Here is a 121896-nt window from a genome sequence, read left to right as displayed (position 1 = left end):
TTTGTCAATTTTGTTTATTTTTTCAAAAAAACCAGCTTTTAGCTTTGTTGATTTTTGCTATGGTCTCTTTAGTTTCTTTTGCATTTATTTCTGCCCTAATTTTTAAGATTTCTTTCCTTCTACTAACCCTGGGGTTCTTCATTTCTTCCTTCTCTAATTGCTTTAGGTGTAGAGTTAGGTTATTTATTTGGCTTTTTTCTTGTTTCTTGATGTAAGCCTGTAATGCTATGAACCTTCCCCTTAGCACTGCTTTTACAGTGTCCCATAGGTTTTGGGTTTTTGTGTTTTCATTTTCATTCATTTCTATACATATTTTGATTTCTTTTTTGATTTCTTCTATGATTTGTTGATTATTCAGAAGCGTGTTATTTAGCCTCCATATGTTTGAATTTTTAACAATTTTTTTTCCTGTAATTGAGATCTAATCTTACTGCACTGTGGTCAGAAAAGATGACTGGAATGATTTCAATTTTTTTGAATTTACCAAGACTAGATTTGTGGCCCAAGATGTGATCTATTCTGGAGAAGGTTCCATGTGCACTCGAGAAAAAGGTGAAGTTGATTGTTTTGGGGTGAAATGTCCTATAGATATCAACTAGGTCTAGCTGGTCCATTGTGTCATTTAAAGTTTGTGTTTCCTTTTTAATTTTCTGTTTAGTTGCTCTATCCATAGTTGTGAGTGGGGTATTAAAGTCTCCCACTATTATTGTGTTACTATTAATTTCCTCTTTCATACTCATTAGAGTTTGCCTTACATATTGCAGTGCTCCTATGTTGGGTGCATATATATTTATAATTGTTATATCTTCTTCTTGGGTTGATCCTTTGATCATTATGTAGTGTCCTTCTTTGTCTCTTTTCACAGCCTTTATTTGAAAGTCTATTTTATCTGATATGAGTATTGCTACTCCTGCTTTCTTTTGGTCTCCGTTTGCGTGAAATATTTTTTTCCAGCCCTTCACTTTTAGTCTGTATGTGTCTCTTGTTTTGAGGTGGGTCTCTTGTAGACAGCATACATAGGGGCCTTGTTTTTGTATCCATTCAGCCAGTCTTTGTCTTTTGGTTGGGGCATTCAACCCATTTACATTTAAGGTAATTATTGATAGGTGTGGTCCCGTTGCCATTTACTTTGTTGTTTTGGGTTCACGTTTATACAGCCTTTCTGTGTTTCCTGTCTAGAGAAGATCCTTTAGCATTTGTTGAAGAGCTGGTTTGGTGGTGCTGAATTCTCTCAGCTTTTGCTTGTCTGTAAAGCTTTTGAATTCTTTCATATCTGAATGAGATCCTTTCTGGGTATAGTAATCTAGGTTGTAGGTTATTCTCTTTCATTACTTTAAGTATGTCCTGCCATTCCCTTCTGGCCTGGAGGGTTCCTATTGATAGATCAGCTGTTATCCTTATGGGAATCCCTTTGTGTGTTATTTGTTGTTTCTCCCTTGCTGCTTTTAATATTTGTTCTTTGTGTTTGATATTGTTAATTTGATTAATATGTGTCTTGGGTGTTCGCCTTGGGTTTATCCTGTTTGGGACTCTCTGAGTTTCTTGGACTTGGGTGGCTATTTCCTTCCCCATTTTAGGGAAGTTTTCAGCTATTATCTCCTCGAGTATTTTCTCATGGCCTTTCTTTTTGTCTTCTTCTTCTGGGACTCCTATGATTCAAATGTTGGGGCATTTCACATTGTCCCAGAGGTCCTGAGGTTGTCCTCATTTCTTTTGATTCTTTTTTCTTTTTTTCATCTCTGCTTCATTTATTTCCACCATTTTATCTTCTACCTCACTTATTCTATCTTCTGTCTCTGTTATTCTACTCTTGGTTCCCTCCAGAGTGTTTTTGATCTCATTCATTGCATTATTCATTTTTAATTGTCTCTTTTTTATTTCTTCTAGGTCTTTATTAAACAATTCTTGTATCTTTTCAATCTTTGTCTCCAGGCTATTTATCTGTAACTCCATTTTGTTTTCAAGATTTTGGATCATTTTTATTATCATTATTCTAAATTCTTTTTCAGGTAGATTCCCTATCTCCTCCTCTTTTGTTTGACTTGGTGGGCATTTTTCATGTTCCTTTACCTGTTGGGTATTTCTCTGCCTTTTCATCTTGTTTAGGTTGCTTTGTCTGGAGTGGGCTTTCTGTATTCTGGTGGTCTGTGGTTCCTTTTTATGGTGGAGGTTTCACCCAGTGGGTGGGGTTGGACGATTGGCTTGTCAAGGTTTCCTGGTTAGGGAAGCTTGTGTCAGTGTTCTGGTGCGTGGAACTGGATTTCTTTTCTCTGGAGTGCAATGGAGTGTCCAGTAATGAATTTTGAGATAGGTCTATGTGTTAGGTGTGACTTTGGGCAGCCTGTATGTTGACACTCAGGGCTATGTTCCTGCGTTGCTGGAGAATTTGTGTGGTATGTCTTGCTCTGAAACTTACTGGCTCTTGGGTGGTGGTTGGTTTCAGTGTAGGTATGGAGGCTTTTGGACGGTCTCCTATTACTTAACGTTCCATGTAGTCAGGAGTTTTCTGGTGTTCTCAGGTTTTGGGCTTAAGTCTCCTGCCTCTGGATTTCAGTTTTATTCTTCCAGTAGTCTCAAGACTTCTCCAACTACACAGCACTGATTATAAAACTTCTAGGTTAATGGTGAAAAGATTCTCCACTGTGAGGGACACCCAGAGAGGTTCACAGAGTTACATGAAAAAGAGGAGAGGGAGGAGGGAGACAGAGATGAGCAGGAGGCGAAAAAGGGGGACTCAAGAGGAGAGAGACAGATTTACACAGTTATCTGTTCCAAAGTGTTCTCCATAGCCCAGACACCCACAAAGATTCACAGAATTGGATTGGGAAGAGAAGGGGAAAGGAGGAAATAGAGGTGTTCTGAGGTAGAAAACAGAGAGTCAAAAGTGGGAGAGAGTAATCAACACACTCCTGAATAAAAATGGGAACTGAATATTGGATTCTTAAATGTCCAAAATTTATATCACATACTGAAAAAAAAAGATTAAAAATCTAGAGTAGAGGTTAGACTCTTAAAAATACAATATTAAAAACAAAAACAAAAACACAAAATATTTTAGAAATATATATGAAGTTCAGTTTAAAAATAGGGCTTCTCTTTTTTTTTTTGCAAGGTTATAGTGAAATGAAAATCAAAATTAAGAAGTAGTAGAGGAGTAACAGACAACTTTAAAAGAAAATAAGAGAAAAAGAAAAGAAAAAAGAAAACAAGGAAAAAATTTTTTTTTCCTAATTAAAAAAATCATAAAAATATATGAAAATGAAAGTTAAGGAGTAATGGGGGAGTAATAGGGAATTTTAAAAGAAAATAAAGAGAAAAAAGAAAAGAAAAAAAAGGTAAAAATATATCTAGGAATTTCTCTGGAGCTGTTGTGGTCAGTGTGGGTTCGGTTCAGTTTCAGATAGCTCCTCGTTCCAGCTTACACTTCTCAATATCTACAGGCCCCTTCCGGTGTAGTCGGTGTTATCTACAGGGATTTTGATCTGTTGCACCGGTCCCTTCTGAAGCGGTTCCCTTTGTTTATTTGGCTTCTGTTTGCCGGCCTCTTCAGTGCCTAATTTCCGCCCTGACACAGGCGGGCGGAGGTGGTCTCTTATTCAGGTTGCTAGTTCCATCGCGCTGCGGGGAGGGGCAGGCGCTGCTTTCTCCGTCTGTGCTGCTCAGGCTCCTGGCTGCTCTATATGGAGCGGGCCCTGCGCTGCGCACAGTTCCAGCCCTCGGGTGTTCCACAAAAGCGTGGAACAAAAAGCTGCACCTGCGTTTTGTGCCTTCCCCATCAGAGCGGCTCAGGCAACCAGGGGCTTGATGGGCGCACTCTCCCCGGGTGCAGCGCGCCTTCTCCCCTCCATGGTCCCAGTCTCAGTTTCCGCCCGCGCCGGTCGGGTGCCTGCGCCCTGTGTCTCGCCGCGACCCTCCCGGCGGATGTCGACCATCCAGAATCTCAGGAGGTCTTTGATTAGAAACTGGAGGCCTGTTTGCAGTGCCGTAGGGGATGCGGTCCTTGGGGCCGAGCCTGCCCCTTTCCCCTCCCCCCTGCCTCCAGCCTCCCGCGGGGCTGGGCTAGTCCGCAGCCGGCCAGCTTTTCTCTGGACTTGCTCAGACCCTTTGTTCTGCAAACGGCCGGCAGTGTGTTCGGGCCGGTTAATTTTCTCTCTCTCTTTTGCTGTCCCACAGTGTAAGTTGGTATCTCACGAAAGCTCCCTCTGATTGCCCTCAGGACACTCAGGCCCGGTCCTTACCCTAAGCAATGCCGCCGGCTCCTCTCCGTTCCGCCCCCACTTGCTGGTGGCGGATGCGGGCGTCTGGGGTACTTTTCTGCTGGGAGTTGCTTTTAGGCACGTAATCTGAGGGTTTTATTTATTTTTCCTCCCAGTCAGGTTGCCCTCCAAGATTCAAAAATTTCCCCCAGACCTGCCAGTGCGAGGGTTTCCTGATGTTTGGAAACTTCCTCTATTAAGACTCCCTTCCCGGGATGGGTGTCCGTCCCTAGCTCTTTTGTCTCTCTTTTTATCTTTTATATTTTGTCCTACCTCCTTTCGAAGACAATGGGCTGCTTTTCTGGGCGCCTGATGTCCTCAGCTGACGATCCGAAGTTGTTTTGTGAAGTTTGCTCTGCATTCAATTGTTCTTTCGGTGAATTTGTAGGGGAGAAAGTGGCCTCCCCGTCCTATTCCTCTGCCATCTTGGCTCCTCCAATTAATACATTTTAAATGTATTTTAGAGATTGCTAATTTAAAATGATTCTACATTTTAAAGCTTTAAAGTCTAAAGGAGTAAGTTTTAGTATTTGTGTATACTAATCCTCAGGGTACAATTAAATAATATGCCTCTTTTCAATGGAAAAAAAGCACCTTTATCCTCTAAATTCTCTGAACATCTATGCATAATTTATGACCCAGAGACTACATTTAGAAATTTTGGAGAAACTTAGAAAAAGCAAAATCTGCACACTAGGTTTTTTGTAAAAGATTTTATATAGTATGACCAATTTATTGAGGAGTTTTTGAGGGATAAACATATCTCATATGGGGTACAAGGGAATTCATTGATATTTTCATACACCTTTTGGAAGGATGGGAAATTCAAGGTGATACTCATTCTATCCTAACATTTCTCAAAACTATTTGGACATCAGAGTTCCCCATGGGATTGTCAGGGCCAAGTCTTCTTTGCTCTGCTGGGAGGAGGGAAGGACAGGGTAAGATGCACAGATAGACCTATGTCTAAGCTCTCCTTCATACTTCTCTTCCTTCCCCAACTCCCCTGGAAGGAGGGACAGAAAATCCTTGCTTTGTCTGCTCACATTTCTTTTTCATTATGTTCTGTTTACCCAGGTGGTGACTTTTCAATCTGACAGCTCAAATTTTCATATCCTTTAAGTATTTAAATTTTAGTTTCAACCACAAGCTTTAGCATCAGATAGACTTAGGTTGAAATTGTGACTTTACCATATTTCAGGTATCTGTGCTTGATTTTACCCTCTAGGAACAATGATAATTATTAGTAATAATTATAGTGAATATATGTCCGTGTGGGTGTGTGTGTGTGTGTGTGTGTACATATTAATATATTCATCTTCAGATACTGTGGACAGTTTCTATTCTCAATCTTGGAAGCATATCAATATTACCTAGAAAGCTTTCAGTATTACCCAGAGAGCTTTCAAATCTAAACGTCTGCAGAGTGGGAGCCAGGTGGTCAGAAATATTTAAAAGCCCCTTCCCTGTGTTGTGAGGGTGAATCAGCGGCTGGGAAACACTGCTCTGGTCCCAGAGGATGGGAGGGAAAGAACATATTAATTAATGCTGCAGAGAACATCCTGCCACAAAATGCCACAAATACCGAAACTCAGGCTCAGAGGGGCACAGAAGCTTGCCTCCAGTTACATGTGCGTGTGCGCTTGGTCACTTCAGTCGTGTCAGGCTCTTCGCGATCCCATAGACTGAGCCCGCCAAGCTCCTCTGTCCATGGGGTTCTCCAGGCAAGAATACTGGAGTGGGTTGCCCTGCCCTCCTCCAGAGGATCTTCCTGACCCAAGGACTGAACCAGCATCTCCTGCATCTCCTGCATTGCAGGTGGATTCTTTCCCACTGAGCCACTGAGGAAGCCCCCTCCAGTTACATAACTAGTACTTTTCATCAAAAGTGCTTTCATCAAAAGGCATCAAAAGCATGTTCTAAATGACCCAATCAAAAAATGGGCCAAAGAACTAAACAGACATTTCTCCAAAGACATACAGATGGCTAACAAACACTTGAAAAGATGCTCAACGTCATTCATTATCAGAGAAATGCACATCAAAACCACAATGAGGTACCATCTCGCACTGCTCAGAATGGCTACTATCAAAAAGTCTACAAATAATAAATGCTGGAGAGGGTGTGGAGAAAAGGGAACCCTCTTACACTGTTGATAGGAATGCAAACTAGTACAGCCGCTATGGAGAACAGTGTGGAGATTCCTTAAAAAACTGGAAATAGAATTGACATATGACCCAGCAATCCCCCTGCTGGGCATACACACCCAGGAAACCGGAATTGAAAGGGACACGTGTACCCCAGTGATCATCTCAGCACTGTTTACAAAAGCCAGGACATGGAAGCAACCTAGATGTACATTGGCAGAAGAATGGATAAGAAAGCTGTGGTATATATACACAATGGAATATTACTCAGCTATTAAAAAGAATGTATTTGAGTCAGTTCTAGTGAGGTGGATGAAACTGGAGCCTATTATACAGAGTGAAGTAAGTTAGAAAGAAAGTCACCAACACAGTATATTAATGCGTATATATGGAATTTAGAAAGATGGCAAAGTGAAGTTGCTCAGTCATGTCCAACTCTTATCAACCCCATGGACTATAGACTACCAGGCTCCTCAGTCCATGGAATTTTCCAGGCAAGAGTACTGGAGTGGGTTGCCATTTCCTTCTCCAGGGGATCTTCCCTATTCAGGGCTTTACCCTCTGAGCCTGTAACAATGACCCTATATGCTAGACAGCAAAAGAGACACAGATGTAAAGAACAGACTTTTGGACTCCGTGGGAGAAGGCAAGGGTGGGATGATTTGATAGAATAGCATTGAAACATGTATATTACCATATGTTAAATAGATTACCAGTCCAAGTTCGATGCATGAAACAGTGCGCTCAAAGCCGGTGCACTGGGATGACCCAGAGGGATGGGATGGGGAGGGAGGTGGGAGGGGGTTTCGGGATGGGGAACACATGTACACCCATGGCTGGTTCATGTCAATGTATGGCAAAAATCACCACAGTATTGTAAAGTAATTAGCCTCCAATTAAAATAAATCAATTAGTTTTTTTAAAAAAGCATCTTCTTCAGTGTATTAGTAAGGATCACGGTCAGAGTGGCATAATTTATCTGCCCTTTCCTATTTGTACCTCAAACTTCTCTGCTCTGCCCATCTCCCAAGGTCTCCCTCAGCCGGGTCCGAGTGTGCTCTGGGGAGTTTTAAGTGACCCAGGAACTTATTTAGGCAAGACTGTTAGTATACCATCCCTCCGTACACATAAGATTCCCACTGCATCTCCACCTCTGAAGAAAGATCAATTGTGGAGGAGTGAACAGGTTTTCATTAATCAAACACACACCTATTGTTTTCCAGGTGGATTATCTATAAAGAATACAATGGTGAAGATGGCTGTTTCCTTAGCTTTAAAGAAGTGAAGAAAATTCACCATTCTAAGTGCCAAGAAAAAGGAAGACGTAAACACAATCTCCCTTGACTAAACCATTAACCTAGTTAATTCCTCCATCCTTCAAGACTCAGCAGAGGCAAGCATCCTCAAAGAAACCTTCCTTTGTCTCCTCCTCCATCTGAGTTAGGAGAGCTCCCTTATTTGCCCAGGTGCATACTTGGCTTAACTCTGGCACGGGACCTATTATACTGCACTGCTTTATAGAGCATCTGCCTTCTCATGAGTCCATGAACTCCCTGGGTAAAAAGGATCATGCCTCTTAATGTATCTTTAGTATCTAGCACAGTCCTTGGCACATAGAAGAGCTTCAGTAGCTGTTTCTGAATCAATATCAATATTTTCTTATTATGAACAGTGATAGAAGACATCAAGAGGGCAGACTTTAACATTTTGTAAATCAGAAAAATGAGTCAGAGCTTAGAAGAAGTTTAGATGACTCAAGGTGGAAAGTCATTATCTATTTTTAGCTCCTTTTAACTGCTAGAAGTCAACTCTAACCTGTTGTTTAATCTCCAGGGTAGAGAGGACCGGAACAATGAAATAGGCTCTAAAAAGTTATTTAATCACCGATTCTGATTCATCCTTTGGCGCATCCTTGTTAGCTATCACCAAAAACCATTTAAAAGCCATGCTTGGTGTTCTATTGAGGAATTTTAATGGCAATGATTACAAATCAGGGACCTCTTCAATATAACAAGAGACACTGATGTGTTTATACATGTTCCAGGCAATTATGAGTGTTCCTCTTTCAAGCAAAAAAATGTCTCTCTTTAATGTTTATTAGACTATATTCTGAGAGTAACTATAGAACCTACTAGTTAATTGTTGATTCAATAAATCATTTTATAGCTATTTTATAAGGCTCTTTGGCAGGCAACGAGAGGCTCAATGTAAAGACCCACCACATTGGCAATGCAGGAGACCTGGGTTCAATCCCTGGGTCAGGAAGATTCCCTGGAGAAGGAAATGGCAACCCACTTGCCTAGAAAATTCGACCGACATAGGAGCCTGGTGGGCTACAGTCCACGGAGTCACAAAGAGTCGGACACGACTGAGTGACTAACACTTTCACACTTTTAATATGAGAGACCCACGCTGGACCCTGACAGACTTTCCCATCTAAGAGAGGACAAAACAACAACAACAACAACTGAGCAACACAGCAAATCATTCAAGACGAAATGTAAGTCAACACTACATTGTATTTTGCAGATGAAGGTGGTATAGATGGGAGGAAGAGATACCGAGACAGCTAAAGATCTGAGGAGGTGCAGCAGGAGCTGATATTTCTTAGTGCCTGCCATGCTTTCTGGTCACATTGCCAGGTCAGGCCAGGCTAGGAACAGAAATGTAAATTTCTAGTCTTTTGTCTCAAAAATGTGACTGCTTCATCAACCTACAGGTACAGCCCATGGGCTTCAGATTAGAAAAATTGATGCTTTTTATTGGCAGATTCTGTATCTGTGAATTTGCCTCCCTATGAAAATGTGTGATACCAGAATCAATAGAGCGCTTTCATGGTCCCTCCTGGACAAGGGCAGAGTCCTGAAAAAGTTAGGGGGACTGGTATATACGTCCTGGCAAAGGAATCAAAAGGCTAACCACCACCTTTTTGTTTCAGCTCTCAGATGGTACACAAGTGCCCTTCTCACAGACTACAATGAAGGCTACTATGAAGGCTAGTTCTACTATTTAAAAAGGCCTCCATGCCTAGTTGATGGTATAGTGGTGAACATAGCTGCCTTCCAAGCGGTAGACCTGGGTTCAATCCCCAGCCAATGCAGCAGGCTGGTCTTTGGGGCTTCCCAGGTGGTGCTAGTGGTAAAGAACCCACCTGCCAATGCAGGAGACTAAGAGACCTGGGTTCAATCCCTGGGTTGGGAAGATCCCCTGGAGAAGGGCATGGCAATCCACTCCAGTATTCTTGCCTGGAGAATCCCATGGACAGAGGAGCCTGGTGGGCTAAGGTCCTAGCTAAGGGCTAGGGTCGCAGAGTCTGACACAGCTGAAGGGACTTAGCACTCATGCATGCATGCACCAAGCCTAGTGCTAAAGAGCTGTGGGGTATCCTAAGTGCCTGAAGGCTGTCTGTGCCTTAGAGAGAAATGCAGATATTGAATAAGCTTCAGAAGTTCTATTCAATTCTGCTAACTTAAATAAGCTTAATAATGCTGTGGGCTGGGGGAGTTCAATATTAGTGAGTGAACAGTATGTAGTAAATAAAGTATTTTTAAACAGAAACACACATCAGACAAAGTTATATACTAACAAGTTGACAAAAAAGTATTGAGTCCAGAGGGTCAGAGGAGCCTCCCACTGAACACACATCAGACAAAGTTATATACTAACAAGTTGACAAAAAAGTATTGAGTCCAGAGGGTCAGAGGAGCCTCCCACTGTATTTCCACCAGAAGGAAGGATCCCTCATTGTAAAGCCCCTTTCCTTTCTCTCTTCAGAGCATTGTCCCCCTATGCTGCAAGCCCATGGATCTAGCCATTGGCCAGCAATGGAATTCATAAGAAACTGTCCCATAAATACACACATACCCTTTCATCTCCAGTATTCTGACAGCATAATTGATACCCTTTTCCTTGATTTAAACGTACACATAATTTTACCTCACATGTTCCGTTGGCATAGATTCCAGAGCCACCGAACCACTAGAGTGTATAAGGGTCGCTGTTTAATGATTTATCAATATTCAGGTCTATGAACCGGCAGACGATTCTGACGATTATTTACATGGACCTCGGTGATACCCAAAAGAAAAATGCTTTTATGTTTGTGGATTATTTCAATGAACTATAGAAAGTGGGTATCAAAAAAATGTATTTAAAAAAAAAAAAAAACAACTGAAGGCACCTCGGACCTGCTTCAGACATCACCGGGCGGAGCACGCGCCCTGAGCCCGGAGCGCGCGCCCCCGGCCCAATGCCCGAATCGGCCGGCAGGTGGCGCCCAGCGGTGGGCTGCACCCCCGCGCGGTCTGGGCCAGGTAGACTGGAAGGGGCGGAGGTAACCGGGAGCGGGCAGCGGAGGCCGCCCGGCGTCCCCCACCCGCTCCACGCCTCGCTCGCTACACGCGTGCGGGGAGAGGACGCGGCCAGCTGCCTTCCGAGCTCCTGCGCCGCCGCTGTTTCTCCGCCAGGCGCCGGGCGTCCCCGCCACTCTCAGTCCGAAGTCGGCCACCATGGAGGCGCAGGCTCAAGGTGAGTGGTCGCCGATCGCCCCGAGGGTCAGGCCCTGGGGCTCCCAAAGGCCCTTTCCCCGCAGCACCTAACTTTGCTCCCCGGCCGAGCGGATGGGTGACCTCAGCCCATGTGTCCACCACTCTACTCCTCCCCGCGCCTGCGGGACAATTCCTGCTCCCCCAAACTCAGGATGTGCTGTGGGCTGGGGACCAGTGGAGAGGACCCTCGACAGGAAACTAGCCCCGGGATTGCTCGACTTCTTTCCCGGCCAGTCGCGCTCACGCTTCCCACACCTCGCGGGCGCCCGCGGGACCTGTTGGGCAGGTCCGGAGAACCCCTTTCGTCCCCTTCTCCCCGCGGGGAGTAGGGAGGGGACGCGACGACTCCTGCGGTACACGGTGGGTTCGCGTCCTGCACCCCCCGAATCCCGGGCTGAGCGCAGCGCGCGCCGAGGGGCTGGCTCCGCGGAGACCCCGGGTCTCCCGGACACGCGAGGGGTTTGCGGCGCGGAGACCTGCCTTCTGAGGCGCCGGAGTGCGTTACCCGCCGGCTGATCTTCGCAGCTTGACGCGAGGGTCCTGGTTTCCTTCGATCGGGGGGCGACCTCTGTCTCCCTTGGCGCGCGGGGCCTTCGAGCTCCGCGGGTCGCTGGCTCCAGGAGCCCGAGAGGGCTTCGCCGAGGGCAGCCTGGTGTCTTGAGGTCGCCAGCAGAGAAGGGTTAGGGAATCCCGGTGGAATCGTGCCAGAATGGAAGTAAATGGAATGTGTAAAGAAGCAGAGATGGACGAATGTGGAGCAGGAGACTGGTGGGAAGTCTCTGACTCTGTAGAGTCTCTCTTGCGAGCAATGCAGAGAAGGAATGGATGAGGAGTTCAGCCTTTTTCAGGCTTTAGAACAATCATCACCACCTTTCTTCCACGAGAAATTCTATGTAGGCTTTTAAATCAAATAAGAGCCCCGTTTAAAGAATTTAAAAAAGGAAGAAGAGGTTCACGACCCTATGTGCTTAAGTGTCCTACATGAGAGAGACTTGGCAGATGCTGGGTCTGGAGTCACCCAACAGGTTTGGCTGCCAGGCTTACAATGGTCTGAACAGTACGAACCATTCTCATTCTTTCCATCAGCCAAGATTTTGTCCATAAAGCTGTTGCTTGCAGTATTTTTCTTCCACTATCTATCTAAATGGGAAAGGAGAATTCAACCAAGGGTGGGGAATTTTTGTATGTGTGCTCAGTCGTGTTGGACCCTTTGCAACCCCATGAACTGTAGCCCACCAAGCTCCACTGTCCATGCAATTTTCCAGGCAAGATACTGGAGTGGGTTGCCATGCCCTCTTCCAGGGGAAATTTCTCAACTCAGGGATCGACCCTTCATGTCTTGTGTCTCTTGTACTGGCTGGCAGATTCTTTATGCCTGTGCCTCCTGGGAAGCCCCTGGGGAGCTTCTTAGTTTAATTCAAAAGTTGAGATCAGGTCAGAGGCCTTCACTCCTAAACTGAAGCAGGTAGGAACAGCTGGAGCTTTCCAACCTGCTTTGCCAGTGAGAATCATTTGCAGTTTTAAATACAGGCCCTGGCCCATTCCAGATCCAGCAAACTGGAATCTCTGGGGCCTGGGCCTGGGTTTATTTGAAGGCTTCCCAAGTGAATCTGTTATTCAGTGAGGTTGGAGAGAAAAACTACAGCACGTAGGAAACATGCATCAGACTGGACCCACCAGTGTTATCCGTTTGCTTTACTTGTGAGATTTACTTAACAAACACTCCAGTGCTTTCCTTTGCCAAGCACTGTGCTAGGCGGAACAAACATGGCCTGGATCCCTGCTTTGTGACATTTATAGTGTAGGAAGAGACGGGCATTAATTTGAGAGTTATTTGATAACTAAATGGAAAAATTGCAACCATCTAACTGATAAGAAGAGGACCACAGTGTCGTGAGAGCCTGAAGGAGGCTCCCAGCCTAGTCAAGTAGTGAAGTGAAGTCGCTCAGTCGTGTCCAACTCTCTGCAACCCCATGGACTGTAGCCTACCAGGCTCCTCCGTCCATGGGTTTTCCCAGGCAAGAATCCTGGAGTGGGTTGCCAGTGAGGGCCTGAAGAAAGCTCTCAGCCTAGCAGGTGACAGTCAACCCAGCAGAGTTTGCTCACTGCGTCCCTGTTTCTACTCTTTGTGCTTTACATGGGTTGACTCACTGCTTCATAGCAGTTCCATGAGCTAGGTAGTGTGGTCCTTCCCATTCTCCAGAAAGGAAACAAGCCAGACATGTAAATCCCTTGTGACACCAAGTATATAATATTGCAGAGTGGATGCTGTGAAGGCCCACTCCCCACGCAAAGCCTACCACTTTCAGAAGAGAACTAAAACTTAAGTCCCTACCTGCTCTTCCTCTCTTTGGCCCCCTCTGCCTCTTCTCCCCTTCATGGGAAGCCCTCCTAGGGAGACTGGATTAGGGTAAAGGTCAGCCAGGGGGACAAAAGTAAATAGAGTTAAGAGATACTTGGGAAGAAAAAAATGGTAACTTGGATTGGCTGTGAAGGATGGCGGTGTCAAGGATGACTTTCAACTTTATAGTTTTACAATCAGGTGGATGATATTTGCCCCTTAAATTCTCATCTTCCCAGTACATTTTCAGACTTTTTTTTTTTTTTTTTTTGGTCAGTTAAGAAGCAGACATATTCTTTAAGACATATTCTTTAAGAATGAAACGTTTGACAAAATGTTCATGGTTTATATTAAAGAGATCTTCTTTCCATTTGGTGCATTTCTCTGGCTAAATAATTGCCTCTCAGATTCTAAGGGAGTCCTGTAGTTTCCTAAACGCAAGCTGCTATCCTCAGCACTGTTTGTTTTAGAATTATCTAGAGTGGGGATGGCTTATCTTTCTGCCCCTTGATCTAGAGAAAAGCAAACATGAATGAGGTTAAGTGGTCAGTGCTATTGAGATGTCCTCAGGTATTTTATAGTACCTCTTCCTGGAGGAGGGGATGGCAACCCACTCCAGTATTCTTGCCTGGTGAATCCCACGGACAGAGGAGCCTGGGGGTTCCAGTCCATGGGGTTACAGAGTCAGACAGGACTGAAGTGACTCAGCATGCACTTTATAGTACAGATGCTATGGACTTCGTTTGCACACAAATCTCCATAAATGCAGTAGTGGGTCTTAGAAGTAAAATGCTGCTGTTAGGTTCTTTGACTTTGTAGAAGAACAGATTACTTCCAACAAAACAGGAAGACATTCTGGGAAGTTGGCAGAAGGAAAAACATAGAAGTGGGGCTAGGAACAATTCCATGAGGCAAGGCTGGAGAACTGTGTGCAGTGAGAGGCCCACAAGAGGCTAGTGTTGCCAGTTGTTTTGCTGGTACTAGAGAATTTTGCTTTAATAAAATTGATATATTAGAGAGAGAATTTATTTTGGAATGTAGCACTTTTCTGAAACATATGGCAGCCCTTTAAAGAAGGTTCCTGATCTTTTCATATTTCATTATGAAATGAAATATTTCATATTTCATTATCTTTTTGCCTTTCATATTTCATTACTCTAGAAATTAACTTTTTGTTTTTTCCAATGTCTTGAATGTTAAAAGGAAAAAATTTCGCTTAATACTTGCATGTATTCAGAATAATAATTGTATTAGTGTCCTATGATTGCTGTAACAAATTATTACAAATATAGTGGCTTAAAACAACAGAAATGTATTCTCTCACAGTTCTGGAGGCTTGAAGTCCAAAATTACCATCGCTGGACCAGAATTAGGGTGTCAGCAATGCTTCGATCTTTCTGGATGCTCTCAGAAATACTTTTTCCTCGCCTCCTCCAGCCACTGGCCGCATCTCTTCAGTCTCTGCCCTTGTGGTCCCGTCGCCTTCTCTTCTATCAGATCTCCCTCTGTTACTCTTATAAGAATATTTGTGATATTTCATTTAGAGCTCACCTGGAGAGTCTAAGATAACCTTCCCATCCCAAGATTCTTTTCCCATTAAAGGTAATATTTACAGGCCCCAGGGACCAGGACCTGATATCTTTGGGGGCCAATATTCAGCCAATTACAGTAACTATTTTTTATATTCAGACATTCTATTCAGGAGAATTCTCAGAAGTCCATGAATGACTTCAAGTAATATATGTCAGATTAAGCCTGTTTGCAGATTCCATTAAAGTGAAATGTCATGTTTATCTTACGTTCCTCTTTGCTCACAGGGCATTTGTTTGGACTCATCTTGTTCCAGGAAGAAGTCAGGGCACTTTATACAGACAAATGAAACACAGGAAGATAATGTAAGTTAGATGAAAGAAAACAAACAGATAAGAGCAGAAAATACAGCGAAGAATGAGCTCTAGAAAAAATGAATACAGTTATATCCTTTTTATTAATATTCCATGCAAACAAATTCTTGCTTTGTAAGCAAAGCATATTATTGTTTTTTGACAAAACAGTAAAATAATCCCTTCTCTCTCAAAGAGCAAGAGGTTAACTTAAGTCTCTTATATTGTAGGGATCAGATTACGCAAAGAAAAAGAAATCTGTTTCCCACATTTCAGGCTGTATAATCGTAAACCTCAAACTATGGAAGCTAGGTATTATACCTTTTGATTTATGACTTTGATTTATGACTATGATTATGACTTTGATTTATGACTTTAAAAAATATTATAAAGAGTATTCTTACTGTCTTCAAAGCTACTTTCTACTGTTTTACTTTCCCTCTAAATACAAATTTTAAAGTAGGTAGTGATGTGTATATAAGATAAAGTCAACCATTTGTAACAAATCATATACTGTTAGGCTTCCCTGATGGCTCAGTGGTAAAGAATCCACCTACCAGTGTAGGAGACACAGGTTTGATCCCTGGACTGGAAAGATACCCTGGAGAGGGAGATGGCAACCCACTCCCGTATGCTTGCCCGGGAAATCCCATGGACAGAGGAGCCTGGCAGACTACTGGTTCATCGGGTCACAAAAGAATCAGACACAGCTTGGTGATTAAACAGCAGCATGTACTGTTGTTGCAATTAAATTTTTTATAAAATGGAGTCACATGAAACATAGATATTATGTTGTTGTCATTGTTGTTCAGTTGCTAAGCTGTGTCCAACTCTTTGTGACCGCATGGACTGCATGCAGCATGCCAGGTTCCTCTGCCCTCCACTATCTCTAGGAGTTGGCTCAAATTTATGTCCATTGAGATGGTGATGCTATCTAACCATCTCATCCTCTGCCACCTCCCTCTCCTTTTGCCTTCAGTCTTTCCTAGCATGAGGGTCTTTTCCAAGGAGTCGACTCTTCGTATCAGGTGACCAAAGTATTGGAGCTTCACCTTCAGCATCAGTCCTTCCAATGAATATTCAGGAGTGATTTCCTTTAGGATTGACTGGTTTGATCTCCTTGCAGTCCAAGGGACTCTCAAGACTTCTCTCCAGTACTACAGTTCAAAAGCATCAACTCTTTAGTGCTCAGCCTTCTTTATGGTCTAGCTTTATGGTTTTTATGGTCTAACTCTCATATCCATACATGACTGCTGAGAAAACCATAGCTTTGACTATATGGACTTTTGTCAGCAACGTGCTTCTTAACATGCTGTCTAGGTTTGTCATAGCTTTCCTTCCAAGGAGCAAACTTATTTTAATTTCATGGCTGCAGTCATTGTCTGCAGTGATTTTGGAGTCCAAGAAAATAAAATCTGTCACTGTTTCCACTTTTTCCCCATCTATTTGCCGTGAAGTGTTGGGACTGGAAACCATGTGTCTTTAATGTTGAGTTTAAAGTCAGCTTTTTCACTCTCTTCTTTCACCCTCATCAAGAGGCTCTTTATTTCCTGTTCACTTTCTACCATTAGAGTTGGTATCATCTGCATATCTGGACATTTCTCACGGCAGTCTTGATTCCAGCTTGTGATTCATCCAGCTCAGCATACTAGAAGCTATTTTGAATTGCATTCCCTAATATATGCCTTGTTTTCTTAATACTTTTTGACAGGCAGAATTTGAGAAGTTGCTTCAAAAAACTTAGAAGTAAATGAGTCCATTTTTCTGGTCAATCAGAAGATTCGGTACTTGGTGTTAATATGTTGTCTCATGTATTCTTCACAACACAACCTTTGAACTAAATCTGCATTTTTATACTATGGAACTGAGACTGAGCAGTCTCGCTTACTTCCTCTAATTTACCAGCCAGTGTGTATGCTGAGTGGCTCAGTCATATCCGACTCTTTGCAACACCATGGACCATAGCCTGCCATGCTCCTCTGGGCATGAGATTTCCCAGGCAAGAATACTGGAGTGGGTTGCCATTTCCTTCTCCAGGGGATCTTCCCCAGCCAGGGATCAAACTCTTGTCTACTACATTACAAGCAGATTCTTTATCCTCTGAGCCACCAGCGAAGCCTAGGGAAATAAGTAAATAATAAATAAGTACTTTGGCAACTATCCTTTAAAATGTGTAAATCATCTATACTTAAAAACTGGCAATTGGAGAAAAGAGGGTGGCAGCCCCAGTTACCAGTCTGGCGTCGCTCTCCACATATGCGAATGTTCGTCATTGCTGCAGTTCTGGAATGTCCCCAGCAACACTGTGAAGCCATCTCCTAAACTGAGTCAGGATGCAGTTAAGAGGACATGAAGGATGACCCTAAACTGTGGATTTCCAAGCCTGTCATTCTATTTGTCATTGAATGTTTGTGCAATGAAGTGTAATTTCTTTAAAATCTATGCATTAAATTAAGAATCATTATTAATGCACCAGAGAAGGCAGCAGAACATTTTAATGAATTTGAGTTGGCTAAAAGCAAGCTTTGGGTCCTCAAGGAAAGATGAATTTTAAATAGTTTCTCACAGTGTGAGTCGTTTATAAATGTTGCATTTTGATGCAGAGCATGTGAAAGTCCCAGAATAAAACCACAAATCTCCAAGAATACCCCTTTATTGCCAACCTATTACTTCTTCCTCAGAAGACAAAAATCCGATGCTTGGCTATTTGTGCTGTAGCCAAATGATGTACCACGTACCAAAAACGTGTGTATATATATGTTACATCTCTAGAGTTATATCTAGTTATTTGCACCTTACACAAACATTTTCTCTGACGTATATCTAAAACGCAGAATCCACCAAGCCCTTGGAAACTGCAAAATGCAATTTTCTTATAATTAGACACTTCTTTTGTCAATCAATAGCAAGAGCAGCTTGTCAAGGATCCTGGAAACAGAACTGATTCATTCAGAAGAAAATGATAACTACGGGGACAATGAGAGGGGAGTCTCTTCAGATTTCTCGATTTCAGAGTCTCTGGCTGTTGGATATTTATTTGTTTGTTTTCCTGTGATTTCTGCCCCCTGTATTTGAATGAACTGAGAGTAGCGATAATGAGAACAGTAAATAATCTATAAATATTGCCAACATTTGGGATTTCAGAATTCATGTAGGATTCATTTCTACCTGAAGACATCATGGAAAGATGGTTCCCTTACTCAAGAGTCGAGACAAGTCAGGAGGAAATTGAAGTCTTTGATCCTCATTGTTCCTCTTTTGATACTCCAGGATCCATCTTCTTGCTTTCTGCAAAGTTTATTTCAAATGATGGAAAGGTTCTTATGAGCACTCACCCATTTCTCCTATTTTACAAATTCCATGAAGGACATTACTGACAAGGAAAATGTCTGCTTATTGTGGACTTACTGTGTGCCAGACCTGGTTCCAATTGTTTATGAGATGTTCCTCCAGGTTCCCAGAGCCCCCCTCAATGACTCTATACCTGAAAGAAGGAAGCTTATTCTGAGGATTAGGGCTTGTATTTGTCACTGTGACCATTAAGAGAATGTATAGAGGTAAGAACACACATGCAGAACTTTTTGGAAGTATGATCTTGCTATTTTGGGAGGGGGTATCCACCAGCCAGAAAGCAGCTGGTTGCTCCATGGCAGTGCTCAACGCATGTGCCTTATGGAGTCTCTTGCACGCAGGAGAAGGGCTGAGCAGAGACCTTGGCCTCTCCTTTCCAGAAATGATTTTGGTGTCTGAGAGAGAAAGGCCCTTGTACTTACAAACAGAAAATCTGATACATTTGAAAAGCAAATCTTGTATTGGAAGAAAAAAGTGGGTTGAGTACCAGTAAAAAACAGAGGGAAAACACACATCTAAAAGTCGATTCATATATATACTTGAAAAGAATTGGAATCACAGTATTACCTACCCCCCAATGACTTAAATTCTTTTTTTTACATTTAAAAATATATTTTACTTTTGAATTGGAGGATAATTGCTTTACAATGTTGTGCTGGTTTCTGCTGTATGACTATGCAAATAAGTCATAATCATGTATATATCCCCTCCTTTGTGAGCCTGCCTCCCCCCTCCCATCCCACTCGACTTAAATTCTTTGATTATGTATGTTATGGGGTTGCTGACTTCCTTCATTAAGAGAATTGGGCAAATAATAGTGGTATTAGCACTAACATTTCCCCTGCTGTGTCCAATAATCTGTTCTCTATGTCTGTGTCTCTACTGCTGCCCTACAAATAGGTTCATCAGTATCATTTTTCTAGATTCTATATATATGTGTTAATATATGATATTTTTTTTTTCTGACTTACTTCACTCTGTATCACAGGCTCTAGGTTCATCCACCTCACTGGAACTGACTCAGATTTGTTCCTTTTTATGGCTGAGTAATATTGCATTGCATATATGTTCCTAACTTTTTTATCTGTTCATCTGTCGATGGACATCTAGGTTATTCTATGTCCTGGTTATTGTAAATAATGCTGCATGAACATTGGGGTGCATGTGTCTTTTAGAATTGTGGTTTTCCCAGGGTTTGTGCCCAGTAGTGGGGTTTCTGGGTCATATGGTAGTTTTATTCCTAATATTTTTTTAAAGAAATCTCCATACTGTTCTCCATAATGAGTGTATCAATTTACATTCCCACCAACACTGCAGGATGTGGAGAAAAGGGAGCGATCTCCACATCCTCTCCAGCATTTATTGTTTGTAGATTTTTTTGATCATGGCCATTCTGACTGTTTGTAGTTTTGGTTGTAGTTCTGATTTTTGTAGTTCTGTAGTTCTGATTTGTAGTTCTCATTGTAGTTTTGATTTTCATTTCTCTAATAATAAGCAATGTTGAGCATTTTTTCCAGTGTTTATTAGCCATCTATATGTCTTCTTTGGAGAAATATCTCTTTAGGTCTTCCACCAACTGTTTGATTTTCTTGTTTGTTTTTCTGATATTGAGCTGCATGAACTGTTTTATTTTGGAGATTAATCCTTTGTCAGTTGCTTCGTTTGCAGTTGCTTTCTCCCATTCTGAGGGTTGTCTTTTCACTTTGTTTATGGTTTCCTTTGCTGTGCAAAAGCTTTTAAGTTTAATTAGGTCTCATTTGTTTATTTATTTTTTTTTCATTTATTTCCATTACTGTAGGAGGTGGGTCATAGAGGATCTTGCTGTGATTTATGTAAAAGAGTGTTTTGCCTATGTTTTCCTGTAAGAGTTTTATAGTTTCTGGTCTTACATTTAGGTCCTTAATCAACTTTGAGTTTATCTTTGTGTATGGTGTTAGGAAGTGTTCTAATTTCATTCTTTTACACATAGCTGTCCAGTTTCCCCAGCACTACTTATTGAAGAGACCATGTTTTCTTCACAGTATATTCTTGCCTCTTTTGTCAAAGATGAGGTGCGCATAGGTGCATGGGTGTATCTCTGGGCTTTCTATCTTGCTCCATTGGTCTATATTTCTGTTTTTGTGCCGGTACCATACTGTCTTGATGACCTACCAGCATCACTTGGCTCAGTTACTCAGTCCCTCCTCCCTGGATCTCTTTGTTGTCTTGGTATCCAAAGAATAGCCAGGAGAGATAAGAAAGCCTTCCTCAGCGATCAATGCAAAGGAATAGAGGAAAACAACAGAATGGGAAAGACTAGAGATCTCTTCAAGAAAATTAGAGATACCAAGGGAACATTTCATGCAAAGATGGGCTCAATAAAGGACAGAAATGGTATGGACCTAATAGAAGCAGAAGATATTAAGAAGAGATGGCAAGAATACAGAGAAGAACTGTACAAAAAAGATCTTCATGACCCAGATAATCACGATGGTGTGATCACTCACCTAGAGCCAGACATCCTGGAATGTGAAGTCAAATGGGCCTTAGAAAGCATCACTACGAACAAAGCTAGTGGAGGTGATGGAATTCCAGTTGAGCTATTTCAAATCCTGAAAGATGATGCTGTGAAAGTGGTGCACTCAATATGCATGCAAATTTGGAAAACTCAGCAGTGGTCACAGGACTGGAGAAGGTCAGTTTTCATTCCAATCCCTAAGAAAGGCAATGCCAAAGAATGCTCAAACTACTGCACAATTGCACTCATCTCACATGCTAGTAAAGTAATGATCAAAATTCTTCAAGCCAGGCTTCAGCAATAAGTGAACTGTGAACTTCCAGATGTTCAAGCTGGTTTTAGAAAAGGCAGAGGAACCAGAGATCAAATTGCCAACATCTGCTGGATCATCGAAAAAGCAAGAGAGTTCCAGAAAAACATCTATTTCTGCTTTATTGACTACGCCAAAGCCTTCGATTGTGTGGATCACAATAAACTGTGAAAATTCTGAAAGAGATGGGAATACCAGATGGGAATGCCAGGCCACCTGACCTGCCTCTTGAGGAACCTGTAAGCAGGTCAGGAAGCAACATTTAGAACTGTACATGGAACAACAGACTGGTTCCAAATAGGAAAAGGAGTACGTCAAGGCTGTATATTGTCACCCTGCTTATTTAACTTATATGCAGAGTACATCATGAGAAATGCTGGGCTGGAAGAAGCACAAGCTGGAATCAGGATTGCCAGGAGAAATATCAATAACCTCAGATATGCAGATGACACCACCCTTATGGCAGAAAGTGAAGAAGAACTAGAGAGCCTCTTGATGAAAGTGAAAGAGGAGAGTGAAAAAGTTGGCTTAAAACTCAACATTCAGAAAACTAAGATCATGGCATCTGGTCCCATCACTTCATGGGAAATATATGGGGAAACAGTGGAAACAGTGGCTGACTTTATTTTCTTGGGCTCCAAAATCACTGAGGATGGTGACTGCAGCCATGAAATTAAAAGACGCTTACTCCTTGGAAGGAAAGTTATGACCAACCTAGAGAGCATATTAAAAAGCAGAGACATTACTTTGCCAACAAAGGTCCATCAAGTCAAGGCTATGGTTTTTCCAGTGGTCCTGTATGGATGTGAGAGTTGGACTATGAAGAAAGTTGAGCGCCGAAAATTTGATGCTTTTGAACTATGGTGTTGGAGAAGACTCTTGAGAGTCCCTTGGACTGCAAGGAGATCCAACCAGTCCATCCTAAAGGAGATCAGTCCTGAGTTTTCATTGGAAGGACGGATGCTGAAGCTGAAACTCCAGTACTTTGGCCACCTCATACGAAGAGTTGACTCATAGGAAAAGACCCTGATGCTGGGAGGGATTGGGGGCAGGAGAAGGGGACGACAGAGGATGAGATGGCTGGATGGCATCACCGACTCGATGGACATGAGTTTGAGTAAACTCTGGGAGTTGGTGATGGACAGGGAGGCCTGGCGTGCTGCGATTCACGGGGTCGCAAAGAATCGGACACGACTAAGCGACTGAACTGAAGGGCTTTTCCCCCACTCCTTCTTCACAAGTCCTGCCTCAGTCTCCCTTCTTTATCTGCACTCATTCTCTTGGTGAGCTTTTCATACTTTTAAATTGTATCCATAAACTAACAACTCCCACATCTGTTTCCTAGCCTGGACCTGGCCCCTCACCTTCAGCCTGTCTCTACATGAATGTCTAATAAGCATCTTAAACTTAATGTGTCTGACACTGAATTTCTGATCTTCTTTCTTGGAAATAACCCTAGAATCCCAGTATCTCCCAAGGTTATCCCCATCTCAGCTAACAACACCATTTCAAACACAGTAGCCCCAAACCTAACCCTTGGAAAGCTTTTGTTTTGGGGCCCCCCCACCCCATCATATCCCATTTCCAGTCTGTCACGCTAGCTCTACTTTTAAAATATGAAAATATGTGTGTTAGTGCTTAGTCGTTCCCAACTCTATGCAACCCCATGCACTGTAGCCCACCAGGTTCCTCTGTCCATGGGATTTCCCAGGCAAAAATACTGGAGTGGGTTGCCATTTCCTTTTCCAGGTTGGGGGGGGCGGTCTTCCCAACCTAGGGATCGAACCCAGGTCTCCTGTGTTGCAGGCAGAACCTTTACCATCTGAGCTACCAGAGAATCCCCCTTTCAAAATATACCTAGAGTCAAATGACTTGCACCCTCTCTGCACCTCCCAGACGGTGATCTGGGCCACCATCATCTCTCACTGACTCTCTGCTGGAGTCTCCTAGCTGGTCTCCCTGCTTTGGCCCTGGCTTGTCTTCAGGCTGTTCCCCCACATAGTGCTGAGAGTGACCCTCTCAAAACATGTGGCGTCAGGCCACTCGTCCCTTCAGGACTCGGCAGTCAGCTCTCCTTTCACTCAGGATAAAGGGCGGGGTCCTTGCTGTGGCCACGAGGCTGCTCCATGATCAATCCCCCTTCTTCCTCATTTCCTGCCTGACCTCATCTCCTAATGGACTCCCTCAAGTTCCCCTGGCTGCCTCTTCACAGCCTTTCAACTCACTGAGCCTTCTGCCTCAGAAACTCTCCCTCGGCTGCCTCCCTGGCTCGTGTCCTCATCCTCATTTCCAGTCGGGGTCACCCTTCGTCCTGGCAGCCGGGCCCTGTTGTGAGGAGACAGTTCTCCGTCGGTCTCTTGAGGTTCTGCACGGCTGATCTTGTGAGCAGAGGCATTCACAGCTAATTCTCCCTAGACTGTCTTTTCTGGGAGGTTTTGCAAAGCAGGCAGCCTTGGAAGACAGAGACCGCCTCCCTTGGGGATAGATAGGTTTACCGTCCGAGATAATAAAGATCAGGACTCCAGCGAGACCCAACGTCTGCGGATCTGTATAAGATCAGAGCATCCTAATCTCGGTGTTGCTCTCGGAAACTCATCCCACTGTGTAATCAGACAACACCTGGCCCTCAGCGTGTCACCCTGCCGGAATTAGGGCTCAGGGAACTGGTGCAGTGATGTTACCATGGCTACTGCTATCACTGTGAGTAATAAATTCTCTCTGTTCTGTGACCCAGGAGTCGGGTGTTTTCTGCCAGCATCTCTGAAGCTGGCAGGCTAATTTGTTTGTTCGCCAAGTGGGGCAAAATCCAACCCTTCACAATTCTTGACACCCGTCCTGAGCCATTAACTTCAGACGGCCCCGTTTTAGCCTTCATCTATCTGAACCTTGTCCACAGTGAGCAGTCTGTAGGCCCACCTAGAACCCGTGTCTCTTCTTCTAGGCTGTCCTCTGGGCTCCAGAATGCTCTGCGTGAACAGCCCTCAGTGGGCTGCCAGGCTTGCGTGTCCCTTTGCGGGTGGACCCTGCTGCCAGTGTGAACAGTCTTCATCCTGAGCTATGACAGAGCTGACTGTTCTTAGAGGTGGCAGTGGTGTACGGGCAATGTACTGCTTGTCAAAGTGTGATCCCTTGACCAGCCTCATTAACTTCAGCTGGGAACTTGTTAGAAATGCGTATCCTTAAAGCCCCACTCTGGGCTTCCAAGGTGGTGCTAGTGGTAAAGAACCTGCCTGCCAATGTAGAGACATAACAGATGAGAGTTCAGTCCCTGGGTTGGGAAGATCCCCTGGAGGAGGGCGTAGCAATCCACTCCAGTGTTCTTGCCTGGAGAATCTAATGGATGGAGGATCTTGGCGGTCTACAGTCCATGTGGTCACAAAGAGTCAGAAACGACTGAAGCTACTTAGCATGCATGCACGCAGCCCCATTCTAGACCTACTGAAGCAGAGACTTTGGAGACGAGCCGTCTCTGTCTCCAGTGCCCTTCCAATGATTCCAATGCACACTCTGCTTGAAACGTGATATAAACTCACCAGGCTAGGCTTCTGCATGAACGTGTATGGGTCCCCCAACTTGTGCTCATGGTGGACGGACCCCAGGGTGACCCCAGTGAGGAATTTCTGGTTGGCTTACCCCTGTGTGATCCCTCCACCTGGATCTCAGGTCTGTTTGCTCACCTCTTACTCGAGAGGTTGGGTCAAATGTCCTTTGAGCTCCTGACTAGCTTGTTCTTGAAAGGCTCCTTCAAATTCTTTATCACATGTTGCTTTTTAAAAATAAAAGTATGTGTGCATGTATGTACAGGACGTCCAGGTAGCGCTAGCAGTAAAGAACCCGCCTGTCAATGCAGGAGACATAAGAAACTCAGGTTTGGTCCCTGGTTCGGGAAAACCCCTGGAGGAGAGCATGGCAACCCAGTCCAGTACTCTTGCCTGGAGAATCCCATGGATAGAGGAGCCTGGCAGGCTGCAGTCCACAGGATTGCAAAGATTTGGGCATGATTGAAGTGACTTTTAACATTCGTGCGTGTGTGTGTGTGTGTGTGTGTGTGTGTGTATAAAGCCCCTCTTCCTATATATATATACAAAGCTATAAAGCAGCAATAATGGAACTATGCTTGTTTCCATTTCTATGTGGAAAGCTGCTGCTGCTGAGTCGCTTCAGTCATGTCCGACTCTGTGCGACCCCATAGACGGCAGCCCACCAGGCTCCCCCATCCCTGGGATTCTCTAGGCAAGAACACTGGAGTGGGTTGACATTTCCTTCTCCAATGCATGACAGTGAAAAGGGAAAGTGACGTTGCTCAGTTGTATCCAACTCCTAGCGACCCCATGGACCAGGCTCCTCCATCCATGGGATTTTCCAGGCAAGAGTACTGGAGTGGGGTGCCATTGCCTTCTCCGAAGTTTGCAGCCAAATTAGATATTTTCTTTTCCTAACGTAACTCCTAAAATTTAAGTCTGGATGCTGGTCCTTCACATTTAGAGAATGACTGTACACCCACATAAGCTGTTTCTCCAGGCTGAGGATATGAGTGCGTCATGTGGGGAGAAGTCAGGAAGAAATAGAAGAAAAAAAGAAAGAGGTTCTGGCATATAAAGGGACTCCAGCCTAGTGGTGGGAGCACAGATGTTGTCTCATAGAATTGAATTCATGAACTGAATTGAGTTCAGTTACTTTTTGGATGTGTGACTTTTAACTTAAATCTCAGTTTTCTCATCTGAAAAATGGTGAGTGTGGTGGGTTTGGTGATGACTGAGACGATGCCCATGAGGCGCCTTAGGACAGTGCTTGGGTACTATTCCAGTAATGAAAAGGAAAGGTGAGATTTATTTATTAAATCAAAGTCCTTTCTTATGAGCTTACCACCCTATTTTTGGTCATAGCAGTTAGGTGTCAAGCTACTATCTTTAATACATTCTTTTATCAGAAAATTCTTTGGATTTTGTACACCACCTACCATGTGATTAAAAATAGCTCTCTGGAGCTAAGGAAAGATGAGTAGGTTGAAGATAGAAATAAATATATAAGTTGCTGGAATTTGGACATCTGGCCCGCATGCAGAGTTCTTTTCTGGAGTGTAAAATTTACCTAGTAAAGCACACTGCAATTTTGCTAACAAGAGGGTATTTTAAATGATTGCTCCTTTGGTCCTTCTTGGATCAAAACTTAGAGATAGGCAGACATACAAAGCCATGTTCATCATTTGGACACATTTTGAGGATGTGAGTGCTCAGTTGCTTAGTCATGTCCGACTCTTTGTGACCCCAGGGACCCGCCAGGCTCCTCTGTCCATGGGATTTCCCAGGCAAGAATACTGGAGTGGGTTGCCATTTCCCACTCTAGGGGATCTTCCTGACCCAGGGATTAAACCAGCGTCTCTTGCGTCTCCTGCATTGACAGTGGATTCTTTACCACTAGCGCTGCTTGGGAAGCCACTTTGAGGATGAATGAGTTAAATTCTTTGCTTCCATTTCCACTGCTTCCCTCATAATAATTTCATAGGTCATCGGAGGCGGGGGAGTCCTGGCAGTGCTTGTCTTTTCAGGTGGCAGGTCTTATTTCCGGTCTCTTGTGGTTTGGATGTTGATTATTACAGTGCAGCCTTGCTGAAGCAACGCGGAGACCATGGAGCAAGGTGTGTGTTCTGGGCGGCAGGCCTCTGAAGATCCTGGTGTCTGTTGCTTAGCAGCACGCTTGAGATTTCCACGTTTTCTGAAAAGCTCCTAATGACAAATGTAGGTTTCTGCTCTTGCTATTCAGAGGTTTCAAAAAATAAGGCACAAATGAAAACTACACATATATATGTGTGTGTGTGTGTGTGTGTGTGTGTGCTGTGTTGTGCAAAGTCACTTCAGTCATGTCCGACTCTTTGCGACCCTATGGATTATAGCCCGCTAGGCTCCTCCGTGGGATTCTCCAGGCAAGAATACAGAAGTGGGTTGCCATGCCTCCTCCAGGGAGTCTTATATGTACATGCATATATATTTTATATATATACCCATCCCAATCTATTTCCTTTATTCTGCCTTCTTTTTCTTCATAGCACTATGGCATTTTATATTATGCACAACTGTTTGCCTCCATTTTCTCCCAACTATTATTTAAACTCCTTGAAGGCAAGGAACTCTGTCTTCTTTATTTTCATATCCCCAGTGTCTGGAACAATGACTGGTCCATGGAAAACACTCTGTAAATACTTGTGGAGGAGACAAAAATGAAGGAGTGGCTAGTACTGAGTGGATAACATCTTATCTAACCCCAGCGGGGTGTAATAGGAGATGAACATCTCAATTTTTATAAGAAATGGCTAGTTTTTAAAAACAATTTTATTGTAACTTCTCATCAAATCTTTCTAAATTAAAGAAGCGCTGGTAAGAGTGATGGGCTTCCCTGGGGGCTCCGCAGTAAAGAATCTGCCGGTAATGCAGGAGATGCATGCAGGAGGGTTCAATCCCTGAGTCAGAAAGATGCCCTGGAAGAGGACATGGCAACCCACTCTTAGTATTCTTGCCTGGAGAGTCCATGGACAGAGGAGCCTGGCGGGCTACAGTCCATAGGTTTGCAGAGAGTCAGACATGACTGAAGCAACTTAGCACACACACACAGTAAACGTGATAGTAAGAATTCTCAGTATTCTTTCATTGTCATGATTATCTCCAACATAAGTACCGAAGATGATATTAAGCTTAGGAGTTGAGGGATGTCAATATAATAATAGAAGCTGGGGTAGAACTACGTTGCTCCTCTTAAGAAAAGGAGAGTGAGAAGTCTCTGGAGAGGGTGAGCGGAAGATACAGGCAGTAGGGAAGGAAGGACCCACAAGAGTGAACCTTGGAGAGAGAAAAGGAAATACAGCGGGAGAGAAGAAGAGATGCCTGGAGGCTGAGGAGAGAAACTTAGGACAAGAGATGCTTCTAATGGCGCTCTCCCAGGAAATGCTATCAGTCACCTCCTAGTTTTCCCTGCGATATCTTGATTCAGTGAAGAATTTCTTTTTTAAAATAGGTTTTTTTTAAAAATAAATAAATAAATAAAATAAAATAGGGTTTTGTTGGTAAGACAGCTCAAAAGAAAAGAGGTCACTGGACACCTGATTTTTATTTGACAAGCAAAGAAATAGATACTAGGTTTCTCCCAGTCTCCATTAAGCCACTATTGAACAAATACGTCACAGACTTCAGGATGAGCTGTGCAGATGAACCATGTCCCCTGACCCCAGGTTTTCCTGGCTGTCCTGGTGCAGAGTTCAACAAGGCAGAGGAGGGACCAGAAAGAGAGACTGTAACCCACTCTCCTGAGGATGCTTTACCTGAGCAGCTGATTTTCATTGCAGTGGAAAACCCTGCATCAGCAATACTTGATCATGCTGTTTTACCTGGACAAATGAAAGTCTCATTCATAGAAATAAAAGCTACCAGAATTTGGTAGCATTTTCTCCTGTAATGTGCAGGTGGCCTGCTCTGCTTGCTGTTTTGTAGAGATTTATGAGAAGATATGTCGTTATTCTTACATCCACCTTTCTGCCTGTTGTAAGAAGTTACTGAATTAAACTTGAAAAGCACTTATTTCCTTCCCTGAATGAGCCACCTCTCCCAGGTCTTTGCTGATGGCCTGTGAGGGTTTGAAATATTGATGCATATGCATTCATTTTTCTCCCAACTTCACTGACCTTTCATTGGAGAGTATTTTTAGCTTTGTTGAGAATTTAGGGCAAATTCTGATTTCTGAGGGCATCTCTTACAGAAATCAGACTATGTGGGTATTCTTTCAGTTTCATAAAACTCAAGATGTATTCTGTAAAATGAGTATTTGACTCAGGATTAGCCTTTATACTAATGAAGTTGTACACTATGAAGTAAATTTAAAATAAGCTCCCAAGGAATTACTGTGTAATGTAAAAGCATTTTTTTTTTTGGCAAAATCTAATCGTAATACAAATAGATGTAATCATTTTGATAATCAAATGTTTTTGAGGCCCTGTGTAAATACTACTATTGTGCTGTTAAAATGTATCTGACTTCCTAGCAGATACAGTAAATGCTGCTGCTAACACATTAGCTTTTTGAATTGTGAGCTGTATTTATCCACACACCAGTGAAGAGCTCTCTTGACTGTACTGGATGGCATGCTCACCCCTGGACATTTTTCTGTCTCTCCATTTCCCAAGCCCACTTTCTAGTTTCCCATGTTTTGTCCACCTGGAATCCTGGTTCCTCTCATGTCGACTTGACAGATCCCATCCAACTGCTAATGAGCTTCTGGTTTTCTCTCTGGAGTTAATCCCGCTCTTTTGCCAACTTCCATGGCATTTTGAATCTGTTGTGTCCTTAAGGAACAGCATCATCACTGAGAGTTGGGAGAAGTTAATCAGTGATCATACAGTCTCCTCATTTTGTAGATGAAAACACTCCAAGATCTGGGGTGGTTTCTTTTACGTGGGGACACTGGAACCAAACATGGGTTTCCTTCCGGCTTCGTGGCCCTGTGATCCTGTCATGTGTGTGTGGCCTTCTCCCTTCTGAATCACATTGTGATTTGTTCTTGTGCCCTGTTGAAAAGACTATTTGGAAGTGTTTTTTTTTTTTTTCATTTAACAGTTAACATTTTATTCATTGCAATCAGATTCAGAAAATTTACATTCTTAAGTTCAGCTTGCAAATCTTATCCTATTTATAAAATGAGAAAATGCTAATAATTACTGTTAAAGGAACTTTGAATTGTATGATATTAAAATAGTATGATATTAACCAATATATACATTTAGCTGATATAGTCAATTTCATGTTTGAGTACTTCAGTTTTTCCAGTTGACTATCCTGCCCAATTACTTAAATCTTGTAAATCTAGAAATTAAATATATAAATACAGTAAATCTAAAATTCTCTTAAATGTCCTGATGTTACTTACAAATTTATTAAGATTTCTACTTTAAAATCACATTTAAATCAATGACCTAATTAAATGTTTAAAATTGTAATTATAAACCTGATAGTCTCTCAAAAGATGAAACTCAACCATAATAGGATATTCCAAATATTCAGATGCCTTCCCACAAGTTCGCCAGTCCTGTGGTCTTACTCATTTCTTCATGCGGTAATTACCTAAAATATCTATGTGTCAAGGCATTGTTCTAAACTCCAGAAAAACACAAGCAAACAAAAAGGAAATTTCTGCCCTCAGGAAATTTCTTCCTCCTATTTGAGGGAAGAAAGTGAAAATCGCTCAGTCATGTCCAACTCTTTGTGACCTCATGGACTTATACAGTTTATGGAATTCTCTAGGTCACAGTACTGGAGTGGGTAGCCTTTCCCTTCTCCAGGGGATCTTCCCAACCCAGGGATCGAATCCATGTCTCCCACATTGCAGGCGGATTCTTTATCAGCTGAGTCACAAAGGAAGCCCATTTGAGGGAAGAGGCAAATAGTGAACATGGGCTACCTCCTGGACTATATAGCCTGCCAGGCTCCTCTGTCCATGGAATTCTCTAGGCAAGAATACTAAAGTGGGTTGCAAGTCTCTTCTCCAGGGCATCTTCTATACCCAGGGATTGAACCCAGGTCTCCTGCGTTGCAGGCTGATTTTTTTACTGCTGCACCACCCGGGAAGTCCATATAAATAGTAAACAACATAAAATTAATTAAAGACATAGTATAATAGATATATTGGTCAATGTTAAAGAAAACAGTGAACAGTTGAAGGGGGTGGGTGGAGTGATGTTCATAGATGCATCTGCATCTTTGTGGGGTTGTACTCTGCACAGAGACTTTATCTGTTAACTGAGCTTACTTTCCAGGAGACAGAGTTGGCTTGCTGAGTACGTGTGAAGTTGCACAAGGACAAGAGATTTAGGTTGGGACATTGCCTACATTCTCACTGGTGACCCTGGTGAATACTCTGAACTACTGCGTCCACAATTCTGGGAGTTCTAGAAGGAAATCTGCAGCCCCCACTTGATTGGATTTTGCATTTCTTTGCCTCTTACAAAATATGAACATTCTTTCCACTCAACTGTAAAGGCCTCTGCTCTATCTCTGAAATCCTTTATATTCTTTGAACCACTCAGTCTTAACAGACACACCTGACTGCATTCTTGGCATCCTTCATGGTTCTCTCCTTCGTTTGGACACAACTTCCCAAGTCACTTTCCTGTTCAACTTTAGCTCTCCTGGCAACAGAGAACTTCAAGAAGAAAAACACTGGGCTTCGTTGCATGACTCTGTTTATCATCGTGTGCTGTGGGACACAGTAGATTACCCAAGAAAGCTCTCAGGACATGTTGCTTAAAGCAGTAAGTAACCGCTCCCTGGTGGTCTGTGATTAGGATTCAGAGCTCTCACTGCCGCAGCCCGGGTTTTCTTCCTGGTCAGGGATGCCTTTCTTCTTCCTCTCCACCTGCCACCTACCAACCTCCTCAGTGCAGCCATACCACCCCTTGGGCTTCCTGGTGGCTCAGATGGTAAAGAATTTGCCTGCAATGCAGGAGACGCAGGTTTGATCCCTGGGTCGGGAAGATCCCCTGGAGAAGGAAATGGCAACCCATTTCAATATTCTTGCCTGGAGAATCCCATGGACAGAGGAGCCTGGTGGGCTACAGTCCATGGGGTTGCAAAGAGTCCGACACGATTGAGCGATTAGCACAACAGCAACACTTAGTGTTGCTCAAAGAAAGACAGGGTCATCCCACTCAGCCTCCTGGTTAACGTCAGCTGCTCAGAGGCTGAACTCCTCAAGAGTGAATGTTGTTGTTCAGTCTCCAAGTCAGGTCCAACCCTTTGTGACCCCATGGACTGCACCACACCAGGCCTGCCTGTCTCTTACCATCTCCCGGAGTTTGCCCGAGTTCATGTCCATTAAATCCGTGACACCATCCAGAGGATACACCCCATCCTATGTCACCCTCTTCTTCTTTTGTCCTTTTGTTCAATCTTTCCCAGCATCAGGATCTTTTCCAGTGAGTCGGCTCTTTGCATCAGGTGGCCAAAGTACTGGAGCTTCAGCTTTAACATCAGTCCTTCCAATGAGTATTCAGGGCTAATTTCCTTTTAGGGTTGACTGGTTTTATGTCCTTGCTGTCCAAGGAACTCTCAAGAGTTCTCCAGCACCACAGTTCAAAAGCTTTCAATTCTTTGGCTCTCTGCCTTCTTTAATGGTCCAACTCTTACATCTATGTATGACTTACTGGAAAGACCATAGCCTTGACTATACGGACCTCTGTCGGCAAAGTGACATCTTTGCTTTTTAATACCCTATCTAGGTTTGTCATAGTTTTCCTTCCAAGAAGCAATCATCTTCTAATTTCATGGCTAAAGTCACCATCTGCAGTGATTTTACAGCCCAAGAAGAGGAAATCTGTCACTGCTTCCACCTTTTCCCCTCTTGTTTGCCATAAAGTGATGGAACTGGTTGCCATGATCTTATTTTTTTTTAATATTGAGTTTTAAGTCTGCTTTTTCACTCTTCTCTTTCACCCTCATCAGGAGGCTCTTTAGTTCCTCTTTGCTTTCTGCCATGACAGTGCTATCATCTGCATATCTGAGGTTATTGATAGATCTCCTTGCAGTCTGGATTCCAGCTTGTAACTCATCCAGTCCGGCATTTCACATGATGTGCTCTGCATATAAGTTAAATAAGCAGGGTGACAATATGCAACCTTATCGTACTCAGGTATGAATAGGAATTATAATAATCCCCACATGCCTCTAAGCCCTTTGTTAGCTAAGAACCACTATTGAAATACTGATTTCCATAGTATTAGTGGTTGAATGTTTATTTTATAAATTCCTTAAAACATTTCACAGGCAGATCATCTTATCCCGTTTCTATTTAGGCTTTAGGGTAATGTGGCTTGTACTATTGTTTTGTTCTACCATGCTGATAATTTCATTGTGTCTGGTATTTAAGGCACAAGTTTTTTCCACAGGATAGCTTCAGTGTAGCAGAATGATTTTTCGTTTCTCTCTTTTCACTTGGTGATACTTTTTTTTTCCTAGTCCTTCAATATACTTACTCTGAATGCCAGTGACCTTTTTATGGACAGAAATACTAAGAATGGAGCTCTTATTTGAAGTGAGTCTTTTCTGCTCTTCTGCATGATAATGTTGTTTGAGCATTCTTAGAAAAATTCAAAAAATAGTTTTTAAGAGGGCTGTGTTGCCCTGGGGAGTAGCATCATAGAGGCAATTGGGTTAAGGGAGAGAGTTTGCAAGCCATGTCAACAAGGAAAATCACTTTCTACCTTGAGTCTGAATGCACCTGAATCCATCACCAGGCAGAACCCTGATACCATCTTGACACTACCATTTCATTATCTCTTGTCCATAGTTCTGGTTATTGCTGTTCTTCTGTCAGTGCTCTATCATATGAATAATTGTTCCACTCAGAGTCTTTAGGAATCATCAGATATGTCAGTTTCCCTATGTCTTCTCATAGCTTCTATACAAGCCCTATTTTATTTTTGTGTAATTATTATCTCATCATATATGATGTTGTAAGTCAATTCAACTCTGTTATGGAGTGAAGGTGGAAGACAAGAAAGGAAGCAAAAGAAAGGCAGGCTTGTATTTGTTATGATTTCAAGGACAGATATTTGAAATTGAACCTTTTCCCGGGTTCCTTACCACCTGCTATGGTTAATTGGACAGTTAGTGCCAAGCATGGTTTATAACTTTTTAAAATTGAGCAAAATTTCACTTTAACTTTGAGATTCCTGAAAGTACTAACAAACTGGAATTTGCAAATTAAATTCAATACATAATTTTAAAATAAATAAATTCAGCATACCTATGTGTGTGTATTCAGCTTTTCTTTATCAGAGGATATAAAGGTGAGTGCGAATTACCCCATTCTGTAAAATTCAACTTATAATTGAAAACATGAGTGGGATTCTTTAACATCTATATAAAACACTGTTTCCCAGTTTTTCTAATGATACATTCAGGTATCAAAAATGTTTTCTATTTACTTGCTCAAAGTTCCTTTAAATAAAGAAATAGAATCATACCAGTTCCCAGCTCTGGTGGCCCACAGAATGGCAGCCAAATGCCTTGCTATTACCATAACCCTTTATACTTGCTGAATCTATTCAATACATCTAACTGTGAGTATTCACAGTATTTTCAGGGGGTGTGAAGGAGGCTGGCATTGTTCTTGTGCAGATTACAAAGCTAGAAACAGAAGAGGGGAAAAATAGTGGCTTAGAGTAGTCTTAGAAGTTGGGTTCAAGTCTACAGCTTGCTTTTCTGTTTAAGATCCAGAAAGGTGAAAATTCTGATGGCAGTGAATATGATGTCATATTATTAATAAATTATTAATTTATATACTTCAAATCAATTTGTAGCAATGAGGTAGCAAACCTGTTAATATGTGATCTAAATGATTAGCATAAGTAACAATGCCAAGACCAAACTTCAGGAAGACTAAAAGGTTGTAATATAAGATACCTCTTCAGGAGGATTTAGGAACAACCCAGGGAACTACGTAATAGATCTAAGAGACTAAGAAACATTAGCGGCCGTAGTACAAAAAGAACTAAGGCTGCTAGGAGTTTAGTGATACTGTCAAGGTGACCAGCTATTTTACCGGATTATGTACATGCTATTTTCTAGAGAAAAAAGAGAGAGATGAAATCAAACCAAGATTTAACCAGAATCATGGAATTTAAATATCAGACTAAGAATAGCTATAGAATTTGGGTGTTTTCCACTAGCACTGAGGATAGAACTAGACAGAGGCATATGTTACTTTATGATAACGTTTATTAAATGATAAGCATTTCCTGAACGTCTTCTGTATGCTGGGCAGTGTATTGTTGTTCAGCCGCTCAGTCGTTTCTGACTCTTTGCCACCCCATGGACTGCAGCACACCAGGCTTCCCTGTCCTTCACCATCTCCCGGAGTTTGCTCAAACTCATGTCCGTTGAGTCAATGATACCATCCAACCATCTCATCCTCTGTTGCCCCCTTCTCCTCCCGCCTTCAATCTTTCCCAGCATCAGGGTCTTTTCCAGTGAGTCAGTCCTTCACATCAGGTGGCCAAAGTATTAGAGTTTCAGCTTCGGCATCAGTCCTTCCAATGAATATTCAGTGTTGATTTCTTTTAGGATTGACTGGTTTGATCTCCTTACTGTCCAAGGGACTCTCAAGAGTCTTCTCCAGCACTTGAGAAGTGTTCAAAAGCATCAGTTCTTCAGTGCTCCGCTTCTTTATGGTCCGACTCTCACATCCATACATGACTACTGGAAAGACCACAGCCTTGACCATACAGACTTTTGTTGACAAAGTGATATCTGTGCTTTTTAATGCACTGTTTACTTTCTGGTGATACAGTGATGACCCAGAAGGGATACTAAAATGTGTCAGCGTAGATAATTGTGGGCGTTCAGGATTGATTTGTTTCCCTTGGCATGGTATGAGCCATAGGTCTCTGGACAATTTCTCTCTTTTTTCAGGTTTCAAAGGAGAGTGAGTTGGTGTTGGATGGTACAGGGTCTGAGGAGTCTCGGGCCTTAGGGAGATTCTGGGGCAGTTGGCTTTTGTTTGGAAAGTGGAGTTTGAGTGCTCTTCCCCCACTGGCTCTGTCCTACATCACCCCTTCAGGCTAGTTCTCGTGAGCCAGGCTACCTCTCGGATGTTTCTGGCTTTAGGAAGGCACGACCATGCTCCCTGGCAGCTGTACTTTCTAGAAATCAGTTAAGCATATAATGACAGAGTCCCTGAGAAGGCAGAAAGGCATAGATGCTGAGTCAATGCCCGGGGGCATTTTATTAAGCCAGTGCTCATAACTGCGTGTCACTTGTGGGACATTGTGCAGATCAGTTTAAACAGCAGCTGTGCCTTCTCTGAGGCAGAGGTGCGAAGCCCATGGGGGTGCAGGGAAAGTATGTAAACCTGCACAAACGCACAACACCGCATTGTTTTTGACCATGCAGAGGCACAAGCTGCCTTTTTGGGGGTTCGTGAGCCGAAGTCGTGATCAAAGTGGTGTAGGAGTTGCATTTTTAGAATGTGAGGTGAAAGCAGTGGCTGCCTCTGTATAGACAGTCAGGAGAGGTTGCTGAGGGGGCGGTTTTGAGAGTTGGTTGAAGGTAGAAAGGGAGGGAACCTGCCATTTAGATGGATGATGACTTTTCAGGCGCTGGGTACAGCTTCTTTTTTTTTTTTTTTTCTTTTAAAAAATTTACTCTTTAATTGGAGGAAAAATTGTTTTACAATGTTGTGTTGGTTTCTACCATTAAATAAAAGAAAGTGAAAGTGTTAGTTGCTCAGTCGTGTCTGATTCTTTTCAACCTCATGGACTGTAGCCCACCAGGCTCTTCTGTCCATGGGATTCTCCAGGCAAGAATATTGGAGTGGGTTGCCATTCCCTTCTCCAGGGGATCATCCCAGCTCAGGGATCGAACTCCGGTCTCCTGCATTGCAAGCAGGTTCTTTACTGTCTGAGCCACCAGCGAAGCCCTACAACAACATTCAGCCATAATTATACATACATCACCTCTCTTTTTTGCCTCCCTCCCATCCCCCCATCCCACCCCTCTAGGTCATCGCAGAGTGCCAGGCTGGACTCCCTATGTTATAGCCAGCTTCTCACCAGCTATCTATTTTACACGCAGTAGACACATTAGGAGAAGGAGAAAGTAGGACGGCTGGAGAAAGTAGCCTCGACATACACACACTACCATGATTTCAGGTACAGCTTCTTAAAGGAGCCTTTGCTGTTGGAGTACATGGGTAGAAGAAGATATTAAATTAACTTGGCTGAGAACAGCTGAGTGAGTTGGGATGTTATGAGCACTGGCTTGATTATTAGACATCATCTTCCCTACCATTTCCTCACCTTGAGACGCTCAGCATGGCTCAGTGAGTGTTGCCGTATAAGATCCCATTTCATGTTCTCCAAAACATAGCTATGCGGTAGGTGACAGCATCTTCATTTTGCAGATTAATTAATGGAGGCCTTGGGTTTCCCTGATAGCTCAGTTGGTAAAAAATCTACCTGCAATGCAGGAGACCCTGGTTCAATTCCTGGGTCGGGAAGATCCCCTGGAGAAGGGATAGGCTACCCACTCCAGTATTCTTGGACTTCCCTTGTGGCTCAGTTGGTAAAGAATCTGCCTGCAGTGTGGGAGACCTGGGTCCAATCCCTGAGTTGGGAAGATCCCCTAGAGAAGGAAATGGCTACCCATTCCAGTATTCTGGCCTGGAGAATTCCATGGACTGTCTAGTCCATGGGGTCGCAAAGAGTCAGACACGACTGAGTGACTTTCACTTTCACTTTGAGAATTTAAGTAATTTGTGCACCAAGTACTCACAAATTACTGTGTGTGTTTATATACCACATTGTAACACACACACACACACACACACACGGTGGGGATTAAGAATGCAATGAATGGTATTTTGAGTACTTCATGAAACTCTGAGGACAGACAAAGAGACAAATTCCCATTCTTTGAGGAATTTCCAGCAGAACCAGTCCCTATACAGTAAACAAAAATGAAAAGAAAATAGGAATGAAAAGCAACATTGAACATGTATATGTAAAACTGAAGCATCTAGAAGGTTCAGGGTGGCCAGCCTGGGTCACAGTTATAAAGGAGGACTTCTTGGAAGAGTAAGCTTGAAGCAAGGCTTTGTAGTTAGGATTGACAGGACGAAAGTGTTGGTTTGCTTCTCGGCCTTTGGACTAAGATCACATGTAGATTATAAGTATTGGAAAGAAGCTTAGAGAGATGAAGTGAGCCTAGTGAAGGGCTTTGAAGTGGCATAGGTTGATGCTGTTGGTGTTTGTATGACCCCACTGGAAGGTCTTAAGGGAAGTATGTTTAAAAAAAAACATACACCCATGACAGTATGCACACTACAATATGCAAAATAAATAATCAACAAGATGTGAACTGCTCCAGTCTTTTTGGAAAACAATTGGGCAACATCTATTAAAATTTAAGTTCTTCTCTTGAAATTTTTTGGAACCAAAACTACCCTATATAATGGTACCTGCATGAAGATATCCATTGCAACACTTATTACAGTGGGCACCTCCCCAGCCAGAAAAAAGTGAAGTAAATAAGTGTCCATCAAAGGGTCAGTGTTTGAATACATACAGTATTTGCTTATCATGAACTATTCACCAGTTCCTTAAAGAAATTAGTTATGGATATACCATTTAGCTTGTATATTCATGATGAATTGTTAAGTAAGAATAGCAAGAGACACAAGAGTACATAACTATGAAGCTCTTTTTGTCAAACAGTGGCAAAAAGTGCATGTGTACATGTAATTATATATTTATACATGTGTACACACATATACACACATGCATTGCCAGCGAATAAACAAAGTCTTATGTTATCTTAAATCCAGAAACTGTCAGATGCACTTTTGTTTTTATACCTCTTCATCTGCCAAGGTTTTTTATGGCATTAAAACATGAAGGGTTTTAGCTGGGGTTTGGAGGGAGGAGTAAGGGGAACATTTCATCTTTAAGAATAATGATAGAGGTCTTGTTTTGGAAGTTTCTGTTGAGAAGGTGGCCAGGATTTAAGGCATTGCCTGTTGAATAAGATATCCCATAGTTATCCAAGCGTATTGTACATCCCGCTAAAGCCTTCACAGCTGGGTAGGCTTCGGAACGAGTTACCATAGCTGAGAAAACCAATGACTCCAGTGGAAACTACAGGGCCTCTCTCCTCTGTCAATTTGGTATCTGAGGGGAAAGGCACATTTTTATCCTTCGGTGGATCTTCTTCCTGTAGTAAGTGTTGATTCTTCCTCCTACAGCTGTGTTCTAAGTATAGATAAAAGGGCCTCACTCATCCCGGCTTACTCCTACCCTTACCTTGTTGGAAAGAGGGCCTTATACAGTGAAGTGTGTGGAAATTTAGATCTCGTATTAAACAAAGTAAAGCATCCTTCTTAGATGTGTTTTTCAAACTTTTCAAACCTTGATACAAAATAACCAATACATCTTATGTTACATTCTGTTATATTGGTGTGTATATGTATATGGTATATACATATATAGAATAATGGCTAAAACTGAAGCAAAATTTCATGAAACATGACTTCCCCTAACTTTGTGTATTCCTAGTAATTTCTGCTCTATTCTCATCTACTTTGTTTTATTTCATTAAGAAAAAACATGCTAGTCACAGACTCTCAAGTTGACTTACGGATCCACTAAATGGGGTAGTGACCTGCAGTTTAAAAAAAAAAAAAAAACACATCAGAAAACACCTGTCAAGCTGGATGCCTGGCATTCCCTGGTCAGAAGATTTCCACTGGGCTGGTAAGGCAGTTACTCAGTGAGGTCAAATCCAAACCTAGATGTTCTTTGCTTTGTTGAGTACATTCCAGCTTATGTGGAAGACATTCAGGGAGCAGGTTACTTAAGATATTGGGTTGGCCCAAAGTTCATTCAAGTTTTTCCATTATATCGTATGGAAAAACCTGAGCAAACTTTTGGGTCAACCCAATAGTTTTCAGTCTTAAGGAAAGCATTGTGTGATACTTTTAGTGAATTAGCTTAAAATGGGAGCAGATACTTTTTTCCTGCTGTGGTAGATGCCTTAGGTAATAATTTTTCTCCAGCAGTTGGATTTGGCATAAGAAGGCTGATCATCTTGATATAAATAGAAGGCATCTCAGTTGATTTCACCTCTGCCCTAAGCATTCTTTTCTACTTAGGCTTTAAAATTATACGCTTAAATAGAAAGAAAAAAGTTCCATACCATACTTAACAACAATTAAGTATATTTTTATAGTAATTATCCCAGTTGGGCAAACTGCTAAATTAGTTCTTTGTAGGACCAGTAGAGATCAGTTGTGCACCTCATTTCAAATACAGGATTTGTGTGGGTCATAATCATAGAGGTGGCTGATGTAGGCATTGAAAGTGGAAGTGTTTAAAAAATCTGACTCCTACTTGGACTGCAAAGGAAAATGACATGTATTATATCTAACTGGATTTGGGAGCAACAAATTTCAAAAAGAAGGCAGAAAATGGACTCTGCCTACGGCATCCTAGGATACCTAATTTAAGATGTGTATAACAAACATTTTTAGGTATTCATTAGGAAAGAAAGCCTTTATATCCTGCCATCAACTTAATTTTTTTTAATCTAACATGTTTTTCATAGTCATTAACACTGATGCCTTTGATTTTGCAGGTGTTGTCAAAAGATAGTTAATCACACGAGGAAAGAGCAGAGTTGGGATTGGCAACCTCTCTCTTCATAGTACTTTTCCATAAGACTTCTTTCAACAACCTCATTGTTCTTCCCTTTTTACTCTGAAGTAGATCTAATATTGTAGGAACTTGATTTTGTTTCCTTATTCCATGAGTGTTTGAAATAAATTGAGCCATAAGAAGAATATAAAGTAAAAGCCCTAGCAGTAATACTTACAGTTAATGAAACACTTAATAAAAAGGGTATTCTAAGACAGTGAAAGTCAAATCATAGGTCTTCCTAAAATATCCCTTTCCATCTGCCCTCCCTTCCTAGAATTTTCTACCAACACTGAAGTATTGAAGTTTAGGATAGAAAGGGAGTGTGGCTAGAGCTTTCTGCTCTTAGGTTGTTTCCCACATCTTTAAATAAAGACAGCCTCAAGAGCCAGAGTAGAAGTAGCTTTTATAATCTATACTGGTCATAATTTGAACTATTCCTACTGGCTGTGACTTTGTAACTGGCAAGAATTCATATGCCTTTCTTGGTTTTTATAGGACTGTCAAAAACTAAGACACCAAACTTGTGACTGGTCCCAAGTGAAACAGACTGTTGTCTATGGTGCCTATTTTCACAATAAGTCCTAGGTCCTTTTCTCCAAAAACAGTACTGAAGTAGGTGGCATTTGGGAGTCACTGCAAAACCCAGATTGACAATAGGAAATCAATGAAGCGGAATGCCATCAACATTACATCAGCCTGCTTTGGAGTTTTTACAGTGTACCCAACATAATCTCTTTTGCTAGACCAAGGAAGCAATATGGAGTCATCCATTCCTGCTGTGTCCGCTCTACTGACTGATGACAGTGATTTGTGTTATGTCGTATGATGTTCCATGGAGTCTTAACTGGATTCTGAATTCATTTGTCTTCCAAACTATGGCTTTGTTTTTTCTAAGATTGAATTCATGGTGACCTTGGGGTTTTGTTTTGTTCTTGATGTCTGCTTGGTTATTTTGTTCAAATTACATTTTCTCCATTCCTTTATTCTCCATAGTGTTCCTAACCTTATTTCCTAGTGGATGATTTTGCAGGAGAACAGACTGTCCTTTGACACTTGGATCTCACCCATTGCCCGCTTGCTTGATGTGTTTCGTGAGCACAGGCATTTCTAAATGGAGAGACTCAATGTCCTCTTTCAGTTCCATCAAAATATGGATTTCATGAGTTTTCCTTTAATTTCAAAGGGAAATGGAGGAAGGATAATGATGTGTTCAAAACTGGGTGCATATTATTTCTTCTAAGTGAAACAGCGTAGAGGAACCTACCCCCTACCAAATATCACTGGTGCAGCATTCTAAGTGCCCAAGAACAGCGGTGTTTTTCATTTGGCTGGCTATTCTCACATGTAGTTTGTCAAAAATAGAGAAACAGGGTGCAGATATTTGAAGCATTAATATAAAGCCAAGCATACTCTGAGCCTGTCTGTCTCCCTAATATCTGAAGAGAGAGAGAGAGAATTCTGAGCGAAGGAAGAAATGGACAACTGTGGGACATCACAGTCCTCACTGGCCTTCAGATGCTTGATTATTCTTTCTCCTCCTCCTGCGCACTGGACACCAGCATACCTTGTCATTATAAACTTTTACTGTTTTTGAACAAAAAGTTCAAGAAAAAAGAACCAATGTTCACATGGTATAATAACATGGAATTTGCTATTCTAAAGGACGATATAGAATCATAAAAGGTTTGAACAGGATTATGAACCAAGAACCTGAAATAGTGACTACACAGCCACCAAACTTTGCTAGTCATGCTGTTGCAGAAAACTGTCCCCTCCTCATTATTCCCTCAGGGCCTCTGTTGCAGGAGAATTGTTGCGGTGGGGGGTGGTTAAGGATGGTTTTACTCCAAGTGGAAATTGTTGTTCTGATGAAACTGGCTGGCACTCAGGACATCAGGCATTTAGCTCTTGGCATATAACTGTCACCCAGCCATACTGACACCTGCCCTTAATGCCAAAGGTTTCAGAACCAGCATCATGAAGTTCTTTGGAGTTAATTCACAGCAATAATACTTTTGAGGAAAGGGAGACATCCTCATTTTCCTTATCTGGAAGTGCCTCAGAAGGATCGCCAAACGAACCTGCTGGTAACTTGATACATAATCTGCTAAGGAAGAAATGGACATGCAGACCTTGTCCCTTTAATGGGAAAAACAACTGCTATGACATCACTCAGGCACCAGGGTAGCGTTACCAGCCCCTCGTGGGAAAGCAGAGGGGGATGGATGTGTTTTCTTTTCTTTTCATGCAGCAGTACCTCACAGTGAGTCTTCCTGCTGCCCATCTTCAATTCTAAAGAAATCAGTTCAGTTCAGTTCAGTTCAGTCTCTCAGTCGTGTCCGACTCTTTGCATCCCCATGGACTGCAGCACGCCTGGTCTCCCTGTCCATCACCAACTTCCAGAGCTTGCTCAAACTCATGTCTATCCAGTCGGTGATGCCATCCAACCATCTCATCCTCTGTCGTCCCCTTCTTCTCCTGCCTTCAATCTTTCCCAGCATCAGGGTCTTTTCTAATGAGTCAATTCTTCACATCAGGTGGCCAAAGTATTGGAGTTTCAGCTTCAGCATCAGTCCTTCCAATGAATATTCAGGACTGATTTCCTTTAAGCATCAGTTTTTCTCCCCTTTGTTAATTTACCAGCTAGAGCTAAGCCCACTTTTCTGAGAGTTATTAAGAGCTCAGAGAGAAAAGAGAATATCAGTCATGGTTCCAAACACCAACCACGCACTTTGCAGTGGGGGTCTGCTTCGGTGGCCGGCCTGAGCCTGCACTGACCTCTGTGGGGCTTGGCTCCCCTGTTCTCCATGCTGGACATGCACACGTGTCTTACTGATAAAGTCAGGCCCACGCGTGGCCACTCCAGTGAGAGCTGGTTCTGTCACAGGTGTCCCACCTGATTGCTTGAGAGATTTTATTAGCATCCATGTCCTCCATTGTTGTTCAGTCGTTCAGTCACGTCTGACTCTTTTTGACCCCACGGACTGCAGCACGCCAGGCTTCCCTGTCCACTATCTTCTGTCCTCCACGGCAAGCATTTAATCCCAAGGGCATTGATGGTGCAGCGTAGCTCTGCCTAGCTGGTTGTTTGTAATAATCAATGCTGACATCTATTCATTATCCTTCTGTGTTAGACATTATACCCAAGAGTTTACATAATTTAATCTTATTTAATCCTTCAGACAATTTTTTGAGGAAGTGACTATTATTTTCTCTATATTATAGACGAGGAAAGGGACGCTTAGAGAAGCTAAGTGAGATAGCCAGGACTGCTCAGCTCTTAAATGTGTTGCCAGGACTAGATTCAGGTCCATCTTATTCTGAAGGAGATGTTCTAAAGTTACACCACTATTCTCAGTAGAGAGGGTAGAGACTAGGGCTAAGACCTGTCCTCAGTGGGGTGGGGCAGAAGGACCTAGGGGATTTTTTTCAAGCTGTTTGTGTTTCTATTCCCCCTTGCCTGGTTCCTCCCCCGTCCTGCCCTCTTTCTTCCTTTCCAGGTGCCTCTCTTCCTGGGTAGACAGGCTGGGGGAGTGCCTATCCTCACTACTGCCTTTCACTGCCACAATGAGTCACTGTTCCTGAGTGTGTCACAGCTCTTAGGGGGACCATGAAGGTAAATTGCTGAGAACCAGTGGGCTGAGGAAGGCTGACAAATCCCCAACCAATTTTTCTGTGACTTCCTGTGTGAGGCATTCTCTCTACGATGGCATAGCTTCAGAGGCACACACAGAGGCGGGGTGCTAAGGCAAGCTGGAAACAGCCTCTATGGATATGAGAAATGTGTGCTTAAAAAATAGGAAACTTCTCTATAAAATGTACGTGTGTGTGTGAGTCTTTGAGACCCCATGGTCTGTAGCCCACCAGACTCCTCTGTGTCCATGGAATTTTCCAGGCAAGAATACTGGAATGGGTTGCTATCTCCTACTCCAGAGGATTTTCCTGACCCAGGGATCAAACCCATGTCTCCTGTGTTGGCAGGCGATTCTTTACCACTGTCCCTGTGCATGTACACATACATATGCAAAGCACATATTCATGAAAAATGTATATGTAAATGAGAAAAAATATATATGCATAGATATTTTATATACAAATCTATATATCTAAGAATAGATATTGATGTGAAAGTATTGGACTCTAGGTATGTATTTCCTCCCCTCCCAGTTCCAGCATCAACTTTAGTAAAGATGCAAAGCTGTTATGTGTTCATTACACAGCAGTTCTCCTTTGAGACTCAGGAGACTGAGTTGGGGAGTTGATGAGGATGAAGGCATGCCCAGGCCTTCAAGGAGCTCAGAACTTAAAGGACTCTTGTTTTTCTTGAGGATAATGTTGACAGTTCATTTTATAGATCAGTGCTCTTAGAGCATCATGATTCAGACAGTCAGAGAATTCTGTGGAAAAGTTTTCTGAAAAGTAAAAAAATTAAAAAAACAAATACAGGGCCCCCTGCTATTTAATCCGTAAGAGCTGACTAGGACCGCCTTTGGAGTTCCAGCGTATTTCCTCAATTACACAATTAATATTGAGTGTGACTTTTTTGGTTTCCCTTGGCATCATGTAGCTTGCAATCGGTTAGAAGTGGGCAGTTCACAGCAGGGAAAGCTGGAAGAAGCAGGAATAGATCTGGAAGCTCAGGATTTCTGAGTTTTCTGTTTCAGGATGAAAGGGCCGTTGACCACTCAGCAGCCCCTGAGGTCATCCCTGAGTACATCATAGCATCAGGAAAGTCGTGTTTTCTTCTCTAAGCACGTCTCCTATCCTGTCTTCCCTCTGCTCAAAAGCCTGTCCTTCTCTTTTTCCATCTCCTGCCTCCAGTCTCCTTTCCATCTCTTTTCCCATTCAGGGTCCTCTAGGATCCAGACCAAACGTTCTTTTTGGTACATTTCTTATCCCTTCCGCTAAAAACCTAACTTCAGATGGTCAAGCAACTCTTCATTCTTGTTCTAAACCTGAACTTTTTTGGTTCTTATACTTTGCCAATGCTCTTCCTATAAGATCTCCCTCCCCGTTACTGCCTGTCAAGATCCTCCTATTTTGTGAGACCAAATGTTAAACAACATTATTTCTAAGAAGGCCTGGAGGATTAGTTTTTGGAATTAAACATTTCCTATTTCATGCCAATAGTACACTGTTTAAACACTTGGCTAAAGTGTTTATTACATTCTTTCTTCATTTATATTTAGCTCTGCACACTGAGGCGCTCTACTCTGTTCTTTGAGGGTAAGAAACATATCATGCATTTTTTGTGTCTCTTTAATAAGAGAAAGATTTTGTAGAAAATGAGTATTTTAAAAACATGAAGTAAACTTTAGATCTATGAGAAGCGCACTGATGTGACATTCCCTGGTAATACTGGGTAAGTCAGCATTATCATTTGAGTTGCTTTAATCAGTACTTGTGTGTTTTGGTTCTTTGATGTTCCAAGCAGGTTTTAACCTTAGGGCTTTTGAGCTAGCTCTTGCCTGTCCCTAGAAATGTCTTTCCTTTTGGAGTTTTAAATTTCAGCTCCTTCTTGGGGCCAGCACAACGGCCCATTAGAGCGGCTTCTTTGGACTTCTCAGACCACTGCTGGTCCTGTTCTGAGATGGAAACCCTTTTTCCAGGCGCTCTCTTGCCCTGTTGTATCACAGCACAGCCACAATCTTGTGAGTTGTTGCTTATCTGCTCAAGTGTCTCTTAAGTTTCATGAGAGCAAAGGCTTTGTCTGCTCTGATAATCATTATATTTCTAGAAACTAGACCAGGGCCAATCTCACTGTGGCACCGCTTATGTCATATTATGTCCTTTAAAATCAGTTGTTCTCAGTCTTGACTGCCCATCAGTGTCACCTGTGGGACTTAAAAAACACAAATATACAAGGTTGACCTCAGAGATTCCAACTCAGTTGACCTGGAGTGATGCCTTAAATTTAGCTCTAAAGGTATGAATCATCAAAGGCTCAGGAAAACAAGAAAAGATAAACTTTGCATAGCTTCCAAAGTTGTGGTTGTTTTTTCTAAGACTTCCTATATTTTATGTTAAGACCTCATCTCATATCCTTAATCCTTGTGACTATCACAGAGAGATAATAAGAAGATCAAACATGAACTTGCATCAGAAACATCTGGGACAGTTCCAAAGTGTTAATTACCATTTCAGTAACGTAAGAGCTTAATTATAGTTTGAATGTTGAAACAAGTTTGGGTATGTTGCCCTGCAAATACAGGAAATGGAAATAAATATCATCCGGGCTTCTGTCTCAATACCAGACTGACAATCGCCAAATGGTTTTTAAGAGACATACTACATGTTAAATTGTTATTTTTTCTCATAGCTTATATAAGACACATGACATTGATTAATGAACTTGAGATAAATATTTATTTTATCCGTAATATGTACTTTGGTGTTTACCAGATTCCATTAAAATTGTACAACAAATTTCAGTGGAAATAGAGCTGTCCTTTTCCTCATGTTTGTGTATGTGACATCAGACTTTATTCTTAGACCCTCCACCTACCTCATCACCATGGTATCTAAACAGATTTATGACTCTGACATGCTGTCTGTGTTTTACACGTGAGGCACAGAGGTGAGAGCAAAGAGGAGTCCTGCTTGAAGCCACTTTCCCAGAGAGCAGCAGACTCAGCCTTAGAATTAGAATTCCTTAGAACTTAGAATTCCTGCCCCTTAGTAGCAAAGGTGTAGTTATATTCCTAAATCTTTTGGCACAAAAATGAAAAAATAACAACCGTAAAACTGTTCCTTGGAGATACTTGGCCAAACCCGTGCTTTTAATCAGAATAGTCATGTGGTGACTCTTCCACTAAGGAGCTCCGGAAAAGAGTCTCCCAACTTCTTCTAGACTTTGAGGAACTACATTTAATTTATAATCTGAAAACATTTCTGAACACAAGACGCATAATCTTGCTTACTGAAATGTCATTTCATCTTTCTTGTTGCTTGCTGAAAAAAGAGCCGCGGCTCTTTTCAACATGCCTGCTTATATGAACAGTCTTTCATATAGAAAAAGAGATGTCCCTTTCCCAGATTACAATCTCTTTTTATGTGTTATCACTCTGACCGTCTAAACCCTTGAATCTTTTAACTTTTTCATCTTGGTAGGTCTGTTCTCTTCATAATCTCTAGTTGAATAGTTCTCAACAACACATATCTGCCCTTTGATCCAGTTCTGTACTGAGTGGTATGAATCAAGTTCGCCTGCTTAGAAATGCAAGAGATGTAACTTTCCTTATTTTTCTGATTCTCATTTTCATATCTCTTTCGAGTTATTTTTCTAACAATGAGAGTTTTGGGGAAATGTTTGTCTTCCAAGTCAGGAATCACTTCCCTCTTTCTCTCTGCCAGGCCCTAAAGTAAAGACTTTATTGAGTCTTAAGTGTATGACTCAGAACTCTAAGAGGCAGAATGCATGCCGTGTGCTAAGTCACTATAGTTGTGTCTGACTTTTCTTGCAAACCCATGGCTAAGCTCCTCTGTCCATGGGATTCTCCAGGCAAGAACACTGGAGTAGGTTGCCATTTCCTTCTCTAGGGGATCTTCCCGACCCAGGGATCTAACCCGTGTTTCTTAATATCTCCTGTATTGACAGGTGGGTTCTTTACCACTAGAGGCAGAACAGTTGGATGAATTTTTTTAAAGCAAAAGTCTATTTTCTACTCAAAGTAAAATATAACATTCTAATCATGTGTGCAAACTTGTTATTTCTGAAATAACATATAATTTAATATTTTCTTAAAGTTAGCCTATACTTCAGAAACAAGAGTTTCTTTCCAATGACTACTTTCATTTGAGCTCTACCCCAAATGATCATTAAAAACTTGGCCAAGTTGCTTTTCATTTCATCTTAGTGCTAAGGATTCAGGTGGGTGGCAGGAACTAGGTAAACAATCGTGTCTGTAATTGGTGACGTGGAAGAGTCCAAAGAGAACTGAATGAAGCCCACTAACCTTTGGAGGTGAGAGGCTACACCATCCAGTTTTCAAAGAAGCATTTGAGTGTCCTTTACCTGAGACAGTGGAGTCACTAATGTCTCCAGAAAAAAAGGAAATAAGAGAGAAGGGAGGGGATGTTATGCGCTTCCCAGGTGGAGCTAGTGGTAAAGAACCTGCCTACCATGCAGGAGAGGTAAGAACCTATGTAGGAGACGTAAGAGACGCAGGTTCGATCCCTGGGTCAGGAAGATCCCCTGAGGAGGGCATGGCAACGCACTCCAGTATTCTTGCCTGGAGAATCCAATGGACAGAGGAGCCTGGCAGGCTACAGTCCATGGGGTTGCACAGAATCGGACACGACTGAAATGACTTAGCACGCACGCATGCAGAAAAAGCAGGGGAACACGGCTCAACCATTTTCTCTCTGTGAACACCAGTTCTCTCATCTATAAGTTAGGAGTGGTGATACTTAACCGTGTGAATTAATGAGCATCAAACCCGCTGACCTAGTGCCTGACACAGTGAGAACATGTCAGCTCCCTCCTGGCAGCCCTAATAGCGGACATGGGGCTGCCTCCATGCTTCCAGGAGAACTTCTTCAGTGGTTCCCAGCTGGGTGTGTCTCTGCCCTACAGAGGACACTGGGCAATGTCTGGAGACGGTAGTCCTGTCTGGGGGAAGGGTCCTACTGATATCTATCTGGCAGAGACCCTATAAACTCCAGAGCCTCCTACAGTGTGCAGAACAGTCTTCCATAATAAAGAATCCTCTGACCCCAAATGTCAAATTGTGCTGGGGTTGAGACACCCATCCAACTGAAAAGTCATCGCAAGAAAGAACAAGTTTGGCTCATTTTCCTTCATCCTTAGGAAAAAGAACTTGTAAATATACTAACATCATGTTAGTATAACATTACTGACCTCTTCTGGCACTGAAGGAGACAAAGAGCCTCTAGAATCTAGACACTGCTGTGAAACTGAATCTGATTCTGGTGAAAGAAAACTTTTTCTTTAAATGGAAGGGTGTTTTTATTTGTTTATTTGAATTTAAACAAGCAATCTTCCCTACTCAGCTGATTATGGATTGAAGGATCTAAGGCTGGATTTTATTGATTTTCATTTTTATCAAAAATACAGCCTAAAAAAATGTTTTGCTAGATTTGTATGATTCACTGAATAATTACTGATGTTTGCATGACACATAAAACCAAGAAAAAGTCAAGTGTTAAATTCTTTATTTAGACATTTATTTCAATTCAAATGAGGCTGTGAAGGAAAAAGACATCAAATTTAGCTTGCCTTAATATACAAGGAAAATGTGCTAGAATTGAGTACTTCTATCATGAAATATCAGATGTCAAGGAAAAATTTTAAATGACTTACTGCACAAGAATGCTTTGGAATCACAGGGCAGTTAGCTTGACTTTTCTTGTGTTTCCACATTGTTGCACCGCTGGATGAGGTCTCTGTAGTGGATGATTACCACCTGACTGCCTACGCTGGATTGCCTGGGACACATTGCCATGGTTTAGGGCTGCTATGCGTGTGTGCTAAGTCGTTTCGGTGTGTCTGACTCTTTGTGACAGTATGAACTGTAGCCCACCAGGCTCCTCTGTCCATGGGATTCAACAGGCGAGAATACTGGAATGGGTTGCCATGCCCCCCTCCAGGGGATCTTCCCAACACAGGAATGGAACCCGAAGCTCCTGCGTTGCAGGCAGATTCTTTACTGCTGAGCCACTGGGGAAGCCTTTAGAATTGCTAGCATGTGTTAAACTTCAGAGGTGCATCTTTCTAAAAGAATGTACATTTTAAAGCCAGTGATTATTATTTAAACCCTTCTTTCAGTCATTTTACTTGAAGACTTTGGTTTTGTGGTTTTGTTTGCCACCACCTGGAGAAGAATTTTAAAAAAGGACTAGGAGTCTTCCTGTTTCCATGTTTGTGTGTGTGTGTTAGTTGCTCAGTTGTATCAACACTTTACGACCCCATGGACTGTAGCCTGCCAGGTTCCTTGATTCATGGGATTCTCCAGGCAAGAATACTGGAGTGGATTGCCATTTCCTTCTCCAGGGGATCGTCCCAACCCAGGGATCAAACCTGGGTTTCCTGCATTGCAGGCAGATTCTTTACTGTCTGAATCATCAGGGAAGCCCATTTCCATGTTTAGTATGCCATAAACTCACTTAATAAATTCTTAAGATAATTTCATCTTAAAAAAAAATAGTTCTAGACTTAGTCATTTCTTAAAAATGTGTTGAAAATTGATTACGTGTGTACAGAATTATACTCACTACAAACTAATTTAAATACATATTTTCTTCGAAAAAATTTGCATTCAAAATATAGGAAATGCTTTCACAAAATAGAGGCAAATGATATACACAGTTTCTCATCAGTTCAACATGACCTGATTTTTAAATGTAGTCATTGGTCCCCAGAATGAGCAAAGGCTTGTATGTCTGAGAGTGTGGGGACAGCAGACCAGCTTCTGGTAACTTCTGACTGCAGTGAGTCTGTGAGCGCTGTCTGAGATCCAAGGAAGATGACGACACTGGGGCTTTGCGTTCTCCCTGTCCCTCCCCTGCTGATCTCGAAAGGCACTGTCTTCTCAGTTCAGTCATGTCCGACTCTTTGTGACCCCATGGACTACAGCACACCAGGCTTCCCTGTCCATCACCAACTCCCAGAGCTTACTCAAACTCATGTCCATCAAGTCAATGATGCCATCCAACCTTCTCATCCTCTGTTGTCCCCGTCTTCTCCTGCCTTCAATCTTTCCCAGCTTCAGGGTCTTTTCCAATGAGTCCGTTCTTCACATCAGTGGCCAAAGTATTGGAGTTTCAGCTTCAGCATCAGTCCTTCCAATGAATATTCAGGACTGATTTCCTTTGGGATTGACTGGTTGGATCTCCTTGCAGTCCAAGGGACTCTCAAGAATCTTCTCCCACACCACAGTTCAAAAGCATCAGTTCTTTGGCCCTTCCCTGTAGCTCAAACGGTAAAGAATCTGCCTGCGATGCAGGAGACCAGGGTTTGATCCCTGGCTCGGGAAGATCCTCTGGGGAAAGGAAGTATAATCCACTCCAGTATTCTTGCCTGGAGAATTCCATGGATAGAGAAGCCTGGTGGGCTACAGTTCATGGGGTCACAAAGAGTCAGACATGACTGAGTGACTAACAGACACACACAGCTTTCTTTATAGTCCAATCCATACATTACTACTGGAAAAACCGTAGCTTTGACTGGACGGACCTTTGTTGGCAAAGTAATGTCTCTGCTTTTTAATATGCTGTCTAGGTTGGACATAGCCTTTCTTCCAAGAAGCAAGCATCTTATAATTTCATGGCTGTAGTCACCACTGCAATGATTTTGGATCCCCCCAAAATAAAGTCTCTTACTGTTTTCATTGTTTCCCCATCTATTTGCCATGATGTAATGGGACCAGATGCCATGATCTTAGTTTGTTGTTTTTTTTTTTGATCTTAGGTGTTTGAATGTTGAGTTTTACACCAACTTTTTCACTCTCCTCTTTCACTTTCATTAAGAGGCTCTTTAGTTCTATCTTTGCTTTCTGCCATAAGGGTGGTGTCATCTGCATATCTGAGGTTATTGATATTTCTCCCAGAAATCTTGATTCCAGCTTCTGCTTCATCCAGCCTGGCATTTTGCATGATATATTCTGCATATAAGTTAAAATAAGCTGGGTGACAGTATACAGCCTTGACGTACTCCTTTCCCAGTTTGGAACCAGTCTGTTGTTCCATGTCCGACTCTAATTCTTCCTTCTGGGTCTGCATGTAGATTTCTCAGGAGGTAGGTCAGATAGTCTGGTATTCCCATCTCTTTAAGAATTTTCCACAGTTTGTTGTGATCCACACAGTCAAAGGCTTTGGCATAGTCAATAAAGCAGAAGTAGATGTTTTCTGGAACTCTCTTGCTTTCTCTATGATCCAAAAGATGTTGGCAATTTGATCTCTGGTTCTTCTGCTTTTTCTAAATGCAGCTTGAACATCTGGAAGTTCATGGTTCACTTACTATTGAAGCCTGGCTTGGAGAATTTTGAGCATTACTTTGCTAGTGTGTGAGATGAGTGCAATTGTTGAGTAGTTTGAACAATCTTTGACATTGCCTTTCTTGAGGATTGGAATGAAAACTAACCTTTTCCAGTCCTGTGGCCACCTCTGAGTTTTCTAAATTTGCTGGCATACCAAGTGCAGCAGTTTAACAGCATCATGTTTTAGGATTTGAAATAGCTCAGCTGGAATTCCATCACCTCCGCTAGCTTTGTTTGTAGTGATGCTTCCTAAGGCCCACTTGACTTCACATTCCAGGATGTCTGACTCTAGGTAAGTGATCACACCATCGTGGTTATCTGGGTCATTAAGATCTTTTTTGTTTAGTTCTTCTGAGTATTCTTGCCACTTCTTCTTAATATCTAATTTAATTCAGATGACCATTATATCTACTACTGTGGGCAAGAATCCCTTAGAAGAAATGGGATAGCCCTCATAGTCACAAAAGAGTCCACAATGCAGTACATGGGTGCAATCTCAAAAACAACAGAATGCTCTGTTTGTTTCCAAGGCAAACCATTCAATATCACAGTAATACAAGTCTATACCCCAACCAGTAATGCTGAAGATGCAGAAGTTGAATGGTTCTATGAAGATCTACAAGACCGTCTAGAACTAACACCCAAAAAAGATGTCCTTTTCATCATAGGGGACTGGAATGCAAAAACAGGAAGTCAGGAGATACCTGGAGTAACATGCAAATTTGGCCTTGGAGTACAAAATGAAGCAGGGCAAAGGCTAACAGAGTTTTGCCAAGAGGATGCACTGGTCATAGCAAACACTCTCTTCCAACAACACAAGAGAAAATTCTACGCGTGGACATCATCAGATGGTCAATACCGAAATCAGATTGATTGTATTCTTTGCAGCCAAAAATGGTGACGCTCTATACAGTTAGCAAAAGCAAGACCAGGAGCTGACTGTGGCTCAGATCATGAACTCCTTATTGCCAAATTCAGACTTAAATTGAAGAAAGTAGGGAAAACCAGTAGACCATTCAGGTATGACCGAAATCAAATCCCTTACAATCATACAGTGGAAGTGACAAATAGATTCAAGGGATTAGATCTGATAGACAGAGTGCCTGAAGAACTATGGACAGAGGTTCATGACATTGTACGGGAGGCAGTGATCAAGACCGTCCCCCAAAAAAGAAATGCAAAAAGGCAAAATGGTTGTCTGAGGAGGTCTTACAAATAGCTGAGAAAAGAAGAGAAGCTAAAGGCAAAGGAGAAAAGGAAAGATATACCCATTTGAAAGCAGAGTTCCAAACAATAGCAAGGAAAGATAAGAAAGCCTTCCTCAGTGATTAATGCAAAGAAATAGGGGAAAACAATAGACTAGGAAAGACTAGAGTTCTCTTCAAGAAAATTAGAGATACCAAGGGAACTGTCTCCTCAGCCATCTTCTAAAATCCAGACCCTTGGGATTTCCCTTGCGGTCCAATGTTTAAGACCCCGCATTCCCAGTGCACGGGGCACATGTTCGACCCCTGGTTGGGATTCCGCATGCCACAGGGTGTGGCCAATATGTAAGTAAATAAATGAATGTTTGAAAAATAATAATAAAGTAAAATAAAATCCGGGCCCTTTTCGCCCAGGTCCATTTTGCTCAGCTTGTGTAAGTTTTCCTTGTGCATGGTCCTTTACCAACTCTAAATTTGAAACAAAAATCACCATTCACGATTCAGAAGTGTGCATTGTCTCCCACTGGTACCAAAGCCATAGACGGAAATGAGTTATTTAATGGTGTATACCTATACTGTCCCTGTGGAGATAACTTTGACACACTTGAAAAGACCCCTCTATTCTTTTTACTCCTACATATTTAAAAGTCTATCTTCCCCCCCAAAATAGGCTATGATTTTGGAATGCAATTTGTAAGAATTGGCAACTCTCTTGCTCAGAAAGACTCCTTAATTCAGTAATTTTTCTTGTCTTTTCTATTTTCTTGGGGATTTTTGACCAGAGGTTCCAATCATTCTTCTATTATATGCTACAACTGTGCTAAGTGCTGGAGATTCAGACATAATGAAGACAGAGTCTGTATTCTCGAAGAGTTCTTAGGTAAGGACTAATAAACTGGAAGTCAGTGTGGTGAGTGCTGGAGCAGAACCCGTCAGAACAGAGAAGACTCATAAATGAGGAAGCAGTTAATTCAGGGAAAAGCCTCACAGTGTGGGCACCATTTGACCTGGGCTTCCCAGGTGGCTCAGACAGTAAAGTATCTGCCTGCAATGTGGGAGACCCAAGTTCAATCCCTGCGTCGGGAAGATCCCCTGGAGAAGGGAATGGCAACCCGCTCCAGTATCCTTGCCTGGAGAATTCCTTAAACAGAGGAGCCTGTTGGGCTACTTACCGTCCATGGGATTGCAAAGAGTCGGACATGATTTAGCTACAGACGCTTTCATTTTCTGAGGTTGAAGGACTTCCCAGGTGATGCTTGTGGTAAAGAACACATCTGCCACAGCAGGAGACATAAGAAACATGGATTCAATCCCTAGGTTGGGAAGATCCCCTGGAGGAGGGCGTGGCAACCCACTCTAGTTTTCTTGCTCAGAGAATCCCATGGACAGAGGAGCCTGGAGCGTTACTGTCCATAGGATAGCAAAGAGTTGGACATCACTGAAGCGACTTAGCTGGAGGCAGGCTGAGGATGAAGCAGTGTTGAACACATGAAGATGGCAGGGAAGGGTTTGACTTTCCAAAGAGTAGTGTGAGTGGAGGATTGGGAGCTGAGATTGCCCAGTGCTCTGAGAATGGCTGATGAGCTGACGCAGGTGGAGAGCAGGCTGCTTGATAAAGACTCCTGAAGGGCTCAGTGTAGAGAGGTTCTATCCAGTCTTGATGCTCTACTAAGATGGTTATATTTTATTCTGTATCTAGTAAAGAGCCATCAAAGGCTCTACGGTGATGTTATAGACCAGCTTATCCTTACATGAGCTAGGTATGATGTAGGGGCCCCAAGGAACCCAACTAGAAAGATCTAGACTTTTTTTCTTAATATATATCTATTTTAGAAAATTTGAAGAATACAGAAAAGAGGAAATAAATGAAAAAGTCACCTATAAATCCACTTTCCAGTAATACTCATTTTAAAGATTTTTGTGGATTTCCTCCATATAGTCTTTTCCTATGCATAGAAAATATACACATTTTACATAAAATTTGTTTTAAAATTTCAAACTACAGTTTTATATGTTTTATAATTAGCATGATATTTTGAGCCTTTAATGTTATCATTAATTGTTTTTCTGGAAAATGATGTTTTACAATGCAAAATGTTTGTTTTTAACGGACTCATCATAAAGTGTGAAAATAATCCTCCATTTTTTGGACATTTAACATTTCACTTTTCGTTGTTAGTTTTCAATGTCTGTCTTTAAGAGAGTTTGCTGAACATACCAGTTAGTATTGTTAAAAATAACACATTAGTGATATAGTATAATTTTTCATTGATTCCACTGAAATAAGATGATAAATAAATGTTGTTTCTTCTGAATGGAAGTGAGGCATTTGCTTTGATGGTAGTGAGAATAATTTGAGTTAGACATTAGAAAGGACTTTCTTACTCCAACAATGGGAGACATTTGTACCTATGGGACTCCTGAACCTATAGTCTTCTTTTCTGGGTATCTCAAAAGATAAATAGCCAGGACTTAAGTACTTATCTTTCTTACCTGAATTGACTAGGATAGGTACTATCTTGTATATATATTTATACTTTTGTTATCCTTTTAAATTTTCCTTATTCATAATTTTGAAATTATAAAATGCAAATTTTGAGAAATTTTAGCAGTTACATCCTATGTTAGTCCATTCAGGCTACCATAACAAAAATGTCAACAGAAATATATTTATCTCACTTCTGGAGGCTAGAAAGTCCAAGATCAAGGTGCCAGCAGATTCTGTGTCTGGTGGGAATCCACTTCCTGGTTCATAGATGGCCATCTTTTTGCCATGTCTTCACATGGTGGAAGGGGGAGAGAACTCTCAGGGGTCTCTTTTATAAGGGCACTAATCCCATTCATGAGGCCTCCACCCTCATTACCTAGAAGTGTTAGTCACTCAGTCCTGTTCAACTCTTTGTGACCCCATAGACTGTCGCCCGCCAGGCCCCTCTGTCCAGGCAAGAATCCTGGCATGGGTTGCCATTTCCTTCTCCAGGGGATCTTCCCAAACTAGGAATTGAACCTGGGTCTCCTGCACTGCAGGCAGATTCATTACCATCTCAGCCACCAGGGAAGCCCTCATGACCTAATCCCTTCCCAAAGACCCCACCTCCTAATGTCATCACATTGGAGATTATGATTTCAATGTGTGAATTTGGGGGGACCACGAACATCCAGTCAATTGCATATACTTATTGTAACCAGCCAGGTAATACAGAGGTATGTAGAATGGTTAATCTTTTCCCTGTCCAATCTCACCCTTTTCAATAAATAGCATTAATGATTTGGTGTGTAATTTTTCTCACCTTTCTCAGTACACTTACAAACACACGGACATTCATGTTCACATATAAAAGGTATTTCTGTTGAGCAGAGTACTGTGTGCTGGATATTTATCCCAAGGGAGCAAAACACCATGCACCAACGCCAGGAGAGAACTTTAAACACTCCTGTCCATTGTATCTTGATATTGGAGTTGCCGAGGAAAATACAGCAACATGGTCAAGCAGTCGATGGAACAGTGCTTTGCTTGCATAGAAAGAGAGAAAGATCAGCTTCATTAGTGTGCCTAGGTCCCTCAGGACTAGCTAGTCCCCTCCCTCACCCAGGTTGACAAGGGCAATGGATCTTACTTACTCCTCTCCTTTCTACCACCATCAGCAATGGAGAGGAATGATCCCAACCCCATCCCCGTGGAGTCAAATACTGAAAGCTGGGGCGTGCTCGGAGGCCACTGCCACATGCTTAAGCAGAGCAAAAAAGCACCCACTAAGCCTGAGATAAGGAAAGAGATTCCCTTACGAGGTGATAAACCCCACAGAGGCCATGTGGGCCCTTCATCTCTCGGTATGAAGTATCCCAGGCCCAAGGCCCTTTCTTATTCTGCCAGATGGAGGTCTGAAGACCTCATTCTTGAGACTGCCTTTCCCAGCAATTTTTATTCTTCTTCCCAAATGGGTCATAGGCAAACATGACTCGGCAATTTGCTTTAACACATTTAACAACGTACAATGCCTTCCTCCCGGTCCATGCATGTCGATCCAATTCATTATTTTTAATAACTGAAAAATAGTACTCTGTGTGAGTGTTCTGTGCTTGTCTCTGACATTTCTATACTAATGAGCATCCAGGTTTTTTTTAGTTTTCTACCGCTGCCAACAATGCTGCTGTAAATATTTAATACCTGTTTTCTTAAGTCTTCTTTTCTTCTGTAAGATTGACTCACAGAAGTGGGAGGGCAGGGTCAGAGGGGCTCTCAGTCAGCTGTCACAGTCCGGAAGTGAGTGACGTGGCGGAAGACCTGTTTCTCTACAACCATACCAGCACAGGCTGTGTTCCCATGTTCACATCTTTGCTAATCTCTTAGATGAAAAATCATATGATTAATTTTAATTTGCATTTTCCTTCTTACCAGTAAGGTTATATATTCATATTTTATTTAGCCATTGCATTTTCTTGTATTTAACTTGCCTTAAAAGGCACAAACTTGCCTTTGTGCATGCTAAATCGCTTCAGCCGACTCTTTGTGACCCTGTGGACTGTAGCCTACCAGGCTACTCTGTCCATGGGATTCTCCTTATTGGAGCAGGTTGCCATACTCTCCTCCAGGAGTTCTTCCCGATTCAGGGAATTGAATCCCCATCACCTCTGTCTCCTGCATTAACAGGGGGGTTCTTTACCACTAGTGCCATCTGGGAAGTCCTAAACTTTCCTAGTTCTTGCATATTTTATTTCTGCTAAACATTTCATGATTCAGAAACACATCTTTCTAGCTCCGTTAGCATTTATTTTCCTTCTCAGATTTCAGGAGAACAAGAGATTTTTCTCCTGGACATTGTCAATAGCAGCTATTTGAAATGCTAAAGTTTTAATAAGAGAAACTGGATAAATGTGAATATTATTGAACTGATCGTTTAACATAAAGGGAAGACTGCCTATACCTCTGACCAATGTTTTTTAAATGATCAGGCCTTGGAGTCAGACTGTGGTACCTGTAGCTGATGGTTTAAGAAGAAAGAGGGGAGAGGAAGGGACAAGAGAAGGGATTTCTTTTTTAAAAAATGAGTGTTAATTTTTATTGATGAGTTTGGATCCAGGATAGTTTATTACCCTGGGCTTTTCTTGTAATAGAAGTGAGACCATCTCACTTCTTGCTCAAGGCAAAAATCTGAGGCTGGGTATTCAATTTGGAGGATTTATCTTTTGTCAGTTTTGATTTCTTTTTCCAAATTTCATGACAGGCAAACTTGAATATTTATGTATGGGGCTGGGAGTTGTGAAATGAGGATGGGGATGCAAAAGAAAAGGGTGATTTAAAGGTTGAGGTGGTCTACCTATTTTGGGTTTGTCTATACACATTCAGAAAAGGAAGTTCCTAGAGTCTATCCCTCAGGAAGATTAGCTATTTTTTGTTTTTCCACAACTATTTGTTTGTTTTTCAGCCACAAATTTGTGGCTGCTGTGTTTTTATGACTTTTTTGGGGTTGCTTTGGTCTCAGTTGCAGATTTATCCACCATGCATCTATTTTGTGTGTGTTGAATTGTGCCTTTCAAGACTAGCATATGATGGTTTGGAATGGGAAACATATTCTAAGTGCCTTAATCTTATACTTGAAACATAGGCCATTGGAGAGCCAAGAAGATTCACAATAAATATTTTACATCTTTTCAGTGAAAATTGACTTCATGTTTTTCTCTGTGGTTTGGAGTGTGTTCACTTGAAATGCTTGTAAGCAACAGAAGCCATTGGTGTGAATAGGGCCATGTGACCTCAGGTGAGGAATAAAAGCTCAGGTCTGCGTGGCTCACTCTTTGCTTGTGATGCATGGTGGTCCCACGGGAGTGACGTTCAGAAACAGCCCCTGGCAGAGTGCATCTACCACATCAACTGTAAGGAACTTAAGCTTCTCTGTTGCTGGCTTTCATTTCAGAAAACCTAACTAACGTTTTATGCCTGTTCCCTTGACCCACTTTTAAACATTTTTTTTAAAATCTTTTTTCTACAGTATTCACAGTTATCTTGTATCGATATGCTCTAAACAAAATAAATTAACACTGATGTTGGAAAGCATAATACAACCATGTCCTGGGTGACAGGAAGAGAACTTTTCGACCACAAATGTTGCTGTTGTTTAGTCGCTCAGTCATGTCCGACTCTTTGCAACCCCAAATTTGCAGCATGTCAGGCTTCCCTGTCCATCACTATCTCCGGGAGTCTGCTCAGACTCAGGTCCATTGAATTGATGATGCCATCCACCATGTAATCCTCTGTCATCCCCTTCCCCTCCTGCCTTCAACCTTTCCCAGCATCACGGTCTTTTTCAGTGATTTGGCTCTTCTCATCTGGTGGCCAAAGTCGTGAGTATACGTCTATTTTTAATTTGCGGGGATGTTGGGTATGATCCTGCTGTAAGTGTTTTCTGTTACCAAATGGAGTTAACTTTCTTGGGTCACCCATCATGTCTTAAGGATCCTAATTCCTCTTAACCTTTCTCATTTTATTTACTTGTATCTTTTTCAAGGAAGTAGAAACTTAGAATTGTCTTATCTGGAATTATAGAGGTATAAACTCAGGCCGAACATTGATAGAATGCAAGCTAGCCTCTGGTTTAATGTAGTTCTTTAAGGGACTAGATGCAGTAACAGAAATGGAGTGCTGGTACCAGGGCAGCTGATATATTGATGTGTGTTGATTGTTACTTCTCTGCCATGTTACTTACGACTTTTGTCAATGGCCATCACACTGGTTGTAAGTCTTGGTCATCTTGTTGTCAACACCACAGAAATACAGGTGTTCCCCTGACTGAACATCAGATTTAATGTATAGGCATTTGAATAACACATATGTAAGGTCATGATAGCTAATTAAATTATTCCACAGATATTTATGGAGTACCAAGTATTGGGTGAATAAAATGAAGTCGCTCAGTCATATCCGACTCTTTGCGACCTCATGGACTGTAGCCCACCAGGCTCCTCCGTCCATGGGATTCTCCAGGCAAGAATACTGAAGTACCTCATAATCTAACAGAGGAGAAAGACAGTGGATCATACAGTTAAAATACAGCATAAGTGCTAAACATCTTGATGTCATCAAACTCTCCGTGTCCTTCCCAATGCTTACCAAATAATCTTTTGCTGTTCATTTGGTTTCTCAAATAGATATTGTTCTGAGAAAGTCAAAAGCATAGACTTTCCCATTAGAAATTTGATGAAGTTGACAGTCTCCCAGAAAATCTGTTAGTAAAAGCTATCATCTAAGAGGCTGATTACCACAATGTGAAATAGTGACATAGAATATCTGGACCTAAGAAAAACCCTCAAATATGCAGCTAACCCGATGATCCAGCCTGAATGGCCAGCTAGTCTTTCACAATAATAATGGCCAGCTAGTCTTTCACACTGTACTTGATGTGATGACATTTCCTATATTTAGCTCAGTAAAATGATGCCACGAAGCAAGCCACTCACATGGGCCTGGGAAGTGGCACTCCAGCCATAGGGTGGACAAGGCCTCTCCATCCCCAAACGCCCATAGTTTTCAGTGCCTTCAGGAGCACCCTGAAGATGTGGGTTGGCTGGGAGCCCAGGGAAGCCTTGGGTAAATGGGGCCAGTTCACGCTATCTAGGATTCTTATCCTGGGAGGTGAGTAAGAGCCCTGGTCAGACCTTAGTCACAAAAATGATCATTTAGGTTTAAGTGCATCCTGTGATCTGAGCTCCTTGAAGATAGACTGCCCTTCCGGGCAGGGCAGTGCTTCTGTAAGCACTGGGTGCCATATACTTTCTGCTAACTTTAGTTTTCTGTTGAATTTTGGTGACCTCATCAATACCCAATGCAAAGGTATGTTTTCTTGTACAGTCAGAAGACAGTCACTTTGTACATATGCATGAGTGAAAAATGGAAGGAAATGTTTCCATACATACATTGATCTGTATCTGTAGTAGCTTGTCACTTCTATCTCTAGCCACAGTGAAATTTTGATCAGTCATAAATTTTTCTTTAGAGATGAATATATTTTAACCAGCATCTAACTATGTGGGTTATCACCTAAATAGCATATTTTTTTAAAAAGCAGAAAGATGGAGTATAAGAATTTAATTTAGTCTTTTACAATTTCAGAAGCATCTTTAGATAAAATGCTTAGTAAAAATCATAAAGTCTTCCTTTAGTTAGCTGATTAGTAACTCTCAGGCTAAGCATTACAGAGATGACTTGTTTTAGTTACATTATTAAATGACACCAAAGCTTTAGAAAACAATGCTATTAATAGTGGTGATTCATGTGTTATTCATATTTTAAGAAGGACATGAAACTTTTGCAGGGCAGTGTCTGAAATGTTTTCTTCATAAACTTGTTTAACAATAACTAAAGTAATATACAGTATTGTGTGTTTTACTGCAATTTATAATGCAAATTATAGTGTAGCTTATACTCTATATATGCTATTTAGTAGCAATAGGTAGAGTAGTATATATCATAATATGTAGAGGAAGCAAAAAAGGCAACATTTGAGATTAATTTAAGGCACACAACATGTTATCTTATTTTCCTAGTGTTGTTGGCAACTTGGTAGGATTCTTAGAAGAGAAACTGAAGAGGAAGTGAAGAAAGAATTTGGAGAAAGATGGGGTGGTACGAAAACATAGGAATGACTAGAATATGACTGAGGGACATAGCATGTGACAGCCTGTTGGGTTTTCAAGTCTTGGTGGGAAAATCTTAGACAAGCTAGTCGGAATCATTACTTGTAGACAGCTGTAGATGGTTTTGAATGCTAGTATTAGAATTTTCAAATTTAGTCTAGAAACAAATCTCATCCACTTAATGTTTTTTAAACTAGTTTTGACATGATGAGAGTATTGTGTTCAAAATATTAATTTGAGTGTTGTGTAGGTTGGTGGAGAAAGCCACTGAAAGCAAGGAGATAAGATTCAGCTGAGATTTAAATACTTTTGAGTGCGTAGTGATAAAAGCCTAAATCACAGTAAGCAGCAGGCACAGCAAACAATATTAGGTTGTAGCAGTGAAAATTCAAAAGGATAGACAAATATGACAGATAATGAAGAAATATGCAAAGGGCATCGAGAAGACTTGATAGGATGTAGAAAACAAGCTTATGGTTATCAAAGGGGAAAGGGGGTGGGGAATGGATAAAACAGGAGTTGGGGGCTAGCAGATACAAACTACTATTTATAAAATAGACAACAAGGTCCTACTATATAGCACAAGGAGCTCAATATCCCATAATAAACCTTAATGGGAAAGAATATGAAAAATCTATAAATATATATGTAAAACTGAATCACATTGCTATATACGAGAAACTAATACAACATTGTAAATCAACTGTATTTCAGTTAAAAAGAAGAGTTGATAGCTTGGTTTTCTATTCTAGGGTATTGGTTCAAAAAGCATTAGTTGAGCAACTCCTATATAAGAGGGTTTGGGAGATGAAAACCCAACCTGGACTTTTTCCAGTGTTCAGTGGTGGTGAGGCTGCATATATTAAAGCTATAGACTGTCATAGGCGACAGTCGGGGTTTCTGTTTCACCCCTGCTCTCAAAGACTGGAGATAGGTTATCCCTGCCCTGACACAATCAGTTATAAAATCTTTTGGCATGTCCTGCCTTAGGGTTCAAGCCTTGATTTTATGATGTGGCTGTGCAGAGGTCTCACTATATTGCTGTCAGCATTTGAGGCCTCTGCCAAAACTACAAGGCGGTGCATAAGAAACAATATTTTGGCTTCTTTGTGGAAGATTTAGTGAATGTGCAGAAAGGATTCTAATAAATAAATTTGTTTTATAGCTTTAATTTCTACCCTTCTCAAATTAATATGTATTAGGGGCTTTGTACACTTAAAGATAATCATAAATCCAACAGTAATGAGATTAGCTCGGTTGTTTTTCCCTTAGGGAATAAGTGGAGATACTTTGAAGTTTTATGTTAAAAGAATGCCTAAAGCTATTTTTACCAACATCCTAAAGAAAATGTGATTAAATAATAAATATTGCAGTCTTAAATTTATTATTTAAAACATGGTTAATTTTCATTTAAGCTATTTTATTGAATTCTTTTTTTAAGTCCTAGGATAGCTGTGTATTCTTTTTGAAAATATACACTATTCTTCTTTGTTAGGTTAAATTTATTTGTTAATTTCTGAATATGGTGCACACACACATACATGCAAGATTATTTTGCTTTTTAAAAGAAATTCTGTAACTTTTCTGTATTTGCCAGCAATTCAGGATATGATCACTCAACTGAAATCACAATTCATAGTCATTTTACCTCATAGCTGTCTGTACTGTTTCAATCATATACATGAAGTCACAACCTAATCCATTGACTCTCGAGAGTCCCTTGGACAACAAAGAGATCAGACCAGTCAATCCTAAAGGAAGTCAACCCTGAATATTCATTGGAAGGACCGATGCTGAAATTGAAGCTCCAACACTTTGGCCACCTGATGTGAAGAGCTGACTCATTGGAAAAGACCCTGATGCTGGGAAAAAATGAGGGCAAGAGGAGAAGGGGATGACAGAGGATGAGATGGTTGGATGGCATCACTGACTCAATGGACATGAGTTCGAGGAAACTCAGGGAGATAGTGATGGACAGGGAGGCCTGGTGTGCTGCAGTTCATGGGGTCACAAAGACTGAATGTGACTTAGCAACTGAACAACAACAGCAATCCACTGGGGCACTTGACAAGGGTACGTTAAAAGTATGTTGATGCCAATGGCTGATTTTATTAGAGGGGAGATATTTTAATCCAGAGCTCACTCTTGATTTGTGATTGCCAACATTTTGTTTACTATTCTTCAAATATTTGTGAGATATAGAAGGGTACAGTCTTAGGAGTCAGACTAGCCTAAATTAGAGCCCAGCGACTTGTGACTGAGCCAGACTCCAAACCCAGGTCCTATGAGTGAGAGTCCCCATTAGCAAAGGCTGAGACCAGCCCACAATGACTTCTCAGTTGGATCTGGTTCAGTTTGTTGTCATTCAGGCCTATATGTGGGACTGACCCATCTGAGTCATTACCGGCCAGTGGTAGGTATAGTGAAAGCAGGCAGATGCTAGCACTGGATGAGTATTTAAACACTTACCTGCTTCGTCAGGATGTCACTTGGCCAATGCAGAAGCACGATTCCTGCAGTAGAGTCAGACCTGTGGATATTTGTTACTTTTATTAAAACGAATCTATATATCTTGTTGCATGTGCTAAATGAAAGGGAATCAGTACTGAATATTCATTAGAAGGACTGATGCTGAAGCTCCAATACTTTGGCCATCTGATGTGAAGGGCTGACTCATTGGAAAAGACCCTGATGCTGGGAAAGATTGAAGGCAGGAGGAGAAGGGGACGACAGAGGATGAGATGGTTGGATGGCATCACCGACTCAATGGACATGAATTTGAGCACCCTCTGGGAGACAGTGAAGGACAGGGAAGCCTGGCGTGCTGCAGTCCATGGGGTCACACAGAGTTGGACACGACTGAGCGACTAAACAACAAATACTCCATTTAAAGTTATTATAAAAATATTGGCCGTGCTTTACAATATATCCTTGATTCTTATTTGTTTCATGTAGTAGTTTGTCTGTCTTAATCCTCTGCCCCTATGTTTCCCCTTGCCGATCCTTCTTCCCACTGGTAACTAATAGTTTGTTCTTTATATCTGTGAGGCTGTTTCTGTTTTATTTGTTTGTTTTATTTTTTTAGATTCCACATAGAAATGATAATAAACAGTTATTCGTCTTTCTCTGTCTGACTTATTTCACTAAGCATAATACCCTCTAGGTCCATTCACATTCTTTGTCCTTTCATCTGTTGATGGACACTTAGACTCATCCATATCTTGGTTATTATAAATAATTATGCTTTGAATATTGGGGTACATATATCTTTTCAAATCAGTGCTTTTGTTTTCTTTGGGTAAACACACATAAGTGAAATTGATGAATCATACAGTAAGTTCTATTTTTGGTTTTTTGAAGAACCTCCATACTGGCTTTCCATGTTGGCTGCACCAATTTACATTCCCACTAACAGTGCACAAAGATTCCCTTTTCTCCTCATCAGCATTTGTTATCTGTGGTCTTTTTGACAATAGCCATTCTGACAGGTGTGAGGTGATACCTCATTCTTAATCTTATCCCTCCTTTCTTTCATGATTTTCCCTGTTTTGTGTATCTTAAGAAATCCTTTCTTAGTTCAGTTCAGTTCAGTCACTCAGTTGTGTCTGACTCTTTGCGACCCCATGAATCGCAGCATGCCAGGCCTCCCTGTCCATCACCGACTCCCGGAGTTTACTCAAACTCATGTCCATCGAAAATATGAAGTCCCCTGTTGTCTTCTCAAATATCTATAATTAAATATTGGTGAATGGTGTGAAGGTGTCCCATTTTATTTTTTTAATATAGGTAACAAGTTGTTCCAGTAGAATTTATTGTATGACCTCCCTTTATCCAGAGATATATAAATGCCAGCACTGTCGAAATTCATGTCCTAAATAAAGCTTCCCTATATGTGTGTGCCTGCGTCCTACGCACCCAGAGAACAATGCACGTGTGTTGACCAGATGCTGACGAACTCCATAGGGAACCTCTTTAATTTTTTGCTAATAAGGCATTCTTCTCACATGACAAGTCAGAAGTCCCTTGACAATCTGTGGCATAAGGGCGTCACCAAGAACCCAGGCACTTCCCACAGCCCTTACCAAAAGTCTGCGTGGTCATGATGTTTCCTCACTGCTGCAGCTGTTCTAGGCTCCATACATGTATATTTCCATTACCAAAGTGGAAAAGAGTTTTATTTAATACCTCTTATCTCAAGGTTTTTGTAGTGATGCTTCCTATGGAGGTGATGAAATTCCAGTTGAGCTATTTCAAATCCTAAAAGATGATGCTGTTAAAGTGCTGCACTCAATATGCCAGCAAATCTGAAAAACTCAGCAGTGGCCACAGGACTGGAAAAGATCAGTTTTCATTCCAATCCCAAAGAAAAACAATGCCAAAGAATGTTCAAACAACTGCACAATTGCACTCATCTCACATGCTAGCAAAGTAATGCTCAAAATTCTCTGAGCCAGGCTTCAACAGTACATGAACTGTGAATGTCCAGATGTTCCAACTGGATTTAGAAAAGGCAGAGGAACCAGAGATCAAATTGCCAACATCTGTCAGATCATTGAAAAAGCAGGAGAGTTCCAGTAAAACATCTACTTCTCCTTTATTGACTACTCCAAAGTCTTTGACTGTGTGAATCACAATAAACTGTGCAAAATTCTGAAAGAGATGGGAATACCAGACCACCTGACCTGCCTCCTGAGAAATCTGTATGCAGATCAAGAAGCAACAGTTAGAACAAGACATGGAACAACAGACTGGTTTCAAATTGGGAAAGGAGTATGTCAAGGCTATATATTGTCACTCTACTTATTTAACTTATATGCAGAGTACATCCTGTGAAATGCCAGGCTGGATAAAGCACAAGCTGGAATCAAGATTGCTAGGAGAAATATCAATAACCTTAGATATGCAGATGACATCACCCTTATGGCAGAAAGTGAAGAAGAACTAAAGAGCCTGTTAATGAAATTGAAAGAAGAGAGTGAAAAGTTGGCTTAAAACTCAACATTCAGAAAACTAAGATTATGGCATCCGGTCCCATCACTTCATGGCAAATAGACGGGGAAACAATGAAAACAGTGAGAGACTTTATTTCTTTGGGCTCCAAAATCATTGCAGAAAGTGACTACAGTCGTGAAATTAAAAGATGCTTGCTCCTTGGAAGAAAAGCTTTGACCAACTTAGACAGCATATTAAAAAGCAGACACATTACTTTGCCAACAAAGGTCCATCTAGTCAATGGTTTTCCCAGTAGTCATGTATGGATGTGAGAGTTGGACTATAAAGAAAGCTGAGCACTGAAGAATTGATGTTTTTGAACTGTGGTGTTGGAGAAGACTCTTGAGAGTCCCTTGGACTGCAAGGAGATCCAACCAGTCCATCCTAAAGGAGATCAGTCCTGGGTGTTCATTGGAAGGAATGATGTTGAAGCTGAAACTCCAGTACTTTGGCCACCTGATGGGAAGAACTGCCTCATTGGAAAAGACCCTGATGCTGGGAAAGATTGAAGGCAGAAGGAGAAGGGGACGACAGAAGGTGAGATGGTTGGATGGCATCTCCGACTCGATAGACATGAGTTTGAGTAAGCTCCGGGAGTTGGTGATGGACAGGGGAGCCTGGCGTGCTGAAGTCCATGGGGTCGCAAAGAGTTGGACACGTCTGAGGACTGAACTGAACTGAACTGATCTCAAGGTTTTTTTGGACCACCTCAGGATGTCGTGAATTCTCGGGGGAGGCTTTATTGGTCTGTCCATTCTGTGCTGAGGGTCAAGGCAGGTGATCTGCCTTTCTCTCCTGTGGGGAGAAAGGGTATTTATTTCCAGTTCACCTTACTCTCAGAGTGTAGCCCTGTGGGGAGGTAGATTTATGGAGGGGGTCTCTTCATAAAATCCTATCCCTGAATAGTCCTGGGCTTTGTCCTCAGTCCTCTGCATCCCACGGGACAGTGAAAACCGAGGCTGGGATTCATCTCGGTGGCAACTTTGGGGGATTCTTAGTATTCTTCACTTTCTTGGCAGCTCATTACACATTTAGAATGATTTTCTTCTGGAATTTTTAGTTGTTTTTCAGAGAGAGAGTCGATCAGAGTATCTAGTCCTTCAGACTGTGGAACTAGAATTTGGCTAAATCCATTCTTTAAATGACAGTATATTTTACCAATCTTGCCTAAAGGTTTGCTGGAGACTGAACCACTGCAAGGAAGAGATGAAGACGCAATAGCCAGTGCTGACTCCCCTAGCATGCTCTCCGAGGAAGAAAAAGAAGAGTTAAAGGCAGAACTAGTTCAGGTATGTATGCTTAGTGATCTTCTTGCTGCTATGCGTATCTCCGGATTCTCCGAATTCTTGTTAGTCTGATGTTGGGTTGGCCAAAAAGTTTGTTTGAGTTTTTCCTTAAGGTCTTATGAAATGGAGGTCTGTTTATATGGACGAATATATTGGAACATTTATATGGTCCAATAAAAGGTCCATATTATAGTTATGTTGTCTTTCATTTAATAAAATTGACTAGGTGATGAATTGTAAGGTGATTCATTTTTCTATGGTATTTTTTAATGCTAATGATCCATTACCCATTGATGACCATAGGAAAACAAACGGTCATGATGCTCAAGCAACAATAAATAGTTGTAAACATGCACCTCATATTTAGTATCACAATGCTTAAACCTGATGGAATTCCTTCAAGACCTCAGTTTAGGTGCCAGCTACCTTTTAAGAGCAGTTATTGTTTTTGGTCAGCAGCTTAGCTCAACAACTACTTGGAAATGATTTATTTTTATAATGACAAATCAGTCATGGAAGCAACTGACTTTATTAAATTGATGTGCTCTTTTTCAGAAGAATAAAGCTCTGGGGGTGGAGAGGGAACTGTGATGACTTTAGGCTTCGTTAGATCTTGTGTAGTTGCTCCGAGCATCTGGTCCTAATTTCGGGGAGGTAGCCTGGCTTGTCGCGACGACAACTCTTAGTTCAAGCCATTTGTCTGTAGCACCCACTAGCCCCTCAACACTTTGCTAAGGAGCGTTTACATTGTAGGAGGAAAGCGCAGAAGAAGGGGAGCTTCTTAAGTAGAAGTAGCAATAGGGCAAAAGGGAAGGGGCCAGTCTTCCTCCGCATTTTGAATATCTGGCTCAGAGGACACGAAGTCCCTGGTCCAGAGGGAAGCAGGGCTCCGCCTTCCTGCTTGGGCCTCTTCTCCTGCTTTAAATTAAGCTTCACCTTACCCTCACCCCACTTCATTCATCCCAGACTCTCCAAGCTCTAAGGTTCTGTTGGTGAGTGTTCATGATAGCTCTTAATAACACTGAAGACATTTCAGGTGCTTTCACAAGACACACCCTAAAATAACTTCATGCTCAAATAAAAGAGCAGCTTGTTCTTCTAGTGCAGCAAAGATTATTTTAGTATGGACAGTGCCTCAGATCGAATGACCTACTTCTTTAGCTGGGTCTGTCTGTGGCCACTGATCCATAACCACCTTGTTGACTTCAGATTGGCCACACCTGTCAGAGTTCATGGACCAGTCAGGCTTGACAGAGAACGTCCTAGCTCCACTTTTTCTTAAGGCCTAGAATCCTGGATCATGACTTGTTTGTGTCAGTTTTGCTGTCCAAGAGTTATATTCTACAGACTGGTGTTAGCTAACTGACTCTAAGCTAAAATTTAACTCCTTCACTGCTACCGTCCAAGTTTAAGTTCATACACAACCTCTGTAACAGACCAAGTTTTATAAAATGACTTGATTTTTCATTCGGCAATTACTGGTAGATAGATAGGTAGATAGATAGATGGATAGATATACATATCTATGTTTTTGTGTGCCTGCATTCTGTATTTTCTAACTTTTCAACAATGATCGTGTATTCCTTTGATAATCGAGACACAGTAAGCCTTGGTTCTCAATGGTTCTCTCTTGCCCCCATGAATATAAAAAAACAATGTTTTCACACATTTTTGTCTCATTTGACCACATTAACGATCTTCCAGTGTGTCTCACTCCTAAGACTTTTTGAGCCTGACTTCTGAAGGTAACATCAGACTCCCTGTTACTTGTTCATGTTTGTTCAGGATGGATGTTTTCATCCCTTAGGATGCATTAGCCGCCATGCCTCCTGTCTCTCATTTCTGGATTCCTCCGGGATGAAGAAGCATTGCATCTTGCTTGAGGCGGCAGTGTGACTTCTGGGGACACTGGGCACAGCTCTTTGCCTCATGCGCAGCAAAAAGCAAAATAAGTTATCTGTTGTTTTTCCTTTTCACATTCCCACTTCTCCCTCCACCTCAGGCCACCAATGCTTTATGCTCACTCTTTCCTTAAACCCGCTTTCTCTGCCCTTATACAGTGCCTGCTCTTCACACACACATGCACAGATTAGGTTCTTTCAGACCACACGTGCATTCAGAGGACCTCGGATGCTAGGGTTTAATTGTATCAAGGACATCTCAGTGGTCCCACGGCTGGCCCTATGAAGAACTGAGACGTCTTGTAAGTAGCTCAGCTTATCTACCTCATTCTCCACAGATATTCTTCCAGGACCCCTGTTCACAAGCAGCTCCTCTCTGTTTGAGGGAAGATCCCACTGGGTCTGTTAGCCACGTGGGTGGACCCCTCACAGATCAGCCTGTTACATTGCTTTTGAGTCAGGCAATCAGTTGTGGCCATGATCCAAGGCAAGAGCTTTGTGTAGGAGGATGTCTTATGTCTGACTGCTTTGCTTAAAGGGGTTGCAGGGTGTGCCGGGCGCCCAGTCTCCTGTTCGGAACACTCCCCTCCCTCGGATTCTCCTACTGTCTGCTAGCTGTGCTGGATCCACCCTGCTCTGCTTTTACCTTACGCTGTTTTGTAGTCCATATTCCCAGGAGGACGCCTTGAGACCTCAGGGTGAATCTGTAAGTGCATTCACTCACACAACCAGCATATTGTTCTGCTTACCAAGTGCTAGATGCAGGAAGACCTGTCCTTGAGGAGAGAGACATAAGCAAATACTGTCCAAGAGGCTACTACGCCTTAGACAGAAGTCTGCATTTTAAAAGAGGAATCTGTTCAGTCCTGAGTTTGTTATTGTGGTCATGCAATACGCGTGTTTTTAAAAGTTCCTTCAGCTTTCCTCTGCTGCTGCTAGGTGCTTGGTCCTTCTGAGGAGGCTAAGGCCAATTTCATCCGGCAACTAGCACTGTGCCTGGCAGCCCCCTCCTAACTAACTCGCCTGCACTCTGGCCTCCTCCTTGGAGCTTGCCTGCATCCACTCGGCCCTCATTCTGCACGACAATGAGGTGACGGTCTGGAGGATAAGATCAATGCCCTCATTAAAGCAGCTGGTGTACATGTATTCGCTGATTCATGTCAATGTATGGCAAAAACCACTACAATATTGTAAAGTAATTAGCCTCCAATTAAAATAAATTAATTAATTAAAAGAAAAAAAAAAGCAGCTGGTGTAAATGTTGAGCCTCTCTGGCCAGGCTTGTTTGCAAAGGCGTTGGCCAGCGTCAACATTGGGAGCCTCCTCTGGGGCTGGCGGACCTGCCCTAGCCACCACTGCTGCCCCAGCTGAGAAGAAAGTAGAAGCAAAGACAGTAGAATCTGAAGAGTCTGATGATGATGTGGGCTCTGGTCTTTTTTCACTAAACCTCTTTAGTAACACATTCAATAAAAAGCCGAGCTCTAAAAAAAGAAAAAAGTTCCTTCAATGCAACACCAACATCACTTCTGACCTGATGCAGAGGTTTGTGTATACACAGAAGGTGCGCAATTAAGATTTCTAGTGAACTTGACTCATAGCACCAACAAATATGTGTATTTGTAAATTCCAGAAGTAGAATATGGGTTTTTTTTTTAAAAACAAATCGTGTCCATATATAAAGAAATGCTATTTGTTTTAAGTGTTTGTTCTCATTAATCCTCTTACCAGCTGCTCCTAACATCTTTTCTGAGGTCTTTACACATCTATTCTGTGGGATTTTTTTTTCCAACTCTCTTTTTAAATAAACTTGCTCATTAGTTCAGTGCTACTGACATCCCACTCCCACTTTCATTTCGCTAAGCTGCATTTGATGCTCAATATTCTATAATGTGGCTTGGTTTTTGAAAAGGATGAAGTGTTGGCATGATAACTGTAAATTTATGATTATATAATAATCAAGTACTGCCAACGTCTCCTAGATAAAATGACTCAAGAAAAATAGGCATTAATAGGAGTAGGAAAATTACCAGACAGCATTACTAAGTTGACAAGCCTCTTTGGGCTATTCCATCTTGGCGTGTGGTTTCCCAAGGAAAGCACACAGTGCCCTCAGGCCACCTGTCTCAGGCTGACAGGTAAGTGTCCTGGGCTCTTCCTTCCTCTCCCAGTTTTTTTCCTTCAAGACTTTATTTCTTTCTGGACTGAACTGGTGAGCAACTAAAGCCTTCATAACCAATAGTGTCTTATTGTAGCACCCCTCTGTGTTAATCAGGATTCTCCAGAGAATTAGAACCAATAGGATGTATACAGAAAGAGATTTATTCTAAGGAATCAGCTAATGTGATTCTGGGGGCTGGCAGCTCCCAAGATCTACAGTCAGCAAGCTGGACACCCAGGGGAGTCAATGGTGTGGTTCAGTCTAAAGGTCTGGGAAGAGCCGATGTTTTAGTTTGAAGCTGAAGGCAAGAAAAAACAAAAAAGTCAAACAACAACAAGACAAAACAATGTCCCAGATCAAAAACAGTCAGGCAGATAGAATTCCCTTTTACTCAAGGGAGGGTTAGCCGTTTTATTTAAGTCATCAACTGATTGGGTGAGGCCCACCAACTTTGGGAGAGCACTCTGCTTTACTCAGTCTATCAGTTTAAATGTTAATCGCATGCATGATCACCCTCAAAGACACAGCCAGAATAATGTTTGACCAAATGTCTTGGTAACCCATGGCCTGTCATACTCTCCCGGGTATTATCTGCATTTTAATTTTAATTCTTCCTTACTCTTGGCCAGGGCAGGAGAAGAAGCATGACTCAAAGCAGAATGAACAAGAGACCAAAGGCTCTTACTCCTAAACATCATACTGATAATTAATAGTTTAGAAAGCTATTTCTTTCTCTGTATTTGCGACATATTTCATGTAATATAGCAGAATAAATAGAAAAGTAAATCTTCAGTCTTCTAACATAAATTTTATTTTGAAGCTAACTCATTAGTTCATTTGTATTTTTGCATTTTTATTGTAATAAATTGATATAAAATTAACTATTTTAAATTGAATCATTCAATGGCATTTAGTGCTCTTATAATGTTGTATAACACCACTTCTGTCCAGTTCCAGAACATTTTCATCATCTCAGAAAGGAATCCCTTACCTGCTAAGCAACAGCTTCCCATTTACCCTTCTTTTCTGTAGCCATGAGCCAGCATTCTGTCTCTGGATTCAGCTATTCTGGGTATTTCATATAAATGGAATCATAATATGTGACCTTCTGTGTCTGATTCCTTTCATTTAGCCAAATGTTTTTGAGGTTCATGTGTGTTGTAGCTTACATCAGTACTTCATCTATTTTTGTGACTAAATAATATTCCATTTTATGTATATACTACAATTTATTTATCCATTCATCCTTTGATGAATATTTGGGTTGTTTTCATCTTTTGGCTATTGGGAATAGTTCTGTTATGAACATGTATATGCATGTATTTATTTGAGTACCTGTTCTCAATTCTTTGGGGAATGTAGTAGAAATAGGAATGCTGGGTCATATGGTAATTCCACCTTTAACTTTTTGAGAAACTGCTGGGCTATTTTCCATAGTGGCTGAACCATTTTTATTTCCACCAGCAATGTACAAGGGTTTCAACTTCTCCACATCCTCTCCAACACTTAAATTCCTATTCATTCATATTTAAATAACCAAGTTTAAATATCTAATCTTGTACATAAATATTTATCCTACAAGGAGATCTCCTAGGGGGATCAAGAAACCAAAGAACCAGACTATTAGTTTCTAATGAAGACATGATTAATTTAAAACTAATGGGGAAAGGATATCTTAAATACTTTAATTAATGATTTACCTGCACTCCAGCTCATTCCAAAATGAATTTGATATGGCTTACAGGGATACTTACAATGTAGACTTTCTATACTACCTGCATCAGAGTATCTGGGGGTGCTTGTTAAATAATATATATAGACAGGCCTCACCAAATTTGAGACATCAGAATCTCAGGGCCTTAAAAGGGGCCTCCTTCTGGAATCTGCATTTTAAATTTGCTCTCTGAGTGACATTTATATAAACTGAAATTGAGAACCACTGATGTAAGTAGGTCAAACATTCTCATTAGTCCAATAAGGGATTGAATATCACCAGGATCATCATTTAAAGTATTTGTGATTAAAGGACTTTCTGCTGTGTCAGGACTCTGCTCTGCAGAAAGAGATGAGATTGACCATTCTCAGTCTTGCATGGTAATGCAATTTAAGAATTATCTTTTTATTTTACCTTTTGGGATTTTCTTAATAGCTATTTTGGCATATATTATATTTAGATCACTGATATATAAATGAAAGCATTAAGAAGTGTGTCTTACATTTTTTTGAAATAGTGAGACTTTCATTATGGTACCTGACGTTAGTCTGCATAGAGTAACTGAGTTCATGTTTCCATCATTAGAAGTCTTTTCTCTACAAATACCTTTTAACATATGCTTCAATTTTTAAATGATTAGATGTGGGATTTTAATATTTAACATTTAATATTAGGATGATATTTGATTAATTGGTCACTTCAATATTTCTATCACTTTTTTGGGATCATGGATTTCATTAGAAATCTTATGAATCCTTTACCCATTCTTCCCAACTCCCCAAAACTAATGAATATCCTACTGTCCCCTATAATTTTGAATAAATTTCTGAGGTTCTATAGATAAAAGGATGAGAATACCAAGATGTTTAAACCTCTCTCTTCTTCTCTACATCTTTAATTTTTCTCTGCAAGTTAAAAAATTCTCATTACTCTTGTTACACATTGGAAAAAGCAGTAATACCTAATGTATCTACAAAACCAGATTCCCAGTCATTTCAGTCACTCAAACATATTATTTATTCAAAAGAAAGAAGAAAAAAATCTTTCTATACTGAATAAAAAGCTGGCCTGAAGTCCAAGTATTTTCTATGGTAAGAGAGCTAGAGATACAACCTTGAGAAATCTTAGGCAGCAGACTAAATGCAGGTGAGCACATTGACTAATGAAAATATGGAATATAACATGAAAGCAAAAGGATAGAAGGATCGGATTTTAAAATGATAGTGTGTTCTCATTTAATGGAGAGACTAAAAACACAGTCCCCCTTGGTCGCCCCTGAATATACTCCTTTTGGAGTAATGAGTATATATCTGCGTACTGAAGACACTTGCTTGTCAAGAAGAGACAGTGTGGAGACTTCTCTAGTGGTCCAGACTCTGTGCTTCCAACACCAGGGGTATGAGCTTGATCTGTGGTTGGAGAACTAAGATCCTATATGGCACTTGGCAGGGCCAAAAAAGAAAAAAACATAGGATGCTACTAATTATAACATGTTAGGGAAGGTGGAATTCATTTTAGAAAGACTTCAAAAAGATTTCCATGAACATACAAAAATGTTTCACAACTGTAAAAAAAATGGATAATGTTAGATTACTAGGACATTTTGCTGACATTAAAAGCTCCAAGATATTGTTCTTTTCTACTAGAATATTTCAGGTAGTTGATTCAGTATTTCTGCCTGTTTTGTTTGAGTGATTTTTTGTGAATACAAGGGTTTACAACACTATTTTTGCAAAAGTAGATGCCATTGTTGAGATGTTTTTCTAACAGCTATGTCTCTGGTGACCCAGGGAACACATTTGCAAGATGATTGACAGGGTTAGTGATGCTGTTTGTGGTCAGGAGTAGAGTGACGCTTGGAATGTAAATGAGACTTAGATGCTCCATTTTTTAAAAAAAAGTAAGTGTTAAAGTGCCAGCTTGGCAAAACCTCAATGTATGCTTAGGTGTGGATGGCAAAAAAAAAATAACACTGACTAATGGCACTTGAAAAGAAGTTATTAGGTATAGACTACAAAATCAATTTCCTGTTTAGAAATTATATCTATGTGTAATTTTAGAAAAACATTTGGATGATTGAAAACCAAAAACTCTAAGCAGTGTCTATTTCCTAGTAGATTACACATGGTTTTTATTGCCTTTGTATTTTGCTGTATGAGTGAATTTTTTACAAGGAGTAGTGTTTACATTTAGAATCATTCAAACTAAAAAATGTTCTTTCATTGAAAATATTAGACTTCTCTACAGGATGTGTTTGCTAAGGCCTTGCATGGGGCTGTGTGAACAAGAGGGTGCCCAGGGTGCTTTGGATCACTGAGAGCGTCTGCCCGTGTATGTTTCACCTGGTCTGACGTTTTCCCCCATCATTTTCCTTCCTGCTTGTAGCTGGAAGACGAAATTACAACCTTACGACAAGTTTTATCAGCAAAAGAAAGGCATCTTGTGGAGATAAAACAAAAACTCGGCATGAACCTGATGAATGAATTAAAACAGAACTTTAGCAGAAGCTGGCATGACGTGCAGACAACTACTGCGTAAGTATATTTTTTTTCTTAAAAAGAAATCACTCAGCCTGCTGTCTTGCCTCGTCTATATTTTTTTTTCCTTCAAGGCTTATTTTGTACTGGTGTCCAGGGAAAATATTTTCTCTAGAAGTAAAATATATAGAAATATGGATGGTCTTTAATATGTTGCATGATACAGGCTCTACAAAGTAGCTTCATGAAATAAAACTTTGTTCACCAAAGCTCTGTTTTCACTCAGACTACTTTTATAGGGTTGTACAGTTTTAAAGTCTTTCTCTTCAATATATATATGTATTTTAACATTTGTTAAATATATACTTTAGGCTTATGTTTTTCCATAAAATTCTAAATTCTTTGAATACTTGGCACTCATTACATATTTTGAATTTCTATCAAAAATGATTGACAGTTTTAAAAACTTGTTGACCATTAACGTAAAGAGAAAAAACTGTATATTTCATATTTTGGGAATGTGCTTTTTATCCCTGTTACTCTATAGAATGTGTAAGTATATATTGGTCTCTGCCTCCAGTTCCTGGCACAAAGCTCCCCAAATTCATATAATTTCTTAAGTGATAAGAGCACTAGGAGCATCTTTTGTTCTCATGTTTGCACTTTGACCCCGTTCCTGACATAGAGCTCCTAAATCCCTTGGGATTTCCAGGGTGACAGCCGTATCCTTGGTTCTGATGAGGTGACTCTTGTTGGACTCCTGGAGGCGAGCCGGTCACCAGAAAGACCAAGCCATAATTAGAAGCTGTCAGTCCCATGCCCCCATTCTCTATGGAGGGAAAAGGACCTGGAAATGGTCTATCATGCCTATGATGAAACTCCATAAAAATCTCAAAAATATGGCATTTGGAGAGCTTTGGGGTTGCTGAACCCGTGGAAGTGCCAGGCAGGTGGTGTCCCAGGAGAGAGCATGGAAAGCATGTGTTCCCATGGGAACATGGGGATGGGTTCCCATCCCCACATGCCTCTTTCATTGGGCTGTTCATCTGTATCTTTTATCATATAATTTTTATAATAAATCGGTATAACCTAGCAAGTAATCTGCTTTCTTAAGTTCTGTGAGCCACTCTAGCAAATTAATTGAACTTGGGGAGGAGGTTGTGGGAACCTCTGATTTAGAGCCCCTTGGACTTCCCTGCTGGCTCAGACCACCTACCTGCCGTGTGGAAGACCCAGATTCAATTCCTGGGTCGGGAAGATCCCCTGGAGAAGGGCATGGCAACCCAGTCCAGTATTCTTGCCTGGAAGAATTCCATGAACAGAGGAGCCTGGCGGGCTATAGTCTGTGGGGTCGCAAAGAGTGGGACATGACTGAGTGACCAACACTTTGGTCAGGAGCACTGGTGATAATCTGGACTTGTGATTCGCATCTGAAGTGGGGTGAGTGGGGAGCAGTCTTGTGGGACCTAGCCCTTAACCTGTGGGACCTGATGTGATCTCCAGGTAGCATCAGAATTAAATTGTAGGAGACTCAGCTGGTGTTGTGGAACCACTTGATGTGAGAAACCCCTCCACACAAACACATCTGGTGTCAGAAATGTCATGAGTGTGCTGGTAAGTGTGAGAGTACAAGAGAAACACTGGAGAAGCACGTTTTTCTTTCTCAGACCAGCAGAAATGTTTTCAGCTTTGCTATTATCTTCTTGTCTGATATTAGGCAAGGTACAGAATAACTTTGAGTATTCTACAGTCCTGCTTTTATGGGGTTACTTTTTAAAATTACACAAAATAATTAACTATTGTGGTACTTTTCTAATGATTTAAAATATCTTGCTTGCCAGGTGGTCTTGTCCCAAAGGGAAGAAGGTGCCCACATCATAATGTGATTTTTCTTCCTTTTGTGTGTTGCGGAGTGGGGCCTAATGGAGAAACCATAGAGGCTTCCTATCTTTGACCCCAGATTCCACCATCAAGAAATTTTTGACCTTGTGTTATGCATTTTCTTCCCTCTTATGACCTTTTGGAACTTAAAGATATTACATTCCTAGTATCTGAGTGGGAAACAGTTTTTCTCTTAGCTGATACTTTTCTCCCAAGCATAGAGGGGCTTCCATGAAATGAGATCACATGAGTACCTATCATAGGGAGTGAGGATTCAATGAGTGCAGACAGCATCTGACACTTTGTATACATGTTTGCTGTTCTAGGAAGCAGGTCTGGTGGGGAGATCTAAGAATTCTGTTTTGGCTTCACAGACTTAGAGCAGGAACCATGGTTGCCAGGGAAGGGGGGAAGAATGGGGAGCAGGGATAGCTGGGGAGTTTGGGATGGATAGGTCCACTGCTATATTTTAAATGGATAACCAACAAGGATCTGCTGTATAGCACATGGAATTCTGCTCAATGTTATGTGGCAGCCTGGATGGGAGGGGAGTTTGGGGGAGAATGGATACATGTATACAGCTAAATCCCTTTATTGTTCACCTGAAACCATCACAACATTGTTAATCGGCTACACCCCAATACAAGGGCTTCCCTGGTGGCTCAGTCAGTAAAGAATCTGCCAGAAATGCAGGAAACCGCCTGCAATGCAGGAGACCTGGGTTCAGTCCCTGGGTCAGGAAGATCCCCTGGAGAAGGGAATGGCAACCCACTCCAGTATTCTTGCCTGGAAAATCCCACGGACAGAGGTGCCTGCTGGGCAATAGTCCATAGCGTCGCAAAGATTCGGACATGCCTTGGCAACCAAGACAAAATAGAATGTTGAAAAAAGTTCTGTTTGAGCTGTGTTTAGTCTGAGATGCCCAACAGACCAACAAGTTGCCCCAAGGGGGCAACTCAGAGGAAAAGTCAGGGCTAGAGATGGACATGAGAGTTATCCACATATTGATGCACTGAAAGCTATAGGACTAGAATAGATTTCCTCAGAGATTAGTTAATAAATACAGATGATTATGGTCTCACTAACCTTTAGGAATGATGTGAACTTTCCTTTGTAAAGAAGAATAAATCTCTTTTTTTAAGAGGGAGGCCTGAGTCTATCAGCAACATAATTTCAGATCATTCTGTCCCACCCTTTTTTCTTGACTGCTGAGGGAAGGGAAAAGTCCTATGTTGGGACAGGGGGTAGGGTGTGATCATAGAATCTATTTTTCCCCTGAATATTTTTAATGGTGAAATAAATTATTGTTTATTAAATAATTTGCATCCATTAAAATGCTACTTTTCAAAAAAAATTAGTTACATGGAAAAATGCTAGCTAACATAATATTCAATGAAAACCCATCTCACTTATAAAATATATATATGTAGAAAAAAGACTGAAAGGAAACCAGTATGTTAACTGGGATTAACTATGGGTGATGGATATGTGTGTAAGATTCATTATTTTTTCCATTCACCCATCTTTCCTTTTTTTCTCTCCCCTGAATATTTAAATTCCTGCTATTAATGTACATCATACTGATTTTAGAACAATATCTATGCATCATGTGGTGAAAATTTTGATGTGAGGGAGTGATGAACGGGGGTAGGGTTAGCTTGGATAGAATTAGATTTCAAAGCATTAAAAAGAATTTTAGCTGTCAAGGCACTACAGGTATTCCAGAGGCAATATTTTGCATACTGATTAAACAGTCATGACCTATTTAGTTTGATTTATAATGAAAAGAAAACCTCTGATATGTTAATGAAAGATTTTGCATATTTTAGTTTGTGGTAGGATTCAAATTGGAATGAAACCAGATGAATAGGAATAACTACACAGCAGATTAAAATTATCTCCTTTATAGAAAGATAACCATACGGTATTAGGTCAAGAGGTCATCTGTGTCCCAGGGCTTGATGTTGCTGTTGTTTTTGGGGTGCCTTGATTTCAGAGACTCTAAGAACACACACAAAAAGTCCACCTACCCTCTTCTTTTCTCTTCTCGGAAGCTTTATAATGTTTTTAGGCTTTAAGGAGGCACAGAGGAGGTGGGTGGCCTTGGGGTGAAGAGGTGGGGAGACCACTGGAGGTGAAATTGAATCTCTTCTGGAGATAGAAGGAAAAGTAATTTGAAAACCTGATGTCATGGTGGGCTATTCAAACTGAAGAGCTTCATTTTAGTGAATGTTTGGCCTTTGCTAACCCGTAAAATTGCCCCAACAATAAACCCCTCTGAGTTGTATCATAGACCAAATGGTAGTCTACAAAGGGGAGAAGGTCATGGAATGGATTTCAACTATTCCATCTTTTTGGAAGTTTAATAAACTCACCCTATATAGAAAAGAGTAAAACTCTAACATTCAGCTTTTTAAAAAATGCACAGTGCTTGAAAATTGAAGCTTGGTATATGATTTATTTACTCTTTGATTTTGTGCTTCTAAGACTTCCAGCCCATGTGGTCAGTAAAGATTATATCTTTTTATGAGGAATTATTGTGGCACCATTAGGTTCAGAAGTGCCAGTGAAGATTAAAGACATAATTTTAAAAGACCACATAGCCCATCTCTCTCATGGTTGTTCATTCTTTGTACTGGCCTCATCATACAAGGTAGAACGTAGGTTCTACTTTTCTAGATTCAAGTGGTAAATCTGCAATTTGGTGTTGTGTTTAGGGAACCTTTGGAAGAAAAGAAGCCTAAATAGTTTTGTGTCTTTGGTGAAGTGCTGCGTATGCAATTGTTAAAGTACTGGTCTCTTTTAAATCCCATAATAGAAAATAGATTTGGGCTATAAAACATCTTCTTGTAAAAAGACTGTTGAATTTGAAATTTTTTCTTCTACCTGCATGTAGAAAAATGCTTTAAGTCAGAACATGTTAGAGGATGACATGCTTTCTCCTTTTGATTGTTAACACTGATTTTCAAATCACTAGGACATGAAGAGAGGAAGAGCCCTTTGTCAGTATGCTGACCAAACAGCTCACCTGTTCTACGGTTAAAGGTTACCCATTCCTTAAAATGTAAAGATACAGAGAGAGAGAGAGAGAGAGATACAATGGAATATTACTCAACCATGAGAAAAGGAAATCCTGTTGTTTGCAATAATATGGATGGACCTTGAGGGCACTATGCTAAGTGAAGTCAGAGAAGGATAGAATCTGCATGGTGTCACTTATATGTGGAATCTAAAAAAAAGTCAGACTCTTGGAAACAGAGAATGCAAGAGTGGTTTCTGGAGGTGGTGGGTATGGGTGAAATAGGGAGAGGTTGCTAAGAGTACTAACTTTCAGTTATAAGTTGAATAAGGTTTGAGGAGCTAATGTGTAATGACTATGGTTGAAAACACTATTGTCTAAATGAAATTTGCTAAGAGAATAGAACTTAATGTTCTCATCAATATATACATGTGCATGCATGCTTAGTTGCTTAGTCTTGTCCTACTCTTTGTGACCCCATGGACTGTAGCCCGCCAGGCTCCTCTGTCCATGGAATTTTCTAGGCAAGAATACTAGTGTGGGTTGCCATTTCCTTCTCCAGAGGATCTTCCCGACCCAGGGATGGAACCTGCATCTCTTGCGTCTCCTGCATTGCAGGCACAGTCTTTACCTTCTGAACCACCAAGGAAGCCCATATTCCCCCAAAGCGGGTGTTTGCTGGAGTTGCTTTAGAGCATGCAAGGACAAATTTCCCTCACTCATTTTAAGGTCACCATGGCTCTTCTCTAGAAGGGGAAAGTTCACACTGCAAAGTCCTGACTTTGTATCTGAAGTAAGGGAATCCAACTGGACTCTTATTTCCTCCCTTTGGCCTCTTGGGGCTCTTGCTCTGGTTGATTTCAGGTACTGGGGATACAGTGATGATGAACAGGATGTGGTCCCCACCCTCAGGAAGTTCAGATAAGTCACAGAGAGGGATTCAAAAACCCTAATTGCAGCACAAAGGAACAATGTTTGGAAAGACCTGTGCAGAGGGGGTTATGGGAACCCCGAGGAGAGGCACACAACACAGACCTCTTAGAGCAAATACTCTCGAATTTTCCACCTCCCAGGGCACAACTGACAGCAACCTGAGGATATCTTGACTTTTATTTAAGGAAAATGTTTTAGTCTCCTGCTCTGTCAATTATGGAACTCAGCAATGGTGTAATTCACATTTAGCGTAAAATAAGAGATGCTAGTCATCTAAAATGCTAAATACTGCTTCCTTTTAAATTAGAAGGTTGTCAGGTCAACCAGAAGGTTAGCATTAAGTTGTTTTTCATTATTTGAATATTACTGAACATATTTTTATGCGGTAGAGTTGAAAAACAGGTTTAAATGTTAGTAGTATGAACTGTGTGGGCTTCCCAGGTGGCGTATTGGTAAAGAATCCAATCCACCTGCCAGTGCAGGAGACACAAGAGACGTGGGTTCGATCCCTGGGCCAGGAAGATCCCCCTGGAGAAGGAAATGGCAACCCATTGCAGTATTCTTGCCTGGAGAAGCCCATGGACAGAGGAACCTGGCAGGCTGCAGTCCTTAGGGTCGCCAGAGTTGGACGTGACTGAGCGCAGCATGAACTATGTACAGACTTTCGTGGCACGGTGAAGGGCGTAAAGTGCAACTCTGCTGACTTCTTTGGGGGTTATCAGTAGCCTGACAGAAGGACCCTTTCTCAAGATGCAGGCTCCTAGCATCTGGATGGGGATGTATATTACTTATTCAGTTTTAAGATCAATCCCAATTAGGATGCACCATGAGGTACAGGGTCTGTGCAGTGCGTAACTCCAGAGGGGCCTTTCTCTTAGGGTGTAATGTATAATGTGTGTCTTTCCCTATTCCCTAGGAAATGTCTGTTTAGTAATGAATGGTTTGATTTTATCATCTAGATAATACATGATTTTTACACTTCCTAAAAACACAGGCATTGTGTAAATAAATAACATATGGTGCTGATAACATTATAGACTTGTTTCTTCCTGCCAACAAAAAAGAATAATAGAATACCATATTACTAAGGTGATTTCAGTCTCAAGGAAAACCAACAAGGGTGTTTTAAAGCATTTGCTTAGAGTCTGATAGTATATTTAGGGCTGGATGGCTTGTGGGAGGTGGAAGGGGTGGGGGGATAAGGGAAGTTCCCACATAATGGATTTCACAGGACATAGTCTTCTTGGAGGTGCATGAAAGTGTTCTAGGCTAAGCAGGGAGCTTTGGGGAACTTACTTGGGAACAGCATATATTGGAATATGATGGTATGCACATTATAATAATTGTTTTTCAGTTGCGATCCCATGGATTGCAGCACACCAAGGTTCCCTGTCCTTCGCTATCCCCCGGAGTTTGCTTGAACTCATGTCCATTGAATCAGAGATGCCATCCAACCATCTCATTTATAATAATTTTTTAAAAATCAGTTCAAATTTTTTGGTTCAGTTGATATATAGTTATATTAAATATAATACACATGCATGCATGCTGAGTTGCTTCAGTTATGTCCAACTCTTTTGTGACCCTAAAAACTGTAGCTCACCAGGCTTCTCTGTCCATGGCATTCTCCAGGCAAGAATACTGGAGTGGGTTGCCACACTCTCCTTCAGGGGGTCTTCCTGACCCAGGGATCGAACCCACGTCTCTTATGTCTCCTGCATTGGCAGGCAGGTTCTTTACCACTGGCGTCACCTGGGAAATCCAGTATAATACATACAGCTCTGTGTAAGTCTAAGCAGTGCAGTATAGTGACTTGACTTACATATTCCCTCAGGTTAGGAGCTTTTGTTTTCTGCTTTATTAATTAACGCTTAGAAATTTCCCAGGCCAGTGGACACACCACTGCCTTTCCTGCCACCATGCTCAAAACTTGAAGCCAATCTTTTTGTCTTGTTCCATTTGTCTCTAGTCACCTATTGTCAAGTCTGTCCATTCTCTCTCTATAATCCATCACGCCGCTCTGTTCTTACTGCCTTGACTCCCAGTTCAGAGCCACAGAGGAGCTGCTTCTTCAATCACTGATTCCTTCATCTAGTATTTATTCAGTTTCACCTTTTTCCTGCAACCAGATCCTAGGGACACAAAGATGAATGGATTCCTTGCCCTCGGGGAGTCAGCATTGTGGGGACATAGGCTTAGGAACAGATCATTGCAGTACTGTATTCCTAAAACTGTTTTGAAAAATGTCACTGTGTTAGTTTAAGATTGTTCACCCTTCTTATTCCAACCTCTCTCCATATTACAAAATAAGTACTAGTTCTATTTTGCCTTTTTATGGTTCCTTTTACCCACATAAATAGTAAAAGCTTACATTTCTCTTTGAAATATGCCTTCTCTAATCTCAGCTTTGATGGCTAGAACTTTTATTGTCTTTTCATAGAGTTAACACATCTCTTTAAGAATAATTTTCTACTATTGGAGCAGTTCCATTATTTGTGATTAAAGATCTGCACCTTCAGATCTAGGCTTACAAATGTGTCTTTTTACTGAATTCAGATTGCATGGTCTGACTTTCCTGGTGATGAGCAGCCATCAATCCATCCTCCCCAACAAACAGAAGCAATTGCTTCTGTGGATCATCTTCCTAAATCTGTTTTGGAAAGGGAGTTTTCAAAAGTTCCTTGGTGGCTCAGATGGTTAAGAATCTGCCTGCAATGTGGGAGACCTGGGTTTGATCCCTGGGTTGGGAAGATCCCCTGGAGGAAGGCATGGCAACCCACTCCAGTATTCTTGCTGGAGAATCCCCATGGACATAGGAGCCTGGCAGGCTACAGCCCATGGGGTCCCAAAGAGTCGGCCATGATTGAGCGACTAAGTACACAGGAGAGGAGGACTATGAATGTATTATGGGCGGTCTTGATATATAAGCTGTTCTTATTTTTCTGTTTTATTTCTAGCTACAAGAAAACACATGAAACCCTGAGTCATGCGGGGCAGAAGGCAACTGCAGCTTTCAGCAACGTTGGGACGGCCATCAGCAAGAAGTTTGGAGACATGAGGTACCGTGGGAAAGAACCATGCGGAAGAGGCTAGGCCTTGGGCTTTCAGAGACAAGGAGGGGCATTATCCATGACTAGTCTTCCTAAGCATTCTTTTCTTTAATTGGATTAAAATTTTATGTGGCTGATAGTATTGGTGACTGAGATACATCTTTATATTGGGACATTTTCTACCTAAAGGTCGGCTTAGTGGACCTGATCCCAGGGATGCCCTTTCTACTATTTAGTAAAAATGGAAGACAGAGGGTACTGTTAATCACCAGTAATAAGGAGAGATTCCAAAAGAATGCAGCACACACTGAATTTGAATCACTGTAACTTGAACTAAGTTAAAATATGCTTTCAGTGAATATGCTCTGATAAACTATTCTTGGTTACATTTTTGTACACATACAGCTAGTATATATATTTTTCCTATGCTAAATATATAGATAGTTATTCTTTTATTCCAAAAAGAATAAATGGATATGTGCACCTGGTAATATTCTTTCTTTACTTTGGCGATATATTGTGAATATGTTAATAAATGTTTATTACATCTTCATTTTCAGTGGATGTATTATCTTCCAGTGCATAGCTGTACCAAAATTTTTAAAACAGTTCCTTTGCACATTTTGGTTATTTTCAGTATTTGTTATATAAAATTAGGGTGCATATCAAGATTTTGAACTGAGAACAATGTAGTATTAACCATTTTAATTTTTTATATTATATTCTAGAAAGTTACCTTACATACAGTTGCTGCTCTCATATTTTTTTGCTTATTTAAATACCTATCATAGTTTATTTTGAATTAGGCTGATATGCTTAGGAGATTTTTCTTTATAAATCAGTGTCATTTTTGTCTCTAAAAATCAAGTTCAATTTTTAAAAACTTCTCAAGTACATTTTATATTTCTTCTTTTTAAAAACTATGTGCATATTATTTTACTGGATTCTTAAATTATTGCTTTCTGTATTACCCTGCAGCTTTGATGCCTAGAGGCAAATATTTATATCTTTGTGTTTAAGTTATTTTTTGACTTCAAAAATTACTGGATTGTGCCCAACATTCATGCATCATCTTAAGAACTTGGCATTCATGAGGCTAGAATTAAGTAAGTACATATGCATGAATCTGAGTACATTGCTTTATCTTCATTTTTGCTAATAAAGCAATAACGAAAAGCAATTAAAATTCTTCAGAGGCAGCGTGTGATGAACTGGTAAGCATTTTGGATTATTAATTAACCCTAACTTTATTAGAATAAAATTTGCAGTCATTTCAATGGCAGGAAAGCATTTATCTAAACTAATTAAATAATTCCTTAAAACAGGAAAGACCTTATCACCAGTTATATCCAAGAAAATATATTTTGTCATGTTTATAGAATTTGTTTTCCACATACTTAGTTGAATCAATGATCACAGTGGCATAATACTGCCAACAGGAACAGTGTTTCTCCAACTGTAGGAGACTTTACAGACACCTCTGAAGCTTGTTAAATGCATATTCCTAGATTCCACCTCTCTCTCTTGAGATTGAACCTCAGTAGGTCTTGGATGGCATCTAGGAATCTGTTTGAAATAAGCTCCCAGGTGATCTGATTTCAACTGGTCAGGTGTTGAGGAAGCCAAGTGTAACTTAGCTTATCTGTACCTGGGTATTCTCAGTTATAAATGTAGATAAGAGTAACAATGTCATCAGGTTATTATGCCAGTAGCAGAAGACAGCATGCCATGTATTAAACATTCAATAAATGCTAGTTTTTACCTTTACTAAGGAACTATCTCAGTTACAAAGTGGCCCTTCAGGGCAGAAATTAGGAAGAGTCCCTGAACAGGAGTGCACTGTGTTTCATGAGCTATAAAGAATGAAGACTGTGTTTCACACATATAGCATGTTGACACACTCATGTTCCTGCATGGGCATAATATCAAGGTGTGTTGACTGCCTCTCCTGCCGCTTCAATGTGGCCTTGTTTTAGCATAACGGATAATCTGTTTCCCAGGAGTTCCAAACTTTTCATTAATTACTGCTCTGTGTAGAGGACACAACACTTCCATTATAAACTGTCTAAAAATATTGGGAAATGTAGTCTTTATTACTAGAGATTCAACTATGATCCTGTAATATTTTGTAGACCTATATTTTCCGATCTATATTTTTCTCAAGCTAAATATCTTACATCTATATATAAATGAGGATAAGTCCCTATGAAAACAAATTTTACAAAGGATTATTACCTTTGATTATACTAGAACAAATAATATACGTAAAAGTTGTATTTGAAAATTACTTAAGTTTAATACAGTAATGATTCTTAAATGAGAACAATTAGTGGGTTTTCAATTTGGGGTTCAAATTAATTTGCCAGTTTATAAAATGATAGTGGGGACATTTAAAAATTTTCTCTCAGGCATTTTACTTTGAACCCCTTTGCAGTTTGAAAGTATTAATATATTATTTTTTATTTTGTTGGTTACATCATAATATCTTTTTGTGAATTCTGGGAACACATTTCTGAATTTGTTCAAAAAAATTGCCAGAAAAATTTAGATACCTCAGGAGAAACACAGGACCTCTCAATTTTTCTTTAAAATCGCTATAAGTTAATACTCACAGATTTCCAAAACTTAGAATTTGGACCTTTTAATAACTGAGTGAAAAGCACTATGTTAAGATTTAATTTAGATGTTTTATAAAAATAAATAATATTTCCTGAACTGAGGTCCTCCTTTTATCCTGACGACCCCTAAGTGAAGGCCCCTCAGCCCAGTCACAGAATTCTGCCTCCTTCTCCATCTGCTGGATAACATGGCTAATAGCTACCTAACCAGATGGTTTTCTCTGAGGTTAACACGAAGTCACGTTTATGAAAGGACTCTGTGAAGACATGCAAGCTATTTGCATTTTTAAAATAATAATTATTTTTATAATAATAAAATCATTTTACTTATAAAATCATTTTTATAATAATAATGTTGCCATCTTCTTTGCACTTCTGGGTGAATTCGCTCAAACAGTGTGTAAGCTAGTGGAGAGGAAATCTTTGGACAAGGCATGTAATTTTAACAGAGAATCCAGCTATAGCCATGAGAAAAACAGTGAGAAGCACAGCATGTAAGAGTTGGTAAAGCAATTGTGAAGACATTAAAAAGCCAGTGCACTCAAAAAGAGTAAGGAATGGGGTCCCTTATCTTTTCCCTGGGGCTCTTGAAAGGGGACAGCGGGCAGTGTGGTCCTTTCTCTGCATCCTGATGCGCTAACCTTACTCCTGCTTTTCTTCCGGTGCTGCTATGGCTGCAGGTCTCATTCCATCGGGTAAGCGCTGCCCCTGGGGGGCCCAACTGGCTCCCTCCCTCGAAGCTCCCTTCCTCCCCAGAGCACCATGGTGGGCGTGCCTCGGCCCCAAAGCTCTTTTCCTGAGAGTGTTCATGACCCCAGAGTTACAGAGTATAGGGCACCTAATGTGTTTGCATCTATTTCAGCACTTGTTTATCTCATTTCTGAATCATTTATTAATGCATCACTTTCACTTGCTGAGTCATCCTCAGGGATCTCTTTCTGCATCATGCCCGTCTACGTGGCAGAGGTCCTTAGAAGAAAAGGAAAGTGAAAATTGTGCACTGCAGATGTATATGAAACTGGCAGAAAGTAAAGTCGAGAAACAGAATTATTTCCTCTAGACTGTCGTGTTTCTCTGAACTTCTTATAACTGTTATTTAGGCAGATGGTTCACCTTCAGCTTTCTGTACCCTCTGAAGTTGAAGTGGAGAGAACAAATGTTAACACGTGTGCAATTGTCAGCCCCAGGTCTCTGAATTAAGCCTCCTTTGGGGTGGGATCTTATTACATAAATTAAAAAAAAATTCTTTTCCTAAGAAAACTACCTATATATAAGAGATGAATGCTTGATAATGTTCATGAATTTCTTTTAGTAATTCTCTTTTTTAAATGTAATTTATGAAGAAATATTTTGCCTATGATTTCTAAATGGAGTGTCTGTAAATATCCACTGCATTTCTTTTTTTTTTTCCCCCATTTATTTTTATTAGTTGGAGGCTAATTACTTTACAATATTGTAGTGGTTTTTGTCATACATTGACATGAATCAGCCATGGATTTACATGTATTCCCCATCCCGATCCCCCCTCCCACCTCCCTTCCGCTTCATTTCTTTGTCCTTTTCTTTCTGAGTTCTAGTAAAATTCTAGTAAATTTACTAACCCTAACCTCAGTGGATATTGTTGGGGAAGGTGAGGGTGGATTTGATCCCTTACCTGTTAGCTTGGGAGAGGAGCAGGCAGGAACTGTGCGGGAAAGTGGATGAGGGAATGCTTGCCTAGGAAAATGAACCCCATTTTGCTTTCTCCCTCCACACACCCTGATTTCTAAGTGGACCTCACATAGAAATAACAGTCAGTCAGTCAGAGGGACAATGAATCAGTCACTGTAGGATTAAAAAGGTGAGAGAGCTGATGCTCTTAGAAGTCTCAGAAAAGTTGATCCTTATACCAGTTGTCCTAGGATGGAGGTGGAAACCCTTGCTCCCACGTTGGACTATGTGAAGTGTGTTTACTTGGCGTGTTTCCTTGATTGACTCATGTTAACTCTGCGTAGTCTGATGAGCTTCACGTGGGATGATGAGCTGTTAGCTGCCTGGCTCTGCCTGCTGGTCACTGCCCCTTGCCCCTGACTGTCTTCCTGAAACAGGAGGAGGGAGCTGGACCAGGGGTCATGTCCCCCGAGTCATGTACTCGGGCTGCTGGGCTGACTTGGGGGGAACCAGACACTCTCCTCAGATTTCCTGGCTTACAGGGAAAGTATTGGGTTGGCCAAAAATTTGTTTGGGATTTTCCATATGATCTTGCAGAAAACCTGAACGAACATTTTGGCTAACCCAATAAAATAATATGCAGCCACGGACCATCTGCTCTTCCTTTATTCCTTTGGAAATGATTGTGGCCCATCCTACCCAACAAAAACAAATATCATCTTGGTGGGGAGGGCAGGGAATACTTCAGATAGTTGAAATTGCTGTTTTAAAACTGTGAATGAGGAGTTTCTCATATACTTATATTGTACTATCTTCTTTTTTCTGTTTTTGTTTCCCCTTTAATCTGCTTTTGCCCTGAAGCTACTCGATTCGCCATTCCATAAGTATGCCTGCGATGAGGTAATGTGTGTAAATGAGTTTACATAATCTCAGTGCAGAATGTGCATGAAGTGTTACTTTTATTGTGGATTTTTTCCTTTTTTATATGAGGGGAAGCGCCATGACCTATTATATTCTCTTTTCTGATGGCCCTCAGGAAAAGAAGGCTGACAATGCAATAGAAGAACTGTAGTTGTGGAGGGCTCGGGCTATTGACTGGACACACTAGTTTAAATCCAGCAGTTCCTGATTTGTATGACCTAGGAAAACTTACCAAATCTACTTCAATCTCCATTCTCTTGCCCGTATACTAGGAGAAATGAGAATCTATCTACTTCAAATGGCTGTTGTGAGATGTATGTTCTGCATAAAGTACTCAGTACGGGGCCTGGAACATTCCAAGCACACCTGTAAAGGGGGAAATCATTTTATTGCCACAGCATTAAATGAAAAAAATAGGAGACAAAGAGGGCTACAGTTCTAGAAAGGATAACATTAGGATTAAAGGATATATTAAAGTAAAGAGTCTGTTGAACAATAAAAATGCCATTAAGCTTACTGGTCAGCTGGAAATTCTGGAGAAAGGTGTTCCTCTGGCTTCCAGTTGGTGTGATGCAGTGATACGATCAGATAAAATCAAAATGTTAGATTGGGAGTCAGAGGATGCAGGTTGGAGCCCAGTTCTGCTAGGAGTAAACTTGGCAGCTTTGGGAAGATCATTTTGGTGATAGCAGTTTCATCACGCTTAAAAATAAAGGGCTAGAACCAGACTTCGGGCTCCTCCAAAGGTGCTTCCAGGAACCCTCTGGCTGCTCCGGGGAGGAGCTCAGTGGGAGGACATCTAGCCCCTGGAGCTCTCCCTCACTTCATTCAGAACTGTGTCTCTTCTTTCCAGCTTTATATTACATATTGTGGTGTGATTACATTCTGGAGGGAGCTCAGTTACTCTAAATAGTTCGAGCACTTTGAAGCCAAATTCTTTCTAGGGTTATTTGCAGTTTCTCCCTGTTCTCCAAGCATGCACTCAAGTATAATCAGATTAGAGGAATGTCTATTTTATTATACCTGCTGATGTCTCTTCTACACTGGGAGCTATGTTGTGACTTTGCAAGTTGGACCAGAGCATTTGACTTCCCTAATGTGGGGAAAAATAGAGAGCATAGATGGCTTAGTTTATATTTGGATGACTTGCTCCCCTAGCGTAAGAACATTGACCAGTGCACCCTGCAACCCTGAGCTTCCTTACTTGTTAAATTTTGTCTGAGTGTCCAAAGAAGGCTTGAAAAAAACTAGTATGGCTTTCCTCTGGGAGCCAGAAATAATCAAATGACTTATGGGTCAAATGTGTTCCTTATGAGCTTGCCTGAAATTAACTTTTTTTAAAAAAAGGATTTTAGTCAACTAACGTACACTATGAACCATTAGGATGAACTAAGTGTCTGCCCACTGTGGTCCTATACAACTGATGGGTAACAGGTAGTCATGTGACCAGCTTGGCCAAATAAAATGTGCATTGGAAGTAAGGTGCTAATAAAATACTTCTGAATCATTCTCATGAAGTTTCACTAATGTTTCATCATGAGACAGGTACTGTGGAGGATTGCTCATAGGAATTTGACTCATATTTGAGTCATATATAAGATGTGTTTGGCCCCTCGGGGCTCAACATTGTTAATTCATGCAACCTGGATGCAAATGCATTTCTGAGCATCCAAAGTATCAGCCCTGACAGACAAACTCTAACAAATTCATTCAAAAACATATTCTGTACGTTAGTTTTCTCTTGATAGTATTAGAGCCATGCTATAGCCCACACCACACAATGAAGCCCATGTTTGATAACCATTCTCCCTTACAAAGTTTCCTTAGGTCATTTCTCTTAGTTTATTTCTTCTGCACTCAAGAGAGACTAGAAAGTGGCTTATCAAATATAGTAACATTCAGTTGAATTATTTGACCTGAAAATGATGACAGTTCCAGTTGCCTTAGTTGGACTCAGTTGATATCATTGAACTTGGTTGATATCACTTTTAAGGGTAATGCTGTCATTAACCCATAATTTCATGTAGACAAATACAGTATAGGAAACCAAAAAGCACCAAATGAAAAATCTAAATCTTAGAAGTATAACATGGTATGTAGATTATTTAACACAATGACTGAGTCACAAATAAAATGTCAATAGATTGCAAGGTTCTGTCTAGTAAGAACAAATTAAGTATCTTCTTTGAAAGGAAATTTAACACATGCAAATAGCACCGTTTTGATCAAGCATTAGACAAGTAATGAGTATATTTCAACCTAAAATAAAGAAGGCATTGACTTTTAGAAACACTGCTTCCTGGACACTGACAAAATACTTAGTTTTAAAACTTAAAAACTTTAAAGTTTGAAAACATATGAACCTTTTTTCCCCTGTAGCTATTTCTGTCTTGTCTCACATTCACTAAAAATAAATGACTTTTAAAATTCCATGTGGGAAAACTTGAACATGACATTCTTCAGATAGACTTTCCAGTGGTTATAAAATAACTGGGTTTGGAAAAGGCGTATTGTGATAGAAATAATTAATTAGTAAATGAAAAATTAAGCTATCACTTCTTTGACTCACTAGAAATGATTTATGGTTCAACATGGAATTATGCCAGTTGTATTCTTGTCCAATGCTATATTATTTATTCTATAGCTGAGCATCTGACAATTTTACTTAGAAAAATCCCATGGTAGGTTATGGTTTCTGGATCTAACCTAGCAGAAGTGAAATATCTTTTAAAACATGGTTGGTGTAGGTGCCCAACCAACAACTAGCTCTGGTGCAGAGGTGATGTTTGCAAACAAGAGTAGAAACCAGATAGCACAGTTGCTAAGACAGCTAGGTCTGTGGAGCTGACCTCTCTTTTTTTATTTTAGGAATTCTCCTACTTTCAAATCATTTGAGGAGAGGGTTGAGACAACTGTCACAAGCCTTAAGGTACAGATGAAGTAAATTTTGTGTCATGGGGTTCATGAATCAGGAAAGCTTAGTTCCTTGATTCTAAAGGCGGGGCCATCAGCATTTGGTGCAGCCAAGAAGGCAGCCTTGCACCAAGTCACTTTCCTTCACATATAAATCTACAAATAAAAACAGTATTGAATATTGTTACTATATATGTACAAAGTTGTTCATATAAACCATTCAGGAGTGAATTGTGCATTCAAGTGAATTGGGGTTTGTATTGATCTCTTTGCTGGTTAAAACTCTTAATGCTATTACTCAAGAAGCAGATATGTGATAGATGAATGTGGATAGGACAAAGCATATATGAACTCTGAATTTAGAATGTAAGGGAAATTTCAGTAACAGCTCAGAGCTCCTCTGATTTGGTGCATCAGTAGAAATAAACCATGGATCAGTGGAAATAAACTTGGCTCCATGGGTTTTCCTGCCATCCACCACCCCTCAACTATTTAGATTTGTCTACTCCATTCACATATTGAGCACAGAACAGCATGAAGGCAAAATGAAGCTGAGTCATAAAATGTATTATTTTGTAATGGTGCATTTGTTCCCTGGATATACACTGAAAAGATGCCTGTTGTACCAGTTCAGTTCAGTCACTCACTCCTGTCCGACTCTTTGCGACCTCATGAACCACAGTTCACCAGGCCTCCCTGTCCATCACCAACTCCTGAAGTCCACCCAAACCCATGTCCATTGAGTCAGTGATGCCATCCAACCATCTCAGCCTCTGTCATCCCCTTCTCTTCCCACCCTCAATCTTTCCCAGCATCAGGGTCTTTTCAAATGAGTCAGCTCTTCGCATCAGGTGGCCAAAGTACTGGAGTTTCAGCTTCAATATCAGTCCTTCCAATGAACACCCAGGACAGATCTCCTTTAGGATGGACTGGTTGGACCTCCTTGCAGTCCAAGCACTCTCAAGAGTCTTCTCCAATACCACAATTCAAAAGTATCAATTCTGCAGCACTCAGCTTTCTTTATAGTCCAACTCTCACATCCATACATGATCACTGGAAAAACCATAGCCTTGACTAGACAGACCTTTGTTGGCAAAGTAGTGTCTCTGCTTTTTAATATGCTGTCTAGGTTGGTCATAACTTTCCTTCCAGGGAGTAAGTGTCTTTTAATTTCATAGCTGCAATCACCATCTGCAGTGATTTTGGAGCCCAGAAAAATAAAGTCAGCCACTGTTTCCACTGTCTCCCCATCTATTTGCCATGAGGTGATGGGACCGGATGCCATGATCTTAGTTTTCTGAATGTTGAGGTTTAAGCCAACTTTTTCACTCTCCTCTTTCACTTTCATCAAGAGGTTCTTTAATTCTTCTTCACTCTCTGCCATAAGGGTGGTGTCATCTGCATATCTAAAGTTATTGGTATTTCTCCCGGCAATCTTGATTCCAGCTTGTGCTTCTTCCAGCCCAGCATTTCTCATGATGTACTCTGCATATAAGTTAAATAAGCAGGGTTGACAATATACAACCTTGATGTACTCCTTTTCCTATTTGGAGCCAGTCGGTTGTTCCATGTCCAGTTCTAACTGTTGCATCCTGACCTGCATATAGGTTTCTCAAGAGGCAGGTCAGGTGGTCTGGCATTCCCATCTCTTTCAGAATTTTCCACAGTTTGTTGTGATCCACACAGTCGAAGGCTTTGGCATAGTCAATAAAGCAGAAATAGATGTTTTTCTGGAACTCTCTTGCTTTTTTGATGATCCAACGGATGTTGGCAATTTGATCTCTGGTTCCTCTGCCTTTTTCTAAAACCAGCTTGAACATCTGGAAGTTCACGGTTCACATATTACTGAAGCCTGGCTTGGAGAATTTTAAGCATTACTTTTATTAGCGTGTGAGATGAGTGCAATTGTGCGGTAGTTTGAGCATTCTTTGGCATTGCCTTTCTTTGGGATTGGAATGAAAACTGACCTTCTCCAGTCCTGTGGCCACTGCTGAGTTTTCCAAATTTGCTGGCATATTGAGTGCAGCACTTTCACAGCATTATCTTTTAGGATTTGAAATAGCTCAACTGGAATCCCATCACCTCCCCTAGCTTTGTTCATAGAGATGCTTCCTAAGGCCCACTTGACTTTACATTCCAGGATGTCTTGTTCTATTTGAGTGATCACACCATCATGATTATCTGGTCCATGAAGATCTTTTTTGTACAGTTCTTCTGTGTATTCTTGCCACCTCTTTTTAATATCTTCTGCTTCTGTTAGGTCCATACCATTTCTGTCCTTTATTGAGCCCATCTTTGCATGAAATGTTCCCTTGGTATCTCTAATTTTCTTGAAGAGATCTCTTGTCTTTCCCATTCTATTGTTTTCCTCTATTTCTTTGCATTGATTGCTGAGGAAGGCTTTCTTATCTCTCCTTGCTATTCTTTGGAACTCTGCATTCAAATGGGTATATATTTCCTTTTCTCCTTTGCTTTTCACTTCCCTTCTTTTCACAGCTATTTATAAGACCTCCTCAGACAACCATTTTGCTTTTTTGCATTTCTTTTTCTTGGGATGGTCTTGATTACTGTCTCCTGTACAATGTCATGAACCTCTGTCCATAGTTCATCAGGCACTCTATCAGATCTAGTACCTTAAATCTATTTCTCACTTCCACTGTGCTAAAAAAAAATTGATTGAATTTCATGCTTGAGCATAGATAAATTAATGTACTGAAGATAAAAGAGCAAACATAAAAGCAATCTAATCTTAAATGTATAGAACATTTAAAACAGGAAAAAATCACTAATACTACTAAGATTTTTTAAAATGTGTTACCTAAACATAACTACATCTTGATATTATCACTATTTTGTATACAATCCATTTCTGTATTTCCCTATTACTGGGAAAATTAAGAACATGCGTGACCTTTAACTAGCTCAAAAGCAGATATAGGCATGTGCTGACTACCCAGCTGCTTCTGAATCATGCAGCCCGCACATGTGCGGCCAGGTGATATGAGATTGGAAGTAATTCCTTCCTGGAGGTCCTACATTCTCTTATCGATTTTGAGCTGGAGGGTCTTTCCCTTTAGAGGAGGGTTTTTACATGGTCTTCTCTTTTCCAGGCCTGTGATTAGGTGTTTAAGGCCCAAGAATGAAATTATTACACAGCATTTACCATGCTTTCACTGACTTCACTTACGAGCAGTTTCTAGTTGTTTAGTTCTACTGCTCTGCTTGTCAACGTTATCATTTATTGAGCGTTTAGGAACCAGGAGGAGCCATTATATTGCCCCTATTTGTAGAGAAAACTTTTGATAGGGAGGGACATGCAGTGTCACAGACATTTCTCTTGCCAAAATATCTAGTTTCAAAAGAGAAAATTTAAAAAAAACCCTAGGGGTTAATTTCTCAACATTTGGTTCTCAGCCTTAGACAGTCCAAGAAGGATGGATTCTGTTGTTAGCTAAATTCTGACACCGGGAAAGTTGTACTTTTTTAGGTTTCCTTTAGAAGAAGGAGATATGAAGAAGCAAAAGAAGAATAAAGAACAACCTATTTACTTTTGCTTTTAGGAAAATCTGGTAAGCTTACAGGACACATATGATTCAAGTGTTTGATCCACACTGTCAGCCTCTCACTTTTCTCACCTCATCTGGATGGAAAGTATAGAGCGTGCCTCCTCCCTCAGACATGTATAAAACTAACTCACCCAACTGGATGCTAGCCTGTGTCAAGACCACCTGAAAACAGGTCCTATATCTGCATGACTGCCCATAGATTTTACAAGACTCACAGCCCACCCATCTCCTGGCTCATGGTCAATGCTTAGTTTCCCTTTTTCCTGCCCACACAGACAGTGGAGAATAGCTGATTATCATTCTTGGTGTCAAACCACCAATTACAAATTCCTCATTCCTTTTTATCTCCAGACTAAACAGTAGATGTTTAACCTTTCTTACATTGTTTATTTTCTGTGTAGTTTACTGTTGTGTTCTGAACCTTCTCCAAAGCTTCTATAACTTTCTTCAATTATGAACCCTGAGGCTGTTTCCTGCTGAAGGAATGACTCATGAATCACTAATGATGAGTGAAATAACCTGCAGGTTGCTATGCTGTATTTGTACTGACACATAGTGCTTCAAGCTTGATTTTTCAAACACCACTTAAAGGGAATCATGTTCATATTTGAGTTCTATTAGAAATAATGTTCTGCTGTGAAGTGAGGTCCATTCCTATCATCGTCTCACACAATCTGTCACACCATCTGGCATTTGTACCCAATGGATCATTCAGTGGATCATTCTTATTTTATACCCAATTGTAGATAGTTTGATTTTCCAGAAAAACTTGCCAATTCATCAAAATCCTATAAAGGTAGTCCTTTCCACCTACATCCTTGTAATACACATCAGTGTATTACTTGAAATCTTGGCTGGTGTCACCTGTACACTCAATAAGCACAATTTCTATTTCATCTAAAGCAAGCAAACAGAAAGCAGACCTAGAATCAGCTCCTATGAAACCATATTTGGAATGTTCTACCATGTTCTAGTGAATCATGAGCAATGACATCCTTTCCAACTGTTCTATTGTTCCATGTCAAGCAGAACATATTTTCAGTGCACCTACTTTTTGATAAGCACATTGTATAGCATAAATTAAAACCTCAAAAAAGGTAAGACATATTACACTTATTGGTTCTTTGTGTCCTTTTCAACTAGACATTTTATTATGAGAGATCAGGAAACCCAATTCAGTAATTCAAAGAATTTTTTTTTTTTTTTGCTAAGAGCAGTTATAATTTGGGGGACATAGTGACAAATTCTTGGATGAAAAATCATTTTGAAGGGAAGAGTTCAGGAGAAGCTTATTGTTCACATCTCCGCGTAAGCACATGTGTACGTGCTGCATCACTTCAGTTGAGTCCAACTCTTTGTGGCCCTATGGACGTGGAGCCCACCAGCTTCCTCTGTCCATGGGATTCTCCAGGCAAGAATACTGGAGTAGGTTGCCATGCCATTCTCCAGGGGATCTTCCCAACCCAGGGATTGAACCCAAGTCTTTCAAGTCTCCTGCATTGGCAGGGGAGTTCTTTACCACTAGCGCCATCTGGGAAGCCCACATCCTTGGCTTTAGGCAGTACTTTAGTATTGTAGTGTGTGGTCATTAAACTCACATGGTTAGGAAACCCCTTTAGTCCACTCCTTTCTTTGCTAAATTGCTTTATTTCAAAGTGGTTTCTTCCTTCTTTACTTTTCTTTTTTGATTTGAGAAATTGAAAACTAGAAGAGAAGAATAAACCAAAGCCCAGAAGAAAACATCAGTAGTTGGTATTCACCTGACTCAATACTCTGTGTGACAGACTGCGACTAAAGAGGAAGATGGAAACTATTAATAGAGTCGATTACATTGAATTAGACTTGTCTCTCAGAAGAAATAAGCACAGTGAGAAATTAGGTAGTTGAAGCCAATCCCCTGCCTCTTCCCAGTGTTAAGGTAACAGGGTAGAGGAGGAATCATTGCTCTTTGCCTGAGGTCTGCAAACTGACATGGATGGACTGAATCCAGCTGGTCCCCTATTTTTGAGTGATCTGTACACTAAGAAATGATTTTTACTTTTTTCTTAATGGTAATTATTCTTCAAAGGAAGAATAATATTTTGTGATTTGAATATTAAATTACATGAAATTCACATTTCAGTGTCCATACATACAGCTTTTATGGAACTCAGCCATGCTTATTCACTTATATATTATCTTGGCTGCTTTCTACCATGGCTGATTTGAGTATTTGTGACAGAGATTATGTGGTTCTCAAGTCTAAAATATTTATAATCTGTCACTTTCCAGAATGAGTTTTCCAATCCTAAGCAGAGTGGAAAAACTCAACTTAGTAACTGAATTTACAGAGGCAGAGGGATTTTAGTGACAGTGGGAGAAAAGTGTGTGTGTGATTTGCAAGAACTGAACTGCTTTCAAAACCTGGTTAAAGTTTTAAAACGGCAGGTCAAGCAATCAGCAGGTACATTCCTCAGTGTAGTCTATGTCTTTGTGAGTGATCATAATAAGTGACAGTGAGGTGTAGATAGAGTTTTGGTTATAGCCACATTATCTATTCTGTACCTTTCTTTTCCTCAAAGTGTTTTTCTATATTGTTACTGGTTAAAAGAGGGCCAATGTGACCATTAGTAAGACTTGCATTAAGCCCTTGGGGCCATTAAATATTCTTTTGAAAGACCTTTTGCTAAGAAATTTTTCAAAGTACTTAACCATATTCCTTAATTATAAATTGATTTCTTCCTGACTATATTCTTATTAGCCAATAACAAGTATACAAAAAGAGAGCATCTGAAAGCACCATAACTTCGCATTTTAAGGTATATTCCTCCTATAAAGACCACTGCCTGGGAAGATGTGAGGTCACCAGCGCTTAAGCCGTGATTCATCTCCAGCTCTCAAAGTAGAGACCAGAGATCATGTTCTCTCGATCCACTCTGCTTTCCAAGAGACATTTATCAGAACTTCAGATTGCCTTGCTAAGATCTCAAAATGAAAAGCTGGCGTCACTTAAAGGAGTTCCCACATTTGTAAAATTGGGGGGATTTATCTCACACTCAATTCCGTTTGGATTAAATTGGTTCTCTGGGTGACTGAGGAGACGGTGCAAATCCACAGATCTGGACATGCCCCTGAAGGGACTGAGAATTTCAGATGTAGAAGGGACAAAGAGAGTATTTCTAAAGTTAGACAAAGAGAGTGCTGCACAAATTCAAGTTTTGCGTCCAGTCCCCAAACCCAAATATGAACGACACGCTAGCCCTCTGTGAAAGGAAACTTACTTCTCTGCATCCTTTGCATCCCCTTTGCATGCCCGCTCGAGAAAACAAGTATTTCTGAACTTCAGAGTAATCCATCTTATTTTTAAAAATTACGAAAATGACAAGCTAACTGCACGTGTTCCTCTCTGCCCGTTTCAGACGAAAGTAGGCGGGGCGAACCACGGCGGCGGCAGCTTCGAGGAGGTGCTGAGCTCCACGGCCCACGCCAGCGCGCAGAGCTCGGCCGGCGGCCCCCGGCTGGCCGAGGGGGAGGAGCTGCAGTGCTAGGGCCCCGCCCCGCCCCGCCCGCGCGCCTCCGGAGGGAAGACCACGGTCCCGCGGGGAAGACGCAGGCCTTGACCTTGGCCTTGACCTTGTTCTTCAAATGGCGTCGCCTCACAGTTTAATTATATGATTTACATTTGAATTCGCTACCATTTTAGAGTTCCTAGATTGTCATCTTTTAAAATGTCGATTTCAGCAGGTACACAATTGGTCATGACCCTTGTTTTTGTGTAATTCAACATGTTTTCCAAACCTGTGGCTGTTAATTATTTGCTTTGATTTTTGCTTGGACTCCTGTAGGAAGTGCATGTCTTTGAAGGCTAAGTGCCCCCTTTCAGTTCTGTCCGCTGGATGGCTCTCTTTCTGACTGGCTCCCGCAGGGAATGAGATGACACTGCAAATATCCTCAAACCGCTTGTGAGCTCCCTCACCTACTTCAATTAATTCCGTATGCTTATTTGAGCAATTAAAATAATTGATTTTAATGATAACTTTGAATCCTTAATTTCTTTACGTTTCAGTGCTGTTGATGACCTTGATAGGTGGTAGTGTAATTCTGCAGATGCTTTTTTAAAATCAACTTCTACTGCTAATCTGGAGAATATAAGAGAGGATATGTAGGTAATTATAACCTCTGCTACCTTAGGATGCTAAAACAATCTCCAATTCTGAAATTCTCTCTAATCTACCTAGAATAGTGTTTAACTCAGGTAACTACTGAGTTAAGTAGGCAAGAAATAGATGCAAAAGGAATTGCTAGAAAATGGTAGAAGCAGAGTTCTGTCACCCTTTCTAGTTTGCAAACTGCTCACATAAATAAAAAAAAGCATCATATTAGTACAATCAGATTTCCACAGTAATGTTTACCTTCCACATCACAAACTTCTCTTTTCTTCTCAATGGGAACATACATTTGTTATTAGGTAGCAGGTAGCATTTATTATTAGTAGTGTCAGGGAAGTGTGTGATTTCCTCGGTTCTGTCTCGTTGCAGCAAAAATTTCAAATGGTGGGCCAGTGTTACAGCTCTGTTACAGGTAAGTTTTATTTGGCAAGCAAAGAAGAGTACACCCTCGAGGCCTGAGGGTGGGCTGACCCAAAAGGAGAGGCCTCAATCTGTCTTGGCTTCCTCCTTTTATTCATTTATCTGAACCTGCCCTATGCAAATTGGGCTAGCCAAGAATGGCATGTTTGTTTCACCTGAAGTTCTCACTCCAGTCCATGGATTTTCTTCTGTTCCATTCTTGTGGGCTTTTCTCTTTCTTTGTGTTTAGCCGCCAACATTTGGACTCCTTTTTCCTATTATAACTACCTGACACTAGCATCCCATAGCTACACTTTTAAAATGTATACTGTAGAATGTACAACAGACTTGCCAACTAAACAACCTCCCAAATTTAAATAATATATAATAATAATACATATAACATATAACTATACATTATTTATAAATAATATATAATCCATATAATATGCATAGCAGTACATTCATTGTTCATTTTTTAACTTCATTAGATCAGTTCAGTTCAGTTGCTCAGTTGTGTCCGACTTTTTGCAACCCCATGAACCGCAGCACGCCAGGCCTCCCTGTCCATCACCAACTCCCAGAGTCCACCCAAACCCAAGTCCATTGAGTCGGTGATGCCATCCAACCATCTCATCCTCTGTTGTCCCCTTCTCCTCCCGCCCTCAATCTTTCCCAGCATCAGGGTCTTTTCAAATGAGTCAGCTCTTCGCATCACGTGGCCAAAATATTAGAGTTTCAGCTTCAACATCAGTCCTTCCAATGGACACCCAGGACTGATCTCCTTTAGACAGAAGTGGTATTTGTGACATAGTGAAATAAAGCTAACTTAAAAAAATTCTATTCACATTAATGGAGCAGGACAATCCATATACCTAACTGAAAATCAAACTGGTTCAGGGACACAGAATCTCCGAGGCCTAGACTTTCAGCAGCAACAGGTGTGGGGATGTAAACTTGAACCAGAGTGGATGAATGTGGACAAAGGAGCTCTGCCAGTCCAAGTGGTGGCATTCTCCCTAACTTAGCCTTCCAGTCTGCTGGCTGAAGCCAAACCCCATCTAACTGGCTTGTGACTGTGTTGCTTGCCCACTGCTGTGGCATGCCCTTGGTCTGTCTGTTCAATCTACAGTGGCCTGGTCACCTCTTATAAACTCACCGCCACCTTCTTGTGGCCACATTCAGCACACTGCATTGTATGAGAAAAGGCAGTTACTTTGCTATAAACAGATATCTTCATTCAGCAACCCATTTCTACACACAATAGTCTCAACCTTACAATCTGAAAACACAGCATTGAAAATTGGGTAGAAAAATAATCAAGAAAATGAGTGTTAATGCTCAAAGCTAAAATAAACTATATCTTAGCTGTTTATTTTAAATCATTCTTCAAAAATTCTATTTTGATCTGTTTTATAAAAACTACATTCATATCACCTCTATTAATTGTTAAGTTTTTAAAAAATTATTCCGAGCGAGGAATGGTATAATGGCCATGATGTCTTTTTTCATTCTGCCATGAGATGTGTGATGAATAAACCACATCACTCAAGTAGAATAATGAAAACAGTCATTGGTTGGTAGGTCTCATTTTCTCACTGCCTAATGACTCTGGAGCTGCTTGTGTCTCCCTGACTTTGACGGGCAAGTGTATCCCAATTTGACCAGCTGCTGAGTTGCCCTATTTTGCTCAGCTGGGCTCAGCTCACATGCAGTAGTATCAAGTGTTCCACAGTACTGAATAGTATTTGCACACAATGGACATAACCTTTGGCTAACAAATCAAAACAACTTCAGGCTAGATCAGCACCAAGTATACGAAATGATATTATAATATGTATGATACCAAAAATACATCTCAATAATCAAAAATTCCAATGTCAATTGTGATTACAAAATATTGGGGTTTTTTGAAGTAAGCCATTCTTACTTAATGGTAATTTAACCATTTATCACTTATTAAATCCTGTTGTTTTGATGGAGAATATTCATAAATTCACACTACACCTTTATCTTAAATTTGTGTCTCATCAACTATGACTATTAATAGTCATGTCAGCAAAACAATCTGCATTTTCCCTAAATTACACATTTCTTGTAAATCTGCTCTTGAACCATGGAAAACAGAATAACTGTGTGCTTTACTGTGAACACTCCTGATAAGCCACGCCACTCACAGTAGTCAATGTGAAGAGAACACTGGGGCTCTAAGTGACTGTTCTGCCACTATACATTGTTCCAAAATTATGTCAGCCTGAAAGTTGTTGAACTTCACTGTACAGTGGTGCGGTTGTGAACTTTAAGCCCAACCCTCTCCTCTCACTTTTTATCAAGTTGGAGTGTGGGTGGGTGCAATAAAAGAATGTATCTGGGAAGGGTTAATTTTGAATTCATGTTGCTTATGTGACTTTAACCCTCATCTTGCCACTTTTGGGGCTTTCCTGGTGGCTCATATGGTAAAGAATCTGCCTGCAATGTGGGAGACCCGGGTTTGATCCCTCGGTCAGGGAAGATCACCTAGAGAAAGGCAAGGCAACCCACTCCAATATTCTTGCCTGGAGAATTCCATGGGCAGAGGGGCCTGGCAGGCGACCATCCAGGGTTGCAATGAGTTGGACATGACTGAGCCACTAACACTTTGCCACTTTATTATTATAGGCATACATAATTACCTGCCTTGGGGAGATACCCTGAGGCTGCCTACCTGTGAAGAAGAGTTAAGGAAGTGAAACTAATACATCCCCTGGCCTGAGGCTTGCCATTCTAAGAAACAATTGCAAGGACTGAATAGTCTTTTTACTTCATTTCCTCACTTCCCCCACCTCAGATCCATAAAAGAACCTGGCAACCAGGCCCTGGGAAGATGGGTATTTTGAGGTGCTATCTTGCCATCTTCTCAGTCAGCCAACTTTGCAAATAAAGTCATCTTCCTTGCCTTAACACCTTGTCTCAGATTTATTGGCCCATCGTTTCGCAAACAGAGCAAGCCTGGACTTGGTAACAGGGAGATGGTGATAATGTGACATTGAAAGCAACTGTTTCAAACCCGGTGTTTAAATATATTATTCCAGTAAGCAAGATTTAGGAGTAAATGTGAATCCTCACGTGGCAGGTAAATGAAAACCTGAGATTGTGACCAGTATTAAGTCTGACCCAGTAAAAACTTCCACAGTCTCTGTGTGGATTTATGAAAATTACAGCAAACATCCCAATAAAACTCTAGGGTCACAGAACATCTTCCGCTTATAAATATCTGAACTTTATCTCGGATTATTTTGTGTGCATGATTTCATGCCAGGAGAAAAAAAAAAAAAAACTGATATGGTTCTGTTTTCTTGCTAATCGTATCTCTGGTAATAACCAGACTTTATTGACTTTCAACCATTTACTGCTTTTTACATAGTGTGGCTATGATGCAACAGCATTTCCGGGCAGAGCAGCACGGCTCTTTGCGGTGCAGATCGGCTCTACGCACACGTGTCTGTTGTCTCTGAAGAGATCACGGCACCTTGCTTCCGGCAGACTGGGTATCCATGGATACTGCAGAGTTTCCAAAGAAACGCTGCCAAGAATTCTCACCATGCCAGCCTTTTCAGGCCTTCTTCAAATGGAAACTGACATCTGAATTAAAGGGACAGGCATCATGCTTCCACCAGACTCCTGAGCTGGCCTGCACGGACAGCCATCCTTTCTTCCCCAGTCAGTGGCTGTGCATCATTTAAAGGCAAGCGGGTAAATTACTTTTCCTGTGAAAGGGAATTGAGGAGAGGAAGCCAGGTCTGATGTGATCTCTCCATAATGTCCAATGACCCAGTAATAACTTATTATGTATTTCTTGTCTGGTGATAAATATAATCAAGGCCTGAAAAATATAAACCAGCCAGGGGAAAAGCAGAGGCCGACAAATAACATTTGAAATTGCATGCCCAGATTTCTCTCCCCAGATGACAAAAAGGATTGCAGGGAGGCAACCATGACCAAGTTTTCAAGTCTGTGATCAGGGGCCTAAAGCAGGTCATAGTGAATTAAAGATCGGGCTGCAGAACTTGAATAAAGCAGCATTTCAATTGATGGGAGGATGCATTATAATAATTTGTTTTCCCTAGATCCTTATCACTAAGCCAGCTGAAAAATCTTCTTAAAAGCAATCATAATTAAATTTTCTATTATTCAATGAATCTGGCCTTCAGGGACGTAGGCTATGAACTCAGAATAAGATGATTTAGAATCAACAATAAATATTCCAAAGTTTAAGATTTTAAAATTTTATTTAGTTCAAACCACCCCCCTGCCACCCCCACCAGCCTCCAAGTCTCCATCCATGACATTTTCGTGACCACATTCTGTAGCTTCTTTTATTATCCAAACTGTATCGCGTTTCTTGCTGGAGTCCAGGCAATTGAAAATAAACACATCTGGGAAAATCAATAGACCAACAGTGGCAAAACAGAAAACCATGAGACAGAAAACTGAAGTGTTTGCTCCACGAGGGCAGCAGCGCAGGGGACATCTCAGGAGCGTGGCTCACTGGCGGCGCTGGCTATGTTAGCATTTCTTTCTGCCTCAAGTTCAGAAACAAGCTGGACTATCTCCGGGTGACTGAATTTTCCTGCAAGGCAAGAAGATGGGGGAAGAAATAATGACAAGAGAACATATCAGTTTCTCCAGCTGGATCCTAGGGCTTGCCAGGGGCTCAGTTCTGTGATCTGACCCACACTTCCCTCCAACACAGATGATACAATCCCAGGTCCTGGAGAGGTGCTGAAGGCAACCACTCAGAACTCACTTTTTGTCACCCCAGATGCAACGGAGAGTAAAGATGAGAAACAGGAAAAGAACTGCAGCTCAGGCAGAGCTGGGGAAAACTGCACCAAGCAACCTTTACTGGGAACTCCAGGGAAACTCTGGGAGGTTGGAGCCCTCTCTGGGAACATCTGAGAACAGCCTCTGGCCATTCTGAATCTGCAGTTGTGGGGAACCAAACACCTACATTGGAGAAGGAAATGACAACCCACTCCAGTATTCTTGCCTGGAGAATCCCATGGACAGAGGAGCCTGGCGGGCTACAGTCCATGGGGTCATAAAGAACCAGACATGACTGAGTAACACTTTCACTTTCAAGCACCTACATATGAAAAGACTAGCAGGAAGACCAGTGGGTCCAGGCTGTCCCCTTGCTTGCCAACAAGAATGCACATTTACCCTGAAACCAGCTGGTCTTTTCTGTCTTCCCGGCCCCTTGGCTTTCCCTGGACTTCTGCCCTGGGCAGTAACCGAGCTCCGAGCTATCTTAGGTGGACAGTGGCTGGCAGGGGCGATGCTAAGCCCACTGTCTTTTCCCTGATGGTCTCCTCTTGCCAGTGCCTTTTGCTGCTTACTGTTCATTCCACAGTGAACTCTATCCCATTTATTCCCTATGCGCCATCTCTTCGCTTAATGTCCCTTTCACTTTCTTGGCCTACCTGACGCCTGGCTGGTCCTGCGGTGCAGCTTTCCCTGTAGCTCCCCCACTGCTGGCTGTTTTCTGTCTCACGCCGCTCTTAGCACCAAGCCAGGGCCTGTTCTCCACGCTCCGTGTTGTTTCCAGGTCACCCTCTGCCTCACTGTGTAAAGGCTGGCCGTCAGACTTAACACCATTCCACCAAAACTGCTCTTACCAAGGACACCAGTCAGTTCCACGCTGCTCAATCTGACGGCTACTCCTGCCCTCTTGAAACTTTCTTTCCTTGGCTTTTGGGACCCCTGATTTTCTCCCATCTTTCCCATCTAGTGTGTGTGTGAGCTTAGTCGCTCAGTTGTGTCCGACTCTTTGGGACCCCATGGACTGTAACCCACCAGGCTCCTTTGTCCATGGAATTATCTAGGCAAGAATACTGGAGTGGGTTGCCATGCCCTCCTCCAGGGGATCTTCCCAACCCAGGGATGGAAATCAGGTCTCCTGCCTTGCAGGCGGATTCTTTACCGACTGAGTCACCAGGGAAGCCCAATCTAGTGGCAAGTCCATAATCCTCAGGCTCCTCTTACAAACACCCCCATAAACAAACCCTGTTGACTCTACCCTCAAAATATATCCAGAATCTGACCTCTTCTTATGTTTTCCACCATGACCATCCTGTCCAAACCAGGGCAAGCAAATGGTGAGAAATCTTTCTTACATTGGTTACACTTTTTATATTTATTGACTGTTCACTAGTAGTGCACCAGAGAAGAAAGTGCAGTGAGTTTTCATCTCAAACACAGCTGTGGCTCATCACCCACTTTCTAGGTTCACTTTCTTGCTCAGTAAAATGTGGAGCTTAAACTAGGTGATCCTTCAGGCTCCCATATTTTTGGATTCTATCAGTATTCTCATGTTTCATTTTCTATTTTTTTCATTGTGAATGCATCCGAGGATAACAGTGTTAATTAATATGTAAAGCACAACACAAACCTGATTACAACCTTATTGGGAAGAAGATGCTATCTGGGAACCCGATCAATGCTTCTGCCACAGTTGGCAAACCTTTTTTGTGAGGAGTCAGTAAATATTACAGGCTTTGTGAACCATTTGTGGCCAACTACTCAACTCTGTGGTCGTAGCACAAAAGCAGTATAGACAATACATAAAGACTGTGGCTGTTTCAATAAAACTTTATTTACACAAACAAGCAGGCCAGTTTGGCCCATGGGTTATAGTTGACCAACTCCTGGTTTACAGTGTTATTCTATTTAACTGAAGTCAAACATTTGGAGCACCACTTACTTCAAGGACAGAGGAGACAAAGCTGGTCATGGCCCTCAAACAGCTTACCATAGGGTGGGGTGAACAGATGGGGATTTGGGAAGAAACCCAACTAGGAACATCATAATGGAGAATGCAAGTCAGACTGCAACATCACGGTGGCATGCTCTGGACCACGCGCAGGTTGAGCAAAAAGAAGGAACACTTAGTTGTGACCGGGAGGACTGAGAAAGTAAACCAGAGAGTTGAACGGCCTTAGACTGCAGAGCTGTTTGAGCTCAGACGCTCAGTTGTGTCTGACTCTTTGTGGCCCCATGGACTGCAGCCCGCCAGGCTTCTCTGTTTATGGAATTTTCCAGGCAAAAATACTGGAGTGGGTTGCCATTCCCTAACTCCAGGGGATCTTCCCAAACCAGGGATCGAACCCGTGTCTCTTGCATCTCCTGCACTGGCAGGAGTATTCTTTACCACTGCACCACCCGGGAAGTACAAGAAATATCAAGATTTTATTTTCAAGGAAGAGGAAAGCCACAAAGCAAAGATGTGATGATATCTAGATCTACAAAGGAGGAAAACACTCAGATGTGCAGGGTGAACTCCTGGGCCTGGGAGATTAAATCAGGTGGTTATAACAGCCATCTATATAGCAACAATGAGGGCCTTGCCTGGGGCAGAGGTAAGTGAGCTGAAGAGACAGAAGGAAAATCAAATCAACCCCATTATAATGCAAATCAGATCTGGGAGCTTACTTTGGAGCTGGGACTTTCCTGGACTTGATGGGGCCACAAAAGGGTCGGGAGAGGTCACAGCAAGGCCATCTCTAACAGTTCTCTCAGGAGAGATGGAGGTTCAGCTGAGCCTGGGGAACTCCGGGGGAAGAGAGCTGGAGCTCTACTCCAGGGAGCAACAGGAGACCCGTCAGTGCCCCGGCTCCTCGCTGCAGAGGTTGTGCCGAAATGAAGACAGCCAAGGCTCACTGCCAAGCATTCTTCTCAACACTTCACATATATCCTCAACCTTATAGACTCTATAATCATCCTCAATTTAAAAATGAGGAAGAAAGAAGAAAAGCGCTAAGTCATGTCCAACTCTTGCAATCCCATGAACTACAGCGTGCCAAGCTCCTCTGTCCATGGGATTCTCCCAGCAAGAATACTGGAGTGGGTTGCCATTTCCTTCTCCAGGGGATTTTCCCCACCCAGAAATTGAATCCAGGTCTTCCACATTGCAGGCAGATGCTTTTACTGAGTTACACAGAAAGCCCCAAGAATAAGGAAATAAAGACCCAGAACTAGGTGAAGTAATCTACTGGAGGTTACCTAAGCTGAACATGGCAGAACCAGGATTCAAACCCAAGCAGTTACAGGCCTGTGCTCTGAAGGGCTACAGAGACAATGGTGACTTTGCTGTCTGGAGTTTTCTCTTTTTAAATCTCTATTTCCACCTTACATGACCTTCCATCTATTAAGCACTGACATAAAGTACTTTGATATTCATCATCTCTCTTAAATCTCAAAACCAACCTATAGATCGAGTAGGGTACTATGACTTCCATTTTTCAGGAAGGACACAGAGAGGTCAGGAGACCGCCCAGGAGCACACAGCCAGTATGTGTGACGGGAATCTGGCGCTCAGACTCCAGGGCGGCAAGGCTCTCTTGCATTAGGTAGCCTCACACCATGAATCCCACCATTTTCTTCTCAGATGCTCCATATCAAAGGGTCAGAGGAGGGTTGAACACCATGGACTTCCGTAAGGTAGTATTAGTCATTACACTAGGAGCAAGTGAAGCCAAACTGAAATGGTGCTTGTTGAAATGAGCGCTGCGTACCTGCTGTGGAGTTGTAGAAGTCCTGCAGTCTCCCGGGCTTGTGCTCAAGGTCTTCATATTCAGATGCCTGAAGAATCATCTCACACTGGTCCAGCTGCTTCACGAATTTGGCTTCTGCACTAGACTGGGTCTCGTATTCCTAAGTAAAGCGACAATTAAAGCAGCATGATTAGGGCTGCACGTGTGGGTGCTAAGTCGCTTCAGTCGTGTCTGACTCTTTGCGACCCTATGGATGCAGCCCACCAGGCTCCTCTGTTCACGGGGTTCCCCAGGCAAGAATACTGGAGTGGGTTGTCATTTCCTCTTCCAGGGGATCTTCCCGACCCAGGGATTGAACCCGCATCTCTTACGTCTTCTGCATTGGCAGGCAGGGTTTTTTACCACTAGGGCCACCTGGGAGGCCCACATGATAGGTTATGCCAGGAAAATCTGGTACCTGAAATCAGTCACAGCTAAAAGCACATTCTCCACTGGCCACACTTCTCCACTGTATACAAAACCGCCAGAGACTACTCACACACCATTCCACAGCTTAACACCCATGTTCCGTGTGGGCACTCACAGCTCTATCTAGTCCACCCAATGCCTGCAAAGTCTCATGTGTTCACATGGGCACGTCCAAACATTTTCCTTCCTGTTTAGTAACTTGTCTTCAAGATCATTATTCTTTAATCCAGATTCTGAGTATTAATTTCAAGTTAATATTTCATCTTGGGCTTCCCCAATGGCTCAGCAGTAAAGAATCTGCCTGCTAGGCAGGAAGCATGGAGCTGTGGGTTCGATCCTTGGGTTGGGAAAATCCTCTGCAGGAGGACGTGGCAGCCCATGGCAGTATTCTCGCCTGGAGAACCCCACGGACGGGGGAGCCTGCTGGGCTACAGGCCATGGGGCTGCAGAAGAGTCAGACACGACTGAGCAACTAAACAACAACAATATTTCATTTTATGCTTCTCAAATTAGTTCCCTCTCCGTTTAACATCAGGCTTCCTTTTCCTTTTGAAGTGAGTTTCTTGCTTGTTCCTTTAGTTTTGGTTTCCACTCTACACTGGGAAGCTCTGTCCTTGTTTTCAGAATAGAGAGGTGCTAATCACATCCCTCTGGGTTGACTCTTGAGGATACAGCCAGGGTCTGAGAACTCTCTGCCGGGTGTATGTGCACGTGTTGGTGGCAGGGAGGCGGTGAAGGCAGCGGACAGGAAGCAGCTTCTTTACCTTTCCTTGTGCCACTGGCCCTCCCTCCGCGGTGCAGACCCGAAACGAGAAGCGACAGGCAGTCTGCCTCTTGGAGCACACCTGTCACACAACTCCTGTCCCAGTCACGGCCGCAGAGCATATTCTATTAAGACCAAAGTGTTCCCAGCTGACTTCTCTGTCAGGTCCTCATTTGTAATTCCACCCTAGACAATCAATCTGCCGTGCTTTCTCTCGCCAGGGTGATGTGTTGTGAATCACTGATGGTTTTTTGGTTTTTATTAGATGCAGCTCTGGTGCGGGTTTGCAGAACAACAGAAGGATAAGGGTTTCAGGCAGGAAAGATATACAAGTTCTAGGTCTTCAACATGGAGGACCAAAGGGAAGACAGGGAGCAAAGGCGAAGAAGGTCAAAGGTTTCCTGTCTCCCTCGGAGAAAGGCTGGCCCTGACCACAGTGCAGACATAAAGTTAATCTTCTGCATGTCATGCCTTCCCACCTTAGTGACTCTCCCTCCCTCTGGGACCCAGGACCCTCATATTGCTGCGCATCAAACTCCCCACCAAAATACTACCCTTGTACTTTCGAGGACAGAACAGGGAGACCTTCTGAAGTGCTTGCACGCTCAGTTCATGTCTGACTCTTTGCAACTCCATGGACTATAGCCCACCAGGCTCCTCTGTCCATGGGATTCTCCAGCCAAGAATACTGGAGTGGGTTGCCATTTCCTTCTCCAGGGACCTTCTGAAGGAGTACTTTTTAATCCAGCTGGATCTTCAGCTGCAGGCTGGGAAACAATTCAAAGGCAGGTGTGTGTGCCAGGTGTTGGGCATGTGGCGGGGAGCAGCTCCTACTCTGCCTTGGGATTCAAAGGGCTCTTTCTTTAAAGCAAAACTCAGGTGGAAGAGTGGACAGCCTTCTGTGATACTTTGAGGAAAAAGTGAAAATGCTTCTCTTGACTTACTGAAATGTGATTTCACGCTTCTATGCCAAATGATAAATTATAATTAAGGATATTTAATTGCTTTAACTAGACGTGACCCTTTGGGCCGAAAGCTGTTGTTACTGGTGAACAGCAGTGATTTACATTTCAGAAATCAATTCAACTGCCATTTTCTATGTAACTAGTACTATTCGAAGTTCCCTGGGTTCAGAATGACCCTATTTTCTGAAATCAAAATCAGACCATAGGGACTGGAGACAGAAAAACAGAGCATACTATATATGTCAGGCAATATTCTAACTGCATTGTCATCATTGTTTGATAGCTAAGTCGTGTCTGACTCTTTTGCAACCCCATGAACGACAGTCCGCCAGACTCCTCTGTTCATGGGATTTCTCAGGCAAGAATACTGGAGTGGGTTGTGAATTCCTTCTCCAGGCTATCTTCCTGACCCAGAGATGGAACCGGTGTCTCCTGCATTGGCAGGTGGATTCTTTACCACTGGGCCACCAGGGAAGCTTTCCAACTGCTTAACATACTAATTAATTTGATTGCCATACAACCCTGTAATATAGGTATACTATTATTAGTGCCATTCTGTAGATGAGGAAATTGACATACAGAGAGGTACCGTAAGTTGCCCAAGATCGCACAGCTGGTAAACAGAGGAGGCTGGAAATCTTATACCAAAGCCAAAGTGTTAATACTGAACATGATTTTTAAAATGTGTAATATGAGAGCTGTTCTCTGTTTATAGTGTTCCCACAAAGTTCAAATCTACTTGTAATCTATGAATGTGATCTTATTTGGAAACAGTCTTTGCAGATGTAATCAAATTAAGAAAGAGTCATAGTGGATTAGGACGGATCTTAATCTAATAACCAACATCCTTACAAGAGGGAATTGGGCCCGGATACAGACACAGGGTGGGGGGTAGGGGTGGGGAGGTGGCTTAGGCAGCTTCCCTGGTGTCTCAGTGGTAAAGAATCCAGCTGTAATGCAGGCAATGCAGGTTCGATCCCTGGGTCGGGAAGATTCCCCTGGAGGAGGGCATGGCCACCCACTCCAGTATTCTTGCCTGGAGAATCCCATGGACAGAGGAGCTGGTGGGCTACAGTCCATGGGGTCACAAAGAGTCGGACACAACTGAAGTGACTCAGCACACATGCACAGACATGGCCGGGGTAGGGGGGCGGGGAACAACATCTGACTATGCAGGCAGAGCCTGGAGAAATGTGTTTAGAGGCAAGGCTGCCAAAGCTGGACGAGGCATCACTAAGAAGCCGGGGAGAGGCAAGGAGGGAATCTTCCCCTAGAGCCGTCAGGGAACACAGCCCTGCCCACACCATGATCTGGGCTTCCAGGCTCCAGAACTATGAGGCAGGGCTACCCCAGAGTGAGGAGGGGCTAGGGGCTCAAGCAAGGAAGGCGGGGGAAGAGGTGGTTGGAGAAGTGAGAAACTGCCCGAGGCAGGGATGTTAGCTTCCCTTCCCACTGGGAGGGACAACAGGAGCACGAGGCCTGCCCCTTCCCTGGAGCCACCTGCCTCGGCAGTCTCTGCTATCAGCAGCACCAGGGAGGCAGTGAGCCCCGACAGGACCCACGGTCTGTGCTGGGCTCCTCGGCACCTCTGCCCTTGACCTCAGGCAACCCTAACCACCCTCACGGGTTTCACAGACGGGCAGCTGACTCATGGAGGCGAATGAGCCCACGGTCACTGAGCCAGGAAGCGGTGAGGTGGGAACCCAGCTCTGAACGACCCCAAAGCCCACGTTTCTCTCAAGGACCAGAGATGGGTGGGTGGGTGTGAGGCTGGCAGGGTGGAGGATGAGACCAATGCATTAGGAAATTCAGGGGGTCTGAGTCAGTATTTGTACCAGGCATTATGGTGAGAAGGGAAATGCGGAACGTGGAAGGAAGAAACATTTCTGTCAGCCCTGAAAGTCACCTACAGCAGCTGGGAGGTGAGACACACGCAACCCAGAAAGCAGGTACATTAGACACGGCATGTAAGATAGTCTAAGGCAACTAAAACACTGACAGGTCACATAAATTCAGTTACAGTAAAAAGCAACCCAGTGTATACACTTACTTCCCAAAGTTCATAGAGCTCCTTCTGGAGATCCTCGGGGAGGAGCTGGGTTAGCTGCTTCATTGCTTCCTGAAAGATCGAATCGTTATTTTAATCAGGTTCACACTTGTTAGTTAACAACTCATTTACAAATGTCAAATAATGGACTCACACTCTTCCAAATAACTCCCAAAGGGGCAGCAGAATATTGGAGAAGATTTAGGCTAACCAGGAGGGCAGCTGTGTACATTAAAAAATGTCTTTATTTATATGTATTTACTCAGGAGCACTTATGTTGTGGCCTGCAGCACACCAGACACAATCAAGGACAAGGAGCAGGGTGTGAGATAATTATAGAAAGACCAGAAGTGAGGCCAAAGACTTTAGATCTTGTGGACGAGTCCCAACATGCATGTGCATTTCAGCCGTAAGTGCGTGCGTGCTCAGCCGCTTCAGCTGTATTAGACTCTCTGTGACCTGATGGACTGTAGCCCACCAGGCTCCCCTGTCCATGGGATCCTCTAGTCAAGAATTCTGGAGTGGGATGCCATACCCTCCTCCAGGGGATCTTCCCAACTCAGGGATCAAATCCTCATCTCTTGCGTCTCCTGCATTGCAGGCAGATTCTTTACTGCTGAGCCGCTGGGGAAGCCCTCAACAGTTAAGTACTATAGTTCAAAACAAATCTGACTGTGGGGAGAACAGGAAATTATCAGTGAATTACGAAGCTCAAATAAACTTTTGGTATACCATTATGCTCACTTTCTGTTGTTAATGTTTTTCTTTGCAAAATGTAAAGCACTACACAAATGGGCAGCCATGGTCACTAACATAAAGGAAATTACAAGACAGCATTTTGCTAAGTTCACAGACTCACAGGCTGAGAAGGGATGTTACTGGGTAGCGAGCCAAACCATCCATGTGCACCAAACCCTCCAGCAGCATCACTGGAACTGGAGTCCTCCCTCCACACACAAGCCTCGTGGTGGGAACCTAGCACCCCAAGAGGCTGCTCAAACGGACTTTAGGCAGCATTAGTAGGAAGTACCAATGTCTCATATCAAGCTGAAAATTGTCCCTGCAAGTTCTTCCACTATGCCTAACTCTACCCCTCCTGTCTTTCTCCCTCACAAAATCACAATGTCAATCAGGTGGACGGTAACCCAGCAGCCTAGAATCTCTGTGGCCAGTGACTGGTCCAAGGGATGGGCATGTAACTCTAACCAGCCACTCAGGGACCAGCTGCATGACGAGATCGAGGGAGAGAAGCCCCAGAGTAGAGTTCAGAGAGCCAAAACGCACAGAAAGGCTGAAACGAGAGAGTGAGAGCATGGAGGGTGTTCAGTATGTATTTCTAATCTCCAAAGTCCCCAAAGCCCCTCTTATTCCATCTCCTCCTTCACTTCTCTGTTGCTCCAAAATCCTCAAATATCCCATTTTGGGGGCACGAGGTCTGCAACCTGCTCTCAAATGGCTTCCAACTCCTTCACTCTCCTCCTATCATCATCCTCCACCTCTTAATCTGCTCCAGTTCGTTTGGCCAGAGCTTAGGCTCCCTGAAAAGAATACTGTTTTAAGAATCATTTTTGGCAAAGTGCTTATATAAAAGGGGTAAGGTCTTACTAAAATCAAATGGTGAAATGGTAAAAAGCAATAAAGATAAAAGTGAGCATTTTATATATAACGGGGAGGAAAAAAAAGTTATAGAGCGCAACCACTTTCAGAGCAAACCATACAGGCCAGTGTCTATGGTCTGCTCTTGTAAGTAGCGTTGTCATCTTGAATGGCTTGTAGCATCATACCACCCTTAGTGGTATGAAATTTTGGGTATTTTGTACTCGCATTCTCCCTTGTTTCCTTTTCATAATCTCAGCAAAATACTTGAGAAAAAACCCTGCATTTTCAAAATTTAAAAATGTCTCTACAAATAGATCACTTTTCTCTCCACTGTTATAGAAACATTTACCCATTGCTTTTGTATGAAAGGAATGAACTGAATAACATATATGTACAGAGACATATCAAAATCTAAACTCTTCAAATACAAACTTAAAAGTCCTGCTCTGACAAGAAATTATTTTATTCCCTTTAAAGTGATACACCCAGCACTGAATATAGTGATTGATGGGTGGTCTGACCCAGTCAAAACACAATGGAACCAGTGTCCATCATGGTAAATGCTCTGTAAGTGCAGCCCAAGACTGAGTTGGAAATCGCATATGACTTATAAATAAGCTTCCTGTTGACTAAAATCACAATGTTCTTTAAAAAACAAAACATAACAAATATATTTTGCTCTCTTTCTGAAGCCGAGCAGTGATTTTTCTGGATCTAAACTCATTGACACCATTTGTTATTATACATCAGGATTGCATTTGAGACCCTTAGCTGTTATTCCTTGTTTGGCAGCCTGTGCCACAGAATCCAGTATTTTTGCCTGGAGAATCCCAGGGACGGGGGAGCCTGGTGGGATGCCGTCTATGGGGTTGCACAGAGTTGGACACGACTGAAGCGACTTAGCAGCAGCAGCCACAGAATCAGGCCCTTTTAAAATGACCCTCTGAAATCGACTTCACTGAAGTCCAGGACAAGGGTCTGAAGATGCCAGACTTTCCCTTCTTGATTGCAAGCCCTGCCACTCCCGCTTCTAAACTGAGTTTTGCCTTGTTCACACACAGAGTTAGAGTGATAATTTCCCTAGCTTCTTCCTGTTAGCAAAGCATGTCAAGAATTTGCCTGAAATTCTGAGCTGAATGAAACGTTAAGCGCCCAGAAAGCAGCATTCATCACTCACACATCACTGGTGACGCTGCACAGTGCAAGAGCTAATGACAAACTTTAGATGGAAGATGCAGTCTGAAACCCAGCTTGTCATTTACTAGCTGTGGAATCCTGAGCAACATACATCTTTGTCTTTCAGGTTTCTCATCTATAAAATGAGGTAAATAGGGGTTCCTACCTGAAGGGGTTGCTCTGAGGATGAAATAGTCACTATATATAAAGTACTTATTATCTGGAACAGGGTAAGGAGTCTATAAAATACTCACTCTATGTTTCACTTTCTCCATCTCGCCATGTTCACTCCCATAATAAATGGTTCTTTCCCCTGTTAACCTCTAGTTCTTCAGCAACTTTAACTGTCAGGTATGTATATACATATGTATCATGACTCTGTCCTCTTAGTAACTTTTCCCTTTGCAAAAGAATATAATAACCTGTTATTGCTGTATTCCAGCCTCAAGCTCCATTCCACTAGCTCTTAATGATCCCTACGAGGCATCATTTACCATCTCGGTTTATAATGTAAAGTTTATTTTATCCTGTTTAGGAGGGGAGTCAGCCTACAAGCATTGTTTTTGCCCCTACCCTCTAAATTTTCTCTTCTATACCCTCATTTTCCCTTTTATCTTAGTACCTACTTTCCTCTGAGACAGTCAGCCTTCCAGGGTTATCAAATATTTTCCCTCCCTCTTACTTGGGTTTAAAGCCCTCTGGATACAGTGGACTAGCCTCTGGGCAAATGACACTTCCTGGTCCAGTATGTGTCTTTCACCTCAAGAAGCCAAGAAACCCTCAGTTAATTATCTTAAGGCATGGTTCAGACATCCAAACCTCATCCCTAAACACCATCTGCATAACGAGTTGTTCACCGCCCACATCTTTCTCTCTGTTCCCAAATCCTAATGAGCGGAGGAAGAAGCAATGAAGGATCGGCGCTTCCCAAGCCTTTGGTTTCTTGTCCAAGAACTTGTGGTTCTTAAAGATGTTTCCCCGTCCTTTCTGATGATATTTATTCTCCTGTGAATCAGACGGGGTGGGCAGCAGCCAGGAGGTTTAATGAGGCTGAGAGGGCTTTTCATCACTGCCCAGATATGGCATCCAGCACTCTCTGGGTGGCAAGTCCCCTCGATGATCCTCCAGGGGGGGCGCCACTAGCCAGGACAGAGGTAGGTTTACTCTGTCGCCAGGCGTTGGAGATCCCTCCTACTGAACTGTTCCTTCTTCAGAAGGTTCTGACTTGTTCCTCAGTGGAGTGAACCTCACACTTCTTGGGTGCCCACAGGAGAAGTGTCTTCTTCCTCTGGTCACTTTAAGGTTTCAGATCACACTATGGATCTTCAGCCTGTGATTTCTCCTCCACAATGTCTAAATTCCCCTTGCATGAAACTACATACATCCCGAAACGTGTTATACAATTGAGGAGTCTTTTCCTCTATGCCATACGTCAACACCCAGGATCCTCTGGTTTGGGGCTAATTCCTTTCTGCAATTCAGTATCTTTTTTTTTTTTTAATTTATTTGGCTGTTCTCAGTCTTAGTTGCGGCACACGGGAACTTCACTGTGACATGCGGGATCTAGTTCTGTGACCAGGGATCAAACCCAGACTCCCTGCTTTGGGAGCGTGGAGTCTTAAATCACTGCGCCACTGGGAGAGTCCCTGCAACTCGGTATCTTGAACTAACTGGTTTCTTTTTGTATCAACCAAACAACCCAGGAATTCTTTGTTCACCACAGTCTAGACTCCTACAGAGAAACATTTCCTTAGCTCCTCCCTTTTTAAAAACCGTACTGATGCTCATGTGTTCTGGACCTGTATTTATAGGATTACCACATTCCCTATCTCCCTTGTTCCCATAACTTATGGTGTGTTGGAACTCCTGAATTGAGATTCCCTGTGGATCTTCTTGCCTCAAAAAGGGAAAAAATGCTGTTGGCTACAGAGCTCTGGCCACACCCTTCCCTCAAGAACAGCTGTTGAAGGCCACCTTTCCTGTTAAACCATCTTGATGAAGGATCTGTTGACTTAAAGACATTTAGGATCAATCCCTCTGCAAGAATCCCTTGCAACAATCCCTGAATTGGGAACCATCCACTCAGCTTTAAAAAAAAAAAAAAAAAACCTTCCTGAATTTTCCAGTCTCTGCTTCAAATACATCTTCCTCTTTGTCTCTGGGCTCTGGTTTTAAGACTTCAAATCAGCAGACTCTGTTTAATTGACGTCATTTCTTACTAATACAAATCTTTAAATTTTTTAATCACTAAATTAGACTAATTTAAAATTTGTTGTTATTGTTGTTGTTTAGTCAGTAACTTGTGCCCAACCCTTTTGCAAACCCATGGACTGTAGGCCACCAGGCTTGTCTTACTAAATACTAATTATAATTATTATTCCTGGGTTTTATAGAACTTCTCTCTAAAGAGCTTAACTGGCATGGAGAATGCCTTCAAGTTTCAGCTCTCTCCATGGTTCGAATGAAAGCCATAGCACATATCCTGTGTTCAGATCCTTTTTTCTGCCTCTCCGTGAGAAATGAAACCAACACAGCATCCTGTCCCTGTGTTAAGGCTTAGAACAAGCAAAAACCAAATCACTGTTTATTCCACGAAATCCTTACTTCTGGAAGGTAAGATTGTAAACCAATCCAAAGTAGAGTAAGCACTAACAGCTTGCTCTTTAAGACCCTTGCTAAGACCTTGCCTCACCAGCCCTACCAACCCAAAGCTTTTATGTTTAAACTCTGGGCAATCTCATCTTGTAAGACAGTAGCCGCTCTTGTAAGATCCATCCAAACATCCTCAGGCCCAGGCCCTACAATTCTATAAATACCCTCCCCTGATCTTCCTTCCCAAGACACTAAGACTCTGTCAAGGAGGTACTCTCTCTTACTGCAATAGGGTTGGTGAACTTAGCTGCATTTCAGCAATGGGTTTTTCTGGTTTTCCTTTGTTTCAGCAATGGGTTTTTCTTTTGTGGAGTCAACAGTCAACACTGACCTCTTCTCGCCTATGTTTTTCTTCTTTGGGGACGTTATCTGCTGGTGCTATGTCCCCAACGATGCATTCTGCCATATCATGAACCAGGGCTAGGCGTACACATCTGACCAGGCAAGAAATAATTACACAGAATTATACTCACTACAGACTCCTTCTCTATACTACTTTAAGTTACATAATATAGTTTTTTTCCTCCAGCCTCCAGATTTTAATGCAGTATTTTCTAAAGGTAATTATATTCTGCCAGCCTGCAACAGATCTGAATCAAAACTGCTAGTTAATATTTAGCACAAAAACATGAGAATGCAAGGGAAGTTGTTAGCATGAATTTAAAAAAAAAAGCTGGTCTCTTAAATACCACTTTAAAAGGCTGATAACTTTAGATTAAAAAGCCAGAAGGCGGCGATCTGGTTATAGCATTTACTTACCGATATAACACTTAAAAAAAAATCATTTTCCAAATGTACTAGTTAGACGTCAAAATGAAGCCCTTTATAGAGAAACAGGTAAAGCTGGACAGATCTGAGTTTGAATCCAGCAATTAACATCTATTAGCTGTGTGCCCTTTGCCAAGTCACTTAATTTCCTTAAATGCTAAGTTTTGCAGCCTTCATATTATCTGTAAGGAAGGGGTAATAATACTTCCTAAGTTTGGTATGAAAATTAAATTCACTACTTTATGTTCCTGGAACATGTTGCTCATTCAACAAATGACTATGACTGTTAGTGGTAAGGATCAGTGATTAGGATAATCAAGATAACAAAGGCAGCTCATGAAATAAATGCCCCTGAGGGCCAGTCTGCTTTATGTTCCCAGCATCAACAAAGCAGAACAAGAACTCACAGGTGTCCCTGCCTGCAGCTGCTTTCTCATCTAGCTCAAATTGTAGCCTATGCGTAAGTTCATCTCCATTCGACACCATGTTCATCTTATACATCTCCATTCGACACCATGTTCATCTTGTACCATGTGCCAAAAATCCCCTTAAGTTCTACCCCATCTACAGAGTAACAGGGCTCCTGAGACTCCCAGATGAACCTCTGCTTCAGTTGGATGGATTGACTTATCATTTCCAAAACATACCTTTACTTCCCTATCATCAGAGATTTGGTCTCCATGCCCTTCTCTTTACGTGCTGTGTCTTCTATACCTAATCAACCCTTTAGAGGTCAACTCAGACTCTGCCCCCTCCAGTAAGATCACCCAAGAGCAGGTGATTTCTCCTGTTAGAGTAGTTTTCTAATATGACTTATTTTGTGCTTTGTATAGAAGCCACTCTGGGCCTGCGTACTTCATCTGGGTTTTATTTACTACCTCATACTGTTTGGCTAGAAAACTTTGTCCT

General features: G+C 41.6%; 2 protein-coding genes across 5 annotated transcripts in view; one reads left to right on the top strand and one right to left on the bottom strand.

Annotated features, from left to right (window-relative positions):
• Nucleotides 1-10575: 10575 nt before the first annotated feature.
• Nucleotides 10576-101486, top strand: TPD52L1 (TPD52 like 1). Of its 4 annotated transcripts, XM_043439649.1 has the most exons (8): nt 10576-10930; nt 68558-68673; nt 76829-76977; nt 85711-85812; nt 89102-89116; nt 90933-90971; nt 93861-93921; nt 100870-101486. In XM_043439649.1, the coding sequence occupies exons 1-8, from the start codon at nt 10912-10914 to the stop codon at nt 100996-100998; spliced, it is 630 nt and encodes a 209-aa protein (XP_043295584.1). In that variant the 5' UTR covers nt 10576-10911; the 3' UTR covers nt 100999-101486. The 4 variants fall into 4 exon arrangements, with proteins under 4 accessions (XP_043295584.1, XP_043295586.1, XP_043295588.1 ...); XM_043439650.1 differs by lacking the exon at nt 89102-89116 and having other exon boundaries at nt 10700-10930; XM_043439651.1 differs by lacking the exons at nt 89102-89116; nt 90933-90971 and having other exon boundaries at nt 10699-10930.
• A 4781-nt stretch (nt 101487-106267) lies between these two features.
• The window catches only part of HDDC2 (HD domain containing 2), a 17623-nt gene continuing 1994 nt past the window's right edge, over nt 106268-121896 (bottom strand). Inside the window, exons 3-6 of the mRNA XM_043439528.1 lie at nt 120551-120653; nt 114796-114864; nt 110571-110709; nt 106268-106627 (exon numbers count right to left, since the gene is read on the bottom strand). Coding sequence (XP_043295463.1) covers nt 106530-106627; nt 110571-110709; nt 114796-114864; nt 120551-120653 — 409 coding nt within the window. The 3' untranslated portion in view covers nt 106268-106529. The remainder of the gene's footprint in view (nt 106628-110570; nt 110710-114795; nt 114865-120550; nt 120654-121896) is intronic.

This window comes from Cervus canadensis, chromosome 20 (assembly GCF_019320065.1).
Source record: "Cervus canadensis isolate Bull #8, Minnesota chromosome 20, ASM1932006v1, whole genome shotgun sequence".
Taxonomy (NCBI): Eukaryota; Metazoa; Chordata; class Mammalia; order Artiodactyla; family Cervidae; genus Cervus; species Cervus canadensis.
Note: the sequence above shows the minus strand (reverse complement) of the source record. Positions and strands in the feature narration are given on the sequence as shown.

Coding starts and splice junctions, on each gene's coding strand:
- TPD52L1 (XM_043439649.1), top strand. Junction 68,674..76,828: donor TAAAGGCAGAACTAGTTCAG/GTATGTATGCTT, acceptor TCCTGCTTGTAG/CTGGAAGACGAAATTACAAC. Junction 90,972..93,860: donor ATAAGTATGCCTGCGATGAG/GTAATGTGTGTA, acceptor TTTTTATTTTAG/GAATTCTCCTACTTTCAAAT.